Source organism: Leptinotarsa decemlineata, unplaced genomic scaffold, assembly GCF_025532065.1.
Source record: "Leptinotarsa decemlineata unplaced genomic scaffold, Ldec_3_MD MMD2_P_RNA_scaffold_12, whole genome shotgun sequence".
NCBI lineage: Eukaryota > Metazoa > Arthropoda > Insecta > Coleoptera > Chrysomelidae > Leptinotarsa > Leptinotarsa decemlineata.
In genome coordinates, this window is record NW_027412526.1 from 6,824,044 (window position 1) to 6,937,805 (window position 113,762).

General features: G+C 36.6%; 6 protein-coding genes across 7 annotated transcripts; 2 read left to right on the top strand and 4 right to left on the bottom strand.

Moving 5' to 3' along the window:
* Positions 1-1,554: 1,554 nt before the first annotated feature.
* On the bottom strand, positions 1,555-11,615 carry Vha55 (V-type proton ATPase subunit Vha55). The gene is made up of 6 exons (XM_074173235.1): positions 11,456-11,615; positions 10,850-11,137; positions 8,784-9,087; positions 8,131-8,332; positions 4,348-4,686; positions 1,555-2,544 (listed from the first exon to the last, which is right to left on the bottom strand). Exons 1-6 carry the CDS (start codon positions 11,529-11,531, stop codon positions 2,278-2,280), a joined length of 1,476 nt encoding a protein of 491 aa, XP_074029336.1. The 5' UTR covers positions 11,532-11,615; the 3' UTR covers positions 1,555-2,277.
* A 2,170-nt stretch (positions 11,616-13,785) lies between these two features.
* On the bottom strand, positions 13,786-23,566 carry LOC111503386 (uncharacterized). Its single transcript, XM_023157678.2, has 7 exons — positions 23,414-23,566; positions 23,258-23,348; positions 20,621-20,755; positions 20,425-20,558; positions 18,404-18,605; positions 15,189-15,364; positions 13,786-14,026 (listed from the first exon to the last, which is right to left on the bottom strand). Exons 1-7 carry the CDS (start codon positions 23,430-23,432, stop codon positions 13,854-13,856), a joined length of 930 nt encoding a protein of 309 aa, XP_023013446.2. The 5' UTR covers positions 23,433-23,566; the 3' UTR covers positions 13,786-13,853.
* A 2,509-nt stretch (positions 23,567-26,075) lies between these two features.
* LOC111503397 (uncharacterized) lies at positions 26,076-35,235 on the bottom strand. Its single transcript, XM_023157693.2, has 3 exons — positions 34,950-35,235; positions 32,069-32,350; positions 26,076-26,361 (listed from the first exon to the last, which is right to left on the bottom strand). Exons 1-3 carry the CDS (start codon positions 35,144-35,146, stop codon positions 26,145-26,147), a joined length of 696 nt encoding a protein of 231 aa, XP_023013461.1. The 5' UTR covers positions 35,147-35,235; the 3' UTR covers positions 26,076-26,144.
* Positions 35,236-38,939: 3,704 nt separating this feature from the next.
* On the top strand, positions 38,940-56,098 carry LOC111503385 (uncharacterized). The gene is made up of 6 exons (XM_074173283.1): positions 38,940-39,199; positions 44,001-44,034; positions 51,559-51,584; positions 53,556-53,763; positions 55,555-55,645; positions 55,901-56,098. Exons 1-5 carry the CDS (start codon positions 39,026-39,028, stop codon positions 55,608-55,610), a joined length of 498 nt encoding a protein of 165 aa, XP_074029384.1. The 5' UTR covers positions 38,940-39,025; the 3' UTR covers positions 55,611-55,645; positions 55,901-56,098.
* Positions 56,099-62,790: 6,692 nt separating this feature from the next.
* On the top strand, positions 62,791-87,703 carry LOC111503396 (uncharacterized). Of its 2 annotated transcripts, XM_074173302.1 has the most exons (6): positions 62,791-63,196; positions 67,716-67,761; positions 71,005-71,093; positions 72,509-72,860; positions 75,583-75,678; positions 85,559-85,699. In XM_074173302.1, the coding sequence occupies exons 1-5, from the start codon at positions 62,900-62,902 to the stop codon at positions 75,657-75,659; spliced, it is 861 nt and encodes a 286-aa protein (XP_074029403.1). In that variant the 5' UTR covers positions 62,791-62,899; the 3' UTR covers positions 75,660-75,678; positions 85,559-85,699. The 2 variants fall into 2 exon arrangements, with proteins under 2 accessions (XP_074029403.1, XP_074029396.1); XM_074173295.1 differs by lacking the exons at positions 62,791-63,196; positions 67,716-67,761; positions 71,005-71,093; positions 72,509-72,860 and having other exon boundaries at positions 85,559-87,703.
* A 4,904-nt stretch (positions 87,704-92,607) lies between these two features.
* On the bottom strand, positions 92,608-112,425 carry LOC111503394 (plasma alpha-L-fucosidase-like). The gene is made up of 7 exons (XM_074173307.1): positions 112,188-112,425; positions 108,113-108,251; positions 102,276-102,382; positions 99,978-100,337; positions 97,712-97,852; positions 95,299-95,609; positions 92,608-92,851 (listed from the first exon to the last, which is right to left on the bottom strand). Exons 1-7 carry the CDS (start codon positions 112,384-112,386, stop codon positions 92,738-92,740), a joined length of 1,371 nt encoding a protein of 456 aa, XP_074029408.1. The 5' UTR covers positions 112,387-112,425; the 3' UTR covers positions 92,608-92,737.
* Positions 112,426-113,762: the final 1,337 nt, after the last annotated feature.

A 113,762-nucleotide genomic window follows, 5' to 3' on the forward strand; every position in this document is an offset into this window, starting at 1 on the left:
ACGCAATTTCACTATTCTTTGCCTTTCCATAACTGCTTGACGTTTGTTTATTATTTTAAATCTAAATCCTGAAGAGTTATCAAATTCTAAAGAGTTTTGTCATAGCAGCCACGTTATGGTCGGAAGTATTCAATTTCTTCTTTATGATTTCAGTTGTAGCAATCTCATTGCTTTTGTAACAGTCGTATATTGTTTTTTTCAATGAATTCATTAGATGAACATCTAAAGATTTTGGTAATCCTGTATCACATCGAATCTTGCGTTCATAAGTTTTTTTTTTACTATTTTACGTACAGTTGACAAAGGAATTTTGGTCAAATCTGATGTAATAGTTTGTTTCCCTCGAAACTAAATTCGAGATGTAGACTCTTATATACAGTAAAACATACTCTGTGTTTCAATATTCAAATCTTATTCTCTGGTATCTCTGTTTCGCATTGTTCATCATCGCTATTGGAATCACTGCACTGGAAAGTCTGCGTTGTTATGACACTCGTTATTACTATTAGTACTTGTCTAAGGACGCCACATTTTGAACAGATAACAAATTTTCAGTAATTATAACTGCACCAATATCGAATTTCAAAACTCAAATCGCGATCAGTTCCTGAACTGAACATTGAAAACACGACGGCGATAACCATCCCCGCCTTCTATTCGTCACTGTAACATGACTTCAAATTTAATTTGACTGTTCAGCCTATTACAAAACTCAGTGTAAATTATCCAATAAGAACCGCCAATTCTTCAGTCCACGTTGCACTAGTTCAGTCGGTTCATTTCTATGTATTGTTTTTTGGCCTTTGAGAGTGCCGGCAACTTTAACTGTACACAATATCATTTACTTCAACTATACACAATGTTTTTCTCAATTTTGTTTCGAAATATGTTCACTTGATTCTTCTTCCAAATTTTATCCATAATGTGTACTTTATAATTCTTTTTGACTGTGTATTGAATGAACAATAGAGGGCCCAAAATACTACCCTGAGGAACTCCATGATTCACTGTAATTACTGACGACATTAGGTCACAAATGTTTGTTGTCTGTTTTCTATTCGTGAAGTATTCTCTGATCCAATTGATAGTTTTAGAATAATCACCTTCAGCTATGATGTTATTCACCTTTAATTTTAATTTTTTGTTGTACTCTCGTTGAGCAGTCGTTTGTTCTGCAAATATTCTGATAGAAGGAATATTATCATTGATTTTTTTACGGTTTCTTAGTATATTTACTGCTGCATCATCAGATAAACCAGACAATGAACATTAATTGAAGCTGGCTACCTGTTCTTAGAGATACACGAACTTGTAATACAACTAAGAACAAAATAAATATAGTGTCTAGTTCTGAAGTTAACGTGTTGGATACAACAAGAACCAGAGCACCAGCTCGGGTATTGTGAGCGTTAGCACATCGCCTTTGAAAATATCTACCGCAGCGGTAGACAAAATGTCTACCTTCTTCGATTAAACATATTTTTTTTATTCAGCTCACTAAAAGCTTTGTCGGTCTGTGTACCTTTTCTGAAAGAAGACAAAGAAAGCAAAAACTCAACATGTGTATACTGTTTATTCACAAGTTTTGTACACTAATCTAAATCGTAAAATTAGATTTTTATAGTAACATCGATAATGTCAAAACCTACAACAAGAAAAACTTCCGTTCACCATCTAGAATAAAAATACTGAAAGCTGTATATAGGTGGGTGTATTGCTTTATACAACTTGGGTAATGACATTTATGGAATGTTGGTTTTCCACTTTGAAAAATACAAAAGAACGAGGAAAACGACAGAAGGACCTCCGGGTGCAACTGATCAATGACAAAACATCTACTTACACTAATTACAGTATTGTCTTAAATTTTTCTACATGAAAAAACAGCGATAACACCTTTCAATCACCAACGATACACCAGGTAACAACAGTGTGAAAGAAATAAAGTAACAAATATCGACCCGTTCGACTGAAACAAAGCTGGGATGGTAAATTTTGACCTGTGCCTCTTAGTTCGAAAGGTTCAACAACGTTCCGGTGGCCTGTCATCAACTGCGTTCCTTCTCTCCAAGAAACCGATGATGGTCCCCAGGTGACCGAAACGTTGACAAACCTTCTCGAACCCTGAACTGAAAGTGAAGTTCAACGTTTATGACAAACTCGAATTGAATATTTACAAATTGCACCGCGATGGGCTTAAAATTATACAGTACGACTATCGATAAAATACAAGTGGACATTTGTAACAAACCTAGGGGGATAGACATCCTAAACAAACTAGTGACGAGAGTCTCTTGGGTAGAATTCTGCCAGTACGGAAGCTGGTATACGTTTCAGCATCTCCTTAGGGAAGATACGGAGCAGCTGCCAGCCGATGTCGAGTGACTCGAACACCGTACGGTTTTCGTAGTTTCCTTGCGAGATGAAATTCTTTTCAAACTTGGTCAGGAACTCCAGATAGAGGAGATCGTCTGGGGTGAGAGCCTCTTCTCCTACTACGGCTTTCATGGCTTGGACATCCTTACCGATAGCGTAACAAGCATACTGAAAATAATGTTGTGTTAATTAACATTCGAGACAGTTTATTATCAATACTAATAGAGAACTCTGTTATATTATATTCATATTATTTTTTTTCATTAAGTTATTTTTGAAACAAAAAGGTTAGTGATTAAAAGAATAAGCCAATTTTAAGCATCAGCATAAAGTAGCAGCATTTAATAGTATGCTTCGCAGACTACTGAGTACTCCATTGTAACTGTGTTTTATCAAAAACATTGCTGTCAACAATGGTTACCTATACGTAGCTCACAGAACAAATAATTTCAGCAAACTTATAGAAAACAATTAAGGCAAAACTTTAGTGTCATAGATCTGAAGTATATAAGCGTTCTTGCCCAAAACTTTATATTGGCCAAACACGCAGCACCTTTTCCCAAAGAATGAAAGAACACAGGAGTAGTTTTTCAAACCACAATTACAGCTACCGGACTGAGTCATGGCCGGTGGGAGAAATCGTATCTGCGTAAAGTTTGGGTCGGTGTATGACAAAAAAGTATGTGTGGAATGAAAATAGTAAAAATTCAATCAACATTTTATCTGAAAATTCAAAAATATATTGATGCCAAAAAAGCGGGACCTGCTAAAATTGTTTTCAGAACATGCTTGAAGCATTAAGCAGAACTTATTAGAACATTTGCACCTATGTATAGGAGCATGTTGTGTGATTTCTAAACGTTTAAAGGGTTAAAGAATGTTGACAATTTGCTATGTGTTTAACGATAGACATTAATTACGGTGTACCCCAGGGTTCTGACCTTGGACCGGTTTTATTCGTCATATATGTTGATTCTCTTTACAAATTGAAATTGAAAGGTAGTTTGAAACTATATGCTGTTGAAACCATGCTGATTTGTTATGGAACAAATGCTCAAAAAATTGAAATCAATTTGCAATATGATCTCAAATAGATTCTACTATGATTGCAAATTTATAAAAATACGGTAAATGCATATATATCTTTTTAGATGTGTTTAATATTAGACCATTTCAGATTCATGATGTGTTGGAACAAACTTCGATGTGTCGATAAAATACATTGAGTCATTCATAAACAGTAAGAAGAGTAATGGTTCCAGCAATGACCCTTGTGGAACTCTATGCATAATTATTGTTTAGGTATTGATATTGTTATGAGATACCAACTGACGTCTTTCAGGAATTTTTCAACGGAAATTAAAGCTGTGAAGTTCATATTTTTAAACTGTATTTAAACATAACTCTTATTTGCAATCAGGAACACAATCTCTGTCATTTTTTGTGATGTTGATTTTGAACATGGAAAACCATACAGAGAACATAAAAAAAGGTTAGGTCAGATTAGAAGGCAGTAAAAAAACGGCTGACTAAGAAACAGATGAAGTTACGAACGGAAAAACGAAAAAAGATGATTTCACAAAAATTGAGGAGTGTGTTTGATAAGCAAGGACTTGGGAGTCAGTCATAAAGCCTCAATTTTCGTGCATGAAGCCGAACCCTTCTCTAACAACTGATAACTGAGTCTGGTAGGTAATAAAAAAAATTGCCCTTTGTATATTCATCTTGGTGACCAAGAGTGATCCGAACTTTGATGATTTCATTTTCTTGTTTCTGAAGTACATCTCTATATTCAAAGGAATTTAATATATATGCATTCTGATGTTTTATTTCGAGTCTAGCTTGTTAATGCACAATGATAAAAATATATAACTTCACTTCTTTAGAAACTTTTTCTTGATTTTTACAGATGTTCAACTTCAGTTAAAATCATTTTATATCACAAACCCATATATGAAAACTGAAACTCACCAGTTGATTAGACACATCAGAGTGATCCTTCCTGGTCATGCCTTCACCAATAGCGGACTTCATGAGACGAGAAAGAGATGGTAACACATTAATCGGAGGGTAGATTTGCCTGTTGTGGAGCTGACGGTCGACGTATATCTGTCCCTCAGTAATGTAACCAGTCAAATCAGGAATAGGATGGGTGATGTCGTCGTTGGGCATAGTCAATATAGGAATCTGGGTGATGGATCCGTTACGTCCTTCAACACGGCCGGCACGTTCATAGATGGTAGCTAAATCGGTGTACATGTAACCTGGGAAACCACGACGACCAGGCACTTCTTCTCTGGCAGCAGATACCTGGATTTTTCAATAAGAAAATATAGTTGACGAGCATATGAAGCACATGTATTTTTTATGTTGGCAACTCTTTGTGTTTGTCATTAGTGTCAGCTGTCATCTATAGATGATGTTTGTATTATCTACTTAAATTTTTTTTTGCTATTTAAAAGTCATTTTCATTTTATTAATTTCATCATCCACATCACTGATTTTGTTTGCAGCACATGTGTTTTTCCGAGTTGGCCAATCTGTGTGTTTGTCATTAGTGTCAGTTGTCATGTTAATTGTCATGTCAATTGTTCAACTTAATATTACATGAAAAATGTACCATGAAAACAGCAAATGAAACTTAAGAATGGACAATATAAACATCACCTACATGCGACAACTGACACTAATGACAAACTCACAAAGTTGCCAACTTAGAAAAAATAATATACCTACTGCAAACAAAATCCTTAGAAAACATGGACAATAAAATGAATACATTGAAAAAGAATTACAAATAGTAATTGAAACTCAAAAATGAACAGCACAAAACATAACCTACAGATGACAGTTGACACTACTGACAATTAATGAATTGTCATATATGAAGTTAATATTTATATTGTCGGTTTTTTGCTATTTTCATTGTAGTCATTTTCCACTAGTGTTTTAGAGATTTAGTTGAGCGAACAGTGTGAACAATTGATATGACAAGTGACATTAATGACAAATGAACAGAGGAACCAACTGAGCAAAAACACATATACAGTGTCACCGATAAAGTCCGCATCAAATGGGAAACTTTTTTATTTATCGTTTTATGTGAAATTTGATTTAGGCAGTAGATTTTGCTTAAGAAATGATGTCAAATGGCGTCTAGAAAATAGGTCACGTGATTTCCTTAACCTGTCAAAATTGACATTTAAAAAAAGAAACATCGAAAAATGACATTATTCTTCAAAATATCCAAAAATATCAAAGGATAAAAACATTTTCTTTTGTAATTTTATACCCACACACCAAGTTTCAAACCCATAATAAGTATTTTATATTTTCACTATTTTCCGCATTCCTGCTTTTTCTACTTATCAAAATTTAAGCACACCTCTACTAAATCATTTATTTTAACTAAACTCGTCACCGAATTTCTTTTTTTGTAATATAATAATATTTTAAGAGCCTCTTTGATGTTAAAAACAAATTTTGAAAAATAAAAGTTGTCAAACTTGATGCAAAGTTCATCTAGTTTCAACGGGGCTTTCCAAACTAAACAGTACTTGAGTTTTTTAATGAGCAAATGGCCTCACAATATGAATTAGAACAAAACGGAACATTAGGAAACAATATCTTAGAGTGTTTATTGTTTTTTTAACAAAAAATACAGTGGAATTTAATCTTAATTAAAAGGAACTGAAAATAAACCTGTACCTATACCTAATAGCAAAAAAACACGAAAAAAAGACTCACGACAATAAATACACTACATTTCTGTATGTCTTCCATCGCGTTCTATGCAGATAATTGTCCTTCTTGAGACATCTTTTATTGAGTTGCTGATACTCACAGAGTTTATGTTTAAAATAGAGTTTCTGATAACAGTTTCTAGGTGATTCACGTCACGAAAAGGTCTTTGTTTATAAACGATTTGTTTTAAGTAACCCCACAAGAAAAAATCTAGTGGGGTTAAATCTGGCAACCTAGGCGGCCATATTTGCTCCATATTTCGCCCAATAACTTTGCCCCTAAATATTTCTAATAGTTTCTCTTTGACTTGTCTTGAACTATGAATAGGAGCCCCGTCACATTGATACCACAGACTGTGTCTTATTTCAACCGGCATATTGTCCACTATATCACTGATCTCAGTATTTGGAAATTGCAAATAATCATGAGAAGTTAAATTGTGTCTAAAAAAGAATGGTCCCATTACCTGATTATTTAAAACACCGCACCACACATTTGTTTTAAATGAATATTGGTCCCGACATTCTATCACAAAATGAGGATTTTCCTGAGCCCACCACCTACAATTCTGGGAACTGACTACGCCGTTCGATGTGAAGGTAGCTTGGTTGGTCCATAGGATTTTGTAAGGAAATTTTCTGTTGAATTCTACTTCTCCTTGGTACCAGAATGAGAAATCTAGTCGAACATCGAAATCTCTTTCCTTTAAGGTATTTATAAATTTGGGTTTGTAGGGTTTGAATTTATTTTTATGTAAAATTGCTCTTACGCTTTCTCTTTTAACGCCAGTTCTATCTACAATATTGATAATACTTGATTTTCCCTGTTCGGTAACATCCAGGCAGACAGCCAACTGAACTTCATCATTATTGCGTGATGGATTATGACGTTTTTTAAAAGTATTTTCAACTGAACCAGTCAGTTTAAATTTTTTTAAAATCCTACTTACAGTGGATTGCTGTACATGTCTACCAGGATGTCTTGCGTTAAAAATATCAGCCACTTGTCGATGCAATGTGTTTTCACCACAAATTAGCACAATTTCAATTTTTTCTTGTAAAGATAACATATTATTTTAATTTTCATACATTACATTGAACCAACGGGCATTAATTTATTCAGTGACAGTGACGTTTTCTAAAACACATTATGTAGTTTCACATTTTTTCACAGCCTACCCAGTTTTTTTAAATTAGTGTTGTTAGCGGAGTAGGTAAATGTAAATACTATGAGTTTTTTTCTTTTATTGAATGGTCTTCAAGAATCACGAAATGATGTTTCCTAATGTTCCGTTTCGTTCTAATTCATATTGTGAGGCCATTTGCTCATTAAAAAACTCAAGTACTGTATAGTTTTGAAAGCCCCGTTGAAACTAGATGAACTTTGCATCAAGTTTGACAACTTTTATTTTTCAAAATTTGTTTTTAACATCAAAGAGGCTATTAAAATATTATTATATTACAAAAAAAGAAATTCGGTGACGAGTTTAGTTAAAATAAATGATTTAGTAGAGGTGTGCTTAAATTTTGATAAGTAGAAAAAGCAGGAATGCGGAAAAATAGTGAAAATATAAAATACTTATTATGGGTTCAAAACTTGGTGTGTGGGTATAAAATTACAAAAGAAAATGTTTTTATCCTTTGATATTTTTGGATATTTTGAAGAATAATGTCATTTTTCGATGTTTCTTTTTTTAAATGTCAATTTTGACAGGTTAAGGAAATCACGTGACCTATTTTGTAGACGCCATTTGACATCATTTCTTAAGCAAAATCTACTGCCAAAATCAAATTTCACATAAAACGATAAATAAAAAAGTTTCCCATTTGATGCGGACTTTATCGGTGACACTGTACATGGTCTATTGTTTCATTTGTTCTGACGCTGTTGACAGAAAATGTATCAATGCTTTGTTAACGTTTGGGATTTTCCCAAATTCATCTTCAGGTCAGAAATGAGATTGATCAAAGAAAAGAGAGTCGTAAAATTATATTATTGAAAACGACTAACCTCACGCAAAGCTTCTGCATACGAAGACATATCTGTCAAGATGACCAAGACGTGCTTCTCACATTGGTAAGCCAAGAATTCGGCAGCTGTCAAAGCCAGACGAGGTGTAATAATTCTTTCAATGGTAGGATCGTTGGCCAAATTCAAGAACAGGCAGACGTTCTCCATAGAACCGTTCTCTTCGAAATCCTGTTTGAAGAACCTTTAAAAAAATAGAAAATGTGAAATTAATAGTCAGGCATAAGTTAAATGAAATAGATTGATTTGACATAGAAATATAGAAAATAATTTTTTGTGGCTCATCAATACTCGTTTGTACCTTTTTTATGGAGATTAATGGACAGACAAACAATCAAAACATCGTCTCTCAATATTTCCATTACTTTCTGAGATAAACTGTCTCAGTCTTCACTGGCCTGAACGGTAACTTTTTATCTCAGTCAAATGGACTGAAACTTTAGCCATTAAAATAAAATTTCATCAAAAAGAAAATGTATTGAAATACAAGACACTGACTACGAAATACAATTCACCAAATGAAAAATCATCAATCTAACCATTAGATAGCAAATCGATATAGAAAGGTAGCGATAACTAAATTAAGTATGAGTAAAGAGCAAAACAATATAACTGGAGAAATCAAAGTACCATACCTAGCTGTTTCCATGTTAACACCCATAGCAGCGAAAACAATAGCAAAGTTATCTTCATGATCATCAAGTACAGATTTACCAGGAATCTTGACTAAACCAGCCTGTCTACAGATCTGGGCAGCAATTTCATTGTGAGGCAGACCAGCTGCAGAGAAAATGGGGATCTTCTGACCACGAGCGATGGAGTTCATCACGTCAATAGCGGTAATACCCGTCTGGATCATTTCCTCAGGATAGATACGGGACCACGGATTGATTGGTTGACCCTGGATGTCCAAGAAGTCTTCAGCCAAAATTGGGGGACCTGAAATGAGGGAATATATGCAAACAGGCAAAGAAAATCACGAATCATTATGATTATATATACCATATACAAGAGTTGTTCACAAGTTTTTAATATATTGCCTGAAGAAATTAAAAAAATTAAAGCAGTGGTAAATTTTCATTATCTGGACACCCGGCGATTTTGAAAAAAATTTTGACTGTACTTACGTATTTTGATGCGTAGATTACGAATCCGAAAGAAAAAAGCGGCGCTCTCCCTTATTTAAAAAGTTACGGCCCTTCAAAGTTCAGAGAAGGGCAACTTTTCAGCCTTCTTTTTCACTAAATAAACTATTTAAAAACACAAGCATTTATCCACTAGGTCACCTTTACAGCTTATTCCTCCTTCTTTAACACTTTTCACTTCAATAATCAATATTTTTCTTATAAAAAACTTATTTAAAAACGAATGCTTCTCCTGGTGACATTATTCTATTTTTAGGTTAGTTAGTAGTGACATTTCAGAAAAAAGCGGTTGGTATTTGCCGTCGCCTACTATTTCAAATTCGTAATACACCATCAAAAACCAATTTACGATCTAAAGAATAAAGGTAAAAAACATTTGAATTACTTCAGGAATATGGACTGCATCAGTCGTACCAACCATATCATTAACCTTAAAAACATAAAATACAGTGATATGTAACCAAAAAGCAGCTCCGTACAGTTTTTAACATTTTTATAAGAAAAATGTTGATTATTGAAGTGAAAAGTGTTAAAGAAGGAGGAATAAGGTGTAAAGGTGACCTAGTGAATAAATGTTTGTGTTTTTAGTTTATTTGGTGAAAAAGAAGGCTGAAAAGTTGCCCTTTTCTGAACTTTGAAGGGCCGTAACTTTTTAAATAAGGGAGAGCGCCGCTTTTTTCTTTCGGATTCATAATCTACGCATCAAAATACGTAAGTACAGTCAAAAATTTTTTCAAAATCGCCGGGTGTCCAGATAACGAAAATTTACCAAAGCAGTTCATATATTTCCCAAAAACATGAAAGAAATTATTTGAATGTTATTTTCTTATTATCAAAAGTTGTTATTGATTTTTACTCAAACCAGCTTAATTTCTGTACCAAATAAATAATTAAAATTACTACAGAATCATTTAATACTGTTAATGGTTCTAGAAAAGATCAACAAGTTATTCTTGTAAACTGAATAATTCAGGAATTATTTGCTCCAAAATGTTTATTAGACTAAAAAAAATTGAGGAAACACGAGTTGGAACTTAAAATGGGAAGATGAACAAAATACTTCGAATACAGTTTTGTTATAATTGCTATAGTTCAGGAAATATTTATTATAATTTTAAAAAATCATATTTTCTCTTTGAATTAGAACAAAAAGTCTAATGTATCAGTTTTGTAGATGAGTACTGAAAAAACATTATTAAAATTTGTCTCTTAGTCATAGCTGACGAATTATTTGCAGAATCACAGAAATAGAGCATAGATATTTATTCAGTTTGAAAGCGTGGTCATAGCATTCACATTATTGGTATCAATTATAGTCAAAAAAACATACAGAGTCCATTGAAACTACTACCCAGTCTACGTATGTGCTTTGTATTCACATACACAATGATAGTTTTGAAGAATTCTGGGAAAAGTTGAAACCACCACTATTTGGTTCACCTTTGGTCATAATATTCACATGTCAAGAATCACATGTATGAAGATTTTTTGAACCCTTCAGCTTCTATGGCTTGTTATTACTTATACCGAAACATGAAAATTTACAGTTTCCTCACCTTTGTCAATGGGTTTTCCTGATCCATTGAAAACACGTCCCAACATATCTTCAGAAACAGGAGTCCTCAAAATATCTCCTGTGAATTCACAAGCGGTGTTTTTGGCGTCGATTCCTGATGTGCCCTCGAACACTTGAACCACAGCTTTTGACCCACTGACTTCCAGAACTTGTCCCGAACGTATAGTGCCATCAGCCAGTTTGAGTTGTACGATTTCATTGTACTTGGGGAACTTAACATCTTCGAGGATTACCAGAGGGCCGTTTACACCAGAGACTGTTTTGTAGGCTGAAATGAAAGAAATATTTATTTGTTGTGTTGAATCTAGAGGAGTGGCTATCATGGGATATGTCACATGATGGTATAAACAGCTGATTTGGAAAAGTTAACCCGAAATTATGAGTAATGATGAAATGTATGAAATAAGTAGCATCAAATAAAATCTCATTTCAGAAACTAATCAACGGAATAGATCAATAACGATAAAATTTTGGTCATATGACCAGTTTCTAGTCCACCATTAGATATGAGACCCACCCAATCATTTTGAAGTTTTATCTACCAATTTTGACCGTAAATGGAAATAAAATGAAAATGTGTACTCACTGAGTCTTGGTTGTGATACAAAATCTCTGGAAACTGCTAAAACATGCTCCTTGGCTGCCTGTCTTGACGAAATCATCTTGACTTCTCTACTCAATCAAAAACGTCCAACGAACACTGACACAACTTAGCGACTGCAAATTTGTTCTGTCTAACTTCAAACTTCACGTGTTGTCACGTGAACGAATTCTGTGGTAGCTAGACACTTGACAGATTGACGCAATCTCACAGAATAAAAAATGCAGACGTGTTGAAAAAATATAGTGGTAGTTGCCAACCGATGTTGAGATTTTTTGAATTGATCTACGGAAGAAGTGAAAACTAGTGTTAATTTGCGTTTTTGTGTTTTGAGTTACTAATTGATGGTGTTGAATGACAGAATTTATTCTAGGGTGTGCCCTCGAATTTATTCTAGGGTAAAAAGTGCAAAATAAATGCAAAATTGGATGAGAAACATAAAAGATTATCACTCTCAAATACTCAACAAGCGAATAGAACCAAGATCTTTGATTTTAGAAAATCAAATTTTTCTATAACCCGTCAACGGTTTTAATATTTTCTAATTACTGTTCATACATTCATGATTTGGTAATTTGATTCGGAATGCACGGCTAGTCACAAACTAACAAGTTTTCAGTTTTGGTGATCAAAAAATCTAGAGGATTGAAAGTTGCCGCTCTTATTCCAAATGACCAGTGGCAACTGAATGGTTGCTTTCATCAATTTCAATATAATTCACACTTAAAATATGAAGATGTGTTATTTCTTCAAAGGAGAATTTCTCTACTGTATAATATTTTTCAACAACAAGTGCCTAAACAAATACATTTTTGGATATAATCATCAAATCTATGAATACAGGAGCATGAAGAAACATCCTCTCAGTTATCTCAAAGGTGTTGTTTCGTTTTCTTCTTTTCATAAAAGAGGACGTATGCCTCTCCATTCACTACTCACTAGCGAATTTGATGAAATTAGTGAAACGTTGTATTCGTGCCATGTGCCAGTGTAGGGTTGTCTGTAGCATGCTGTGTAATGTCCGCTGTCAGTACTCCCACTGTGATTCGAAGGGGGATATAGATTATAACGACAAGTAGCTACATTATCTGCTGCAAAATTGCTCATATCCAATCCTTCTAGAAGAAATTCTATCGCAATTGGAGAGAATATTTCCAAATGAATTACTAAAATACAGGAAAACTTATCGATTTATAGAAACTTTGCGCATTCTCTCCTTTCCTTGCACCTCGAACACATCAGTTTTTCATCCCCATCCAAAGGTTCTTCTCTCGTGAAGGAATCCAAGCATTGTTACAAACTAAATTGGACAGTTACGGATAATATTATCGAAATTACGACCTCATGGATCCGTCGACATCCAGCCTGGTTACTGGCGTAAGGTCGCTTGTCCTCTCAATATGTTTTACTGATGGACATTCACTACACGTCGAGTCTCGCGATAGCACATGCCATTCACATACCTTTTCTGTGTGCGGTCGTTATTGGCACATCCGTCCACTACCAATGCCACCACAGAACTAAAAAAATATTCAATTTCTCATTGATATATTGATCGGACTTGAGTTTCAGGTATTTTTTTTTGGAAAATTATTAACTTTTTGTAAAATTTGTGATTTTTATTTGTCAGCACTTGATTGTCTTCAGAATTGACATATTAATGGTTTCTTCAACGCATTTTCAAAAGAAAATTATAAACTACAGTTCTGTTGTAGAAAAAATTCATCAATCGTGGGTTAAAGGTTCTGTGATGACAAATACTACCACAAATGTCAACTTGTCATTGAATTTATTTCGCTCTGTTGAATCTGTAATCACGTGGAATTCAGTAGGTCGTGGTCAAACGGAACCTGAAGCACCAAACGTTTCGTATGCGTGTGCTGCTGACATCATCAGGGGTATGTGCGTTGACTGCGAGGATGAAAGTTATATCTCAAAGCATCAGCAACGGCTGAGTCAATCTTCGTTTGCAGATTCATTCAGAGCGTTATTGAATTAAAAAAACTCAAATAACGTCTCCCAATAGCCAACGCCATTTGCTATTGTCTTATGAACAGTCAGTCAATCGGACAGAGCTAATCGACGAAGAGCGTGTTAACCTATCTTGTTTCTTTTCGTTGCTATAAGGATCAATGAACGAGACTGGAGAGAATAACAAACCAGAAAGATTGATTGAGAAGATAATTTCACGATTGATCTTCATGTATAAGCTATCCCGTATGTTCTGGATGTCACTTTCAACCTATAGGCATAACAATGGAGTTTACTTATAGGTGTGATCTACTGAATGTGTTTTACAAATAAGAAACTTCACGTCGCAAGTAATTATTTTATTTTTTATTACATGAAATTGATTAAAATTTCTCGCATTGACCATGTCACTCTAATCAACATGGAACAACAGGTCAGCATCATCTTCTTCTGTATATTGACTGTCAATATCTTTCATTTTGTCTTCGATTGATCGCAGCCTTCTCAGTTCTCCCCGTATTTTTTCCATTTGGTCCGTTTTCCACATCTTCAAAACGTTGATGGCTTTGTTTTTAGAAACCGTATCTGGAAAATAGAAAATTCCAAAGAAATAATATAACATCGTTCAAATTTCCGTTACGACTTCTCTGGATAGAGCGCATCTGCAACGTCCAATTTTCCAATTTATGCGCCAATTCTGGCGCATAAATCAGGCTAAATTAGACCAATTGCATAGGTTATGTTGGCTTTGAGGACTGATTTATTTTGTGGCTCACTCGCATACACCTGCGACTAAAAAACCCTATAAGAAAAAAACTCTAACGGGGTCAAATCGCATGATCTAGGTGGCCATTTCACATAACCTCCACGTGAGATGGCCATGCCCTCAAATCGCTCTTGCATGAGCTGTGTGGCACGTCCTGTTGAAACCACCTGCCGTTGTTGTCCAGATCATCCAATTTAAGACAAAAGAAATTGGTAATTATCGACCTATTGTGCTCGCCGTTGATAGTGACAGCCTGACGAACGTTGTTGTCGAATGAAATATGGACCGATGACGCCGCCAGCCCACAATCCACAACAAGCAGTGACTCTTTCGGGATGCATTGGAAGCTCTTGGATCTCATGAAGTCCATCAGTTTCCAGAGACAAAAAAAGGGGTTCACGCTGTCTCACAGACAGCGGCGGTGTTTTCGGTAGATCTTGCGTTACGTCGACGCATGGGTGTTGGTCAATCGTTTACTGAACCAGCGTATTCAAATTTATCAACTGTATTGCTATATCCGTCCATGGTGAGAGTGATTTCAGAGACGGTGTCTCGTCTTAGAATACTGCCGAAGGCGATTTCCAAACTGAAGACTGAAATCGTTAAGCAACTGTAAAGCCCTTCAAAGTTCAACATGGAATCTTCTTGTTCATCACCTATCGTGAAATATGAAAGAACCCTGGTAGGAGTTTTTAATATATTCAGAGCATTCGGCCATGTGTGGTACAACTGATTTTTTTTTAATTGCCTTTGGGCATTGAGTTTGTGTCGGTTATTTTTTGTTACCTAATGGATGGAGTTATTTTTAAATTATCAGGAATCAATGCTAGCGTTTCACAAGTTTCAACTATGTTCAAGATGACGGTGTACCCACTACATAGTTTTTCACACTCAACAAAGCATTGGAAGCAATGAAACATATGGCAGATGGAGAAGTATCAGAATCTTCATGTGTCAGGTTGTTTCAAAAAAAGGACTTACCAAGTTCTTCGAGTGATTCCTTTCCAGCCGCTTTCTTTATATTATCCAGTTCTGCAGTAGCTTCTGCCGAAGTCATTGATACTGCACCGTGGACTTGCGCCTCAATTATTTGCGGGCAACGTTTCACCATTTCCGAATAGTTCAAGGAGAAAGGAATGTTTTTACTCACCATGTTACTGAAATGAAACATAATCAATATCAGTAATTGACGTCTCAATGTGCAAATCGATAATTTTTTAGCAAGAAAAGGTGAAGGTAACCATGGTTCAAAATGAAACCAATACTGCTGTTCAAATAAAACAAGTTTTGACTCATTATTGTTGGTACTCTCTACACAAGTACGTTCTTGAGGAGTAGTGATTTGGATTAAGGGGAGCCGCCCGTTCCATGGTTATATATTTCCTAGAAGGATACCAATGGTCTTCTGAGTTTGGAGTGCCTTCATAGCAGAATACTTCTGGCTGGAGCTTGTGAAGTCATCGGGAGGTAGAACTCATCTCTGTATGGTCTGTGTGCATGAGTAGAGGTTGGAATTTTTTTGGGATAACTACTTGGGCGACTGTAGAACTTCCCAATTTTCGTATCATCGAGATGGAACCCGTTCAACAAAGAGCCCGTATAAAAGCAGCAGAGATCAATTTGTGGCTTTATAAAGCCGACACAGGTTTTTTAAAGAACATTGAAGACCGTGGTTCATCCAAGAACCTGACTCTTGCTTCCCATAGGTTAGGTGAGCTGCAAAGTATTCATCATGTCTTGTTAGGATATTTTGGTCTACAGCTTCTACCCACCGATATAACAAGAAATTGCGGGTGCTATATTACCTTCTTTGGGATTCCCAAGATATTAATGAGACAATAATGTTGCGTTAGGTTCCGAAAGATATTGAATACGTCAGGAAGGATGACAGTTGCTGAATTTTTAGAACTACTCAGTACCTACTCAGACAGATACAAGCTAATAAGCCTGATGTAGTTCTTCTCGATAAACAGAACGAGGAGAGTTTTCTGTCATAACTGAAGTGAATGTCATCCGAAAATATGAGGAAAAGTGGATGTAATATCGAGACCATTCAAATGCAGACAAGTGCAGAAGACTGAATTCTTTGGTTTTCTGCGACTTCTCAGGGTATACGTTTCTCGAACCAAATGATCACTCACCCCACGACTGTTGGGAGTGATTATTGATGATAGTACGCTCTTCGAATATATCAGAGCTTCGGATAAAGGGCCTGATTCACATCTATTCATCTATACAGACTATTAATATATGCCTTCACTAAGAAAGGAAAACTGAAAAAGATTAATAATAATAACAAATTGAACGCTCGTATGAACTTTTCCCTTACTGATATAATTGATGATATTTTGACTGCTATCAAAGAAATAAAATCTAATGCTTTAGGTATTGACAATATAAATATCAAGATGATTTCTTCAGTGATACCACACTGCATTGATGAAGTTGAAGTCTGGCTTCCGCAAAAAACACGAAACACAGACTGCCCTCTTGAAAGTAAACCTCTATATCCATCACGCGACTGCGGTAGACTAAGGTGTTGAAGACACCATCTTGGCGAGCAATGATGAACCCCTCAGTTTACGACTTCAGCCCACTAAACCTGAGAAAATCGAAGGTCAGACGTGTTGATAAGCCAAGGTCTCCAATGTTATTGAAGAAGACCCCATTTTTACCATTATTATTACTTTTTTTTCCCGTAGTGTGCGCTGGTCAGGCCCTATCCCCCGAAGCCTCGATATATTCGGTCAGTCGGTAGCCACGCGGTTCGGCGTGGGTGCTTTGTTCACTCACTCGAATTGACTGCCGTGTTGGTCGGTGGTTCAAGCCCTAGTCAGAACGATCGATCTTCACTTGCTACCGACAACCCGTGTTAGGAATCACACGTTAAAAGGTAAGACCTCGTTAATCCTTGGCTCGCACAAGTTTCGACTTCTGAGGGTTGTCGTTCGTAGGGGTGCGACAGCTGGTTAACGGAAAAACAGATTTAAACAGATTTAAACAGATTCGGGAGGGCGCGCCAGCATTATCAACCAATGACCACTCCCCACACCGTGGGGTAAGTGATCATTGGGTCCGAGAATCATGTGCCCTGAGCAAGCGCAGTGAGCCAAGAATGACAGCCTTCTGCATCTGTGCGGCTAAGATTTCTGCCTTAGTGCGGCAAACCGGTATGATTTTAAGATTCGAGAGTAGAGAGGACATCATTCCACCAAGGACTCCAATAATCAGAACAACCATCTTGAGGAAATCTCGATATTTAATCCGTTTTTCCTCCTCTTTTCTGACGCCAGGAGCTGAAAACTCCACGACAAATATCGTTTTGCTCTGGTGGTCGAGAAAGACCACATCAGGCTTATTAGCTTGTATGAGCCTGAAGGTGGGGAACGACTAGTTCCAATAAATTCGGTACTTCTCGCTCCGGGGGATATTGAATCCCCCGGAGCGTAGGGCAACACCGGTGTCTCGTCAATACCGTAAGAGTGTCCTATTATTATTATTATCATTATTATAATAGCGGGTACCACAAACATAATACTAGAAAAATGAACGACTCCCATCTCCACACTCAGATCACAGCACAAAAGATCGCTTTCATATACTTGGCATACATATTCCACCTGTTATCTTGAAATATTGAAGCAGAAACAAATTTGAAAATGTTTAAGCAGATGTTGAAAAGTTACTTGATCCGAGGAGCATTTTTTTCCTTGGATGATTATATCAATGACGCTGGCTAATATGACTGTTTTGTAATTAGATTTCAATATAAGTAATTAACTTGTAATGAGCTTTTGATATGTTTGATTCCATGTATTTTATCTTATAAATGTAAACTATTGTTACTATTCGCCCCTTGTTTAACGTGTCTCATGTTGTGCCCAGCCATAGGAATTTTGTTCAAATTGAAAGTGATATATTTTTAGGAGTGAAGAATTTTTGGGAAAGAAAGGTTTCGAATTTCTCTTTTTTCATCTTTATACAAAAACATTTTGTTTTTTTATCTGCCAAGAGGTTGCAGTCAGGCCCTTTATCCAAAGCTGTAACCTATTAGAAGAGCGTACTAGCATCAAAAATTTGTATCTCTCCTGAAAATATGCCCTTTTCAGTTTAAACTGATAAGATATTCCAACAACAAACAATGGTCAACGGTTGCTTAACAGAAAAAGATTTTTTTCATTTTGTCTTGAACTGACCTTGTTCCAAGAGCTCCATCAACATAATGTACACTTTCGTCCAGTTTATTTGCCGTGTTCATTTCTTTCGAAAGCTCAGCGTACTGGTTCAACAATATTTCTTCTATGGCGTCGATACAAACTTCTACATCTTTAGGATGTTCACCTTGGCGGTTGTGGATTGTTTTCAGGAAAGCTGAGGCCCACTGTAGTTGGGCAATTCCTGTAAACAATCATACAAGTATCAAAAAAAGTAGTTCGGGTAATGTAATTATAATGATAATTTTTGAAAAAACCGATAATGGCAAGATTGGGCGGTAGTTGTAAGGATCATCTTTTATGCCATTCTTTTAAATATGTGTAACTTTAGCAATTTTCATACTGTTAGGTATTATATAATTTTTCAAAGATTTCGAAAAAATAAAGAACAAAATTGGTCAGAATTCAGCTTTGACTGCTTCAACGATATTTATACTGATAACTTTATATGCAGAAGCTTTTCCTGGATTCAAATATTTAATTTTTTCTTAAACTTCAATTAAATTTGATGGCCTAAAAACTTGAATCTTTTCAGTACTGGAATTTACTTCTTTGCATCCCGTGGGTTGGCCTACCTATTGGGCGCCTCCCCAGGTGGAGGATAGGGGAATGGTCAGGGGATTGGAGGCCCTGACCGGGCCTCAGGACGGGGTCGCCGGACTCCTGGTCAGTGGCAAAAATAAGTAGGGTGAGGGAAATTAAAACTTCCCAAGAGTCTTTGCAAAATATGCCATCGTATACCAGCCTATCCAGGCTAAGGTGTAAGGAATTGTACCGACAGCTGAATGGCCGCAGGGTGATTTGCGGTTACGATCGATCCCCTTGGGGAACTGGGCGAAACCTCTTTGTAATCAGCCTGTCTCTGGTGATGTGGAGCTCTGTCAGAGGTGACCAATTCTTCCCTTGCTACTCGTGGGAACACACATGATTGAAACAAACACAAAACAGAAACAACAAAAACAAAAACCAATCCCGAGGCTGGACAGAAGTGCTCACCTCAATCTGAGGCGGATGAAGAGAAATGTCCACGCCAATCTACCGCTTGGTATGAGGCTGGACATAGCAGATCACCTCGTGATGTAATACGAATGCCAAGGCGTAAGCGCATTTGCGGCGCCGCCTTGAATAAAGGCAAGGAACCGCATGCTCCTGCAGGAAAGCTCCCTCACTTGTGCGCCTCCACGGAGGGAAACCCAAGAACGTTGAGGAAGCAGCGCAACGACAGTAATGTCGCTGCACCTTCCAAAATCTTCGTGAAGGCCACCGTGAGACACCTCAAGGTAGTCAAAGAGAGTGTGAGTTCGACAAGTCTCAGCCTACACCTGCCACCTTTTTGGAAAGGACAGGGTGCACGATGGCCTAGAAGAAAAACTCCTCAGGAGGATGTACAATGGGTCACATGTGGCCTAAGTGCTGTGGGTCTACACTCACCCTCCCTACTCTGCAGATACATATACTTCTTTGCATGACTTACATATCTTTGAAAAGAGTTCACTTTGAAATTAATTACTTTATTCTTTTCTTTGGAAGATTCCCAGTTCTATTTTGTATGAAAATGAAGAAGTTGAAAGCCAAAAATATTTTTTGCTAAAAATTTATCAATTTATCTCTCCCAAAAATATTGTTGTAAATCATGCCCTGAAGAAAATAACGCCGGCCGCCACTGGTAGCCATAAACCAATTGTGACGTAGCTAAGAGCGCGTGAATGTACGATGTTCGCTGCCGCTCTAGATGTAGCAAGAATAATGTTACCGATTTCGATGGAATTCCGGCGGATTTTATACCACTTTCGATTACGATATATAAACGCTAGCCAAGAGCATATCGACACCGTCAAGTGGAAGTTACAGTGCGGTACGCGAAGCGATCTAGTGAGGCGATAGACATTCGAATAATAGTTGAAGTTGGATTATTGTTTAGAATGGTGAATTACTGGTAAGCCGGCGGGGAAAAACGTAACAATATATCGCTTTCAATCGTATTATAATTTTCTACTTCTCACCGAGCGGACATTCGTATTCTTTTTCTGCAAATATCAACCAAATAACAGATATAGCGTGATCCAGAAGAAGATAAAACGGTGGGCTCCTGGCTCTGAGATTCTTGATTTTCGTTGGTACTGGCGGTAATGGAACTCTGCAAAAAAATCATCAAGCTGACTCTTTAAATGTTAGAAATTAGAATATTTTTTGTGTTACCTGAAAATATATGGCATAGGGACGTAAGGAGCAGCTTTACTTTCCAAAACTGGCAGTCTGGTAGAAAAGTTTGGAATTACATCTTCCCGTCCTCCGATTAATGGTTTTCCTGGTCTTATCTGTACTTTATTAATCCTATGAAAAATGAGAGAATGTAGTTATATCTAAGAGGGCTAGTGTCACCAAGATTTAGACAAAGCCTCGGTAGATAATTGAATCAATCATACTATCTGATGAAATCTCTTAAGTGCAAGTTAGATACAAATTCACTGATATCAGTTTATTATGCCAAATTTCACTCGATCATGTATCAGAACATTTCGGTCTGGGGGACTAACTACTGGATCAGACAGGATTTTTATAAAACAAAACGCACTGCTGAGATTAATATTCAATTTAGACTTTAGAGCTTCATGTAGAAATATATTCCAACAAAATAAAATATTGACAGATGCAAGTCTGTACATTTTGAAAACATTGACATATGTACATGAAAATAAAGAACTTTTCCAAACAAAACCAGAGATGCATAGCTATAATATAAGAAGAAAAGATATGATCATAACACGAAAACTTCATCACGCAAAATATGAAAAATCTCCTGAATTTGTCGGCATTCGAATGTATAATTTACTGCCAAACGATATAAAGACTCTGTCTCCTCATATCTCAAAAAAAAATTTAAACGTTATTTATCAGAAAAGGGTTTTTACACAGTAGACGAATTTACACTTGAAGTAAGCAATGAGCGATCGTATTTCTTTTGAAAACTTTATTTCAAAATGTCCTTGCTACCTCTCCTTGTTTATTGTTTCTAAGCAAGCTGATGATTCATGAAATGAGTTTTAATCTTCCTCTTTGAAGATGATCACTTGGTGATCGAAACACGTGTCGAGGCTTTGAAAATAACGATTTGGTGTTGGGAAAAAACTCCAGTAATATTTATGAAAATATTTAGATGATTCCGGCTATATAAATCCTGTATCAATCAATTCATTAAATACTTTTCAATTGAATTTTGAATTCGAGCAGTCTTAGATTATTTATTTTTTCAGGAATGGTATTTAATATTATAATTCCATCATGATTAATTGATTTTTGTCCAAAAGGGTTGCTTTTATGAACAACAGGAGGGAACGGTTCCTTAACTCCCTACCTGGCAAACCTGTTTATAAGCAGATTCGAAATGGAAACCAAAGAGAAGTCAAAGTATTTTCCTAAGATATGGCTGAGGTATGTGGATTATGTTTTCGCGATATTCGATAACAAAAAATCGACTATTGAGGACTTGGTTTCCTTTTAAAATAACAGACTTCCATCAATAAAATTCACGTATAAGTTAGAAAATAAAGGACAACTTCCATTTCTTGACGTTTTGGTAATGGGGAGCCAATATGGAGGGCTGGAATACGTTGTATTTAGAAAGGAAACAAACACGTACAGGCATATTCTTGACAGTTCACATCACTGTGGACAGCACAAACGTGCTGGACTGAATGTTCTAGTGCAGCGTCTTTTGATACACATGATAGGTTCACAAAAGAAAGATGTACAATATAGGAAATAGCAGCTACTAACGGTTTCTCGAGGGGTATTGTAGATGACATAATAAGGAAGGAGAAGTTTAGGTTGAGAATGAACGAAATCTCGACTTTCAGAAAGAATAAAAACCAAGATTAATACATCTCAGTTCCATACCACCAATATACGAAGAACTTTGGAAAGATTTTCAAGGAACTAGGTATGTTTTTAAAACAAGTCATACACTACATAGTCTTTTGGAAAGTCCAAAAGACAAAGTCGAGAATTCGGAAAAGTCTGGAATTTACGAAATTGAATGTAATGACTGGGATGCAAAATATTATGGACAGACAAAAAGATCTATTAAAATAAGATATAAGGAATACTTAGCACACTTGAAATATAGAAGACCTGAAAAATCAGCAGTCATAGTTGGATAAGTTAACAAAAACAGACATTGAGATGCCTATGAGAAATGAGTAAACATGATGATATTACGAATAAAGATGGTGGACAAATACCTAATAGTATTCTATATGTTTTGTTAAAATAATATTTTAATGATTAGATTTACCCGACTATTACATAAGGACACATTGTAAAAATGATTTAAGAGTAGTAGATGAGGCAATATTGTGAAATTAATTTAAGACACTTGAGAAGAGGTATATATGGTATAAATAAGGATAACATTGTAAGTATGTTTAGTTTGATCTTCCTCTTGAAGATGGTCACTTGTTGATAGAAACATGTGTCGAGGCGTTAAAATAAAGATTTGGTGTTGGGAAAAAACTCCAGTAATATTCATGTTCAATATTAGTTCATAAGCTATTATATTCTCCCCCTACGGGTTTTCACTTCTATGCTTTTATTATTATTTTTTTATATATAATCTATTTATATTATTGACGTGTTCTCCACCCGTTTGGGTATTATGTATTGTACACATGAACGAATAAAGAATATATTTTTATCTATCTATAATTGGAGGAATGAATAGAAACTCCACAAAGTAATAACATTAAAACATAATTTTTTCTCAATCCGCTTCGAATATGATCGGATTTTCCTTCACGAAGATGATCAACATTATTCACTCAGCAATTGGGTACTTACACGAATCGTTCGCTGGTCCCCTTTTCTGCAGTTGGGGCCTTATCAACTTGGACTTCTTCTGTGGCTCCTTCAATCTTGTCCGTTTGGGAATCTAGAGACGTTATTTACATTTCAATACTTGGTTTCGAATATGTTTTAGGTATTCGTTATCCTCACCTGCATTTTCATCACTCATCGTCTAACAAGAATTTTGACAGTTTCGATGAATTTTAGAAATAGCTTGACACGATTTCATGACAGTTTGTCTGTAAGAGATATACAGAGTGGAAGGGAGAAAGTGAGTTGAATTGTTGACTTTGCTACGTATCAAAAATGTCTAATATTGTCACTTTTTGATGACAATGTCGTTCATTACTATTAGCGACCCAACTTTGAGATGTTGAAAAAGATCTTCTGATGTGTTCTACAGTTTTGGCTTCGTATATGTTTAAATTCATTTTGAGGGGAATTTCTTTCAAAAATTTCAAACGTGATAGAAATCCGTGTATTTTCCTGATTAAATGTGACATATGTAGATCGCATTTCATATATCGATCTAGAACTACTCCAAAAATTTGATTGTAGTGGCCTCCGGTATTGAAGTTTCCTCGTTTATTTTTAAAGGATGTTTGGAAGGTTATTAGTGTAGGAGGAGAATGTAGTATTTTTTGGCAATTTGTTATGTTCAAACCATCTGACGATTGTGTCAGAGTTTTGAGTTGTTCCCACGTGTTCGATTTATACAGTACAGCTGTATCATCAGCAAAACTCAAAATTTCACCTGCTGATTGAAGTGTTAACAAGCTATCAATGTATATGGTAAATAAAACAGGGCCCAAGATTGTTCCCTGCGGGATACTATACGTAACTTTTGCTTGATTACTCAGTGTACCATCGATATTCACCACTTGTTTTCTATCAGAGAGATACGATCACATGAGATCGTACATCTTGCCGTGCATGCCAATATTCTGCAAATTTTCTAGCAGCCTTTTGTGACAGACGGTGTCAAACGCCTTGGAGATCGACAAAGATATAAATTGCTGGCTATGAATTGTCATCGTCCATCCTTGTCCTTTCCAGGAAGGTGGACAGGTCACTAGGAGACATCTCCTTTATATTGGCAGGTGTAAGCCAAGACTCGCCGAACACACACTCTCTTTGGCAACCTTGAGGTGTCTCACAGTGGCCTCCGCGAAGGTTTTGGAAGGTGTAGCGACATTACTGTCGTTGCGCGGCTTCTTCAACCTTCTTGGGGTTCCCCCCGTGGAGGTGCACAAGTGAGGGAGCTTTTATGCAGGGGCAGCGGGTTCCTTGCCTTTATTCAAGGCGGAGCTCTTGGCGCCCTCCGCAGAAAGTGCTCTTGCTGTTGGAGGTGGAGTGGGGGAGGGAGAGGGTGCAATTATAGTTACTGCCACTCCTGCCTCCTTTGCTCTCTTTCTCTTTTTGGCTTCGGCGCTGCAAATACGCGTACGCCTTGGCCTTTGTATTACATCACGAGGGATCTGCTATGTCCAGCCTCACTCCAAGCGGTAGATTGGGGTTCACTCCCAGCGGTGGAGTTTTTTCGCCTAGAGTCTAAAAAGGGTATATCAAATTGAGTTCTCAATTGTGATGTTCTAATGTTGTTGTAATCGGGTTTACTACGATATTTCTTATAATATAGGTACCTACCTTAGAAATATTTTCTGAAAAGTTGTTTGGTATTTTCCATTCTAAATTACAGAACCGTATTCGAGTTCAGATCTCACTAGCGAGAAATAGAGTACTTTTATGGAATCTATGTTACCAAAAAGAGAAGTCTATCTTAAAATGAATCCTAAAGCTCGATTTGCGGTATTTCTTATATGTTCAATATGTTTCTTAAATGATAATTTGCAATCATAGGTTATTCCTAAGTCTTTCCATTCATGCACCCTTTTTAGCGATTCGTTGTTCATGCGATAGTCAAAAGAAATGGGATCCTTTTGGCGGGTAATTGTCATAACCTAACATTTTTTTAGGTTAAAATCTAACTTACATCGAACACTCCAAACCAATGAACTATTCAAATCTTTCTGTAGGGCGGAGCAATCTCTGACTAATCTCACCTGTTTGAAAATTTTCACATCATCGGGCAAAAAGCAGACATTTTGAGTGCTCGATATAATCTGGCAAGTCATTAATGAATAACAAAAAGAACAAGGGCCCCAAATTTGAATCTTGGGGTACCCCTGAAGAAGCATGAAATTTGCCTGAGGTATTTCCATCATGCTTAACCTAAAAGATTCATGATATTTTCGAATAGTCCAAATCGATATAACTTTTGCAGCAAAACACCAAGGTCTACCCTGTCGAAGGCCTTGATAAAATCCATGAATATTGTGTCCAGTTGAACCTTATTTTTTAAGGAGTTATTTGCTTCGTGGGTATATAATATCCCCCTCTAGTTTGGAACATCGAAGAAATGTTGGAGGTTTGTCTCTCTTTTATATATACTCTCACGGGAGATGTTCAAGTGACTTGGCACATTTTATTCCACCATATCAGAAATATGCGACAGACTGTGGCTGCTCATCATTTTGTGGTTCAACTCACTACATCTCGAACTTGACTGCTTGAGAACACTTCCATTTGTAGAGCTGCGTTTGTGTGGAATACACTTTCTGAGAACGTTTTCCCAAATGGATTTAATTTCCAGCGATTCAAATCCACCGCTTCTAGAGACCCTTAAAGATTTTTCTGTAGTGCTTGTGTTTTGTCTTTGAAAAATACAGTTTCGATATTTATCAGACATTAACATACTAACAGATCAAGTTGAATATAAATTTGCTTCTAACTTGAAGAAAATAATATACAATTGTTCTTGAATACTTTATTATCAAAATTCCAATGCTGCAAAGCAATTTTTTGAATTGAGGAGGAGGTATTATTCTTCAGCGTCTGTTACTTCAGTTTCTGTTTGCTGTGGGGCTTCAGTTCCTGTTTGTTGAGGGGCTTCCGTTCCTGCAATCTCCCTCTCAGGTGAATCCTTGGACTCTTTTGGGGAAGCCGTACCAAAACCTCCCATTTCTACTTCAGCCTCCAGTGTTTCATTGAAAGACTCCAAATTTCCGTCGATCATTCTGATGTGGTTTATGATACCCCTTGAAAAAATAACAAATGATAATAATGATAATAATTTTCAATTCTTCTATCAAGTTCAAGATTTTAAAAAAAACACGCCTTCCACACACCAGAACACCAACACTCTTCATGAAGTGGGTATTATCTGATGAGTTAACGTCGTTAAATCATTATCATTATCAAAAAAACACGTCTTCCACACACCAGAACACCAACACTCTTCATGAAGTAGGTATTACCTGACAAGTGTATTTGTTGTTTAAGCAGCAATTATGTTAATACAGTGATAATATTCGAAAGCAAATTTCTTGATTGTTAAAGATAGAGGAGGTTCATAACTTCTGGCTTCTGGTTCAACCAGTTTGACTTGGGAAATGAGAGGTTGTCACCTTTGAGAGATTGAGGATCTTTGATGTACAGTCATAGATACACAGATAGACAGTGAAACTTACTTCGAATATCATCAGGCATACCTCAGGGAATACATCTTGGGTCCTATTTCATTTGTTCTATAAAGAGCCGGTATAGAAATTATTTTGTAATTGTTGTATTATGAGGATACTTTCAAGCCTTGATAATAAAACAATGCTGCTGATCAAAAAACATATATCAACCTTCAAAAAGATTTATAGTTTTTAGACCAAGTAGATTAAAATCCAATATGTTCCAGCCAATACATGAAGAGTTGATTATCAACGAGTAGAAACAGTTGGATCCTCCGGGAGGAGGAAATATCAAGAGCAGATAGTTGTTGGTTCAAAGATGGATCAAAAACAACTTTCGGTTCCGGTGTAGGTGTTTTCAGTCGCAGACTCAAGGCAGAGATATCAACATGCCTTGGCACTTATGCAACTGTATTTCAAGCGGAAATTTACGCTATTGAATTGTTTGCGGAGATATTGGAAGAATCCAACCTCAACACAAGTCAATAAAAATATTCTCGGACAGTCCTGCGGCGTTGGAAGCTCTTGGCTCCTACCGAGCTACGTCTAAATTGGTAGCAAATTACCAAAAACGACTCTCTTCAATAGGAAGATTCAACATATTGTCTCTGGTCTGGATTCTTGGCTATACTGGTCTGGAAAACAATGAGGCTGCTGACTCACTTGCAAAGGAGGGTGCTGCAGCTTCATCAGACTAGAACCTGTCATTGGTATCGCGCTATGATTGAACACCTGAATGGCACGACGAATATTCTACGACTGGCTCACTCCAAGGTGTTTATTTACCCTTCGAAGCTTGATACCAAACAGTTGTTGAACTGCAGTAGCAATGAACTACCATGTCCAACAGGCCTTCTTGCAAGTCACTTTCATTTGAATCATCATATGCAAAGACTCGGACTGTCGGAAGACAGTGTTGGTCACCTTTGTTTGGAAAATGATGAAACAGCAGGGCACATACTCTATGCCTGGCCCGCTGAGGACCGAATGAGGTTTTTAGAGTTCGGCAGAGCCGTACTCTTACCATCTGACCTGAAAGACCACTCACCATAAAATTTAATCAGCCTCGTTGAGAAGATGGGTTTACTTGGTCGAGTGTGATTAGGCGTGAGCCACAATAAACCCATGCGGGCAGCGATGGAGGGTTGAATATAATTCAGGTAATTCAGGTAATTTATTCAGGTAATTCAGGTAATTTACAGAAAAAATTTTACAAAAAGGGAAAAAAAGAAGAATGAGGTAATAAACCACTGTGAGTCACCTAAGCAAGCTTGTGATGTGATTCTCACAGCGGCATTACGATATATATATAATATTTATATAGTACAGTATTCAAACGTCTAATTTAACTTCTATAACATGTATTACATAGAATGGCGAGATATAGTTAGTAGCAACCCTGTGCAGGTCTAGAGGATTTGTTACAAAATCTACGTTGTTTAGGTCAATATGTATTTAGAAATAGGTCTTTTATTTTTTCATGATTTTGTTCTATAAAGCACTTTAGTTCTTTTTTCAACTTATAGTTCTTAGTGATATTTTTTATATGTGGAGGCAACATATTAAAGAGTTTGGGACCGTAGTAACTCATAAATCTTTGAGTATGATTTTTTTTACATAATGGTACCACTGTGTTTCGCTTGGCTTTAGCACGAGTATTGTGAAAGTGTGGTAAAGCTGGTAATTGAGATTTCATCATCCATAGTAAGCAATGGTAGGTATATAGTTTTCTTACATCAAATAATCCTGTCTCCCTAGCTAGAGAGCTTCGCCAAAGTAGTCCTTCTCAGATATAATACACTTGTGCAAGGTTTCACGTGGGCTGGAAAGTTCATAGGCTATCACACAGATGGCGCTACTGGTATTAAATCCAAATAATTTTCAGTTAACCCAAACCTGCAAAAGACATGTGCTCAAATTTCCCAGCTGTCGGATTACTAGAGTGTGGGATGCACGCAGTAGACGCCCCAAAGAGTTTGTTAGCGACGAAAACATCATCAACAAAGTTCAATAATTTTGGATGACTGGAAATTGACATTGATATTGGTATCTGAGGCTTTAAAGATATCAAAAGAACGTATTGGAGATATCGAGCATGAATATTTGTGTATGCCAAAGTGGGTGCTGCGCGATATCACTGTTGACCAAAAACAAGGGCGAACTGATGATTCTGAGCAGTGTTTGGAGCTGTTCCACCATGAAAAAACGCAAATTTATACGTCGATATGTGACAATGGATGAAACTTGGCTCCATCAGGAACGAAACAAACTCTTTGGGGCGTCTACTGCGTGCATCCCACACTCTAGTAATCCGACAGCTGGGAAATTTGAGCACATGTCTTTTGCAGGTTTGGGTTAACTGAAAATTATTTGGATTTAATACCAGTAGCGCCATCTGTGTGATAGCCTATGAACTTTCCAGCCCACGTGAAACCTTGCACAAGTGTATTATATCTGAGAAGGACTACTTTGGCGAAGCTCTCTAGCTTTGCCAACAGAGACAGGCTTGTCTGGCTATCAGTGGTGCCATCAGTACCACACCGTCAGCGGCCATGGAGATCCTTCTAGATCTACCTCCTCTCCACATTTTTCTGGAGAGAGAGGCTAGATGGACTGCGTATAGACTTGTTCACATTGCCAATCGTACAAATCAATTTAATGCAGAGTGCAGCAGACTGGTGGTTAACACTGGAAGTCACAGCTTTCTAGAATTAATCTCTGACTTTATGCCTCCAAATGTCAACTACGAACTGCCTTATAAAGTACTGTTTCCGAGTAGAGAGGACTGGATTCTCCGAGAGAAGGAAATATTGAAAGCAGATAGTTGTTGGTTTACAGATGGATTGTGTGCGGAGATATTGGAAAAATCTAACCTCGTGAACAAGTCAATAAAAATATTCTCGGACAGTCAAGTGGCGTTGGAAGCTCTTGGCTCCTACCGACAACGTTTATATTGGTGGCAAATTGCCAAAAACGACTCTCCCCAATAGGAAGACTTTACAGATTGTCTCTGGTCTGGATTCCTGGCAATACTGGCCTGGAAGGCAATGAGGTTACTGACTCCCTTGCAAAGGAGGGTGATGCAAGCAGCTTCGTAGGTCCAGATCCTGCCATTGGCATCGCTTTAGGCTTTGCAAAACAAAGATTGAACACCTGGACAGCAAGAAGATTTATGGACTTCTAGTAGAATCTTCCAGGATTGGCTCACTCCAAGGCGTTCATTTAAACTTTGAAGCTTGATACCAAATAGTTGTTGGACTGCAGTAGGGATGAACTACGATGTCCAACAGGCCTTTTACAGGTCGCTGTCATTTGAATCGGAAGACAGTGTTTGGAAAATGATGAAACACCAGACCACATGCTTTGTACTTGCCCCGCTGGGGACTGAATCATGTTTTTAGTGTCCTGAAAGACCATTAAGAGTTACGACCGCACCGGGGGGCCGATTAGGCCCCCCAGACGCACCCTGGCGTTGGATGCGATCGGGTGTGGAGGGGTGGATTTTCGGGAAATCCTTGCGGGTACCGCCCCTCACCCCACACCAACAGGATTTCGCAGGGCTTCCTCCCGCTCACCGAACCCGGAATTGCTTCCTTACATCTACTTAGTGTGGCTAACCAAGAGACAGGACCATCGGCAGCGTTCGACCGAACGTTCGTACAAGTTAACTAAGCTCTTCTTTCGCCAGAGAGTGCTCGCGTCGCACACCTGCCCCCGCCAACCATGCCAAATCAATTGGGAATATGGTCCCGGAAGTGGCCGGTCGGGGTCCTAAGCTCGGATACTAGTAGCTCCGTCCAACCAGGGTCCGACACCTCAAGCGTCTGCCTTGGTGCCCTCCAAGACTAGACTCGGATACTAGTGCCCGGAAGGACCGCGAGCCCCGACACCTCGAACGCTCGGATCCGTACAGAAGCAGGCGAGGATCACGGAACAGCATAAGCCGTCCAGTGCCTCGGTATGGGGCTGCAATGCACCCATGAATGGATTACCGCAACCCTGTATCCCTTTACCCGCTAGCGGAGCCGCTGCCCCTAAGAGGCCAACGCCAGTTGGAGATGAGGCTCACTAGCTTTCAGCCGCGAGCGGGCACTCACCTCCCCCTAGAACTCATGTTAGGAAAGTTCTCTTTCCAACGTTTGATGAGTAACCGTCGAGGACTCTTTCGAACATCCTCTACCACACATCATATGTCGAAGATGTCGCGCCCATTACCCGTGTAGGTGCGGGATAGGGCGGTTCATCAACAACTTTTGGGTGTACGTCGTGTGGTCTGCACCGCATACCCTTACGTTACCCCGAGGAGCACTCATGTTAGGAAAGTTACCTTTCCAGCGTTGGATAAGTAACCGACGAGGGCTCTTGCGAGACACCTCTCCCACACATCTAGCTTAAAACCGGCCAACGCCTGTTACCCGCAGGTGCGGGATTGGGTGGTTGACCGATAACTTTACTGGGTGAGTGCCATGTGGTCTGCACCGGGGGACTGTCAAACACCCATAAGAGAGAGACAGTGATCCCCCGCCACTCACCATACAAACTAATGGGCTTCGTTGAGAAGCTGGGTTTATTTGGTCAATAAACCCTTGAGAGTTGCGGTGGAGGGTCACTTGAATCTAACTTTGAAGGGGACAAAATAGAAATTGATGAATAAATGAATATTTTTTAGGAAAAATGAAAATTCACCCCATTTTTTGAAAAGAAGCGTATTTTCAATCAGCCCAATGCAAACGTCTTTTTCGAAATTAGCACGAAATTTGTCTCTAACTTGTACTGTTTTAAAAAATCTGTTTTAAAATCTGTTTTCCGGTGATCAGCTGTCGCCCTCATACGAACGACAACTCTCTGAAGTTCAGAAACTTGTGCGAGCTAAGGACTAACGAGGTTTTACCTTTTAACGTGTGGTTTCTAACACGGTTGCAGAATCATCCTAGCTTCAACCAGATAAATTATCTCGTGAAAAATATCTGGTCGAAGCGAGAATCGAACCCACGGCCTTCCGATCGTGAGTCGGGCGCACTACCACCGCAGCCAATTTCACGACTCAATAAATAAATGATGTATGACTGAAAGTGAAACTGTGTATTAAATAAATATGTGTTCAAGAATTTGATCGGATCATTTTCAAGAAAAGTGTTACAGTGTGGTGAAAGTGTTCGCTCTGTTTTTCCATTCTTACATGATTCCGTGGTCAAAGTATTACAGTTCTGGTGTACGGAAAATGTTTTCGTGGTTTTTCTGGATCCATTCATCTTTAAGGACAATGGCGGCAAAAAGATCTTACGTGACATTGGGGGGATTACAACCAAACTCATCTCTGACACATTCCAAGTAACTCAGCGTCCACCGTAGATGGTCCTTCGAGATGTCTTTGTGGCCTGCAGCTAAGAGCATGATGGTGGTGATTGATATCGCCAACATGTCGATGGTGTCTTGGAGCGGGTTGGGTTGTAGTGGTTTCTCGTCAGCGTATTCTTCGTCGTCGTCGAATAATATCCACGGAACCGTAGTAAGAGCATGGTGGATGCGATGCTCTCGGGAGGTGGTGCCAGGAGTTGAAGTGAAACTAGAAAAAATTGTTATTTCACTAGATTGTAGTGTGGTACAATTTTTGGGAATCATGAATGAATGAAAGCCATGACATCTCCTCTCACGGAAACGGCATCTTTGGGATCGATTGAAAACTCAATTGACGAATATCAAATATGAACTGTGTGCGGTGGTAGTAGTTGATTTAAGCCGATTTCGAAACCTCCCCCACCATTTTGAATCTTGAAATTACATACCTCGCACGACGTAGCCAAGGTGACTTTGAGGAAGTGTTTCGAGTTTGAAGTTGAACTACGTCACACGACGCAAGCAAGGTGACTTTGAGATGGTGTATTGGGTTTGACCTTGAATGATCTTCATTGATTCAAGCGTCTATTTCGAAGATTCAAGAATTAGACCTTGAACGACCTCAGCTGCATGGCCGAAGAGGCTTTTGGAGTGCATTTTCAGTTTAACTTTGAGTGACCTTCTGCAATATCATATGCCTTTACTGCGGTGAGTTTGAGGACGCTCATGTAATCTCTTTCCCCCACCACTTTTTGAAAAAACATTCAACAGAGGGTCCACTCATTCAGAGAAGTCAGTTTGTAATTGCGCGTACTGAATATCCCTACCAAAAATATGTTTCACTGTGATTGGTGCTATAGAAGTTTCAGTCACAAAGACATCTGTCGTCATCAAATGCAATCTTGCAAGACAGATGATGATGCAAGTCCTCCAGCAAAACGACCCAGAGCGATTTCTGCCTAACCAAGTGTAGATCAGGTATTGTGCAACTATCGTAATAGAATGGTGCCTGCGAATAGGACACTTCCATAGAGCTTTGGTTCCTTGTGATCTTCTGTTGGTTAAACTCACAAAATGACATCAAAAGTATTTGTGCAAAATGAAAATGGTACAAATTCACATCGTTAACTTAATTGGAATGTTCTAGCTCTCTCTTCGTCTTTCTCTTTCAGCAGTATTGGCTTTTATAAATATACTGACCCGTTCAGTCCAACTGATGGAGCTACCAAGTAATGAAACGCGTCTCAAATGAAATTAATTTTGAAAATACTTCAGAAGTATTTTCATGGATAGTACCAAATATATGTATGTTTCAAGTGGAGTCAAGTAAAAGCAATTGTGTTCATTTATGCATTTCAGTTTTGTTTTGTTAATGATGAGAGAACACTGAAAGAAGCAGTTTATTCTGGGCATCGAAATAATAATTTCCATGATCATCCACCAAGTAGTACTATGCAATTGATGATTTGTTTGGTCATAATTCATTATTTTTCATCAAATGTGAATTTTAAATGTGAAAATAATGGGAATACGGAACCAGACACCTTTCTGAAGCATATCAACAGCGTAAAACCCTCCATCACCTTCACAATGGAGATGGAAATTCACAACGAATTGCCATTCTCAGACGTATTGGTGTAGAGGACCAACACTAAGTGGGAAACACACGTATATTGAAAACTCAGTCACACGGAACAGTATCTAAATCATGAATCCTACCACCATCAATCTATCAAAAGGGAAATCATCAAGACCGTGCTTTTGCGATTTTCAATAGGAAGAAAGTCTCCTTTTAGCTTGATACACTTGTCTCAGGGATGCTTCAACTTCTTTAATCCGTCGGGAAAATACGTTTTCTGAAGGTCTGCGAAGTACGCATCCGTGGCGTCGATAACCTTCTCATTCCAACTAAAATTTCTACCCGGCGAGTGAATTTTTCAAGTATGAAAAAAAAAGAAGTCGCACGGGGTCAAATCTGGAGAAAACGTTGGATGAGGTAGCAGTTCGTAGCCCAATGCGACCAATCTGGCCGTGGCATTGTCTTGGCGGAAGAACACTGTTTTTTCGCCAAATGGGACCCTGTGACTGTTTTGCCCTTATCCAAGTACTTGTGATGCACTGTTTGGAACGTTTTGTGTAGTAATGAATATTACTGGAGTTTTTCCCAACACCAAACCGTTATTTCAATACCTCGATACGTGTTTCGATCACCAAGTGATCATCTTCAAAAGGACGATCAAACAGTTTGATCTTCCGTTTGAAGATGACCACTTGGTAATCGAAACACGTGTCGAGGTGTTAAAATAACGCTTTGGTGTTGGGAAAAACTCCAGTGATATTCTTATTCAAGTAGTCGATTTAGATCACACCTTGTGAATCCGAGAAAACGGTGGCCATCGCCTTTCCGACCGGTAGGACAGTCTTCCCTCACTTCGTAGCACTTTCGCCATTGTTTCGACTGTTCCTTGGTCTCTGATGTGTACTAGTGGATCCATGTTTTGTCGACGGTCAAGAAACAACGCAGAAATTCCTTCGGATTGCGCTAAAGCTGCTTTGAAGTGGTCTCACGATTGCGCTTGTTGTCCAAAGTGAACTGACAGCTTCCTCACATCTGTTTGGAAGATGATGCTATAGCAGAGCACATGACTTTGCAGAGTTTGAATTTGTGTGACCCCGGGCTGCAATGGAAGGTAGATTAGACCTACTCGATTTGAGTAGGTCTAATCTACCTCACCTAACCTGATAGAGAGGAAGAGATATTTCACAAAGAATAGATAATAACATCGTTTCAAACATTAATGGAAATAACTCAAATGGTATATTCTTACAATCTGGCGTCAATGATGCTCTTCGATTTCGAACGTGTGGACCTCGTCGATCTCAACGATCTGCTGGACTTGAGAGTTCCTTTTGATCCTTTCGGGCCAAGCGGTATCTCAGGTTCGGGCAATTCTATATTTGCGATTCCTCCAGGTCTGGGAAGAACGAAAAACACTTCTGGATTGGTTTCGTTTAAGTAAGCCATGTCTGTAGAGTATTGAGACAACTTAATTACAGAAAATTTGCAAGAAAACTTTAGACTTCAAACTTTGACAGGATGATTAGTCCAGTCGATGAAGTTTTTCTTCTTCGAATGTTTGCAGCTTGTCCGATTTATATGAAATTAAGTGAATAACAGTTCATTTCCCAAGCAGTTCCCCGAGTGAAAAGAAACCAGACAAGCTTGAATCATTCAGAACAAGAGGGTTATTATGCTGACAGTAGTCTAGTTGGGCAAAAAGTAATGGCTGTTGAAACATTAATATTCTCAAGTGATTAAAAGACCTTTCAGGATATTTCAGAAAGTACAGTCTATCTTATCTTGCGTTTGTAGATCATTTACTGGAAAAATCCTTACTTTGTAATACATGCTCGAAAGGTAGCAAAAATGTATGTGATTTTCTAGAACTTCAACTAGCATTTCCTAATATGACTGATAATCAGTCCATGCAAATCTTAATGTTAAATCATCTGAAAATTGAACTTTAAACGGGCGATGATCAACTGTATGACCAAATATGCGCCAAATTAATTGACTGTTATATAACAAGTATAACTGAGGCACCAGTCAATCTAATAATAACAATGATGATCTTCAAACATGACTCAACCTCTGACGGAAGCACCAAACCACAATCTTTATGCATTCATTGTTCAATGTGGTTCTGGTATTGAATCTGGACATTATTACGCATTGGTCAAAGACGAAACGGACTGGTTTAAGTTTGACGATAGTCGTGTCACGAAGTGTTCTGGCTTTGTATTGAATTCATTGGAGCTTCTGCAGACACCCTACATTCAATTCTATGAAAGAGAGGACATTGGCAGATCAAGATCTTTAGATGATGTGGTGCTGCAGGTTTTTCCGGGTTTTCCTGCCGCTGAAAAAGCAAATGCGTCACTGGAATCAGTCAAATCGCCCTGGAGCGACAGAAAGTTTTTATTGTTTCATGATTTCATAATTTGTGTTGCTTCCTATATACCTACTTGTAATACTATATTTTTCAAGAGTTTCTTGTGTATTTGATCGGTTATCTGTTTGAAGTTGTTTCAAATCTTGATGCAACTTATGTTCACAGAAAAGAGCGAGATACCTAGATTTGGTAGAATTGGTAGATGGTGGTTACAAATTCAAGACTTAGATTCAGGTTGCGGGTTTTGCTGATAATCTGATTATTGATGTTACAGCAGATGAATGGATTCTTGCTGCCAAGCTCCAAGGTGATCAGTTGAAATCAGATAAAAGAATACTATAGGAAGATGACAAAGTACTGAATGAACATTAAAAAGATGCATAGACTTTTGCATGGAGAAGAATATTGGTCACCACTCCAATGCGGTAGGGAATGGATAGTTTGAGATACGATAAAACTACAAGAGACTGCATGGTCACTATGAGTTTTGACGAAGAAGACGACGTTGGGCCGATGGAAAAAAGTCCATAAGCCAAGTTGGGACGTCAAGAACGTGTCCCTGTGTCATTTTGGGACGACGGGAACGTGTCCCTGTGTTGTGGTGTGCCGTCGGGAACTTGTCCCTGTGCCATGTAGAGTCGTCGGGAACGTGTCTTTGGGCCATGCTGGGCCGTCGGGAAGGTCTATCTGTGCCATGCAATGGTGAAAGAACTTTTAGTCCCAAAGCTGTAGTACTTACTAGAAGGAGTGGAATTCCTGAAAAAAAAAAGAATAAGGAAGGTTCTGTTTTTTCGAACAAACGGTGTAATTAATCGGAACATTTTTTTTGGTTTCAGTTGAAATATAGCAGCAATCATCTAGTCAGGAATGACGGAATGTGAACTAGCATTATTGTCGACGACACCGATGGGGGCAAATAATTGCTGTGACACATTCCAATGACACATTGTTTCTTTTGATAATTTGAGTAGTCATGAGTTATGTAAGGTATTGGTGGTAACCATATGAAATTGGGATTGATTATTCATTCACTAATATGTGTTCCTCGATAGAGTACACTTTGTTAAATGTAGTGCGTTAGTCAATTGCTGTTTGAAATATCATCAAGAGTGTTGAAGTGGAAGATTGAAGTATTATTTCTACTGAAGTTCACACTAGTAATGGACTTTTATAATATTGGATTGTGTTGGCTAGAATCGTACATGAAAAACCGTAGTTTGGTGGTTGGATATATCAAGGATAACAAAGAACAAAGTACTTCAACACATGAAACAGCACGAAGATGGACTGCATTCACATACATAGATCATCAAACCAAAAAATTAACAAACATCTTCAAATCTTTCAACATTAACATCACTTACAGGCCGAACACGAAAATAACACAAAAAATAAACAGTTATGGAAAAGAAGAAGACAAAAACCTAAACGGAGTGTACAGGATACAATGCTCGAACTGCAACAAATTCTATATCGGCCAAACGAAAACGAAACTGATTCAAAGGTACGACGAGCACAAAAAAGCATACATAAACCCAATAACATATGAATGAAACCTAGCAACTCACGCCATACAGAACAAACATAACTTGCCCCCACCAGAAAACGTCAAACTCATAAAACAGGTCAATAAAGGAAACCGTATGGATATCTGGGAAAACCTAAACATCAATAAATTCAAAAGTCATAATTCACTTATCGAGGAACAAATACAAATCAAAACACAGCAGGACCTAACATTCAATATACTCCAAAAAACAATACACATTCCTAGAAACAATGAACCTAGAGAAACACCAACACAAAAGATAGTACCTGATGTAACCCTAGTACAGGCAAGGAGAGATCAAATACCTGGAATAAGGCGTTCTAACCGTATAAAAGAACAAACAAGAAGATAAAACGTTCAATTTGAGTAGAGACATGAAAATGATAGCGAAGTCTGCTATCGAAAGCGCTCGCATATAATAGTTAGAAGTTATAAATGCTTCAAATCTAGAGCATTCACGGTCGGGATAGTCGCCATGCTACTGCTCTGAGAGTTCCTTCGCATAAGAGTGGCATTTCCAAAAATCTCCATTATGTAATGCCATTGATTTTTATAGCAGACTGCCACTTTCTATAACGAGGTTGAATTCTGAAACTATGTTCAACAAGAAAGTTAAAAACTAATAATTGGACAAATGTTACTACAGTCATAAGGCATATTTGGAGGATATTTTCACAGAAGAATAATGAGATTTTCAATCGCTGTTATATTTCACTTATTGTTTTTTGCTTTAGACTGGGGATTTTATCCTATTTTATATATTGATATATGACCACGGCAAGCAAAATTGCTACATTTTTTTCCATAATTTGATATGTGTATAGGTAAGTTGGCGAATGTGTATATCATTGTATATGCAAATATTGATTAAATTTCAATTTTAATTTAATTTTTCTTATTCATTAGTGACATTCTGTAAAACGTGTGTTTCTTTTTTTTATTTCATTCAATTGATCATTTTTGACCTACCATAGGAGTATACATGCTATGTGTCATAAATGGTGAATGAATATTATCATTATTATCCGTAAGCAACCCCTTTGATGATGATAATGATGCAACTTTTTCAACAGTATCCTGTTATCAGGGCAGTTTATATGAGTAGGTTTTTGTGGAGTTGAAAGTTGAAAAGCACTATTGGAGTTAAAGGTCAAATGAGCTTGTCTCCACATTTTTCTAAAAATCTAATGTGCTTCAAAAATGTTTGACGTTATATAATATTTTCACCTTCAATGACAGAACTAATCAGATTGCTATTTTCGCACTGATTTTCACACTGATGCCTGACCTATACCCATCATTTCAATGGAATCATTGACATCTAAGTTAGCTGACGTCAACCAACACAAAATTTTGTCAAACATTTCAGAAACTTCACACATTTATCCAAATTTCAGTAAGTATGTCGCAAAAAATCGTTATTCCCAGAGGAACAGTGAATCCCAATGAAACCACTGTCGTCGATATACCAAATGACCTTAGAGGGTCTGCTGTGGTGGTAGCTAAAAAGAAAGGCCCTTCGATGGGGGCCAGACCTGGAAGCCCAACAGGAGAATGGAGCTCTATGCAGTCCAGGGTGAGTGTTTTTTGATTGCTTTGATTAAGGGGAAGTTATTCTTATAAAACAGTAGCGACAAACAGTACAACCGGGGCTATTATGATACAAATTGACAATTTTTTAATATTAACCTAAAAACTAAAGACATTTACACCAAACAAAAAGTACCTTGATATGTATTCCAAGCATCTTCATACTGCTATGTGAATAAGTTGTATTTTGTAGGGGAAAGTGGGAAAAAAATAAAAGTCTGTATCATATTAGCCTAACCCAATGGGGATATTATGATACAAGGCAGGGGCTAAAGTGATACAGTGCTGTGATATTTTTGTATCAACCGTTTCGGAGTTATGAAGGTTTGAATGTTGACATGTCGGTACCAAAATTCAAAAGATTTTCTGGATGTAACAAGCTTGAAATCTAGTTTATTCAACTTCTGAATGCTTGAAAGTGAGTTTAAATTTACTGTGTACATTCCTGAACAAAACAAACTGGTATTGGTGCCTCTAGAAAAAATACTTCTACATTAAAATACAGTTAATTCTTCAAGTAAAACTTTTAAAAAAAGGTTTTTAATCACAAGCTTTGAGTTTCTTCTCAATAGAGCACTTCAATCATTAAAAATATGGAATAATAATCAAACTTTGAATATCAGAATAAACTAGGCTATTTACATCATTTACTTTTTTCTTTTTTCCTCTTTATTGAATGTTGTAGTTTTTGAATGTAAGAGGGAAAATGAGTTCCCCCTTCGCCTAGGCTGAGGTACTGGCAAATGTTCTATGAAAGCAGAAGAGTCAACAATATACAAGTCTTCTTGTTCTTTCCAGTAGAAGGTGGTAGTTGATGGAGTTTTTTTCCTGAATCTTGTGAACTTCACTTGAGGATCGATTTAAAAAAACCTGGTGATTTGCCCACCAAAATGTAGCATAGATTTCTTTAATGGAAATTTTACTACAACCCAATCATTCAGCTGAGGCTTGTAAATTATCGAACTGTCTTGTTGGGCAATGAGAGCTTCAAATTCACGTTCCTCTTGTTCTTCCATTTCAGCCATTTTACATAACTCTTCCAAATCGCAAACACTCTCATCTTGACACACAACAGCATCATCATCATCAATATCAGAGTCGGTATCGAGCCACGGGTCCCTCCTCTTATTTCTTTTTGCACACCATTTTGCTTGAACCTTTTCCTACGTCAATGTTGTCAATCAAGGTGCTGGTAGGATCTTTTGTTTTTTTGTTACTGGATTCGGGCCTATTTTTGTTTCTTTTCCACTTTTAGGATTAGTTTCTTTTTCTCGAATAATCTTCTCTTTTTCAGTCTCCATCCACTCATCACTAGTAATTGCTTTTGCGTCCAGCCGCTTTCTTGTTGTTTTAATGTTTTTTTGCAAAAGCATAGACTCAAAACTCCCAGGTAAAATTGAACAAGTGGAATAAGCCCTAGAAGTTGAGGGCAGGTCTATATTCAGGCCTACTTGCCGAAAGGGAGTGAAAGAATTAGATATACTCGGCCGAGACGTAGGACTCAACACTGACTCTTGAGGTTCTGTGCTAACCTGATCGTGTTGTTGTTGATTTTGCTTGTTTTGCTGTTCTGTTTCATATCTTGCTGACTTCTCAGGATCAAAGCGGGATATAGGGTAAATTTTACGGTCAAATGAGCATAAACTAACAGATGCAAAACTAGACATTATATTTTCAGCTGACAAATCATCATACCATCATATCACAAACTCTTCTTTTTCTAATTTTTTCTGGTTTTGCCTGAACCACTGAAGAATTGATAGATCTCAGTTATACTTCAGCGTTTTAAAACATGTTTCGTCAAGAGGATGTAAGATATCTGTAGTGTGTGATGGTAGTTTATTTATCACAACTTGATTTTCCTTGGCATATTTGGCAGTTTCAATATCAAGATGAGTATCACAATAGCCCCTTTGGCTGTATTATATCAGCCCCCAACTTTAAAATGTAATAGCTTTGATCAAAGTTGACCTATTTCAAGTTTGAAAGCAGAAACATATTAATTGAACCTTTCTCAACCCAATACTAATGCAGAGTAAACTGAAGTTGAATAATAAACATGTAGTGATGAAAGTTTTGAGTTGCCGCAGAAGAGTTCTTCACCCAAAACATTCATAACTTTGCATTTCAATTTTCAATGTGACTAAATACTCAATTTGAACCCTCTGTATTTCTGACATAATAATATACTATGTATCCCCTTTGAATTTTTTTTTGTTTGTTTATTACTCATAATTTAGTTATATTTTTCTACATATATCATAATAGCCCCAAGTTTTTGAGTATATCACATTAACCCCGGTTGACCCTACTTCAATTCTAGTTGTTGTCTCTTTTCGAATTTCAAGGGTGATTTTCAATAGTGAATTTCAATGAAACATTGTCAACCACCTTCAAACAAAGGTTTCCAATAGTGATAGAATTTATGATAGTAATAATAATAATGGTAAAGTTTATTTCAAAAACGTATGGCACGATAATAGATAAACAAGCACATAAATAAACATGAACATAAAAGTTGTTAATTTCAAGGAGATCCACCACATACTTAGTTTTTGTAATGTTCTCGATCCTAGGAGCTAAGTAATATGCATCGATATAGAAATATCTCGAAAACGATCGCCTCCAGCGTTGTTGAGGTTTCTATAATAATCATGAAGAAAAGAGAAATGAAACTTTCTATGTTTTTTACCACTTTCATTTGTAACTAAAATTACTGCAGTTTTAAACTGTTGCAGTAACGTTAGTTACAAATAAAAGTGGTGAAAAATATAGAGTTTCATTTCTCTTTTCTACATTATGATTTTCAACACGTAGTAACGGCTACATCCATCAATTTATAATGAAATAATTCTTTTTTCATTTCCACAAAATAACATGTTGCAAACTGAATAAGCAGAGGCGGTACAAAAGATATTTCTTTTTTATAAATGAGTTAATGGATGTAGCCGTTAGTTACTACGTGGTAGAAGATCATAATAAAGAAAAGAGAATTGAAACTTTCTATGTTTTTGAAAGCTTTCATTCAACTTGACTTGTATGTATGTTAACAAATCTTGCAAGTTTAATTTGACCCACTTTCCGGTATCCGATTGACCTGAAATTTTGCATGCTGGTCCAGAACCGATGACAATGCATGTTAATCATAAACGAGACCTGATGCTGCTGCCAGGATCGGCTCCGTATGAGAGATCTCCTCAGCGGTAAATAGCAGGGACACGAAATTTTGTATACGCATTAGTTTATGATAGGCAGTTGGTAGGCCCACCATGAAATAGATGCCACAGGGTTGTCTTCATTAAAAAAAATATATTTCTATGAAAAATTAAATCAAGCTTTTACCTTCAAATACCTACTTCCCGACTCTAAAAAGAAGACAATAAATGGTGTAGTAGGTTGTAAGAACCCATATTTATTTGCATTGTAATAAAATAATTGCACAAGATTGTCTAATAGTTCTACTAGAAAAAATGATAATATAGATTCAAATAATATCATACCATCTGATATAAACAAGACTGGAGGGTTGCCTAAAGAGTTGGAAATATTTGTGGAGGCCAAGGTGATGTTGCGATACGAAGTTGATGTGCCTTAGGATCTAGTAAATGTGTCATCGGTTATATAATAGAAATTATATGGCCTTGTTTCCGGAGAGCACAAATGTATGACACGGATATTCCATCAGTCCGTATCGACTTTGGCAAAGAAGAGATCCACGTTATTCAACCGAAATCTGTGCATTTTTCAGCTAAATTCAGCCATGGTACAGCTGAACGTAGAATGATGCCAATTGTTTGATGCTGGGCTTGTACAGTTCTCAAAATGCAGGGTAGTACGGTTGACCACGCTGTTGTATTCTTGGGTTCAAAGTTATTCGCTGCCGGCCAAGAGCACGTGGCTTTAAGTAGGGTCACATCAATAGAAGGCCTCCTGATAGAAGAATTGGACTGTTTGAAATTAACTGGTACTCGGCCATGTGATAATGACGCCATCAATGAAATGAATAGACTTAGAAATATAAGCTAATTCTTCTATAAGGTATGCCGGAGGAGTAGGTTTTTCCCATTCCTTAAGTTTTTCTGTTGAAGGACTCTCCGTTTCATAGGTGGACTCTCGTATTGATCGATAACTATCTATTGAAACTGAAAAATATAAAATAAAATAATGATAAAAAACTTCTAAAACAAGCTTTTATTTAAGTGCCCTGAAAAGATAAAAATCAAATTTTAAATCACAATAACCACATTTATTTATGACTTTACAGAATTGAAATTATGAAAAAAGCTTGTCGCGATGCCTGGATGAAATGTCAGATGAAATTTAAATAAGATTTTAAATTTCAAACCCGATGAATCCTATATGTGCGAAAAAGTCATTCAAGGTTAAAGTTCCACATTTCAAACATTCACGGCACTTTTATTTAATTACAAACATTATGAATTGCTTACAAGTTCAGTAGGTGCCTACCTAATTACAAAATTTCAATTACAAATTGAAATTATCGCGACAAGCTTTCATTATGATATCAATTCTGTAAAGTCATAAATGAATGTGGTTAATGTGATTTAAAATTTTACTTTGATCTTTTTAGGGCACTTAAATAAAAGCTTGTTTTAAAAGTTGTTTTTTCATTATCTCATTTACCATAGTAAGTTTCAATTCTCTTCTCTTCATTCTTTTTTATAATCATTGTGACGCTCGGAAACAATTGATGCCAATCTTCGATGGACCTGAAGTAATTTACTACAAAGAAAATTCAGTTATTTCTCAACGAAATTTTTTTTCAGGGTGCTCGCCAATCGCCAAGGTTACGAGCGGGAGGTGAGTGTTTTTTAATTATTCCAACAAGTATTGATTAAGTTATTACTAGAAATCTATTAAACATAGATTCTTTGTTCAAGTCATCACAATGGATTGAAATATTTCGAAAATCAATTATAACGATAGTCATGATCATATCACCAAACAACTGAATCATTTTAAAATCATCCAAATAAAAATCAGTTTTGAAGTATACCTTTTGTCAATAATGTTTAATGTATATGAAAGCGGAGGAGGGCTACGTATTTTTATTATCTGTTTTTTGAAAATTACAACTTTGAAACCCGAAATTACGGCTTTCAATTCAAAATTCCGAAATCACGACTTAAATTTCGAAATAACGACTTCAAACTCAAAATTTTGAAATTTTGACTTTAATCTCTGAATCTCGACTGAAAACTCGAGTTTGAAGTCGTTATTTCGAAATTACGAAACTTCCACTTGAAGATGATCACTTGGTGATCGAAACACGTGTCGAAGTGTTAAAATAACGGTTTGGTGTTGAGATAAAACTCCAGTAATATTCATTACTACACCAAAGTTTCCAAATAATATTTCATATTATTTTTTATAAATACGTTAAAGTACTTTTATACATCTTTCTTTTTTGATTCTTTGAATGCTAATGCATGTTTATCGAGTCGAGTTTTTTAAAGTTATAATTAGCATTATTATTACTTTGTGATAGTGATAAATTGAAAAAATGGGTTGATTATGGCTAGCACATACAATTGGAGAGGGAAAATGTCTGTTGGGAAAGTTTTAGGTTATAAAAAAAGGTATTATTTTCATAGACATACAAGTATAAAGTATTGAGTTGTTTCAAAAGTGTGTTTTTGCCAACTTAACACAAGTCGATTAACTCTGTCAGCATGAAAATTCTGTGCTTGAGATTCGATGAAGTTGACGAAGGCCGTCTTTGCCTGGTCCTGAATGCGAAGGTTTTACCGGTGAGAAATTTATCGTAGTGCTTCAAAATATGGTAGTCGATTGGCGAGAGGTCTGGGGAGTGTGGTGGGTGAAGCAGAACTTTGACGCTCAATTCGTTTAATTTCTGAACGGTAATTTGTGGAACGTTCAGACGAGCGTTGTCGTGGAGCAGGATCAGATCTCTTCTCTTGACCAGGGTCGGCTGCCACTGACGGAATTTCTAAAACATTTCATCGATTTCCTCAGAAAATGACCCTGCTGTAATGGTAAATTTACATGTTTTGCTGACGACACCACTATTCTCTGGCATGGAAATACCGCCTCAAATTCACTTGACCACATCATCGTCGACATAAGAAGGGTGAAAGGGTGGTGTGATTCCAATCTTTCATCATTCAAGATCGACAAAGCAAATGTGGTCACGTTCAGATGTAACATAAGGAAAGTTACTTGGAAAATGTAAAAATTTGGAGAAAAACAAATTTTTAGCGCTCTTCATTGATGAAAATCTAAAATTTGATTCCCATGTCGACTACTTATGTAAAAGACTAGCAGCAGGATGTCATGCAGTGAGAGATGTTGCAAGAGAGTTTGACACTACTAATGATTGATTTTTTTGCTGGTATCTCTTTGGCAACACTGTTTTGGACAGATCACGCGTGAATCGCGTTTTGTGTCATTGTCAAACTTGTTCAGTTTGGTCTATAATTTAACCATGAATCGACTTACGAATGAACAACGCTTGCAAGTTATTGAATTTTATTATCAAAATGCATGCTCGGTGAAGAAAGTTCATCAATTTATGGGTAGTTTCGTCGGCCTACTGAAGGAGCTATTCGGAAGCTTGTGACTAAATTTCGAACCCAGTTTACATTATAGGACATTAAACCACCCATACGCATACGTACAGTAATAACCGAAGAAAATATTGCGGCTGTATCCGCCAGTATTCGTAATGACCGTGAAATGTCGATTCGCCGCCGTTCCCAGCAATTAGGCCTCTGTTACTCCACTACGAGTAAAATTTTGCGAAAGGGTTTGGGTGTAAAACCTTTCAACATACAGCTGGTGCAATAATTGAAGCCACACGACCTCCCACAACGTCTATCATTTGGTGAATGGGCGCTGGAAAAGTTGATGGAAGATCCAAATTTTTATCGAAAAATTGTGTTCAGCGACGAGGCTCATTTCTGGTTGAATAGATACGTTAACAAGCAAAATTGCCGTATCTGGAGTGAAGACCAGCCACAAGCTACCGATGCATCCCGAAAAAGTCACTGTTTGGTGTGGATTATGGGTCGGTGGCATCATCAGGGCGTACTTCTTCAAAGACGACAATGGCCGGAACGTTACTGTGAATGGCGAGCGCTACCGTGTGATGACTGACGACTTTTTGTTGCCCAAAATGGAAGAATTGGACATGCCTGACATGTGGTTTCAGCAAGGCGGTGCCACATGCCACACGGCACGCGAAACAATGGCCCAATTAAGAGCCGCCATCGGTAAACAGTTTATCTCACGATTGTGGCCTGTGAATTGGCCGCCTAGATCGTGTGATTTAATGCCTTTGGATTATTTCTTCTGGGTTATGTTGAGGCTCATGTCTACAGGGATAAACCAGCAACGACTGACGCTCTGAAAGCCAATATTGAAGCATTTATATGTGCAATACCGTCAATATGTTAGAGAGAGTGTGCCAAAATTGGACTTTGCGCATGGGCCATCTAAAGCGGAGCCGCGGACAACATTTGCATGAAATCATCTTCAAACATTGAATTATATTGATCGTTATATCGATTCCAATAAAGATTTCATTAATTTTTTCAAACTTTTTGTGTTTTTTGAAAATCAAATCCCATACCTCTAAAAAAATCACCCGTTATTACAAGATCAGTTCATTTTGCAGAAATTGAGTCCTATTTACGTTATGGAATTTGTTTCTGAGGAAATTGTGCACAATTTTGTTTCAATATGGTATTCTCTTCACAAAAAAAACCTTCAGATATTTATGCAAGGCTACCTATAGGGATTTATGCCGCCATTATTTGTGAAGCAAAAAAACTCTGACCTTAGAATGTCTTTTCATTCAGGAAACAGTGTGTCTTATCCACAAAAAATATAAAAATCAATTTGATACCTCAACTTATAGTACACGTCAGTGATACTTCATTTCCCTTCCAACACCTACCCTAAGCCCTTACATAAAATTCTATTCTATTATTTTCAATAGCAAGAAGTTATATAATCACCTCATTGATTTAAGGCGAATATATAATGAAAAAAAAATTCAGGAAGAAAGTAAAAAAATTCCTTGTTGGGAGACCCTATTATAATGTGGCCGAATTCTACCAAGGCTCTTAGTTATTGAAATCATCACGAAATGACCATCAATGTGCATTACGTAGTATTATTATATTTACAGTAACTCAATATTCATATATTCACGTACTTATATTTGTATCTGTTCAGCTGGGCTTAATATTGTTCTGTCCATACAGTGTGTAACAACGAAAACTTAACAGAGCCGTTTTTGAATATGAAAAGTAAGATTTTCAAAAAAAGCTCGGACATGTCGATTTCTAATTAAAGGGGGACACCTTCCAGACCAATCAGATTTTTTGCAGTACGCACCCCCTCGGAGGGGTGCGTCCGACGACCCTTATTTAGATAGGAAAAGTAGGTCGAGTGGCACCTTGTTTTGAAGGTCTCTCGAACCCCTTTACAACTCTGTTGAAAGAAAGTTTTTGTAACGATTAGTTTTCGAGATGATTTGAAGTTAAAATTGCCATGTTAATAATACATTAGACAGACCACTCGGTAACTTGTATGCCTAAATAAAAAAAAATTCGAGCAGTTCTTATCAGTTTTTTGTTAAATGAAATCCCTTTTTTAAAATCAATACCGACTCCTCTTCTTCCAGTTTTCATTAGTACATCGTTCGATTGTTTTGTTTAAACGGGTCGTGTATTGTTATTTGTTTAAAAATGCCTTACACTACTGCTGAAGGCGTTTCAGTTATTGCTTTATTTTTTGGCAACGACCAAAATGCTAATAGAACATCAATTTTATTTAACGAGCAAAACCCTGGTAAACACCTGAGCAGAAATCACGTTCTGGATTTGGTCACAAAATTCAGGGAGACAGGTTCGGTTTTAAATAAGAAAAGAAATGTTCAGAGAAGGGTAGTGAATGACGATAATGCGATTGGAGTGATTGGCCAAGTCATCGCCAATCCTAGGTTAAGTACCAGAGGTTTATCAGCTATGGCTGATACATCCTTACAAAATTAAACTTGTTCATGAACTCAATGAGGATGATTTTGACCAAAGACAGGAGTTTTGTGAGGGCATGAGTGAGACATCAATGCAAAATCCCGAGCTGCTTTATAACATCTGTTTTTCGGACGAATGCTCATTTTATTTAAATGGTTGCGTGGACCGTCACAATTGCCGTTATTGGTCGGATGAAAACCCAAGACAATACAGAAATACATACCCAGCATCTCCAAAAGTTAAATGTCTGGGCCGAAATATTAGGCAATCATATTATAGGTCCATTTTTCATTGATGGAAATTTAACCGGTGATTCTTATTTACAACTTCTTGAAGGGGCAATACAACCTCGTATAGTTGAAATAATTGAACAGGATCCAAGATGTCAAGATGAATTTATTCATTTTCAACAAGACGGTGCACCACCCCATTATGCCCAGCAGGTTCGAAATTTTTTGAATAATCATTTTGAAGAACAATGGATTGGCAGAAGAGGTCCAATTGAATGGCTAGCACGATCACCAGATTTAACACCACTGGACTACTTTTTGTGGGGATATTTGAAGTCTCAAGTTTATGCAACACAGCCAGCCAATTTGGATGATTTGCGTCGTAGAATTATTGATGAATGCCGAGCTATAACTCCTGAGATGTTGAATAATGTAAGAGCAAAATTCGAACAAAATCTTTATTGTTGCACGGAGCAAAATGGCGCACATTTTGAACATTTACTCTAAATTTCTAGTAAGACCTAATAAGGATAACACCATTATTAGGTGTTACTTTTTTTGTGTGTGCTTTAAAAACAATTATTGGGATTTATTAACCCTAAAACAGTTTTTTAAACTTTTCTGTGGCATCAGCATTCAAGGAAATCAGCAGGTTGTATTCGTTGTGTAGGTAATTTTTTAGTATGATTACTTTTTTATCAGAAGCATAAAATATCCACGTCAAAAGGCAACCTTTATGAGGAGGTGCCACTCAATTTACCTAAAATGTAAAGGTGGTAACCAACTCCATCCCCCGAAAAAATCTCGTAATAAACAAATAATTCTTACTTTTTAACGAAATCAAATGGAGACGTATTAGCAAGTTGTCATAAAAAGCAAAAATTTATTTATTTTATGGAAGTTCTGAACGTAAATTTTACCTTAAAAACAATTTGATTTATTTTAAAAAGAGTTGAACTCAATGAAAATACCTTTAAATCTTCAAATTATGTCGAAAACTGATCGTTACAAAAATTTTCTTTTAACAGAAATGTGAAGGTATTTGAAAGGCCTTTAAAACAAGGTGCCACTCGAACCTACTTTCCCTAATTAAATTAGGGTCGTCGGACGCACCCCTCCGAGGGGGTGCGTACTACAAAAAATCTGATTAGTCTGAAAGGTGTCCCCCTTTAATTAGAAATCGACGTGTCCGAGCTTTTTTTTAAATCCTACTTTTTATATTAAAAAACGGCTCTGTTAAGTTTTCGTTGTTACACACTGTATACTCTGCTCTTGTCTCTAAGTATTATTTTATAGTTTATATTTGTTAATTCAATGTCCCATATACATGTTTTACTTTACTAGTCTTCGCCAATAAGATGTTCAGATCTTGGGTAATAAAGCATATTTTGTTGGTTTGGTCCGTGCCCAAAGTCATAGTGAAGCAAACCAGCCGCTGAACACCAAATGGTAACCATGGTCTTTTTTTGGGGGGTTCCGCCTTTGGGAACTGCCTGGGTGACCCTTCGATGTCCAACTTCGGTCATGAACGTCTCCTGTTGTTATAGAGGCTCCATTTTTCATCACACGTGACAATCTGATTGCGCAAAAGCGAAGAAGAACAGACTTCGAAACATGACAATTTCTGTCATTCGTTCAATTCGTGAGGCAGCCTATTTTCGAGCTATTTGACTCTTCCAATACGTCTTAATCCATCAAAAACCGCATGAAAGCTGACGCCCAATTCATCAGTCATCCCACGCAGTGTTTGTGATGGTTCAGTCTCCACCAGAGTCCTCAAATCCTCGCCTTGGATTACTGGAACGAAATTTCTCAAGCCAACGCAACATCAAATTGTGGTTGATTTTTTTTGGACCGTTTCGGCAGTGCTTCGATTCAATTCGAATTCGTAGACCAAAATTGGCTGATAATCGCCAAGCGACATCATATATTAGTAAGCTGAAAAGAGGCAAAAAATGGAAAAAAATGAACAGGGAAGAGTGGGTGGAATGGGACATTTTATATTGCCAATCATGTAAAAAATTGTAAACGAAGTTTTTTCTACATTCCTATGAAACTTAAATATACGGCTTTGGTATGAAGTGAACAAAATTGCTCAAAGAGTATTAGAAAAGAAAAAAAAATATTTAAACATTTTATTAAAACAACGATAAAAATAAGATGAAAACAACAATAAAAATTCATTGGCGCTCCGGGGCGACTTCATTGATTCCAGTGGCGCATTTGCTTTTTCAGCTGCAGGAAAACCCGGAAAAACCTGCAGCACCACATCATCTGAAGATCTTGATCCAACAATGTCCTCTCTCTTATAAAACAAAATGTAGGGTGTCTCCTGAGGCTCCAATGAATTCAATGCATCACCAGAACACTTCGTGACACGACTATCGTCAAACTTAAACCGGTCCGTTTCTTCTTTGACCAAGGCGTAATAATGACTAAATTCAACGCCAGAACCACAGTGAACAATGACTACATGAATATTATAATAGTGGTCTGCTAGGTTGAAATGTTCATCTATTGAAACTATAGTGTCGAATGTCCCATTCTTGCCGCTGAGTCGGGTGGAATGGGACCCCAATACGGGTGGTATGGGTCTAATTAATTTGGTAATCTGTTAAGTCAATATTGAACTTTAAAAGTAATTCTGCCCGATCTGTACCACCCACAGTTTGTGGTTTTGGTAATTTGAAAAGTATGTCGCGTTCCTCTACAATGCTCTTGTTCTCAACAATCGGGTAAAAAAATCTGTAAGAGTCAGATTTCTTTCGTGAAAAATTAACACTGAATTCTGAATCATCCAGTTTCTCTTGTACCCTACCGTGGTCGGAAATGTTACTAATACGAAGTCACTTATTTCTAAAGGAGTCTGATGTACTTCGATTTCAATTTCTCTATCGAACAGTATATGCCACGATACACTGGAATAAATAATTATAGAGATATGGAGCTACAAACATACATGACATTAAAACGAAAAAAATCTAGCAAGCTATTATAAAAGAAATACTCAAAATCCTATATCTCGATAACTAAAGATCTTTAAAAAAGTTCATTATTGAAAATATTCATTGATTCTTTTGTTTCTGTTACAGCACCTTCTGCCGATCCAAGATCAATGGTGAGTATTTTTTCAACTCCGAAATTTCATACAGGATGAAACGAGAAAGCGATAATTTTCAGCAATAATGAACATTCAAAATTTTGAATTTCTTCCTGTTATCTGAACATTATAATTTCCTGTTTGAAAAAATTTAAGGAGTGGAAATGTTGTTTTTTCATTATTTCAATTACTTTTCTTCTCTTGGTAGATTGAGGTATGAGTATTAGTTTACGAAAAATAATTCTGACGTAATTCTCGATAATTCCAAAATAGTAGGCACTGAATTCTCAGATATGGCTGACGTTTTTGCCTTGATCTGTACCTTGCAGTTGGGTGCGGAAATTATACTTAGCAGATGAGGAAAAATGATGAAATACAGGTTGTTTCAAATGATTGAGAGATACGAAGATGGTTGAATTGGAGCAAAGTTGCCCATTTACCTGACTAACAATATGCCATTGAGAAAGTTCTGAAATTCCGAGAATATCCGGAGATATCCGAAAAAAACAGAAACTTTTTGATAACTTGAACATAGTTTGATGTGGTTGTCGTCTTTCGGGATACAAGTTTAGATACATTTCCGATGTCCTAACACTGTTTCTATCGTATTTGTAATACATTTGTATCATAGGTATCTCTTTTTATTCATTCGTGAAAGCCATCTTTCTCCAAAAATTCAATGATTTGTACAATAACAAAATGTCATTGAGTGTAACAAATTGAAAGTCAAATTCAGAAACATCAAACTCAAAGCCTATTATAATAAGAATTGATTGTTTTCAATGTCTCAAATTCTACGAAAAAGAATGATAACTCATGACACATAATTGAAAAGATAAAATTTTGTTCTATTCAAAACAGAAAAAATCCAATGTAGCGCCCATAAGAAAAAGTAAAGTTGATGATGGTGGCCGGAAGAGGAAACGTCGAATAGCAAATCTGAAAACACTATTATGTAGCAGGGAAAAAGTGGCAACGTGGAAGTGCAATTTATTTTCGAATCCTTCGAAAAATGGAGCCAGAAAAAAATAAAATAAAAAACCATTTTCCGAAATTTCTGTTTTATTTATTCGTATATCTCCGGATATACTTGAAATTTCAGAACTTTTTTTCAACGGAATATTGTTAGTCAGGTAAATGCGCAACCTCTCATAGTTTCCGAAATCGTAATGGTGAGGATCGAATTTGAGACACTATGCATGAGGAATCACGACTTTGACAACGATGTTTTTTTTTAGTTTCATTGCAATGCTATTTCTGAGAATTCAGTGCCTACTATCATGGACTTTTACTATAATTTATGCAATTTTATTTAATATTTCCAATTTCCACCATGAAATTCTTCATAAAAAATCGTTCGTTTTTCTAGAAGTCACCGTTTTTAAAAACACTTGCCTCTCAATTCATATCACAGACACAGCAATGTATTTTTCACTACAAATGTATTCCTTTCATATGATTTATCCATTGAGGCTCGATTATAAATATGCTGGAAAAATTTGTATTGAGTGGGTCAGCAAAGATAAGGCAATATTGGGAAATTAATTGAGACACTTAAGACACAGGTACCTGGAACATATGTCTTTGTTATAAATAAGGATAGCTTTGTAAATATGATTATACCGATCGCGAAAGAATAGCACCTAAAGGCTGACTTTCGACCAAAAGAGGTCAGATGTCAATCTTGCTGAAGTACCCATCAGTAAGTTGAGGACCGCTCGGAGAGCGGGGGTGGATTGAGTGGGGTAGTAGGTTCTCCTCGCTAAATATCTGGGGGGGGGAAGCTTCTACTTCAGGGCACTCAACCCGGGAGGGGGCATATGATTAGTTTGATCTTCCTCTTGAAGATGATTACTTGGTGATCGAAACACGTGTCGAGGTGTTAAAATAACGGTTTGGTGTTGGGACAAAACTCCAGTAATATTCATCACTACACCAAAGGTTCCAAACGGTGCACCACAAGTTCAAGTTGATATAAAAATGTTTCAGTGCCCTGCTTATCCAAAGGGAGCTGGGGCGCCCTCCAACCTGGGGAGTTCGACGGCTGATCAAATGCGTGACTTAGACAGGATAGACATCGTCGAACAGAATCAGTTATCAGATGATCTGAGGGATTTCCAGCAGATGAGGAGGAAGCTAGTCAAAGACGTTTCTAACATCGCAGGTGCTAGTCCTACAGCTCACAAGGACTTACCAAGTAAGTAGTTATTCTAGTTTTCAACTATAAACACTAAAACTGCAACACTCTACTCGACGCGCGTTTCACCAATCAAGTTGGCATCTGTACCAATGAAAAATATTTCAAAATTTCAACGTTCTGAGTCTCAACGGATTTTGACGAATTTATTATCAACAAGGCGTCTAATCCTGATGATGTTGTATGTTGTATCATGTATTTTGTGTTCTATATTTTTTAACAGTAGATTGTCATCTTTTGACTGAGAGTCCATTCCGCTCGACAATCTTGATATGTAAAGTTGTGTCCTGATTATTTCATTAAACATCATGAAAACTAGTATGTCTTATTGACCGAGTATCCCTAAATAATATAACATGGTGTCAGGTGTGGGGTCAAAATCTTCATCAGTTTTTCTCCTTATTTTATTTCTGAAAGTGCTTTGGCAAAATGTCCTATTCCTTGACAGGATGCACATGTCTATCCATAGGCTGGACATCTCCTGAGAATATGTTCGTATAAGCATTTGGAACACATTTTTCTCTCTGGCTGGAAAGCTTTCACATCTTTCCTCAAGGCATGAACTTCTTTTTCTTCTGGATTTAGTGTTTTTAAATGTTGTTTACTCAAGGCTATTGACTTACAATAGTCTACAATTTTTGCAGTAGTTATATCTGGCTCCCTTATCAGCCTAGCTTGGATCTGCTTGTCAGTTATGCCTAGGATTAATCTATCCCTTATCATACGTTCTTCGTAACTGGTTTTGCAATCCTCCTTTTAACATATAAAACTGCACAACTTAGGTTGAGTTGTTAGTTCTCTCTATCGTTTATGAATCTGATTGAAGAAGGTTATTGAACTTGAATGTTTCCATTGGTATAACTTTCTTTGGAATGAAATACTCATAATATGCTTTCAAGACATCTGCTAAGATTTTCGTTTGCTATGATGGTATTTATTGTATTGAAAATATCGAGCCCTTCATCACCTAGTAATTTCAATTTAAAAACACTAAATCCAGAAGATGAAAAAAAAAAAATAAAAAAAAACCTTGTATGTTGTATCATGTATTTTGTGTTCTATGTTTCTTGACAGTAGATTGTCATCTTTTGACTGACAGTCCATTCCGCTCGACAATCTTGATATGTAAAGTTGTGTCCTGATTAAATCATTAAACATCATGAAAACTAGTATGTCTTATTGACCCCGTATCCCTGAAGAATATAAAATGGTGTCAGGTGTGGGGTCAAAATCTTCATCAGTTTTTTTCCTCATTTTATTTCTTAAACATGCTTTGGCAAAATGTTGTATTCCTTGACAGAATGCACATGTCTTTCCATAGGCTGGACATCTCCTGAGAACATGTTCGTATAAGCATCTGGAACACATTTTTTTTTCTGGCTGGAAGGTTTTCACATCTAACGGCTAATGGATCCCAAAGTTTAGATAAAATAAATATAGTTTAAAAAGACTAAAAACACGCTTTCATAGCATACGAAACTAAGAAATGAAAAATAAATATAGTTCAAAACACTAAAAAACACGCTTTTAAAGAACATCGAACTAAAAAGTTACAAATATTTTTTCAAATGAGCTTAAAATAATAACGAATGAAAAATTCTAGTATTATTGTGAAAATAGCGTGGGTGCTTTGTGCTATATTTTTTGTATATCAAGCGCTTGTCGCTTAGTTAAAAAAATATTTTCAACTTTTCAGTTCGATGTTCTTTAAAAGTGTGTTTTTTATTCCAACTATATTTATTTGTACCTTTCGAACTTCAATTCGATAATGTACCTAATTCTTTTTTGCAGAATCTGTGTTCAATCCCAAACGCCTAGACAAGATGGTGACTAGACACATGTACTAGTAGATGCAGTCATCTGTTCAGAGTTATCATACAGCGTGAGTATTATGCTGAGAAAGATCTGTTACTAGTTTTGTGGATTGTCGAAACTTGTCCTGAAATACAGCACATTCAATAGATCTTTACACATGCGTTATTAATTTGTGCATCCCAAATATGTAGTTTCACTACGTCGCCACGTAGTTGTTCTACGTGGCTACTACCTACAGCTTCTCGAAACTAGTAAGCGTCAGGTTTTGATTATGCATGTTTAATGATTCATTACCCCAATTGCAAGAATGATTAATTTTCAGAAATCCCATATGTTCCACCATCATCACAGCCTAATGAAATATATCCAGTGAGCTAATTATTCTTGGAAGTATGGGAAATAAGTCAATACGCAAGCAGAACTTTTGGAAGGAGCGGCATATTCTATAGTGGCACCGTTAGTACCTATAAAGTCATGAAAGTATAAAACATTGTGTTTTCAAATATAAAATTATCGGAAATATTGTTTCTGTCTATTATTTTCTAAAACTTTTGGATAGAACTTCACGTCACAGTTCTCATGAGAAAAAACAGTAGAAACTGGGTTTTGGTTTTTGTGACAACAATTTCTATTGATGGTCTATATATGTATTCAGGGCCGGACCAACGATTATCATCGAGTAATCAGGGTTTGATCTTGGCGCCCTAAGAAAATCTCTCCTGAGATATCGAGCTCGGACATTGAGAACAAATAATAGGAGGATGCACTATGAAAACTATAAAAATATTTTTCTGTCTATTTTCCACGATAGTGGAAAATAGACAGAAAAATATGGTTTGGATGGTTTGAATCCCTTCTTTCACGAGTCGAGCCAAATTCGGTAATAGTAATGGATATCTCTTCTTATCACAGCCGATTAGTAGAACAGCTGCCAACTATGACCACCAGAATAGCAGACATCAGAGTTGGTTAGGACTAAAATGAATTCCATTTTCCGAGGACATGGTTAAGGCCGAGCTTATGAGTGTCATTGAAGAGCATCGTGACAGATATTGCCAGCATGTGGTGGATATAATAGCTCGTGCTGAAGGATTCATCATTTTGAGCCTTCCTTCTTACCATTGCAAGTTAAACCCCATAGAATTAATCTGGGCTCAAATTGAGGGTTGCGTAGCTCGTGAAAACGTGACATATAAAATTTCTGATGTCCAACGTTTATTGGAACTCGCAATGAAACGGATACGGAAAGAAGATTGGGCTAATGCTGTAGCCCATGTGATCAAGGAAGAAGAGAAAATGTGAAGATTGTATGGGATTTTAGACACTGTTTTCGACCAAATAATAATAGATTTAAGTGTGACTGGTGATTCCTCTTCGGACGAGTCAATGGATTCTGAAACTTCATAAGCATAACATAGGTAATTATTTCTATGCTTTGTACTTCTCTTTCTAAATAAAATAAACATAATAATCATTTTGTAAATTTTTGTTTTTTTGAAGTACTGTATTAGGCATAATAAGAAAATGTAATCAGTTTTTCCATTGACACCAGGTAGCACCACCTACTATAACAATTTTTACGTAATTACCTATGGGTTCAAATAAATAAAAATATTATTTTGGTAAGCCTCTGCAGAGTTGGTAAGAGGATTATCCGTTGGTCACTTCAAATGCGACGTTGCTAATGAATCACCTTTAATTGAAAATTGTTATAGTATATACGTTGCAAAACTCTGTACAGACGCGTGTCATTACTTGTCCTCCAATGCTGTTGGCGTTTGGTATTGTCTGAATAATTTCTGTTGTTTCTGAAAAAGTGTCATCGCCTAATAAAAACTCATTCATCAGAAGTGGGTCATTATATGAATTTTGATGAACTGAACTACTACCTACAATACTGAATGAAATATGAAATAAATTTACAGAGAAGTCATGTTCCATTTGGTACCCTAATCAACCAATTATAGGCACGACACTGGCCGGCAAGGGGCTTATCATAATCCAATATGAATTTGCTTGGGAGAGTCTATACCTGCGGGATCGCTCGCCATCACGTTTGGCGCTTGCTATACTTTTATTTTTACTTCCACCAAACTTCGTTAAATAACATGAGTGTCACAATTTTCAAAATATTCCTTTCAAGCAAAGTTTTTCTGAATTTCAAGATGATGTTCCTTCACCTACAGTCACAGAATTTTATCAAATTAGTATACACTGATCATTCAGAAGAACAAACTTTTGGAAATTCTAGCTAGAATTTTTACTAAAAGGTTTGACGTAGGTATATTTTCTTGTTCAGCTATACATTGAAACTGGAACATATTGTTAGAAACTACCAAAATTTTATCACAGATATTGAACTTTCTATAAATAATTTTGATTTTGACCTGCTGGTCTTTAATTATGCTAATATAAAATTCAGAGAAATATATTATTCCAGAGGAATTTATGAGGTAAAGTGACCTATAAGTTACTACCTGTACTGTTACATTTCAAATAATATTGTTTCATTCAGTCTCTAATTTGTAACAAGAGAAAACATCCGTTAGATGGTGAAACAAATGCGGTATTCTTTCACTATTTTATAGTAATTTATGTAAAGTGCGGAATATTTTCACAGATCGTTTTTTCTGCTCCTAGTTTATGTTTTCAAAAAAGTGACTGCGATAGTTGTGATAGAAATTATTATCATTAAAATTCAGTAAACCCAGAGGTGAACCATAGAGGAAAATATCCAAGAAATGTCATGTTTTTAGAGAGAAAGCTTTAAATATTATATAATCACAGAATTGAAAATAGACGATGCTTGGTGAGTATTACGATTGGTATAGTCAACAAAATCATCTTTTATTGAAATTTAGATTGCATCTGAGTCGTAAGAGTTCATATTCATAGACTTATTGAGAAAATACAAATTCAAAAATCATCACCTTCATTGAGAAAAAAATTACTGCAAACAAAATGTCCTTGAAAGCTCTGATAAACATTATTGAAATTAAATATGACCACAAAAATAGGTATATTCACATTTTTTTCTATGCTTTCTATGCAGTTCTACCAAATGTAAGTTAAGAGTAAAAATAAAGGTACAACCTTCAATATTTTTGAACGAGGAAGTACTCATATGAACTGAAAATGTAGTTTCAAATATTTTGACATCCTAATCTGAAAAAAAAGGCTCGTTTTGACTGCTTCAAACTTGGAAAATCAATGTCAGCTGGAAATTTTGATCGAATTTAGAAATTTTTGATTCAGGATTGTTATACGCTAATTTACTACTGAAGCTGTGTTCCATTGTGTAGAACAACCCCTGAAAAGTGTCGGTGAATCTGAGTAGAATATTCATTTTTTTATTCGAATATCCACAGATATACAGCCAAAAACTGTTGATTCCTAATTTTTCTATTTGACAGTTCAACTTAAAACTCTCTTCAGAATTAGGGTCGAAATTATATTTCACAATTTATTTTTATCGTTGTTTTATAATTTCACAAATAAAAACTTACACAACACCAACATTTATTCTTTAACGACCTTTTACGCAGTAACTTTTCGGGATAAACTGAAAATTTTGCCCTTTCTACACCTGTATGAAGTTCTGTATTTTAATTTTCATATTTTTCTGATTATCGAAGGAGAAAATACCCAAAAAAAGTCGATGAAAAACTGATTTCCCTCCACAAAAAATTATTTTCGTTCAATAACATATAATGCTAACCGCTGTTTCGAGTTCAGTTTAGTCTTATATAAAATAAGTGGTGGTATTTACAAAAAAATATTAAAAATTTAAAACCATTTTATGTAGTTGACATTTTTCATATGAGCTGAAAATTCAATGTAGAAACATTTTTCTCCGCAACTTTTTTCAATAACTCAAGTAATAACCCAACTCTTTTATTTTTCGAAACAATCTCAATTGTAGCGAAAACTGATGCCAGAGTCAAATTTCGGATAACGCCATTAATAAAAATAATTCCTATCTGATGCGGACTTTTTTGGTCACACTGTACACGTTTTCTTATTTTCCTAGAGGTGTTGAATTCACAGAATCACAACACCAACCCCGGTAATGGAATTAATACGGGTCTGACCCCTCTGGACCTGTACGTTAATGAGGTTGCGTTAATGGCCATGTTACGATTGCGCACGGCTGGTGTAAACCTCGAAGTAGGAATGGGTTAAATGAGGCTGAGTCTATGGCGCTTACTGCGCAACTTTTGCTGCAGGCAACCAGTGATGCAATTGAATCCAGGTTTGTGTTTAATAAACCCTACAAAATACAAATAATACAGACAGAGTCAGATGCTATTCATATAGGAAGTGTTTCCTAAATTATCCGATCCAATTTTCGTCCCTGGATTTTCAGGACAAATCTCTACTGATTCGTAAGGAAGAACATAAAAACCATTTCTCAAGCTGCGATCGATCCTTCCAAGTGAAGAAGGGTTTCATAGAGGGATCGATTCGGCTCTTGCTTCATGAAGCTCCCCCACTGAAAGGGAACCACAACCACGAGGACTGCAACTCATATTTGGCGGGCAAGAATGACCTGAGTCCACTGACCGCACTGAAAAAGAAGAAGGTGGATCAATCACTTGTGAATTAACCTTGATAGGAGACTGATGAATATCCACATATCTCGGCTTGTTTTGAAGAGATTTCAGTTCCGTACTGAAATTAGGGCAATGCATGATATCAAAATTATGTGAAGGAGGAATAGTTCCAAGGACTGAAGCAGCATTGCTACGTCGAATAGCAATAGTAATTCTTTCTATCGTCTTTCGTTGCTTGGCCTACTCTCCTTCCGAGTTCATGAACGAATAACAGAGACTCCGGGCCATAAACACCAACATTTTCAACCGCTACTGGATGGAACAGATAGTTGTTACCAAGATTTTGGTATTTTTTCTTTTCAATTTCTTGCCAGACAATGTTGCAGTTCCAGCAGACTTCGAACTTTTGGCTAGATGGGAAACCGCGACCGTATCAACGCCAGTGGAGTCCCATACCACAGGTTTACCATATTTCCATGGTATGAGAGACATATCATCTGGTCGTTTACCATCATCTCGACTGGTACCTAAGCGGTCCAGAATTGCAGGAACATTCGCTGACAACATAGCTCGTTTCAATATGTCGTTCACTTGGTGATGTCGAGATGTACGCCCTGCACTTCTCCTGCAACTCAAACCATGTGTACCTTTCTCATCGACTATACTACCGCAAACACAAGTATGAGACACACAAATAGATGAACCCATCTTAAGTCCTACTGCTATTCTGAAAGATTCATCGTCTAATAGTGTTCCAAGAGATGTAACAGGTAAAGCATTCAGCCAAGCACCCGATTCCTTGATCATTGCTGCTTTCAGACGAGCCTTATCGTATACACTTGTAGATTTCAGAAGTTTATCATTTATAATGTTCAGAAGAGGTCGGTCCCATGCACTTTGTATTTTCTTTTTATCTGTAGGAGGAGCAATATTAGTTGCGGCATGCCAAAGTGATTCACCTTCAGCATAAAAAACGTCTTTGATATTGATAAATATGGAAGAAAGGATGGAATCGATAAGATCGGAAACACTATTGACTGATGACAGAAAAGCTGGTAAAGCTACGGAAGAAGCCGAATGTAGCCCTAGTCCGCCAAGGTTTACAGAAAGCGTTGTTTGGAGCCATGAATCATTATTGAATTGATTGTTCGTAACATATTCCGTCATGTTGCGGAGTAAATTATCAAATTCGTCAAGCTCTAACTGACTGGACCAAGTGGGGGAACATCTGAGGGCATACATGAGTTTTAGAATCGCCAAACAATTTTTCAAAAAAGAAAAAATGCAACGTGTTTTGGAAGTTCATTCAATCTGGTGGTCAGCAATTTGGGTGATTCCCGTTTTCCTCGAAGATGTTCTGAAAGTGAATCTTTAGAGAGAGGAGCACCCAGAAGACTCCATTTAGACTTTTCCAAAATTCTTATGCCAGGAGCCAATTTCAAAATGGATTCGGAAATATTATTAGAAGTTGGAAGAGTAATCAACTCACATTTTTCAAAATTTAGTTCAAGTCCAAGATGTTTTGAATAATCAATGATTTTTTCTAAATCCTCTGAAACACTGTTTTCATCGCCAGCGATTGAGCCATCGTCCAAATACCAACAATTAAATTCGGATGATAAGCTCCTAGTAAGTTCGTTGATGGTCAAACAAAAAAGGGCAGGTCCTAAGGGATCACCTTGTTGAACACCTCTCTCAGACAGAATAAGATGTTCACAAAAACTCAAATAGGAAGCTGATTTATAACACTGACTTAAGAAGGGATATAATTCTGGAAACGAATCTTCAACCTTACGAAGCATGATGTTTCTATTTTTGAAGTCTATTTTCAGGAAAATTTTTGAATCGGGATTTGGATGAAGATTAATATATCTACGAGCAGCATGAGCAACAGTTTCACATCCACCTGCAGTGGATGTTTTAGCTACCAATCGACGATAAAAGGTTCCGACGGCAATCGGTCTTACTCCTCCATCGTTTTACCGAAGAGCACACAGTGAAGCGCCAAAAAGTATAGGAAGAAAGAAGTTTATGTCCTGAATTTCCAGAGCTGTGACTAATGAGGTCTTGCAAATGACAAGGGCGGAAAGAATCCATACCACCAGCAGAACCAGAACGAAAAGATTTAATTGCCTCCGATAATTGGTGTTCTGGAAATTGGAACACCGGAAACTTTGAAAAATCGTGTAGTACTTTCGAATCCAGAGAATGTGTGGAGGAATCTGATCGAGAGTGTTTTGATCGGAGAACTGAAAGTGTGGATTCATCGTATTTGGCCAACGTATCACTTGAGCTCAAGATTCTGATAGCTGACTTAATGCCATAGAAGAAAGTAATACAAATCATGAAGTTGTGAAACAACAAAAATTAATCGTTGCTCCGGGGTGACTTCATTGATTCCAGTGGCGCATTTGCTTTTTCAGCTGCAGGAAAACCCGGAAAAATTTGCAGCACCACATCATCTGAAGATCTTGATCTGCCAATGTCCTCTCTTTCACGAAACAAAATTTAGGGTGTCTTTACATGCCCCAATGCCCCAACTATCGACATTACCTTAAAAATCTCTCAGACTATTCACCTGCCGTGAAAGTTGCAAAATGATCATTTTTCGCAAAGCGCCTGGACTAGGATCATCTCGATAATCCAGTGACCACCCATCAAACTCCGTCACATTTTGTCAAACTAATTTTATTTTCCAATGTCTGTCACACCTTCCTGACTCACAAATCAACTCAAAATTCCAGTGAAATACCACCGACGAAGCAAATATGGCGCAAAAACTCGTCATTCCCAGAGGAATAATCAACCCAGAAGAAACGACAGTGATCAATATACCGAACAATCTCCGTGGCTCCTCCGTGGTGGTGGCGCAGAAGTCCACTCCGGGAACTCCCACGGGAGCTGGTGCACAGAGTAGTTTTTACACCCCTCCTCCTAGGGGGTACGAACATCCCAGTTTGGACTATCCGGCTTATATGGACGAGTCTTCAGAACTGAATTCTTACTATCGGATAACTGAGGCTGGAGAAAACTGGAACAAGTCGTGGGGTCCTATGCCACCAAGGGTAAGTACAATGGTTTGTTTTTATTTGTTGGCTTCTCTGATTCATTGCTCCGTAGATGATGTTATATAAATACTGATTCGGTTGATCATTCTGTCAAAAACAATAAGTCCGGCCGTACACGGACTACATATTTGCAGTTGAGGCAACCACAATATTGTGGCCACGTTGACTGCGCTTCGCGGTTGACCTAACCACATTTTTGTGGTCGGCTTGCGGTCATATAAACAGCACTTGCAGTTGAGGCAACTGACATCTATATTTTGTGGTGTCAGTTTAGTGCCGATTTCAAAATGGATTTCGAATAAGAAGCACTACTACTTCTTATTTTGAGGAGAAGGAGACCCACTTCTGGTTGCGCGAGAACAGGAAGGAAATTTTTATATTTTATTCGATAATCTAAAAAATAAAATGTATCGGTATCAAATCTATTTTCCATATCGGAGACGTCCTTTAACTCCCTATCGTTTACGAGTTATGAATTTGGGTACAACGGTGTACGCGGTTGGGTACGACTGCAAGTTTGTGGTTCGTGTACGGCGGATGCCGCGATGACATCTCGGTGGAGATCAGCAGCAAGTTGACAGCAGACGCCCGTTTTGACTTTTGCGAACGCCCGTGTACGTGTAGTACAGCATTTCTTATGGGCGGCTGGAGTTCGCTGGAACGCGACTGCAATTGTGTGGTCGATCCGACCGCAAAATGTGGCTCGTATACGGGCGCTCTAAGAAGTTAGCACACATATATACGAGGTCTCTTCAAAACTAAGCTGAATGGTCGTACATTCTATCAGCGATTTTTTAATTTTTTCATGTCGGTACCTACAGTTGTCTCGAACATATGTTGATAGTTTCAACATATGTAGATAGTGTGATATCAAAGATATCACAATATCTGAACCTGAAACGAAATGTCGTATTGTAAATTGGTTTACAAATAATTATAAAACAGTATGGAAAGTTCCTCGGCTCTTTTTTATATCATTCGAAATGTAGGCCGTAGAGCTAAACAACTAAATTCCACAATCCTAGTTTTTGGAGAATTTTTCAAAATTCCGAGATAGCGATAGTGAAATCAGCTTAAAAAATCGGCCTTTATAGTACATACATTTTTTTGATTTGGAAGTGATTGAAGAAGATGAACTACTACAAGATGATCACTTTGTGAGATGGTGCGACATAAATTTACTGAATTCAATGGCAAAAAAATGCTTCCACATAAAATTGTCAAGAAGTAGTAGCCCAATCGAATTCGATTATCAAAGAAACCATTAAGAACTTGATGTGTTATTTGACATCAGACTAACATTCAAACTACATATAACCTCCATTGTATCTAAAGCTTTCAAACTATCAAGCTTTGCATTGAGATCATCGAGGGACATTTCGTATATATATATATATATATATATATATATATATATATATATATATATATATATATATATATATATATATATATATATTTATATCTTGTTATGAAAAGACTCAAAATACAACAGTGTATGGGAATTTTAAAAACATCACGGAGGAGTTCGGATACAAAAATATAGCAAGGACACGCATCGAAATACGAAACACCGATAATCGATATAGGTTAGAAAGAAATGTCAGATAAAATTTAATTAACATCTGTGATAAAAAAACGAAAAAGGCATAATAAACTGATTGTTATTATTTAGGAATTATGTAAAATTCAAAATTTATTGTTGTGATTCACTTCCTTAGAAACTGACATCAAGTGATGCTTTTGGAAAATATTTATATTTACATAAAAGTGAGGTTAACTATTTTTGTACGAAACTATAAAATGAAAATGTATCTAAATTTAAGAGCCAATTTTGAATTAGTAGAATAGATAATTTTCCTGATGAAGAAGTTGAAAATTTGTATATGTGAAAATTGATAGATAGTAACTAGGGGAACGAGATAGATTTTCAATTTTTTTATCAACAAGGGATTCTTCTTGAGGCAACGAAAGAGACGCCACACTAAATTTTTCTCTCCTTGAAATTTGAAATATATAGTATATAAATTAAAAAGTAAACAGAATAGTAGTCAATACTGATTTGTAATAATAAATTCAGTGAAAAAAAAACCTACCTGTCCAGCCAAGTCTAGTAAGATATCCGTGAGTTCAAGCTTCGCAGAAATACCACACCACACACACACCAGCATTGGAGGAAAGTAAGGTATTTACCTATACCATTTCTAAATAATATATGCAAGTTCTTTTAATTGGAACAACGAAAAAAATAAAATAAATATATGCATATATTAATGAAAATACCAAAGAACTCAACATGACCATAATAATAGAAGTTTGAACCAAATATTCAAGTCTGCCGATTTACAGTGATCTGCAATTATAAACTGGCACTTATCAAATTTGTTCGAGGTATTCACTTTGAATAGTTCGTTGTTTGTTGAAGATTTGGGACATTCTCAGATTTAAGGAATTTTCTCTTTTGGCAATTGATAAATTTATATATTTTTTGAACTCCACATATTTTTACTCTTATAATTAAAACTGTTATATATTTTCTAAGATCAATTGTGTCTTTTTCCAAATTTTTTCACTACTACTACTAGAAAAATCAAAGTTTGGTGAGTAATTGTTGTGTTTGTGCCTGAATCCACCTGAGAGGTTGAGAAAAATCTCTATACACTGTGGTATAGGATTTAAACTCAACATAAGAGTGTAGCCGATTGAAATTTTTATCATAAATAATAATAATAATAAAAATTAAAAATTTTTAGATTTTTCAAAACCCAAATCAAATTTAGAATCATTTAACATCATCATCATCATATAATATATATATATTTATATATATATATATATATATATATATATATATATATATATATATATATATATATTATATATAATAAATATTTTATATATATATAATAAATATTTTATATATATATAATAAATATTTCGTTTATATAGATGAGTGGGAAAGTAGGGATTCAAATAACAGAGTGATGATTGAAAATACTTCTGAATATTACTTACTCAAATATACATTCAATCGATCGCCTCAAAAACACTTCACTAACTTTCTTCGAAAGCTTCTGATAACTCCTCTTCCATATTCTCTGTTTCACTATCACTGTCGTCATTTAAATCAATTATGAATTTATTTCCACCATAAATATGGAAGTGTTCAATCTCCATATAGTCTTCTTCAACTAAAATTACTTTTTCAATCCTTTTCTGCCAGCCTTCTTCGGTAATATTAGATACTTCTCCTTCAACTAATTCTATCATCGTCTCATCAAATTTTGGAAAATTATTTTGACACCCGATACTTCGTTTCAATTTTCCCCAAATCAACTCGATGGGATCGAAAACACAAAAATAGAGGAGGAATCTCAGTATGGTGTGTCCATACTTTTCACCAATACTCTGAAGGGCATACATTTTTTCGAATGTTTTTGTCTGTAAAACTTCAAGTAGTTGGTTTTTGGTATAGTTATCTTCAGAATACGAATTGTTATCCATTAAAAAACTTTGTGTTTCATCTTTCCTCGAATTTTCATTCGGTACTTTGGTGAGCTGTCGCGAATGGTAGGAAGCGTTGTCAAGAACTATTACACTATTCGTATCCAAATTTGGGATCAATGCGTTTTCAAACCATTCCTCAAAAATATTAGCTTTCATGTTCTTATGATAGTCAACATTGCAGTCCTCAAGTCCACATAATTTCAAAGAACCAAACTTGAGATATAGATTCTTATACACATTGAAACATACTCTCTGTGTTTCAATATTCAAATGCATCCGAATCTTATTCACTGGTATCTCTTTTTCGCATTGTTCACCATCGCTATTGGAATCACTACACAGGAAAAAGTTTGCGTTGTTATCACACTCGTTATTACTATCAGTACTTATCCAAGGACGCCACATTTTAAACAGACAACAAAAATTTTAAGTAATTATAACTGCACCAATATCGAATTTCAACACTCAAATCGCGATCAGTTCCTGAACTGAACATTGACAACACGAAGTGTTGTCTATTCATCACCGTAACATGACTTCAAAATTAAATTTTATGACTCTTCAGCCAATCATAAAACTCGGTTAGTAAAAATCATCCAATACAAACCGTCAATTCTTCAGTCCATGTGGACTTTATCTCTTTGTATTGATTTTCTTGGCCTTTGAGGGCGCCGATAGCTTTAAGTATTCACAATATAGATTACTTCGACTATACCTCCGGTATAAAAACGATATATATGCAATAGAAAAAGTTCGCAATGAGTGTCATAAGCACTACAAACTTCTGAATGGACTGATTTGCTCTCAACAGTTGAAAGGACTAATGTAAATGATAGAACATGTAATTCCGAATTGTTTAAAGTGTCATTCCAGCTAACAAACTACGGGTGTAATGAGCCACGATTCTATTGATGTCGTGGCCGTAATTTCCCATTTTCCCCATCTACAATAATACCAGATTTCATAATTTGATGACAATCAACCAATAATTGATAATCTTTTATTACAGCGTCCCCCAAGCCCTTCAAGGCCGCCAACGCATGTGCCAGAAGGAGGTGAGTAGCTGTTTTATGAATTGAACAGATCCAACGACTTTTTTTCAGTTACTCCAAATTTGGAAGGGTGCTTGCTTCCTGTTCCTCTAATTATTCTTACTTGGAGAAAAGTGAAACATCACCAGTTTTATTCTTAACTTTTTTCGAAATCGATATAGTGATCAGTATGGTTTTCGCAGATCTAGAGATACAGGGGCAGACAATAATAATAAATGTTGCCTCAAGCCTTCAGATTTGCGTAAAGTATTTGATACTGTACGTCATTTATCTCAGAACTAAACAAATTTGGCATTAGAGGGAATATCATTGATTGGTTCCTAAATTATATGAGTTGATAGACAATATATTTGCATAGAAAATAAAAAAAGTTCCACAAGAGGAATACATTTTGGGGTACCACAAGGATCTATTTCTTGTTCATTCCTCTTTTATATACTTCAACTCATTAACAAATTTACCTCTGAAGGGGTCGGTTAAATTTTTTGCTGATGTGGGCAACTCATTAACAAATTTACCTCTGACGGGGTCGGTTGAATTTTTTGCTGATGTAGGCTAAAAAGAACACCCAAAATGCAATTTTTTCCTTCCTGTTTGAGTTATATTCAGATGTAAATGCCAGAGTTGTAGCTGCAGCTGCAGTTGTAGCTGCAGTATTTTGTGACCTAAAAAAGGCTTTTGACTGTGTAGACCACAAAATACTTTTGCGGAAACTACATTGCTACGGCTGTGAGGGAGTTACTTTGGATTGGTTCGAATCCTACCTAACTGGGCGCAGGCAAGTCGTGAAAAATGATATAACTTCAAAAAACAGGCTGTAACTAAATAAGTGTGAAACATTCAAGGAGGTGATTCCTCATCGAAAAAAGATAGGATCTTTCATATAAAGAAATTTCATTGGAGCATCCATTGTTAAGATACAGCCCCTTAAAGGGGGTACATTAAATTTGTATAACAATTTTTTTCACAAGCACTGAAAAAATCACAATATCGAAATCAACCTGACGTTTTATACTACCAAAATGACACTTGACCAGAAATTTGTTTGGTTTACCCCATGGTTGTGAGAGGTGGAAAACGCAACCCCTAAAATTTATTTCCAATGTAACTTTTTGTCTTATTATTTGTTTACCATTCAAAAATTTATTTCCGATAGCCTGTTTCATTTTAAACAAAAAATGTCTCCTGGGTTTTTTCCAAAATAAACCAGTTCGCAGCAAAAAATTATTTTACAAACAACTACAGAGATACATCGTCATAAATGCGAAAATACGAAACTAATCTATCTAGTAAGTCGCTATTAGCGATAGTGACAATTAAATTGGTATAATGCTGTCAGTTTCTGAATTTTTGGAATTGAATTAATACTAATTGTGTGTTGTTGTTCTGTTCTTAATTTGTTACTTTAATAATTCACTTGTTATTAAAATGGCATACACAAATGAGGAAATGGCAGATATGCATTACGTTTACGATCTGTCGCAGGGGAATGGGTAAGAAGCTTATAGAAGATATGCTGAAATGTATCCTCAACGGCAACATCCTTCACATAGAATATTTGCTTGACTTCATCAACGATTCCCAGAATATGGTTCATTCGACAAAAGAACGCAGGATTTTGGTCGCCATCGAGAACTACGAACACCTCAGCTTGAGAAAGCAGTACTTAATTTGATTGAAGAACAATTTACTACCAGTACTAGAAAGATTGCTTCCCAGCTAAATGTTGATCATACGACGGTATTTCGAATTTTAAAGGAACAACTCTTATACCCTTACCATCTGCAACGAGTACAGGCACGTTTACCGCGAGACTTTCCGAACCGTCTTATTTTGCAATTGGATGCTTGATATAATTAGAAGAAATTGTGACTTTCTGAAGACGATAGAATCCACAGACGAAGGTAGTTTTTCTCGGGACAAGATTATTAATTTTCATAATTACCACATATGGGCTGATGAAAACCCTCACGCTATTGTCGAAACTAACCATCAAGAACAGTTTTCTCTTAACGTGTGGCTCGGAGTTATTGGGGATGATTTAATTGGCCTCATTTTCTACCTCCTCGAATAAATGGTGAGGCATACGCTCAATTTTTAAGAGAAGTGTATCCAGTACTGCTGGAGGAAATTCCTTTGGGCGTCAGGAGGAATATGTTTTTCATGCATGATGGGGCTCCCGCCCATTTTAGTCAAGTAGCACGTCAGCATTTAACTGAAACTTATGCAAGTCAGTGGATAGGCCGAGGGACACCACATAACTGGCCCGCTCGATCCCCGGATCTTAATCTTCTCGATTTCTCTATTTGGGACCATTTACAGCATATGGTTTATCGTACTCATGTTCGCGATGTACAGGACTTGAGGAAGCGCATCATCGATGCGTGCAGGGTAATCAGAGAGACTCCAGGAATATTTGAGCGAATACGTGGCCCAATGCGCCGACGTCTAGACGCATGCGTAATGTCTGAAGGTAGACATATTGACCATTTTCTATGATTTCTACATGTTGTGTGTTTTGTTATTAATAAATTAGTTTTGTTTATTACCCTTCAATCGTTTAATGCAGGTACTAACTACAAAATAACAATAAATCCAGTTCGCATTTATGACGATGTATCTCTGTAGTTGTTCGTAAAATAATTTTTTGCTGCGAACTGGTTTATTTTGGGCAAAAAACCCAAGAGGCATTTTTTGTTTAGAATGAAACAGGCTATCGGAAATAAATTTTCAAATGGTGAACAAATAATAAGACAAAAAGTTACATTGGAAATAAATTTTAGGGGTTGCGTTTTCCACCCCTTACAACCATGGGGTAAACCAAATAAATTTCTGGCTAAGTGTCTTTTTGGTAGTACAAAACGTCAGGTTGATTTTAATATTGTAACTTTTTTAGTGCTTGTGAAAAAAATTGTTATACAAATTTTATGTACCCCTTTTAAGGAGCTGTATCTTAAGGGATGCTCCAATGAAATTTCTTTATATGAGAGATCCTATCCTTTTTTTCGATGAGGAATCACCTCCTTAAATGTTTTACACTTATTTAGTTACACCCTGTATATACTTGGGTTACATCAGGTAATATCCTTCGTGTTTGTGTTTCTCTAGGTTCACTGTTTCTAGGAATGTGGAGTATGTTGAACGTTACGTCTAGTTGTTTTGTTATCGAGGAACAATCACATACATACATTTCTACCTGCGCAAAATTATAAAAGTATATATCTCCAAATGTATTATTAATTGCAGCACCCGCTTACCCAATTGACTATTGGTCTCCCACAAAGAGGTCGACTCCGTGTTACAAACCAGGATTTACCACTCAGGATTTGAATTTGGTAAGTATACTTCATTGAAAAATATTTCTTTCTACTTGACAACTTCAATCTGAAACAACATGAAATGGGGTATTCTGATATTTCGAATAAAAGAGGTCTGATTGGGAATATTTGGAACATTCAATATTGTTGATTTGTATATATTCAGCATCAGAAAGAATTTTTAAGTTAACTCTGTCCATAAACGTCCCATGAGAAGCTAGGAAAAGAAGGTCAATCGCGGCAGAGCGCCGCATTACCGTGACAAGGCGATGCTACGACGAGAGGGCGCCCGGTATCTCGAAGGTTCCGTTGAGACAGCTAAGGCTCAGTGTCATTCTTCCTCTCTGCACGGATACACACCTCTTAGGATTGAGCCATCGTTGTGATGCCATTCAGTTAGGAAATAATGGAACCACAATTGATTCTGTCATTCCCGTATCCAGCGGGGCTACGTGGAAGCAGGCATCCGATGGTCGGTTTGCTCAATCTCCACATCCTAAGCCAATGCAGTCGCCAAAAACAGCATGCACAGTGGTTCAGGCAGTGAAAGATGAACAAGGATAGCCAACCTGATAAGGTCTGCCTTACCCTGGGGAGTATGATGGGTAAGGCAAAAGTTCAAAGCTCAATTCGTTTAATTTTTGGACGTTGGTTTGTGAAACTTTCGGACAGGCGTTGTCGTGGAGCAGGATTGAACCTCTTCTGTTGACCAGTGCTGGCTGCTGCTGACGCAATTATTGCTGCATTTCGTCGGGTTTCTCACAATGGGACTCTACTGTGCAGGTTCGGCTTGGTTAAAGTGAATCACACAAGCCGCTGTCCACCATATAGTAACTATGGTATTTTTGGTGGGTTTTCACTTTTGGGAAGTACCTGTTGTCCTAGAGAATCCACTTTTGAGACTACTTATGTATCTCTTGTGCTTGACAATGTGGACTTTCAACGGTCTCTTAGTTTCACTGATATAGAATTTCTCGCACTTACAGCGTATCCGGTAAATGCAATTCTTAGTATCGCAGTCCGCTTTTGGTGGCCTGGTTTTCGTGAGGCTGCTACGGATGGTGATTCCAGATTTTACCGTTTCCGACAATCCTCTGAAGTAGGGAAGGGCAAGCACTGGTTGTGATGGCTTCTTTTCTTTTTGCTGTCTTCTAGCCAAAACATGTTCCGCCTTCTTTTTGAAGTAACCATTTCGTTGAAGATCTTTTCTGATGATGCCTAGTTCTTTCTTGAGATCATCCTCCGTATCAGAGAGCCCGAAAGCACGACTCACTACAGTCTTGATGATTCCTCTTTTGGTAGTTGATGGTGGTTGGATTCGTAATTCAGATACCGTCCCATGCTACGTTCAGATCTTTCAAATCAAACAAGTATCTAGTTAGACAATGGAAGTCCAAACTAGTAAATTTACCGATTATCATCATTATTTTCAGCCACGACCTCAAGTGTTTCCTGATGAACCGTACCGAGACAGCCCGATCGTTAGTCGAATGCAAACCATGACATCAACTATTCGACCAGTCATCCCTGAATTTCCAGACGCTCTTCACGATCCTTTTGCCATCAGTGACATGTCAGGCTCGGACGAAGAAGAAGAAGAAGACATAGAAGAGGAGGAGAAAGAAGCGGAAGAAGAGGAAGCAGAGCGCTTGCACGCGCTGGATCAGCTGGAATTCGTGGAGAACGACACGCTGGTGCAAGACCTGCTGGCTCTGCAGAGAGAAAGGAGGAAAGTGATTTATGACATGGCTAATATGGAGCCGAAGAGGAAATCATCACTAAGAAGTAAGTAATTTGTCAACTTACTGAACTTTTGGACATCACAAGGGCGGTGAAAAGTTTCCGGAAAACATGACAGTTCATTGAAAACTATCATTTGAGGTGTTCCACAAGGGTCTATTTCGGGCCCAGTTCCATTTTTGATTCACATAAATTCTGTTTCAAAATCATTGTTGAAAGAAAATATCAAGTTATATGCCGATTGTACAACATTACTTTATTTTTCTAGTGATGCAGAGAAATTTACAATAACATGATTAATTCATGTTATTGTAAAACAACTCAATTTATGAAAATTCAACCTCTTGGTTGAATTTTCATAAATTGAGTTTGAATTATGTAAAATCCTCTTTAATGAACATCTCAAATGTATATCGAGACATAAGTGGAACCTCCTATTGATGTGACATTCAAGTCAACTTGCCAAGTTTTTTTGTCAGTGTTGGTGGTTTGACCAATCAACCGACAACTGCGGTTGCAGAAATTTGGAAAGTTATCCTGAAATGCCATCGGAGAACGAATCCACATGTTTCTAGAAATGATATGAAATCGAGAAAGGTTGATGCAGTCAAGCTGTTGGAAAATGATTCCATGAAAATAAAAAAAATAAATAGATAAGTACTATTCTGATCATTTCCATATGGATTTCAATTTAAGAACCACCGTTAGGTCATTCCACTTATGTCTCGCTTGCGTTTACGCAGTTATTTTCATTAAGTCTTTTTCTTGGTTATTCACAATAATTTGTTCACAATATAAATTGGCAATCCATTTCCCAAAGACTGCTATACTTCACAATGATCTTCGTATACAAAATATTGAACAATTTAGGACCATCTTATTTTAATCAGTATATTGTCTTTCATCACGATATTCACCACCACTTCACTCGAAATAATAATAACTTATATATGAACAGAACAAAAAACAAAAATACTATGAACTCATTGTTTTTCAAGGGTTTTGATCGGTTCAACAAATTACCTAATGCAATTAAAAATAGCCCATCTCTGAACATGTTCAAAAATGAACTGAAGAAATTTGTTTTAAAGGAACAAATATGATATGTATTATGTCTTTGTTACCTGTAGCTGTAATTTGTATAATTCCTTTCATCTAATGTTCGTTATATATTTCAAATAATTATGTAATTTATCTTTCTACATGTTGCATTGAAATTTTTCGAATGTATAATGTTGCTGTTTTTGTAGTAATGTCTTTAAAAATATTTTATTGAACTCATGTTTATCATACATTTAAGTCATTTCTAGATGTAACACATACCTTTTTTTTATTTCTACCATTCTAGTTGATTTGTATATTATTAGGATATCCTATTTAAATAAAGATCTATCTATCTATCTATCTATATATATATATATATATATATATATATATATATATATATATATATATATATATATATATATATATATATATATATATATATATATATTACAATGTAGGTTTTCACGGATGGTAGAATATGATGTGTTGTTTTTCCGGGTGTTCATCCGTTGAGTACTATTCGTTAGTCGACGTTTCGCCATCATCTCAGATGGCATTATCAAGACGAGTTACTGCTTCGCTCTCGAAGCAGCTGCCTCCGTGGTGATTTTGATAGTTTTCTTGTAAACACAAGATCTATTAAGTGAAACCACAAATGTGCGGCTGGCTCCTGCTGGTGGCTCCGTGCATTTGTATTTATTTCTTCTGGTAACCAAGTGTTGCCTATCCTTACACTTGGCTGCACCATACTGCTGATGGGCCAAAAGCCCGAAACACGTGTCTATGGTTTGCCACTTCCTTGAGTGCTATGTCCGATTAAAAAACTCCTTTATCTATATCAAGACACTCGATAACCTTCGTATTTATATATATATATATATATATATATATATATATATATATATATATATATATATATATATATGCATATATATGCTGAACTGGTTTTTCCGGGTATTTGATCCGTGTATGTGATATTATCTCTAATTTCACTTGTGGTGTGGTGAAATTAGAGATAATATCACAATTAGAGATTCTGGTAGCCAGAATCATCTAAATATTTTTATATTGAATATGGAAAATTTCACTTTTGACTGTTTGCCCATATTGATTATTCTACTACTACTGTTTTTTTATTCAATTATTTATAATTTTTTGTATTTTAGTTTTTAATACTTATTAACAAATTCAATGTTCACTGCTCATATACATTCATTATTTTGTTAAATTTGTATCTTCAGTTAATTTAGTTACTCCCTATTCATAAACATTTATTGTTTCTTGGGATAATATAGACTATAAAATATATGGGCGACATGATTAGTTACAAAAATATGGGGTACCGCGGGGACCAATTCTGAGACACGTTTCTTATATATTTCAATTTTTCGGCCACAGTAAAATTATTTGGTATTTGACAAATCTTTGCTGATAGCATCACTATATTCTCAATAAAAATAACATGCAAAAAATGGTTCTTATATAACTAGTTGTTTAGAAAGTATGTTTATCGTGTAATCTAATGTTTATATGCGAGTAGTTGTTTAGAAAAGGCTTTTTCTTCAGGTTTGTGTCTGTAAGTTACTTCTTTGTATGAACCACACATCTATGTAAAGCGTTTATTTTGTAATCAATTGGAATGACAATAAATCACAACTATTCGAAAAATAATGAAAATATTTCCAACGTTCAACCTGTCAACGTTTCATTTTATTTTCAGAACTACTCGCACCATTGAAAGCATTGAAGAAGTTGAAGAAGAAGCTGAAGAAGAAGAACAAGGTTGCTCCCATGTAACATCATTTAGGATATGAAGGTTTGTTGAATATATATTAAACGAATAAAGAAAAAACAGTGGATTGGTGATTATTGAAAACATTTTCGCTGAGATATGGTGATTTACAAAAAAAAAATATTCAGTTTAAACACGTGATCATTTTTATCAGCAATGGGGAATGTTCCTCCTGACGAAAATCAAGTAGTTTTCATAAAAGAGCATTTTGAACTTATCATTTCAAACTTTTTCTTTACAAAATTATTTAAATACTTAAAAGAGAAGAATGAAATAATGCATTCAACATTTAAAGGGATTCATTTCTATTTCACAATTTGGCAACATCGGTTATAGCTAATAAAGGACAATGAATCTGTTACCTGTATGAGACAAACAAAGATGACATATTCCAGAGGCGTGCACATTTTGTGCACCTAACCTGTCTTCCTCTATATAAATAAATAAAAAAATAACTGTTGTTTATGTGGCTTGTGGAGGTGGTATCGAACTATAATTTATATTTTGCCTTAATTTGACACTATTGACATGATTCTCCTTCTTCTAGCATACTACTAACCTGAACTCCGATCTATCATTCTAGGCGCTGTTGCCAATATGTGAATTAGAAACAAATCCCTTTGAAAATTAAAACCCAACATTTGAAACATCAATTTGAATACTTTTCGAAGTGAATTTGAAAAACTCATGAATTGAACTCAACTTTATTTTCTTCAAATTTGCATTTGCTGTAATAACCCAAATTGTGGAACATTCCCCATTAGCTGAACAATATGCACACTCAGCATACGTTTTTATTCTACGCAATGTAGCAATTTTGTCAAATTTAGCCATTTTAAAATCACGTGACACACAAAATCAGGTCTAATTTTCCTAAAAAGTTCATTTAGTGCTTCGGTGCACATATCAAGGCCAGGCAAAATTCACATCCATTTGAAACCTTCCCCAATAAAATATGTGAATTTTTTTAAATGAATTTGCTACAAATAAATACTTGAAGAAGATGCTTATAGATGGTTTTAATAATACTATTATCATCATTTTAATGTTTCCTATAAGATATGCTCAATAATGTAACATACTGTATACGTTTTGGCTATCCTGAATTTCAATCGGTTTCTAAGAAGATAAGTTCACTAATCGTGATATATTTAAATCAAGTTGGTCATTCAGTGAAATGTTTGAATTTTTATTTTTATTAATTTACATTGCTTCCAAGTAATAAAGCTTCAAACCTTTATTTTCTATGTGTAAAATTTTAAAATTGAAGATATTATTTTCTTCTGAAACTTATTTTCTTAGTAACTTACGTTACTACGTGGTAGGAAATCATAATGAAGACAAGAGAAATGAAAATAAGAAATAAACTTATACTTTATTGTATGAGTTCGAAAATGGACATGGTATATTGGCTATACATGATGGTGGTCAAACCCATGATAACATACGCGTCTCTGGTCTGGTGGCCAAAGATGAAGCAGGCGACCGCTATCAATAAACTGGGCAAGGTGCAAAGACTTGCATGTTTGGGAATGGCGGGAGCAATGAGAACTATCCCAACAGCTGCATTGAGACACTCCTGAATCTACCTCATTTACACTTTGTGATAATGGGGACGCCCAGGATGGGACAATTCAGACTGGAAACCTCACCGAACTACAAAAGATCGGACAGACCAGAAATTTCGGAACATGTGGAGGAGCACATATTGAAAATGTGCACGGACCACACGACACCGAAGTACACCTTTAACACAAACTTCACGGCCAAAATCATAAGCCGTGTTTGTAAAAAAACACCTGGTATACAGATGGATCGAAGACCAAACATAGAACGGGAGCTGAAATATACCGAGCGAGCAGATAGAAATTTAAACTACAGTTATCCGCTAGGACTATACACATCCGTCTTTCAGGAGAAAGTCTATGCTATCTTGCAGTGTGCAAGCCTTATCAAATTGAGACCTCAAAGAAATGAGCGGATGAAACCTGAAGCTGATATCAAAACTTTTTATTCAATTCAGATTAATATAAAATAAAAACCGTTACAACTTACATCTATGAAGGATCGTGGCTATCTAAGCCAAGCTTGTGTTACAGCCACGAATCCAATACAAACAATACATTTACAAACTAAGATGAACGTACTAAATAGTTCTGGAAAGTCCTAGAAGGACGACCAAAATGATGAGCAGTCTTTTAGCATAACTAGAGCATCAAATACGAAAGAAGAAACAGAAACAACAGCTTGTGACATTGTTTTGAGTGATTGCAGTATGGTGAATTAATCAACTATCCAGTATTGTTTCCAATCTGTGGTAGTTGTGATTGATAAATGTTTTCAATTCTATTTTCAATTTAGTATAACTTCTGATACATTTTAGTGACGGTGGTAAAGAATTGTAGAGTTTTGGTCCAATGTAGGTATGTTATAAATGTTTGATTGTGAGTAAGTCGGCATCATGGAACCTTTGCAATCTGAGAAGTGTGTAAACGAGTATTATATATATTGTGAACGAATGAACTCGTAACATTGGCTGTCCATAATATACAACGGAAAGTATACAGTTTTCTTACACTATATATTCCACTCTCTTCATATAATGCTTGAGTATTATAGAATTTATTCTTTTTGAACATAATTTTTATGAGTGAGTTTTGGATCATTTCTAAATAACGTAAGGAAGATTTGAATATTCCGCCCCATATTATTAGACAATACCGTAAAATGGACTCGGCCAGGGCATCATATACAGTAAGCAACATTTTTCTACTGACCATATTTCTGAGTTGATAAAATTTGTAAGTGAGTTTACGTAATCTTTTTACCGTATAGTCAATATGATCATTCCAACGAAGGCACTGATCCACTAGGACCCCTAAGTATTTGATTGTATCAGTTTTTAATATGAAGGGACAAGTGCAAGAGAGTCTATCGTTTTGGCAAGTAGGTTTATGGATTTAAATCTCTGTAATAGTGGGCAGATCCTTCTTTGTTGAGGAGAATATAATAAATTTAGTTTTTTTGACGTTAACACTCAATAAATTATTACTTAGCCAGTGAAAAATTATATTTATGCCTACTTCCGCCTTTCTATGAGCTTCTTCCGATGTGGTCCCGACAAACGTTAATGCTGTATCATCCGCAAAAGAAGTTATATTACCTTCGAAGTCCCTCACTGAAAAAATATTATTTATGTATATTAGAAATAGGATAGGGCCAAGCACCGTTCCTTGAGGTACGCCCCTGGTTATTAATAGAGGTTCACTAATCGAATCATTTATTTTAACTCTCTGAATCATATTAGACAAATCATCCTCAAAGATGTTTAATGCTACTCCTCTTATACCCGAATCATATAAACGCTGAAGAAGTATATTGTGATCCACCGTGTCAAAGGCCTTAGCTAAATCTAAAAAAAACAGTGATAGTTTTGTCTTGATTTTGAAAAGAATTGTTAACTATTTTAACTACTTCAAAGATGGCTTTTTCAGTGGACCTGTTTTCTCTGAAACCAAATTGACATTGAGAAAAAAATTTATTATTTTCTAGGAAATGCACCATTCTTTTTTTTATACATTTTTCCAAAATTTTTGCAAAATTGTTTATAAGTGTTATAGGTCTATAATTAGTTACAAGTTTTTTATCCCCAGACTTAAAAATTGGTACTGTAATTGATTCTTTGAAGGAGGCTGGTATTTCTCCTACTACGAAGATCGAATTTAATATATGACAGAGGGGTATACCAAAGCAAACTGGTCTGGGAATGCCATGAAGAACTGAATGAACTTACAAACAGGAACAAATTAACTTTGTACTGGGTGCCAGGGCATTCAGGAATCACAGGTAATGATAAAGCTGATGAATGCGAGAGACATGGATCATCAACTTCATATATATTTCCTGAACCAGCTCTGGGGGTACCAAGATCATTGGTGTGAAACCAGATTAGGACTTGGACCAATAAGAAGCACATAGAGTACTGGACAAAAGTACCTGGTCGAGAAAAGAGCCGAAGAAATACTTCAATATAGTAGGGATCGGCTCAGAATAATTACAGGGTTACTATCCTGTCATTGTCCACTTAGAGGACACCTGAATAAAATAGGGCTGTGCAACGAAGACCTCAGCTGCAGATTATGCAACGAAGGGATAGAAACAGCTCTACACATCTTATGCGAATGTTAGGCACTGAATCACAGGAGGCAGGTAATATATGGAAGTACAAAATTACATCCAGAGGAATATGACGAACATCCAACATAGAACCTGTACAAACTAGTACAGGAAACGAGACTGATGGAATGCGTCATGAGAAGATGGAAGAATAAACGCAATAAGCCCAAGACGCTGCAGTGTTTTCTGAAGACTTGGACTAAATGGACAAGTCAGACAGCTTCCAAGGGACCAAAATAAAACACGTATGAGGCCTTACATAATTGATTAACATGCTTTATGAATCCTAGGTCAGTATCGATCGAAAGACCCAAATTTTTGCTCTCATTTACGAATTGAATAGGACTGTTATTAATTTTCAGGTACCACAGGTAAGAATTGTAGAGGTAATTTGATATCAACATCCAAGACTATATGTAGTTTTTCTACGTGATTCAACTCGAATATTATTATATTATTCTTTTTTGCATTTCTTTCTATAATTTCCACTTTAATTTTAAGCAAAATGTTTTTTTAGGCAGATGACTTTGTGTTTGAGCTCCTCAATTTTCCTAAAAAGTCTTGCTTCAGTAGCCTCAATAGCTGATTTGAATTCTGTTCTGTTTCTTTTCACTTCATCATGCAAACTTCTAATCGCTTTCCCTAACTCGGTTTCAATAACTTAATGAGTGAATTAGTTTATGGTTTGCTTTATGTATTCAATTTGTTGAAGTATTTTTTTAATAAACAGGCTGGGTGAGGTATGAGTATCGAGCTAAGGGATGTTAGTCCGGTCAAATTAGACCAAAAAATAAGAGTAAGGCTTCCTACTCCCACCAAGCTGAAAATCAGTAAGATTGTTCATAATATGATCATCAAAAATGAAATTTGAAAGTTTCTCGTCTTTCACCAATATGGAAAAACATTATTTGAGGTCAAAGGTCAAAAAAACGAGTTTCTCGCGATTTTCACAAAAAAGGTGGGTTTTATCATAGAAATTCTTCAGACAAAAATTATTTAATTATCTACAAAAAAAGAGCCAATACTCCTTTCCTACGAGCCACTGTTTTTGAGATATAACGATCCAAAAAGTTGTAAAAGTTGTTTTTGTCATATTTGAAATACCCTTTATCATTGTTTGATGACATCGGGATGCGTGAAACACAGAAGTCTGCCAAATTATGATTGTTTCGAAAAGGTAGATTTTGATATTATCAACACAAATGCGAGATACATCATTAACGGAAGATACTGACTACATCGCGTTGTGTGCTATAGCGAAGAAACATTCAACGTTATCTTAGATAAATACCTAAGTTTGTACGTCGACATTTTGATTCCAAGAGTTACTGTCGTATTTGATGACTATAATGATTGTACGAGAAATACCAAAGCTGCAGAACAACGTCGTCGAACTTCAGCAACATCTACATCTATTAATATTTTATTCGATGTAAATATGACAGTGCCAACCAGTCAACAAAAATTTCTTACAAATACTCGCAACAAGTCTCGGTTCATATCAATGTTGAAAGAAAAATTTACTGCAGAAAATATATTGGTAAAACAAGTTGAATTTCTACTACTCCATCTTGATACAAAAAAAAGGATGAGGGAATCTTCCAAAGAAAAGAAGGAAGTAATCAATTTCCCAAAAATGTATCACTCCTAAAAATATAACCCCTTCAATTCAAATAAGATTCTTCTTGGCTGGGATTAAATCAAATACGTGAATGAATGTCATTACGATGTCATCGATGACATAAGCAGATCAAGCTTATTCCGTGACATTAAAAATCGTAATTCATAAATGAATTGTGTGTATTTTCTATAATGTTACCCAATTTGGTACTGAAGAGCCTTAGGGCAAGTGTCTTAAGGCGAAACATCGATGTATACCAGTGAGGATGATAGTGTTCCATGTAAGTGCAATTTGTTACCATTCATTTAAAGTAGAACTCATGTGAATGATATATGACTTTTATTCCACAACGAACGAATCTTCTGTATAATTCAGTGTTCATATAGAAGTATTCGTTTTGAAAGAATTTTTTTCTTTCGTGTAATTCAATGTTTATATGAAGGAGCTGTTTCAGGAGGACTTTCTTTCAGTTTGTGTCTTTGCATGATCTACACATCCATGTCTAGAGTTACTTATTTTCAATTTGATTACTTCCTTCCTTTCTTTGGAAGATTCCCTCATCCTTTTTTATCATGATGGAGTAGTAGAAAGCCATAAACTGTATTTCCCAAAAAGTTAATAATGATGTGCTGATGTATTGATAATTGAAACAGCAATAGAGCAATTCAATTTGACAAATACAACTATTGTTGTTGATGAAGATGTAGACTTACTCGTATTACTCACTGCTCGAAATCCAACTGAAAAAACTATTTTCTTCTCAAAACCAGGAAAAGCACAACATCAATCGGAAATATATGCATCAAAAAGTTTATCTACTTTTGCAAAGTTTCAAAATCATGTACTATTTTCAACACGCAATAACTGGCTGTGATACGACATCTGCATTTTACAGGAAGGGTAAAATAACAGTTTTCAAAATGTTTGAAAACCATAATGTTCAATATGCTGAAGTTTTTAAAAATAGTAATTCAACACTACAAGAAATTATCACTTACGATATTCGCTTTCTTCTTTCTATGTACAGAGCTCCTAAATAACTACCTGCTTAGATAAGTACTGATATGCATGTTTCGTTAAAAATACCAAAATTAAAAAAAATAAGTACAATTACCTTGTCTTCCTCCAACCTCAGTTTCTGTTCATCAACATCTTTTCCGGGTATATTATCAAGTTCAAGTGTGGCTTGATTATCAGCTAGACTCTACAGACTGAAGTTGGAAGTTGGTCAATAATTCATTAGACCCAGCCCAAACTTTATTTCCAACTGCGTCAGAAAAACTGCTGAACACAATTTTTTGCAACTGCAAAGAGAGGTGCAGTGCTAAATGTGGTTGCAAAAAAGCCAGACTGTTTTGTTCGCTGGCATGTACACATTGTCAAGGCCTCCACCAACAGTGGAGGATTCATTTGATTCCAACGAGGCGACATGCGATACATCGCTATTAATGCAGTTTACTAAAGAAGATGAAGAAGAACAAGAAGAATAAAACGAACAAGAACAAGAAGAATTTGAAAGTTACGACTCGGACGATTGAATTTCACGACTTTTTTTTACTTGAATTTCTTTTATTTTTTCAATCCCTGCTAATATCCATTATTTTGCAATAGTTTCAAATTGAACAGGATCACAACTGACCGGTGGAATAGGCCTACTGGAACTAACGTAACTATTGTTACTGCAGTAACTGCAGTAACTGCAGTAACGTTAGTTACAAATAAAAGTGGTAAAAACATAGAAAATTTCAATCCTCTTCTCTTCATTAACCTTCAAAATGGTCAATTCTCGTCCATTGGAAGAGAAAATTGAAGCGGTTTATATTTACAGTGCGATGCGTAACTTTCATGAGACCGAAAGGATCTTCAATGAACGTTTTCCGAATCTTCCTATCTGTAGAAAATATTTGAGGGAACTTGTATCCAAGTACCAAGAGATAGTGTACATAACAAAACACCCCCAGGTCTTCCGTCCATTCCGTAAGAACAGCAAGTGCAAATAATTGGTGAGATGGTAGTGAATCCTGAACAGTCTACTTATTCCGTCGCGAATGTTTGTGAGATGTCTCCTTCTTCTGTGTGGAGACTTTTAAAGAGGAATAGGTATACTTATGATGCACTGTTTGGAACCTTTGGTGCACTAATGAATATTACTGGAGTTTTTTCCCAACACCAAATAGTTATTTTTAACACTTTGACACGTGTTTGGATCTCCAAGTAGGAGATCATCTTCAAAGAGGAAGATTAAAAACGTTTCAATCTTTCTCTTTGAAGATGATCACTTGGTGATCGAATAAGAGGTCACAAGACCTCCGTTTCTATTTGAATTTTTTCCCAAATGGTGCCCAGTCGCCATATTGAAAGTTTCATCTGTCAATTTCACTTCGAAATAAAGATTTCATGCATTAATTTCATTATCTCAAATTTCAATTTTTTGAGTTGACCCGTTCAAAAAATAAAAGGGGGGGCATTGAAGAAATGCACCGTAGAGTTGCAAGAAGAGTATGTTGAAAAATAAATACATTGTTTGCCAAAATTATTGTGTTTTCTTCGTTAGGCTGGCTACTTCTTGGACCACCGACGTATATAATTGCTAAATCATGTTATTGAAAATTACAGACTTGGCTTTTCGGCAAAATAATAATTGAAGCAAATGTATCAAAAACGTCAAAGATATAACTCCATCGCCAAAAAGATGAGGAGTATATGAGTTGATGAGTTGATTTGTAGTTCTTGCCCAAACTTCATATTGGGCAAACAAGGAAAACCTTATTTCATAGATTGAGAACACATAGAGGTAGGCTTTTGTTAGAAATAATGTTTCAAACTTCACTATCGATTATTATTTCAATAAATGAAATTGTTTTACGATAAATAGTCAATTGTTGATTGACTTTTGTTGAAAGTGAATTCTTCAAAAAGTAGTGTTTCATGTTCATTTTGTGAATTATTTCGGCAGTGGAAAAAAAGTAAACATTTACGCATCAATAGAGATGCAGAAATCTCAAGTTTTTTTTGACAGTTGTACAAAACAGTGTTTTTAATATAATTCAGTATTCATATGAAAGTAGTAGTTTGGAAAATAGTTTCTTTCGTTTGATTCAATGTTTATATGAAAGTAGTTAATTCTTTCATTTTGTATTTTCAAAGTTACTTCTTTGCAGGATTTACACATCTAACTGAAGAGTTTATTTTGAAATCAATTTCTTTTTTTGAAAGATTCCCACATATTTTTATATAAAATTTTTGTTTCTCAGAAATAAAATATGTTCCCATTTCAATAAAATTCTCATCTTTTTGTGAAATGTGACGTAAGCTCATTGAGTTCAAAATGTTTATATTGTACGACACAAAAGTAATACTTCTCTATTTCAATATTTTCCCAAATCACTTCAATGATAATAATAGCTATTATTGTGAGTGAAAAAGTTTGCGAAATGAACGTAGCGAGTTGAGCAATTTCAGGAACAAAATAAAACTTACTTTTAACACAAAAAGTATTCAAAGTTTTTGTACAACTGTCCTGTTTTCATAATAAAATAGATAAATTTATTATTTCTTTAAAAACACATTTTGACATCTCTTGTTAGTTAACTTATATTATGTTATCCCATTTGCTGTGAAGTGGCCGTGTCAGGTGACGCCGACTCACCTGGTAACCAACAAACAGTATTGTTTACAGCTCACGCCTTTTATTTAAAGTCACATTTGAAGTTCTTGCTGGTGTTTCATGTATATAATACATCTGTAACAGAATTTAATTGTATCTATGTCTATTGTTCATGATGAAACTTACTTGAAAATTGAATAATTATGTTTTGTTTATTGCTACTTGGTCAAGAAAAATCGTATTGAAAATACATTCAACACTAGTGTTAAACATATTTTAAACACGCTACTTTGTAAACATCATCTTTTAATACTCTTGACAACCAATAAAAATGACACTTTTAACGACAGTCGTACCAAAAAATATATCTTTGGCACATTTGTAAGCCTTCAATTTCTTCCACATAATATCTGGAAACTTTGGTCTTCATAACATGAATCAATAACTCCCTGTACATGTTCCTCGGATAACTCGAATCCAAACAAATTCTATTGTTTCAGGTTTCCCATCTATGCGTCCATGGATTGTCTTGACAGCATCAAACGTTAGATAGACAGCTAAGCGACATATTTCTTCGTTGATAAGTTTATCAAAATTTTCGTGTTAGTGAACCAAATCAATGGCACATTCAATCCAAGGGGACCAAAATAGAACCATCATCATCCCCAAAGGAGTTCTGAATCCAGACCAAGTGAACATCATAAACATTCCTCGCCGACTGAACACCACTGCCCCTTTATTAGTGACTCCAAGAAAAGAGGGAGGATTCAAGTCTCAAACCCTACCTATATGGAAAGATGAACTCTCAGAACCCGGCCCGCATGGATGCAAATCCGATTTGGAAGTGAAACCCAAGGCTTGTTCTTCAAGGAAGGGAGACTACACAACCTTGTCAAGTATGTACGATTCCTCTGCGGAAATGGAAATGACTCAAGGATTCGCACAAGGTTTGGGAACAGGGGAGTACAACATAGTGAAGCCAATGACTCCGTCTCCAGAAAGACCATGGCCGAAACTACCAGAGCATAAGATGGGTAAAGGCTTTAAGCCTCGTCACATGAGTTCACCTCAACCAGACTATGCGCAGCAGTTCTCTAATGATACCAGTTTTCCTAGTACTATTTATTCACAACAATATTCAGATTTCGACACATCTGCTTCAACGAAGTCGAGCTCTGCTGACTTGGATTGCCTTTGTCCCTCAGAAGAGGAGCCAGACGAGGGTTTGGACCAATCCCCGATTCCGAACGCAACCTACAATCAACCCCCTTACAGTTCAACGTTCAGTCAGCCTCAACAACCTCAAAACGTTAACGCAACTTTCAACCGACCTCTTTACAATTCAACGTTCAATCAGCCTCAAAACGTTAACGAAACTTTCAACCGACCTCTTTACAATTCAACGTTCAATCAGCCTCAAAACGTTAACGAAACTTTCAACCAACCTCTTTACAATTCAACGTTCAATCAGCCTCAAAACGTTAACGAAACTTTCAACCGACCTCTTTACAATTCAACGTTCAGTCAGCCTCAAAACGTGAACGAAACTTTCAACCGACCTCTTTACAATTCAACGTTCAATCAGCCTCAAAACGTTAACGAAACTTTCAATCAACCTCTTTCTAACTCAACGTTCAATCAGCCGCAAAATGTTAATGCAACTTTTAACCCATCTCAAACTGTGGGATATTCGGACACATACGCGTTCGATGAAAATTGTATTTGTCCCCAGCATGGTGGAGATGGTTCGGTTTACGATAAAACCCACACTCTGAAGCAAACGTATGGTCAGTATGGCGGAGGGCAGTTTCCAGGGGAAGGTTCCAGCTTTGCTGAACCCTATGAGGAACAATACCAAACGTACTACGGAGGTGGATCATACTGTGTACCACCCAAAGAGGAACAGAGCTATTACCAGTCAAGCGGAACCCCTCCTGCTCAGCAGGATCAACGCTATTACCAACCAAGTGGAACTCCTTCTGCTCACCAGGAACAACGCTATTACCAGCCAAGCGGAACCCCTCCTGATCACCGCTCAGGTGGTGGTCCCTCACAGACTATATACCAAACCCCCCTGAAGACACCAAGGAGGCAGAACATGACTGCGAACACGACCTACCTTTCAACTGTGACTACCCCTGGAGCGGCTTTCCAGAGCCCTATCGATTCTTCTGTCCCAGTATATCAATCTTGCACCAACATGCAGGAAGATCCTTATTCACCGAGGATAGTGCATATGAGCTCTAGGACATTTTCCCAAACCAACGATGATCCTCCAGAATCTCAATCTGTAACGGTCGATGCACCTGAGGGAATAGATGAACCAGCTTTGAGGTATGCTACTCAGATGGCTACATTCGGGGATAGCAGTTATTTTGCAGACGAGTCTTATAGTTCTCAATCACCTCCTAGAAATAGACGTAGCAATCCCAAGTATGGAAGATACGCAAGTCAAATGGATTCTTCCAGGTTTTATCCTTCACCGGATTTTCAGGAACAGCAGGGAATGGAATACTTCGATGAATCTGGGTGCGAGATATCGTGCTACAGTCCTTGTTCCAACAAAACGAGGTGAAGCTGGGGATGTTCATCAGTGTTTGTCTAACTGAAGCTGTACATGATTCAATAAAGAAACGTTCAATCCTTACATTTTAATTGATATAATCGATAGGGTTGGGGGTGTGTAAAGTAGAAAGAGCAAGTCACAATCAAAATTATGATTTCATAAATTTCAAAGGTCTACGAAGACAGAGAAACAATCATTATCCTAAGCAATAGAGGATACTAATGATAATAATAATCATAATAATAATAATATTAATACTCGAATACTCACCGCAGTTGACCGAGTGTTCGAACGGATATATGAGCAGAGAGGGTCGAAGAGAGGAGTCGCTGGATGTAAAGAGAACCTGCTCATCGATAGATGTGTAACGCAGGACTCGATACAATATAAGCGTAACCTCTCTATGGCCTGGATCGATTACCGTAAGGCATTTGATACAATTTCGCATGAGCTCATCTTGCATTTGCTCAGATGCCTTGTGGTACCCGACAACATAGTGAGATGCATTGAACAACTGACACCACTTTGGCGAACTCGCTTCACCATAACATCTGGTCAAGCAAGAGTTCAAACAGGGTGGGTCACTTTCAGAAGGGGTGTATTTCAGGGTGATTCCCTCAGCCCCCTTCTATTCTGCATCTCACTATTGCCATTATCCGTTGCGCTCAGGAAGACTCGAGGGTATAACTGTGGCACCCCCGGAAACCGGAGGCACAAGGTCACCCATCTGTTTTATATGGATGATCTTAAACTTTATGCCTCTGGAGAGAAGGATCTCCATCAGTCCTTGAGGGTGGTGGAAGAGTACACGCATGCTATCGGTATGAAACTCGGGATAGACAAATGTACAATGGTTCATCTCAAAAGAGGATGATGCGGGGACTACGGAGAGGATGTGCAGCTCGTAGATGGAAGCATCCTACACCATCTGGATGCCGGAGAGACGTATACTTACCTCGGGGTGGAACAACGCCACTCACAAGAGGTAACTGCAGTGAAAAACTCTCTCCGCGGCAAGTATCAGCACAAACTTCGACAGATCTGGTCATCAGAGCTGTCGGGGAAGAACAAAGTTGCAGCAACAAATATGCTTGCCGTTCCAATCTTACTCTACTCGTTTGGAGTAGTGAAGTGGACTCGGGAGGAGCTGTATCAACTCGACGTAAGGACCCGAAAAATGATGCATCTCTATAGGAGTTTGCATCCCAAATCGTCCGTTCCACGGTTGTACTTCCCCCGACAACAGGGAGGTCGTGGACTTTTGAGTTTGGAGTGTCTACATGACAGAATGGTACTGGATACAGCCTGTAAAGTCGTCAGGAGTTCGGCTTCCCTTCTCTGCATGGTCCGTGACCATGAGAGAGCAGGAATTGGAGCATTTCTCCTTAGGGCAGCTGCTCGAGCAGCTGATGAACTCGGTATAGTTTTCGACTCTGAACGAGGTGACTACAACTCTGTCACCGAGTTGGAACCCGTTCAGCAAAAAGCTCAGATAAAAGCCGCAGAGATCACCTTACTTCTGCGGAGACACAGGGATAAGCCATTGCATGGGGTCTTCTTCAATAACATTGGAGACCTTGGCTCATCAAATCGCCTGACGTTCGCTTTTCTCAAGTCGAGTGGGCTGAAGCGGAAACTGAAGGGTTCATCATGACTTGCCAGGATGGTGTCTTCAACACCTTAGTCTACCGCAGTCGCGTGATGGGTATAGAGGTTCCTGACACAAGGTGCAGGGCCTGCCGCGAGGCGCCCGAGAACTTAATGCACTTGCTATCAGCATGTCCAGCATATGCGGTCTCGGCCTATTTCCATCGACATAACGCGGCCCTAAAAGTGCTACATCACCATCTACGGCACGGTATTGACAAGACACCGGTGTTGACCTACGCTCCGGGGGATATTGAATCCGTTTGGGGAACGAGAAGTGCCGAATTTATTGGAACTATTCGTTTCCCACCCTCAGGCTCATACAAGCTAATAAGCCTGATGTAGTCCTTCTCGACCACCAGAGCAAAACTATTTGTCGTGGAGTTTTCAGCTCCTGGCGAGACGAATATCGTCAGAAAAGAGGAGGAGAAGCAGATAAAATATCGAGATTTTCTCCGCAGACTATATCCAGATCACTCTGTCAAGATGGTTGTTCTGATTATTGGAGTCCTTGGTGGAATGATGTCCTCCCTACTCTCGAATCTTAAAATCATACCGGCTTGCCGCACTGAGGCAGAAATCTTAGCCGCATAGATGCAGAAGGCTGTCATTCTTGGCTCACTGCGCTTGCTCAGGGCACATGATTCTTGGACTCAATGGTCACTTACCCCACGGTATGGGGAGTGGTCATTGGTTGATAATGCTGGCGTGCCCTCTCGAATGTATCGGGGCTTAGGGGGATAGGGCCTGACCAGCGCACACTACGGTGAAAAAAATCATAATAAGGCAGCAAATGAAGAAATACATGTAAAGTGAGTTTGAATTATATCAAGGAGGTTAGGTACAGCACCATCTGCCCTCGAATAGATCAAGCAATAATGTCGATAATTCTGTCAAATACAGATCCCGAGCTTGAGAGTTACAAACAAACATACATAGAGGTGAAGCTAATAAAAGCGTGTTGAAATTAAAATAATAATAAAAACAATATGCAGAATAAAATATAAGGGAGTTTCATCAATAGGGTCTGACCAGCGCACACTACGGTGAACAAAAAATAATAACAATAATAAATCCCATTTAAGACCTTACGGTTGCGCATGGGTAATCTTATTTCATTACTTTAAAAACTAGTTTATGTTGAGAAGTGGTATGGAAAACAGTTGTAAATATATAAATATCAAAACATCCTTGAATGAACATTATAAAATTTATATCTAATAAAACTATAGAGGATATAAGTGAAAATTATATAAAGATGTAGATGTAAAATAACTAAAACGGATTATATATATGTGAAAAAATATCTAGGAGATAATTCTCTATAATTGATTGGAATATGAACCTATCCGTTGTGCACAAATAGTGTTTAAATTTTTTTTTATTGAACTAAATGAATTGATTTGGTAAATATATAGTTTGTATATATCTGGTGAAATATTAAAAATTTTACTGGCTAGATATTCATAAGAGCTTTGGCCTATTGTTTTTTTAACCAGATTTGTTTGTACTATATTTTGAGTTTTATTGCGGGTATCATAGCTGTGTTCTGTTTGTTGCAGAATATGTTTATTTTTGTAAGTATATATGATTATATTATGCACATATTTTTTTCGAATATCTAAATTTTTGTTTCATTGAATAAATCATTTGTTGGGTATGTATTTTTTTGTTATAAATTATTTTTAATATCTTTTGAAGAACTTCTAGTTTTTTCAGATGTACAGATGCTACTGCGCCCCAGCAAAGGATCCCATACTGTAAACGTGACTCAACCAGTGCATGATAAAATATCTTCAGGTGAGTTATATCTAGAATTTTCTTCAGGTATTTGAATTTGAATAAAAAGGGTCTGATAGCTTTCGTCACTTGCTTTATGTGGTAATTCCATCGCATGTGTGAGTCGAGTGTTACTCCAAAATATCTGATTTCATTTTTTGTTTGTATCACCTGAGAGTTGTTTGTCATTTGTAGGGTTTGAAAATTTGGAAGATGGCATTTGTAGCTCGTGAAAGGAGTGAAATGAGTTTTGTCGTAATTTATAGTCAGTTTTTTATGTTCAAACCAATCGTGGAGATTATAGTAAGATCTTTTTCTGTTTTTCTTTTCAACTCATCCCACGTATCAGCAGCATATAAAATAGCTGTGTCATCGGCAAAACTTATAATGTTTCCAGCTGTTTCAATCGAGAAGTCATTCATATATATAGAAAATAATAATGGACCAAGGACAATACCTTGGGGTATTTCATATGTAATTTGTTTAGGCGTGCTATCGTGGTGTCCAATTCTCACTATTTGTTTCCTATTGCTCAGGTAACTTTCGAATAATCTGAGTGTTGTTCCCCGTATTCCTGTATTTTCCAAAACCTACAACATCTTTTGATGATCTACCGTGTCGAAAGCTTTGGCTTAATCCAGAAACACACAAAGACTAGGTTTACTTTCATCTAGTAACTTATAAAGTTTTCCAGTAAGTGCCGAGATAGCATCGTTGGTCCACAATCCTTCTCGAAATCCAAATTGGTTGTCTGAAATAACTTTATATTCATTCAGATAATTATCTAGCCTCGTTTTTATCGCCTTTTCTAGAAATTTTGTGAAGGTTGTTATCAGTGATATAGGTCTGTAATTTGTAACTTTGTTTTCTGGCCCTTTTTTGTATATAAGTATTGCAACTGCTCTCTTGAAAATTGAGGAAACTTTTCCAGTTTTGAAAATGTCGTCATTGATGAGACTCATTAACATAGGAGTAATGAAAACCCCAACTAATTTTACAATTTCTGTTGTAATGCCATCTATTACAGGTGATTTTTTATTTTTCAACGATTTTATTATGTCATTTATGTCTATTTCAGTTACAGGTGATTAAAAAAATTAGTTTTTTTGGGGCTTTTTGTTTTGGGAGTTGGCGAATTAGGAACAGGGATTTTCAGTGCCAAGGTTTTATCAACTGTTGAAAAGAAATCATTAAATATTTCCGATATGGGGCCCTCCTCCTTTAGTATATTCCCCTCATTCGTAAGTATTTCTTTTATTTCTTGTTTTTGGACACCGTTGGTCGAGTCACTTATGGTGTTCTATAAATTTTTTGAGACATTTTTTATTTTATTCATTTCTTTGCATAAAAGTTTGCTTTCGTAGTTTTTATTAGTTTATTTGTTATTTTCCTATAATTCAAGTATGAATATTTCGTTATTTGATTATCTGGATTTCTTTTATATTCACTGTATAATTCATTTTTTCTTTTTATTGACTTGATGAGGTCTTTCAAACTAATGAAATATTTTGGTGATGTTAAATGACCAAATTTATTGGTTATGTTGGAAAAAAAAAATTGTCGGTTTGAGATTTATATAATAATGATAAAATCAACCCAAGCCAGCGCATCGCAAGATGAGATTTGCTAACCAGTAAATCCTCATTGATGATTTCATCAAATGTCCGGGTAGCTTCTAACAAATACTTCAAAAAATGTCATTAGCAGATACTGGTGTTATTTTTAAAACATAGGCCCATTCGCTTTTCACAATGGATTTATCCGGAAATCTAATCATCACATGGTTTCGGTCCAGAGTCCACTGAAAAAATAAATAATTTGAAATATAAAAAAATATAGAGACGTACAGGGTCACACAGAAAATCCACAACATATGGAATATTTTTATTACTGGATTAATTCAAAATTTGATCCTGGTTGAGTGAAATGAATGAAAAATAGAATAGAAATCGAAATTTTTAGAATTGACAAATAAAACAGTTGCTAAGTTCACAATTTTATATATTTTTCTAATGTTCGAATCTTTTGCTATACCGATTCGAATGGAACATTATTCAACATGAAACATAGATGTATATTCCATATATCCAAAATTGGTCTGTTATCGGAAAAAAAATACAGAAATTTGTATTATTTGTTGCAAAGTTCATCTAGTTTTTTCATTCCAGTAAACCAGTAAATCGAGTACATTCGTTTCTCTTCGTTTCTATTACACTTGTATTTTTTTTTGCTGAATGGAACTCGATTATTAGAAAAAGGCCTCAGTTATAACATCAAGCCGTATATTGATTTTGAGAGGTACTTCTAATTCTAATGAGCATGTCGCTGCAAATATGTAGGAATTAGAACCTATTGATCAAATTCAGTCTAATACAGAAAAGAGAATTGCAAAGGTTGAACGGTTATTGCATTAGATAAAAACGATAACGTAGGCAAAACTCAGAATTTCTCTTATACAGAAATTCTGAGGAATGATTATAAGCCCAAGTTCAGGTAAAAAACACCTTACCCCTCGCCTCTCATGTAAACCGACGACTTTGTAGGTACGTGTGGCGGATACCCGGCGGAAAAACAACAACTAACCTAGCTAATGCCATCTGGCACCTGAGGTGCCAGATGGTTTCACTTCAGCTTTCCGGTTTTGGGGTACTTGCCCCTCGTCATTACCGAGCATGTCATTTCAGACGGGGTGAACCGTCAGAGTATTCCGAATGAACAAAATTACCTCCAACTAGTCATAAACTCTATCATTAATATTTTCAGGACATTTCTCGAAGGCTAATATTGTTTTGGAAGATATTTTCAGGAATTTTAATTGAGCTTTTCTTTGTAATGATTGCGACTATGGTAGCTTAGAGTGCGTTATCATTTTATATGTTGTTCAATTCATATAATACAACGTTTCTAAGAGACACTGAATCAAAGTTCATTGTTCCTTCATATGAACTAAAACATTTTTACGGATCAGATCACATTTCAAAAACATTGAACGTAATATTAGACTTCAACAAATGTTAGGTGACCCTCAATATAAAATGTTGGAAAATGAAAAGATGGGGATATATGAACTGTGACACAAAATATATCGGTCAGATTAGGTGAGCTATGGAAACTAATTTCTAATAATAAGTCTACTGTCACACACCAACACACCTTAAAGAAAAATTACAGAAAAAATTATTACTGTCTAAAACTCTTGAGAACAGGACATGACACTAGACTTTTTGATGCTTTTTTGATCCTAATCAACCTAACTAATATAAAATAATTCTTATGATAAATTTCAAATTCATCTACTCAATATTATCATTATTATTTTTCGAAACTCGCACTGTATAAAAATAGTAAAATAAGATAACCAAATGGAAGAATGGAACATTACGATATAAGCATTCATTGCTTAGGTATGTTCCATGTTTCCTTTGTGTTTACGATGTATTTTGTTATAGTAGATATTTCACCAAACAAAATATGGAATAAATCAAGTCAAATCAAATTTCGAGAGTCTTGAAATAGCATAAAGTGTGGCAAAAAGACAATAAACAGTGATGGAGGTCCTATTACCAACAACACATTGTTTACGTAGTTAACAGCTAATAGACGAAAGTCTTCCAATAAATGATTACATTAATGAAGCCTTGACTGTTGTACATATTGACGTCATGTTTTTCCCTTAAATTATGTATTTTGACGCACCTTGACGCACCACGGATTACCCGTTACATTTCCGCCATGTTTTTTTATTTAATCTGATTTTTCATTCATCACTCTGAATTGCCGATGACAGTTGACAAACCATCGGCCATCACTATCAATAATAATAATGTTTATTTCGAAATGTACAAAAATATAAAAGACAAACATCCAATACTTCACATTCATTTCTAACATCTCACGTTGATGTCATGGACAAGGACGATGTCTGCCACGCCAACGACCTGGGTTCAATTCTCACACAAATTATTCCTTTCAATTCAATATCCCTCAGCTGCCGATGACCACTAGGATCACGTGACTGTTGCGCGACAAGGGTGAAGCCCTAAGAAGGCCTGAGCGGTGAAGCGAAGTCCCAAGGGGGCCCAAGTACTCATTCCATCCTGCTTTTCATCGATTACGTCACACTTGTCTCTCTCCCACTCACTGAAGTCTCTCTCTATACCAACGATGCGCGACTTTGAAGTGTGTTCGGATCCGCTTTGTTCCCCTACTTAATTCATTTTCTAGAACTGAATAGACAACTCTACTTACCTTCAACGGCCCGTCTTCTTCATTTCCCAACAAAGTTATTTTAGGTTCAACGATTTTGAAAATATCCATGATGCCACCTAGAACCAAAGTATTATCTTTCGGCCAGAATAAAGCTATGGCGTACACTGCGCCGTCCTTTTTGGTGTACCACACACCATCAGAAGTGGTGTCATTTTGAATTTTATGAGGTGTGGTTCCATAGATAGACTCTCCGTTAACTGATAGCCATTGACCCATTTGTAGAAGACGCTCTTGGAATATAGGCGCTATGGTTCCCTCCTTTGTCGGACCAATGTTCATGAGGAGATTGCCTAAGAGATAATATAGCTATTTATTCATGACTTGGTGAGAGAATCGAGCAAGACATAGCAAAATGAATTAGTGGAAACTGATATTGAGGTTGCCCGATGTTTTCAGGTTTATAAGCCGTGGTCTGCAAGTTTTTATATCTGACTCTATATTATATAATAAGATTTGTACATGTAGAATAATGCAGGAAATATTCTGCAGGTGAGCTAAAGAAAAGATCTTTGCCTTTTGTGAGAGTTTAATCGCACTATGTCTTTAGAGTTGCTCATTGTTATCAAAACCCATTTCCGATAACACGCAGCCAATATTCGATTTCAGAGATCAGAAAAGTCTATTGTCGCTCTTGAGAACGACCATTGAATGAATGAACTTCGTAAAAAATGTTGAGGTTGGGACGTGACACTATACTTTTGGATGCTTTCAATAATGGGTAGAAGATTAGGTTATATAGGTTCATTTGACGGGGATTCAGTATTCGCGATTTCTCAAACAGGTCATTTGAATAGGTCACAGAATCATCAGGTTCATTTTCAATATTCGTTTTTGAAGGATATCAAATTTTTTCAGGTGTTTGGCTATCATAAATCCCTAGGAAAGATATTCAAATTTCTAATTTGATGATATATCTCTCTCATTTTCTCTAAGGAATGGCATTGGAGTACCCCAGGGCTCCATTTTAGGGCCGATACTATTCATCTCATATATTAATCAGTTACCATTTCACTGTCACGAAGCAGCTCAATAATTGAAGATTTTGGTGTATATTTTGCTAAAAATTTGTCTTTGTCCAATCACATTAGACCAAAAGTAAGTGAAGTATTGAGAGTTTATGGCTTTAAAGTTCGCAATTGACTCTTTATGTAGCCTACGTGAGGTCAAAATCAAAATATGGCTCTGTTCTATGGTCTCCAATCTACAATTGCTATAATACATCAACTGAAAAAGTTCAACGTCATTTCCTGAAGTTGATTTACTTCAAATCTCATGGTATCTATCCTGATAGAGTTATTTCATATGAATTTCTTACCGTAACATTCAATATTGAAAGTCTTGAATTACGCATAAAACTTGCTGGAATAATTTTTCTGTATAAATTACTGCACAGCAATTTGGATGCTATAGAGGTGTTATCTCGTATACATTTCTGTGTGCCTCATTTTACAACTAGAAGGGTTATATTTTTAGGAGTGATTAATTTTTGGGAAAGAAAGTTTTTGGCTTTCTACTACTCCATCTGATACAAAAAATTGGATGAGAGAATCTTCCAAAGAAAGGAAGGAAGTAATCAATTTGAAAATAAGTAACTCTATACATGGATGTGTAGATCATGCAAAGAAGTAACTTTCAGACACAAACTGAAAGAAAGTCCTCCTGAAACAGCTACTTTCATATAAACATTGAATTACACGAAAGAAAAAAAATCCTTTCGAAACGAATACTTCTATATGAACACTGAATTATACAGAAGATACTTTTCTCTATTCAGTTTGTATATCGAACATTTGTTGAGGAATAAGAATCAGATATCATTCACATGAGTTCTACTTTGAATGAATGGTAATAAATTGTACTCACATGGAACACTGTCACCCTAACTGGTATATAGAAGTATTTGTTTCGAAAGAATTTTTTTTTCTTTCGTGTAATTCAATGTTCATATGAAAGTAGCTGTTTCAGGAGGACTTTCTTTCAGTTTGTGTCTGAAAGTTACTTCTTTGCATGATCTACACATCCATGTATAGAGTTACTTATTTTCAAATTGATTACTTCCTTCCTTTCTTTGGAAGATTCTCTCATCCAATTTTTTGTATCAGATGGAGTAGTAGAATATCACAACTTTGTTATTCATTTTCTCAAATTGTAATTTTGTGATTATAAGGACCTATATTACTTTTTTAACATACTTAGTTAACCCTGTAAATGATTTTCAACTGTTGTGTAATGACTTTTCAAAGGAAAAGCAGAGTTTATTAGTGTTCAAATTTGAAATCAATATCTACTCGAAATAGACAGAAAGAGAGGGCGATAGAGAACAACTTTGACTGAGAAAACTATCGAACATATATCGACTTTATCAATATGAAAAATTTTTCGAATACTCTACCTCCACAGCTGACGGTGGAAACTAGTTCAGAAAGTAGTTCCAGAATGGTAAAATAGTCTGAGAGCACAGCATTTCTTCTGAAGCCCCACGAAACCTTATCAATTGTCATCGCATTTTCCCATTTATGTTGCTGAAGCACCCCTGAGGAAAAATGAAAAAGTAAATTGGATGGTTGAGGATTTTATACTTGGAAAATTTGCAATCTTATCCTTATCATAGTAGGATTATCATCTAGGATCATATGGTTCAATCCACACTCTCATACAATGCCTTCTTGTGGGAAGATTGTACAGGAGCGGATCGTTTTTATAGCTCCGAAAAGAATTCTTCGCCTAATTTGTAATCTGAATCATTTAGGCCCTCAATTAAACAAAATGAAATTTTGCTTGTTCAATTGATGACCTATTTATTTTGTAGAAATCCATATTGAATATAGGATAGGGAAAAATGAATATTTTCAAGATAACAATAGTGAAATGAGCCGAAAAAACGGTTTGTATACAGAGTGTTACCTAACTATGATATGAACGTTCAGAACGTGGCTCTTTAGGCCATTTAAAGGAAAAAAATTTCTATGAACATATGCCTGAAGTTGCTTCTTTCTGAGATACAGGGCGTTGAAATTAAAAAAACAGTATTTATAAAATATTATTATTATCACATTCGATTTGATGGAGCCCTAAATAGTTTGAAATCATTAGACTCGATAGCATTTCAGCGGTTATATTGAAAAGAAGTAACGAATAAGTAATTTCAAGTGAACAAAGTCACTTCGGACATATGTTCATAGAAATCTTCGAAACACTATTGAAGGAGTTGCCGAGGATGTTAGTATTTCGTTTGTCTTATGCCATGCAATTTTTTCGTAAATTTTTGCTCATTTTTTTCGATTACCTTGATGTAGTGCATCGAGAGTTCTTGCCACATAGACACAACACCATATTCACCAGATTTGGTCCCTTTCGACTTTGGCACAATCGTATTATATCTGAGAGGGACTACTTTCAAGAGGACACAATAAAAATTGATAAATGAATAGAGAGAAATGAAAATATAGACAGCTTATACATTATTTTCAATGAGTAAATGATATTATTCCTTTGAAACATATGTGTGAGGTGATGTCTCGGAGAAGTGTCTGCAGCCCCCATATCCCCTCCCAGGAGCCGCCATAGCATTATAACTAACCATCACTCTTTTCAAACTCACTTCAGCTAATATTATCGGGGAGAGATATTTGAAATAGCAGAGTAAACTAGCAGATAGGATGATTTCAATATATTTTAGTCCCTGATTTGTATGATTAGGTTAGGTTCGGTTAGGTTCAAAGTGAGTGGGTCAATTCGACCCTCCACCGCAACCCGCAAAGGTTTATTGTGGCTCACACCTATTCACACTCGACCAAATCAACCCAGCTTATTAACGAAGTCGATTAGTTGGTATGGTGAGCGGTTTTTCAGGTCAGATGATAAGAGTACGGCACTTTGATACCCGCGACAACCTTCTCATTTGCTAACCTGCTCACGGGGGGTTTGTTCCACCACCTGAGACTGATTCTGCGCACGCCGCTCAAGAATTTGGTGCAAGGCGGTTTCATAAGGTACCCCGCTCTTGAGGAGACGACTCAGTCGTTTCCTGGCTGCACCATCTTATTCTTTTTTTAGGTTCAGTCACTGGATCAGGAGTTGGAGAGTTGAGAAGCTCTCGCTCCTGATCTAATTTACAGAAAGGTCAGTTGGAGTCGTAGGCTCGACATCCATCTCCTCTGTAAACTCAGCGTCAGAAAGAATTTCTAAGTTTACTCTGTCCATAAAAGTCCAACGAGTAGCTAGAGAAAGAAGGTCGATCACGGCAGAGCCCCGCATTACCGTGACAAGGCGATACTACGACGAGAGGGCGCCCGGTATTTCGAAGGTTCCGTAGAGACAGCTTAGACAGGCTTAGTGTCATTCATCCTCTTGGCACAGATACACACACCTCAGGATTAAGCCATCGTTAGGATTCCATTCAGTTAGGGAATAACAGTGATTCTGTCATTCCCATATCCAATGGGGCTATGTGGAAGCAAGCATCCGATGGCCGGTTTGCTCAGCCCCCACATCCCAACCCAATGCACTCGCCAAAAACAGCATGCAAAGTGGTTCAGGCAGTGAAAGATGGACAAGGACAGTCAACCGGCCGATTTGTATGATTACTTCTCACTTCCAATTCAGTTCCAATTCGAATGATTGTGACTGAAGTTCAATATGTAAATTATCAAACTAACCTGGATTATACCTGTCTGCACAACTATAAAAATCCCCATGTTTGCAAGGAATGTCAATTCCCCACCTGTCATTAACCACCACATAGTCTTTCACTGGGCTTTCATTGTATAACCACGCCAGAAAACCGGTGGAGTTCCAATATGTATCGTAGGCTTCCCAATCTCCATCTGACCATAAAACTGCTGGCTTGTAAGTCCTGATGAGTTCCTGCATTTCCGGAATTATTTTTTTCGTCACAAATTCTCTCTTGGTGAAGTTGGACGCTTTGTCGGAAAGGTACATTGGATTGAACCACTCGTAGAGGGAGTGGTAGAGGCCATATGTGAGGTTATGTTTCCTCACTGCTTTCCCTAGTTCACCTTGAAGAAGAAACAAAAACAAGTTTACGGATGTCGTTGAAATTTTTATCATCCTAGTTTCACGGATGTAGGTTACGTGGGGAACACAAAAATTTCGAAGAGCTCAGCAACAAGCAAAATAATACATTAGTCGAAAGTATTTGTTGTACAATGGGTTGTACAATACCTGGGATTTCTGAAAAAATATCTATTTCATGAGTGAACTTGGAAATATAACTTAGTTTTGATGATTTTTTTGGAAGGCTTCGATGTTGAAAGTCTCTTCACGAATGTAAGTGTAGGTAAAACTCTTTTATCAACAAAAAATTCAGCACGAATTTCATTGGTTCGGACTTCTATTGTCTGATATTATGTAAAATTATTCGAAATCCCTGAAAGAATTGATGAAAAAGAATAATTAAAAATGGATAGCTGAAAATAACGAATATATTAAGCAAAATAAAACCTGAAATGAAATGATAGTGAAATGAATACAAGTAAAATTAGAACAATTGGACAAAAAATAAAGATCAAAAAATTAAAAGTTGAGAGATTCCAAGTCAAGCTACTTCACGATGTTCCGATTGTGAGTATCCAAAATCGTCTTCGGGTGATGACTGGACTAATTCCTTCGAAAGATCTCCGCTTTCCTTTTTACGCTTCACCGGTTGAGTGGGAGATGGCCGTTTGACGGGAGTTGGCCATTTTTCGCTTGATTATGGGTTTCTATATGTTTCGTAACTCTACGCTAGCTTGGCTGCATACATTGTTGGACAACATATATGCAGCTTCTTTGAATTCCTTCTAAACCAATGTGTCTCCCTGTATATGATCTCAGCTTGGGACCACTTGATGTTATGAGTTTAAATATGTTCTGCTATTCGTGATTTGCTGGTTTCCCTCCGCTGTATGTGTTTCTAGTGCTCAGCAATGTGAACATTCAATGGCCTCCATGGCCAATTCTTCTCATCCTTTCAGATACTCCTCTAATATAGAGAAGTGCAAGCACTGGTTGTGACGGCTTCTCTTCCTTGCGAGGCTCCTGCTGTCTTTTAGCCAAAGTCTGTTCCACCATCGCTTTGGAGTAATCTTTCCGTTGAAGGTCACTTTTAATGATGGTCTCGAGACCTTTCTTTGTATTACAGAGCCCGAAAGCACGATCTAATACAGTTTTGATGATTCCTCTCTTAGATGTTTCCCACTTGGTGTCGGTGCTCTTCACTAATACGTATAAGAATGGCGATTCGTTGTGGACTTCCATCTTCATTGTGAAAGTGATGGAAGGTCTTACGCTGTTGATGTATTTCAGGAAGGCATCTAGTTCAGTATTTCCATGTTTCCATATTATGAAGGTGTCTTCAACGTTTCTCAACCAGACACAAGGTTTCTTGTGGGCTTCTTCGATAGTCATTGGTGAAGATACGTTGCTATTTGCTATTTAGAATGGAATTCATAAAGATCTGATTGCTTTTTTGAATTATTTCAACAGAAAAGAACCGAAAAAAAGTGCACAATAAAAATTAACTTTCTTTCCCTGATGTAATGATGAAAAAGTCGTCAGATCATTCTTATACAAATGTTCATCGAAGAAAACCACATGATAATAAATACTCCACTACACATCAAACTACTGTGCGGGTGTTAAAAAGGTATTTTAAATAGTATATATATAACGAAGCAAAAACTATTTGTAATACAGCTGAAAATTTCGGTTTTCACCGAAGGGGGTTACCCAGCTGAGAGAAACTCATCCCAAACAATATATTGAATATTTGGAAATGGTCACAACTGAGTATTTTCCTACGTCAACCTAGGTATTTCTGAATTTTATTTAATAATGGAAACAGTCACTATTGAGTCAAGTATTACTACTGAATACAAAAATTGTAAGAATTATTTATTTCTTGAATAATTTTCGCTGAAAATTTCATAGGCTTAGCATTTGTCAATCTTTCTTACCAACAAGATCTCTTCCTGGTCCAATATCTTTTGCATTCCAACTGTATGCATATTTAGATGGCCATAATGTATATCCTTCGTGATGTTTGCTGGTGAGGACAATATATCTGTAGAAATGTTAATAGTCAGACTTGTTATATATGAATGTTATGACGTAAAAACTGCCAGAAAACGGAAAAGAGAAGCATCATAGATTTTGCGTGATACAAGAAACTCAGTAAAAATAATGCCACCTATGTATTACACGTGAAAAACATGGAGGTGATTTGAAAGTAAAACCGATTATAAATTGATGGATGTAGCCGTACTATGTGGTAGGAAATTATAATGAAGAAAGGAAAATTGAAACTTTCTATGTTTTTTACCACTTTCATTTGTAACTGACGTTAACACGTTCAGTGGCGTTGACGCCATACGGCGTCAAAAATTCAAAATCATCTGGTGCCAAAACGCCGGATGGCGACCTAATAAGCATATCAGCCAATGTTAGTTGGACCCCTACTGTCACGTAACATGGGAGCATATATACCGTAGTGGCATATATCAGATAATTATCACCTCCCACTCGCCCTAACCACCTGTTCTGGGGAAGCTTGGAAGGTGGAACAGTTTACGAAGAGAGTTTGTTTACAAAGAGGTTTTTCGTCGGAGCAACAGAAAAAGTAAGTAACTACATAATATTAGTCTTGATCTATTATGATTTTATAATTCCCTACACTTCTATAAATAGCTAAATACTTATTTGAATTCCAGATGGATGGAGATGGTCATACAAATGATCCTTATGAGAGAGAGCAACGCAGATTGAAACGTTTGTTTGACGAGTTTTCTTCTGGATCTGAACATGAAGAATCAGATCCATATGAGGATGATGGAGAGGATGAATCGGATCAGGATTATGTACCAAGTGAAAATTCTACAGAGTCAGATGTGGAGAATGATAAAGCAGATTTGGGCGCCAATTCGGAGACTGACACTGACCCTAATAGTGATCAAGACCTTTCTCCAAGTTCATCACGGACACTGTTTGTTCAGCAAACTCAAAACAATGGGGACACCGATTGGGAGGACACAACAACAGATATACCAGAGTTTGACTTCGATGAAGCTGGCAACTGTTTGAAAATCACCCTTGATGATAACTCCAGTCCACTCCAGGTATTTGAAAAACTGTTCACTCCAGAAATACAGACATATATTTCACAATACTCAAACGACTATGGAAATAGCTTAGTCAACATGAACAGACCAAAAACTAGACCTAGTAGAGACGGGAATTTCCGCCCCATTTCAATTGAAGAAATGAAGAAATTTCTTGGCTTATGCTTGCTTCAAGGCCGGATATCTACGAAAAATATGAAACGCTACTTTTCTTATTCGGATCCGTTGTATTATCATCCAGTGTTCACTTTTACCATGTCTGGAAGGCGCTACCAACAAATTCTCAGAGTTATCTGCTGTTCCCCTCCTGGTTCGAGATCCAAAGACAAAGTGCAAACCCTTCTCGATATGTTGATCTCCCAATTCCAAAACGTCTACGGTCCAAGCAAGGAACTTTCTCTGGATGAACGTCCCTTACATTTTCGTGGAAGATTAGGATTCCGAGTGTATATAAAAAACAAGAAAAGTAGATATGGCATCAAGTTTTTCGAAGTAACCACTTCAGATGGGTATCTTCTAAACATGGAAATGTATAGTGGAGCTCAGGCTGCAGCGCTTGACAATAATGTCAGTAAAACCACCGCTCTCGTACTAAAACTGCTGAAGCCCTATATTATGAAAGGACACCACATTTTCATGGACAACTACTACAACAGCTACGAGTTATCAAAGAAGCTTTTGACGTTGAGAACACACACAAACGGAACTTCAAGGGCTAATCGAGAAAATAATCCCAAAATAGTTGTGGCATCTAAACTCAAAAAGGGAAAACATATCTGGCAACGTAGAGGAAACGTATATGTCTCGAAATGGAAGGACAAGAGAGATGTTCTTGTGATTACAACTCGGAATCATCCACGCTTGGCGACACGTTCAAACATATTTGGAAAAGAATATTTGAAGCGTGAAGAAGTTGTAACCTATAATGATCACATGTCCGGGATCGATAGATGTGACCAAATGACTTCCACTTACTCTTCTCCGCGCAAAACGCTTAGATGGTACAAAAAAGTTCTGTTCCATTTATTAGACGTGTCAGTATGGAATGCCATCTATCTTTACAGAAAGTATTTCAAAGGCGGTAATAAAAAATACTCTTTTATTCAATTCAGGGATGATTTGATCAAGTGCCTGATAAACCTGCCCGAAAACATCGAGACAAAGAGCTTGGTAATAACAAGCAGATACAGTAGCAGAAAATTTCAAAATTCTGAAGAAAAAGAAAACTTAGGTCATTGGCCCGAGAAAATTCCTGGTCTCCCAGGACCTAAGTCTGGAAAGAAGTCTGTTTTTTGAAAGTGTAAACTGTGTACTATGAAAAACACACGCCGCGAAACCAGTTTCCGATGCAAGGGATGTGTTGGAAAGCCATCTTTGTGCCCTACCTGTTTTGAGGAGTGGCATTACAATTAGATGTCACACTTTTGATAGAATCCAGTTGTAATGATAAGGCTTTTTTATTATGATAGAAGCGCTTTTGTTTTTGAATAATTATTTTATTTGCATTTTTTATTTGTTTTTATTCATAACGCCGTTCTGCGTCTTGCTAAGACAAATGCTAATATACCTTGACAGCGTGACAGGACGCCGATCGGCGTCATCAAAAGTAGTAAAAAAAAGGGCATTATAATTTTTTTTCACATAAAATTTCAAATAAATCACTTACCTAAAGCAATAACGAATCTATTTCCACAATAAAATTCTAGTGTCACACGAAGTGTAATTTCCATATGGGAACCGCCACTGAACGTGTTAATAGTTTCGTCCTATAAGGACTTATACATTAAATCTAATGTAAAAGTTTGAAAATGTCCGTATACTTATACATGAAATTACACTTACACACATACATACACAAAATCTTATACATTAAATTCACATTAAATTCAATGTTACAAATAAAAGTGGTAAAAAACACAGAGGTTTCAATTCTCTTTTCGTCATTAAAACTGATTATGAAATCCCAATTAAAAATATTAATATGGAATATATTGAAAATAAATAACGTTAACACTCATATTGTATAACGTAAAAATGTGATGATATTAAAAAAAAAACTTTTTTTTATAATGGAGGCTAGATTTGTAATTTGTTTGATGTCTATATCTGTTTGAAATCTGTTTAAAATCTGTTTTTCCGTTAATCAGCTGTCGCCCCCATACGAACGACAACTCTCAGAAGTTGAGAAACTTTTGCGACCTAAGGACTAACGAGGTCTTACTTTTTAACGTGTGATTCCTAACACGGTTGCAGAATCATCCCAGCTTCAACCTGAAAAATTCTCTCGAGAAAAATATCGGTCGAGGTAGGAATCGAACCCACGGTTTTCCGATCGTGAGTCGGGCGCACTACCACCGCGGCCAATATCAATCAGGTTGTTTTGAGAATTTTGTCTGTTTTAGTGTCATGTGTTTTTTACGTTAATCGGCTGTCGCCCCCATACGAACGACAACTCTCAGAAGTTGAGAAACTTGTGCGAGCTAAGGACTAACGAGGTCTTACCTTTCAACGTGTGATTCCTAACAGAAATGTGTGATTCCTAACACAACCATGTGATTCCTGATACAAATGAAAACTGAAATGTTCGAAATTTTGTTCTACGAATAAATATAACAAATAAATGTGTCTCATTGATTTGTTATGGCTCGTACCTACTCGTCCGAAGAAATGAACAATATTTTTCAGACTTGTTACGTAAATTACTTTCTCATTTTGTTTCTTTTTTTCGATCTATGATTTTCTTATATTTCAGCTCAAGTCATTTTTTCCTCTCAAGGAAAAAAACACCTTTTTTGTTGTTTGAGCTTCTATTACAACTAATTATCGGTTCTATTTACGTACTTGATATGTCTATTTTAAAATATTATTTTACTTTTCCAGGTAAAAGCCTGATGCAAATATACAAAGTCAATAAAATTTATACATATCTTTTGGACATTGATAGATACACAATTTTCAAAAATCATTTATCTGAAGTTGTTTGCACTCAGATACTCACCTCTCACGTCATTGACAATATTTGTTTTCGCAAAGGTCGGTCGATAACGATTAGAACAATAAGACAAGGCACACTTTTGATAAAATCAATATTTTGAACTGATATCTGATATGAGTACATGAGTTTCTTGACCATGTTCCATATTGTTTGTGAATATATCACGATTATGGTTTAGTTGCAGTCAACACAATTGAACAGTATACAGTGTCATCCCAAAAGTACGCACCATATGGGAAACTTTTTTGAAGGTTTTTCGACAAAAAGTTATTCTGGATAAAATTTTGTGCAGCCCTTGAAACTAAACATGCACCAACAAAATACAATACAACACACGTAATATACAAGGAGCCTTCAAATATTTTATTTTGTGACAAGAGTGAAGTATTCCTATTTCGAAAAATCTCGAGAAATGTTATTTAGAAAAGTTGTTAGGCATTGAAAAATACATCTGGATTTGAAGTTATGGCCATCTAAGTGTAGTTTTATTGTTTTACCAATTTTTTAAAATGGGAACTACAAAAACAAATTTTTGCTAAAACGATAAATATACAGCATCCTGTATACGATGGTTCATTTTAAAAGCCTGTAATATTATAAATTACACAACTCTGGTGTTAACCAGGGTCAATTGTTTTGAAAAGTTAATTAATTGTTAAAGTTTTTTGTGCTAGGTTATTTTTACTTTTTGTTAACACCGAAAATTACTCAAAATTATAGAGTATTGTAACAACAACTGAATATTCAATAATATCAAATCACAAAACATCAAAATAAAATAGGCATTTCGGATTTTGATTTTCTGGAGATTCAACTTAAAACACTTATTTTGGACAAGAAAATCTTCAATTTTTGGTGATGACAAAAAATAAAAATAACTCCGCACCAAAAACTGAAAATTAATTTACTTTTCAAAAAAGTTGACCGTGGTTAACACGACAGTTGTGTAATTTGTGAAATAACAGGCTTCCAAAATTAACCGTCGTTCATGTCTATCATTTTAGCAAAAATTTGTTTTTCGTAGTCCCCATTTAAAAAAAACGTTAAAAAAAACAAAACTCCACTTAGATGGCTATGCCTTCAAATCTAGATGTATTTTTCGATGCTGAACAATTTTTTTGAATAACATTGAATAACTTTACTCCTGTCACAAAATCAAATATTTGGAGGTTCCTCGTATATTACGTATGTTGTAGTATATTTTGTTGGTGCATGTTCAGTTTCAGGGGATGCACAAACTTTTATCAAGAATAACTTCTTGTCGAAAAACCCTTAATAAAAAAGTTTCCCATATGGTGCGTACTTTAGGGATGACACTGTATAATATATAGTATATATATATATATATATATATATATATATATATATATATATATATATATATATATATATATATATATATATATATATATATATATATACTGATCAAATTCACGTTTTTTCAAAGAGAAGATTTTGTTTTGTTTTGAAATATTGAAGAACAAAGGGTGAAAACCCATGAAGAATGAGAAAATAAAATGTATGATGTTGAATCATATCATCAGATTCTCAAAATATATTCAGTCATCCATTTTTTGTTTGTACGTAGTTATGTACATTATTATAATTGTGATATATTATAATTTTAGACTCATTTTAATTAATGTAATAAAAAAATCGTCTTTGAAGAATCACAACTAACCTAGCTCCAGATTTGGCAAACAGCTCTGCCCACTCAGTGGCGTTGAAAAACTCGGCTTTGAAGTCCTTGGCAAATTCTTGGTATGTGAAAGATGGTGCATAATTTTTCTTCATGAAGTTTACATACTTTTCATCTTTATCTGAAACACAAAATTAAATGATACAGTCAATTGTGGAAGTATATATGGGAGTATTTTGCGAAACTTAAACTGTTCCGTGTGGTGAAAGTATTGGTTGTCGAGAATGTTCTAAGCTTCTTCAGTAAGTGATCAGGTTGACAAAATATCAAAATTTTAGGCGCAGAGTTCTCAGTTCAAAACTTCAGGCGCAGAGTTCTAAGTTTCTCAACTTTTAACAATCCTGATTTTTGCATAGTTAAGGATATTTGGCCATATTTCCAGATACCAAACAAGAAATGTAGAAAGCTATTCTGAATACGATGTAGTCGAAAAGCAGTCAGTTGTCTTGGAGCAGGTCCATAAATACCGTTGCAATAAGAAAATTTCGACATGATCAGTGACTTTCAAGTTTGTGTCGAGTGAATCACGATATGGAAACAGCTGCCTGAGAATGTTATAAGAAGTTTGGGTCAGATAGTTGACATGTTCAATGAAGCGAAGTTCTGAATCAAACCACAATCCTACATTTCAAATCTCGGTAACGGAGGTAAGTATCTCATTTATGATGCGGACTTGAAAAGTGGAGTTAGGGAGCTCCCTTTTCTTCTTAGGTCCAAGTATCATTATAGCAAGCATGAGCTATAAAAATGTCAAAGATGACTTGAAGATCGTTATCAATGAATGACTGAGCAAATGTAGAATTACGAGGCGAAAAAGATAAATATAACTGCGTGTCGTCTGCACAGTGATGTATATTGCATTATTCATGAACAGATAAAAACTACAGATATACGAGCTAAAAAGCGAGGGCTCCAGGATAGATCCTTGTGGTACTCCCTTCGATATCGTGGAGCATCCATCCACAACAACTTTTTGAGAACGATTCTTGAAATGCTTCCTTAAGGTTAGGTTGAGTTAGGTTAGGTCCAAAGTGAGTGGGTCTATTCGACCCTCCACCGCAACCCGCAGGGGTTTATTCTGGCTCACACCTATTCAAACTCGATTCAATAAACCCAGCTTCTTAACAAGGCCCGATTAGTTTGTATGGTGAGTGGTCTTTCAGGTCAGATGTTAAGAGTACGGCTCTGCCGAACTCTAAAAACCTGATTCGGTACCCAGCGCGGCAGGCATGAAGTAGTTGGGTAGGTAGTTGGGTAGGTAGTTGGGTGGTCAAGGTGCAAGATTTCCACCTTGATACCCGCGACAATCTTCCCATATGAGTCGTGAATCATCACTTGAGCGCAAACGTTTGCTAACCGCTCCAGAATTTGGTGCAAGGCGGAGAAGCTCTCGCTCCTCAACTTAATTTACAGGGAGGTCAGTTGGAGACCTAAACTCGACATCCATGTCCTCTGTAGGCTCGCTCCTGATATAAATGTACAGGGAGGTCAGTTGGTGTCGTGAGCTTGACATCTATCTCCTCTGTAGATTCAGCGTCAGAAAGAATTTTTAAGTTCACTCTGCTCATAAAAGTTCCACGAGTAGCTAGGGAAAGAAGATCAATAACGGCAGAGTCCCGCATTATCGTGACAAGGCGATGCTACGACGAGAGGGCGCCCGGTATCTCGAAGGTTCCGTAGAGACAGCTGGATTGAGCCATCGTTGGGATGCTATTCAGTTAGGAAATAACAGAACCACAAGTGATTCTGTCATTCCCGTATCCAGCGTGGCTGCATGGAAGCAGGCATCCGATGGCCGGTTTGCTCAACCCCCACATCCCAAGCCATAGCACTCGCCAAAAACAGCATGCACAGTGATTCAAGCACTGAAAGATAAACAAGGAGAGCCAACTCGCCTAGTTTCTTAATAGTGATACTGCTTTCCAAGAAAAACCGTAGAAGACAAGTTTGTCACACAGTATCTCGTGATCAAGAGGGTTAAAGGCCTTGCTATAATATAGAAGTACTAAACAGCTACAGGTAGAGTACTATGCTGAGGTCTGAATCCTGATATTCATTGATGTGATATGATTTTTATTGACATAATTATCAATCTGACATTTCAGTATCAATTCTACTACTTTAGAGAGACACTGGAGGATAGTAATTGGTCTCAGGTCAGAAAGGACTGTAGGTGACTTACACTTAGCCGGAAGGAAAACCAATTCATCCTTTCAAAATTTTGAAAATTGGCAACTGGGAATGGGAGAGTTTAGTGATTTGTCAAAAAAGAGTTGATGAAATTGTCTAAACGCATTGTATTGCTTTTGATGCGTCTTAGGGAACTCTAGTATTTTGAAAATAAAAAGCAGCCCTTGTTTCTCGCTGGTAATGCAGCTTTGTATAGATGGAAATATTTCTAAAATCATTCAATTTTGAGATTGTTCATTACCAACATATACAATCAACTCTTGTTGTAATATGAGTAGGTAATCATTATACACACATCGGAAAAGTCTAGGGATATTTTTATAACACACTAAATATCATAAAAGTAAATGCATGAGGTCGTTTAATTTCGATTAAATTGGTACACTCGACCACCCTGTAGATTTCTATGGGTTGAACAAAGCCTGCAAAAACGGTAACTAATCTTTTATCAAGTTTTTTACAAACTGTAGGTTTTCGGCTAAAATGAATAATCTGAAAGTGTCGAGTTTGTACATTCTATGCAGTTCTTGCTCAACAATTAAACTGGAAATATTGTGCTTCAATATGGAACGCCATCACTTACTATTGGCTGAGATGAATAGAGCTGTAGGGCTTCTTCAAGGTGGCATGCGACAAAATGATGTAGCTCTTCGTTTGGGGGTCTCCCAAAGTGTTATCAGTCGATTGTGGCGGCGTTTCCGTGAAACTGGCAGTCCAGCCGAACAACATCCAGGTCGAGGACGCGCTACAACTGCAGTTCAAGACCGATTTTTGGTCTTAACCGCAAGAAGACAACCGACAATCACAGCACCTGAGTTGTTTAACGTATTGCAGCAGACGCAGGTAACCATTGGTCGTGATATTGTCAGAAATCGACTGCATGAAGCAGATCTCCACAACATAAGACCATTTAGATGTCCACCTTTGTCGAGAGGCAATCGCGGTAGAAGATCAGAGTGGTGTCAAGAACATCAAAACTGGGATGCAAATGATTGGGCCACAGTTTTGTTTACAGACGAATCCAGATTTGGATTTCATCCAGATTCTCGTCGAGTAAGACTGTGGAGACGACCTGGAAATAATGAACGTTTGAGACACGTCCAGGAAGTCCACACATACAGAGGTGGTACAGTAATGCTATGGGGCGGAATCATGATCGGCGGCAGAATCGATCTCGTTTTTCCAAATCGCTCCCTCACAGCTCGACAGTACCTCGACACCATTCTTCTACCTATCGTCCGTCCGTTTGCTGGTGTTGTTGGTGAAAACTTCCACCTAATGCACGATAATGCTCGTCCACATGTCGCGCGTCTAGTGACTGACTGGCTCACCAACGAAAAAGTTGATGTATTGCCATGGCCAGCACAATCACCGGACCTGAATCCCATCGAGCATGTGTGGGACATGCTTCAACGAAGAATTACTCTGCATATGGGGAACATTCACACAACGTTTCAATTGAGAGAGCTTTTAATCGCTGAATGGGCAAATGTACCTCAACAAGACATTGACAATCTCATTTTGTCGATGCGCGATGGATGTAGGGCCGTAATAAACCAGCGTGGAAGCCATACTTTGTACTGATTCCAATTTTTTTTGTATTATGATTTTTTTTCCAGGTGCCAAAGAAGAGCCATATTTTTTTTTTAGTTTTGCTTATATGCGCACTCAGTATTTTTGACCATTCAATAAATTTTGTTGTGAGTTACATTCGTTTAATAATCACCCGTCAACTTTTTTTTCCCTGAAGCGGTCTAAAAAAAATTATTGCCATTTTTAAAAATATCCCTAGACTTTTCCGATGTGTGTATTTTAAGTTAGTCAACATAACCAATTCCTCCCACCGTACATAAGATAACGTACGTACCTTTCCAATCATTCCAAAACCATTCTGATCCGAAACTAGGAACGGAAAATACACCCCAGTGTATGAAAATTCCTAGTTTGGCTTCGTCGTACCATGCTGGTAGAGGCCTTGTATCCAGGCTTTCCCAGTTTGGTTCGAATTTTGTACCTGAAGTCTCCCATACGTATATTAAAAAAACTACCGATAAAAACTTGAACATGTTATCCTTCTGACACGAACCAAACACACGAACTGATGTGATAATCGGTTATACGGCGGATTTTAAAACCGATTAAACAGTGGCGGCGGCTGGAAATGATCTTATGAAACCTTTCACCTCACGAATTTATAAATAGATAATGAATAGATAGATATAGATATTACGCTCCTTATGCCATTATTCATAGGACTTTTTCAAGGGATTTGTTCATTTTCATGAGCTTACTAATAGCAGCTTACTAATGTTATACAAAATATACCTTTTCATCGTTGGAGGAAATATGTAAAAGTATGTAAAAAAATACTGTTGCATGGTCATACTCGAGTGCGTCAGATATTGATAGCATCAATGCCCTACGTATTTTTAATAATGTTGGTATGTTAATCTGATCATTTGCATGATGTGGGTGGTTGAACGTAAGGGTTCAAAGTGAAAAGAAAAAAAATTCGATCGAGCGCGTCAGATTTTCTAAGGAGTGCAACAAAAAAAAGCTCTCATTCAATAATCTGACGATTTCGATCTGACGCAAACTCGCGGTCATTATTTTAATGTGCAAAAAAAATTCGCCATTTTGAAATACTCAGGAGCGTCAGATTAAAATATATATGGTTCATCTTTATGTTTTAAACGTGTTGTTTCATAATCTGACGATTATCTAGATGGATTCGCTTAATCTGACATTAACAATATCTTTTTTATTTTTTTTTCAATTCATTGAACTTAATTAATTGAAAAGCTCAGGAAATAGCATGCAAATAAATAAGTTTATGTTTTTTAAGTAGAATACTTGTATTTATAAGAAAATAATTTTAAAAAAATGCTCGAAAAAATTTTATTTTTTATAATCAATCGATTAATCAATGAAGAAAAGAGAAATTTAACTTTCTATGTTTTTTACCACTTTTATTTGTAACTAACGTTGCTGCAGTTTCATCCTATAAGAACATTTTCAAACTTATATATTGTATAAGTTTGGAAATGTCCTCATAGGACGAAACTGCAGCAACGTCAGTTACAAATAAAAGTGATAAAAAATATAGAAAGTTTAATTTCTCTTTTCTTCATTACGATTTCCTACCGCATTGTAACGGCTACATCCATCAATTAATTGATTAATTAATCATCATCTTCATCTTCATCACGAACGAGTCTCTGTGATCAGCTGTGATGGCGTCATGGCAACAGAATTCAGAGTGGGGATGGAGTGAGAGAGTAATAGATAGAGAAAAAGTGAATGGAGAATAGAGAAATAGAAACTCGGAGAGGGAAATATAGGTATCACACAGCTGCACGCATTAAATTACATCGAAGAATTTCAGTTATTTCAGCTTGCGGAAATCGCCAGATTATATATTTTTCGTTATCCTTGAATTATT

Bases quoted from the DNA above. Each gene is read 5' to 3' on its own strand.
- Vha55 (XM_074173235.1), bottom strand. From the start codon at position 11,531: ATGATTTCGTCAAGACAGGCAGCCAAGGAGCATGTTTTAGCAGTTTCC. The intron at 9,088-10,849 runs GTGAGGAAACTG...CCCTCATTTCAG, and splicing joins AGGAAAACCCATTGACAAAG to GTCCCCCAATTTTGGCTGAA. The intron at 2,545-4,347 runs GTGAGTTTCAGT...CATTATTTTCAG, and splicing joins CTGATGTGTCTAATCAACTG to TATGCTTGTTACGCTATCGG.
- LOC111503386 (XM_023157678.2), bottom strand. The intron at 18,606-20,424 runs GTGAGAAGTAGA...GATTGTTTACAG, and splicing joins AGAATACGAATGTCCGCTCG to GAATTGCCCAACTACAGTGG. The intron at 14,027-15,188 runs GTAAGTCCTTTT...TCTATTTTCCAG, and splicing joins GGAATCACTCGAAGAACTTG to ATACGGTTTCTAAAAACAAA.
- LOC111503396 (XM_074173295.1), top strand. From the start codon at position 85,678: ATGGCACATTCAATCCAAGGGGACCAAAATAGAACCATCATCATCCCC.
- LOC111503394 (XM_074173307.1), bottom strand. From the start codon at position 112,386: ATGTTCAAGTTTTTATCGGTAGTTTTTTTAATATACGTATGGGAGACT. The intron at 108,252-112,187 runs GTACGTACGTTA...TTTGTGTTTCAG, and splicing joins GTTTTGGAATGATTGGAAAG to ATAAAGATGAAAAGTATGTA. The intron at 97,853-99,977 runs GTTAGTTTGATA...ATTTTTCCTCAG, and splicing joins TGCAGACAGGTATAATCCAG to GGGTGCTTCAGCAACATAAA.
- LOC111503385 (XM_074173283.1), top strand. From the start codon at position 39,026: ATGTCGCAAAAAATCGTTATTCCCAGAGGAACAGTGAATCCCAATGAA. The intron at 44,035-51,558 runs GTGAGTGTTTTT...TTTCTGTTACAG, and splicing joins GCCAAGGTTACGAGCGGGAG to CACCTTCTGCCGATCCAAGA. The intron at 51,585-53,555 runs GTGAGTATTTTT...AAAATGTTTCAG, and splicing joins CTGCCGATCCAAGATCAATG to TGCCCTGCTTATCCAAAGGG.
- LOC111503397 (XM_023157693.2), bottom strand. From the start codon at position 35,146: ATGGCTTACTTAAACGAAACCAATCCAGAAGTGTTTTTCGTTCTTCCC. The intron at 32,351-34,949 runs GTAAGAATATAC...AATTTTTTCTAG, and splicing joins AGCATCATTGACGCCAGATT to TTTCACTTCAACTCCTGGCA. The intron at 26,362-32,068 runs GTAAGATCTTTT...TATTTTTTCAAG, and splicing joins TGTAATCCCCCCAATGTCAC to GGGTATCATAAACCACATCA.